This window comes from Pomacea canaliculata, linkage group LG8 (genome assembly GCF_003073045.1).
Source record: "Pomacea canaliculata isolate SZHN2017 linkage group LG8, ASM307304v1, whole genome shotgun sequence".
NCBI lineage: Eukaryota > Metazoa > Mollusca > Gastropoda > Architaenioglossa > Ampullariidae > Pomacea > Pomacea canaliculata.
The window spans coordinates 20,371,461-20,501,881 of NC_037597.1; the positions used below are offsets into that span (position 1 = coordinate 20,371,461).

The window sequence follows — 130,421 nt, forward strand, 5'->3', positions numbered from 1 at the left end:
CTCGATTATCTTGTACTTGCATCTTCATGCTGTCATCAATGTTGTCTCATCATGCAGTATCTTCACATGAGAATCCCAAACGTAATACAAGTTTTAATCTTAGAAAACCTATGTGTTGTAGAGAATACTAGCTGCAAACCTCCTAGGATGTCACTTACCATTCTTCTGACCTCATTTTATAATAAGCAACTGTAGCATTTTTTTCTAAACTGTACACACTTTCCATTCACTCATCTATCCATCCACCAAGCTCAGTTTATCTCTACTCTATCCAAATGTTAGTGCAAACTTTTGTGTATACAGCTATATATAGACACCAGGAGATACCAAGCCTTGTCTGTTTGGCAGCTCAACCAGATGCAAAATGTTAAGGCATGGTCTGTTCGTATAAGCACATCTACAAGCAGATCTTACTTTCCTATCTTAATGAAGTGTGTGTGTTGTAAGAATAAAAAGACAACATATAAACAGAATTTACTTTCTGAAAAAATAAGGCAACAAACCTGACCTGTGTATAAAGCACCACCATCATTATCAAAATTGTCATCATTGTGATTATTAGGTGTGTACAATTTGATGTTGCCCTGTTACCACACTTGATGAGACATAAATGTTATGGTTAATGCTTATGGCTCTATAAGGACAGTATAACAAAGCTTCAGCTATTCTTCTATTAGCCTGTTGTATAGTTATGCTGTTTTCTTTTTAATGACTGAAAATATCTGATGCAATGTTTCCATTATTCTTTGTAGGAAAAATAATGAATGCTTGAAATAAAGTCCATCTAGACAGGTATATAAGAATATGAATGGTGAGACCAAACAGATCAATTCAGGTTGGTGGCCACCTGACTGCTATGAATCATAGATTCACATTATGATGGAATACTGGACTGGAGGGTACTCTTCCTTAACTGGGAAGCATCTGGTCTTAGATTTGGAAACACATTGTTTAGGAAAACAGAAATGATTTAAGACCTTTTTATGTCATGGTCAGCAGATATCTAATGTGTGTGCAAGGGACTCTGATTAATATGAACACCAACAATGATAAGCAGCAAATAAGCTTGCATTTTGCATGAAGCAAAATCTTTGAGTTTTTAATGAAACAAGTATTAATCCATCACCCATTTAAAACAAACAAAAATGTGCAAAATAAACAGTCAACCATGCCTCTTTATGTCTGCATTAAGGTAAAACTATAATCTGCCCTTCCATTGCTCCACTATTCACTATTGAGTATTTAATCACTAACTATCCACACTGAAGATCCTATTGTTTCAAATGTGCAGGCATACAATGGTGAGAGAGTTTTGGAAGACACAACTGAATGCGTAACAAAAATGTCAATTACAAGAGCAATGTAATAAAGCATTTTCTAACTGGCTGAATGCATTATGGAGCTATGAGGTCAATTGTCTACTTTTCCATTACACAATGCATAAATATAGTAAAATGAGACTAGTATGATGGTATTTAAAAAAAAAAAATTTTTTTATGAAGCAAAAAAAAAAAAGAAAGTGTTTGTTTGAGTCACAGAAGTGTTCTGCAACATGAAAATGAATGTAGGTAATGTAAATAGGTCATAGTTTTCTCCCCTTATGATTATGTTGTAAAATTTTGTGACTGAACTCTTTGATGAAAAAGTAAATTGATGTGAGATCGGGTAAAAAAAGAATGAGAAAGGAGACAAGAGTGGGAAGACAGGAAACGTGAATAAGAAGCACCTGTGTGCATTCTGCCTGAAGCTACCTGCTGTGTGCTTTATTTTTAATCAATCTACCATGCCACACCTGAAAACTGGTGCCACACCACATACAATGAATAGACTTTTATCTCAAGATTTCTGATCCTAAGTGGGCTGGTGAAGGTGTTTAAAGGACATGTGGGGTACACATTTTTTTCCCCAATGACTGAATAACTCTTAGTGCAATATACTACTTCTTCCTATCTGGAGTGAATACACCAATTCTTAAGATACATGCCAATAGACATCATCACACTCAGAAAGACCTCAAATCATGATGCCACATTTGTACACACCTAATTGGTTGAGATCTCCCAGCTGGCTGGGCCTTTACAATGTAAACATATTTGTGTACAATTCGGATGTCTTATATTTGATCTCTTTCTGTGCATGGTGATATTTGCAAATGAACATCTTGAGAACAAATGGGGAGTATTCACCCAGATGTAAAGAAACAGTATCCTTCACGAAGTCTGATTACTGTGGGAAAAAATTTTGCACCCAACTAGTCCTTTAACAACTGCACCATTGGAGCTGAGAAAAACTCCAGGAAAGGTTTCAAAGATAGTGCCCTAGAGAATAATAAAGATGAAAAATATAACTGACCAAATGTTTCTAAGGAAAAAATTTCAAAACAGGCAGTGGATTAAACAAATAACAAAAGACAATGAATGAGGAGGTGGGGATGTGGTAAGAAAGAGAGAAAGCAAACAGAATAAGATATGCACAATGTTTGCTGACAAAGAACAAAGGAAGAGGGCAATCCTTTATTCAAGTGTGATAAAAACTGCAGTAATTTAAAAATTGGTAGCATGGCAGTAATTCATGTATAAAATAAAAGCAATGCTTTTAAAAGCACTGTCTTTGAAATACATACGCCATTTCCTAACCTTAATTTTCTTATTTTTTCAAGCTTCAACACATTATCACAGTCACCAAGGTTTTATGATGCAAAAAACTGTTAAGGAGACATGAGTTCATACAACCAATGCAAACAATATTCTGCCCTCTCACCCAGTAACCAAAATATTGCATACAAGTGTAGAATTTGACCCCCTTCCCACCTGCACCTCGTTGCTCTCTCTCTCTCTGTTGCCACTGCTGCCATTTACTTTTTAGCAATACCACTTGTTTGCCCGCCTGCCGGGCAATTGCAAATCAAAGGTCATATGAGAAGAAAACAAATCACCAGTAGTTTTTTATACGCGATGAAAGAATCTTTACAAGAAGAAACGCTTTCAAGATGTGTCACTTGATTGTCTTAAGAAATAAAGTACATTTACAACACAAACACCTGTTTGCTATGGCACACCCATTTTCAGGTGGTGCGTCGTTTCGGTATCTCACCAGTTAACCTGAAAACTTGAGTCAATTTTTTGTGTGCGCCAGGACAAAAATGCTAATCTGACCTATGCGTGCACGCATTTTGTCACCTTTCAAGTCATGCACGGAGGAAAAGTCGCAGTCCGCCCCAACCTTTCTCCCCCCACCGTGGGTCGCCTGTCTGCACTTGTCAAGCTGATGACTGAGATGCTGCCATCTAAATCAATACCAACCGACTTGCGCACTTTAACCCGTGAAGCGCGCACTGCAAAATTTTAAGTGCTATACGGAGAAAATGCAACAAAATACACACACACTCGCGAGTATGCGAAAAGGTAAAATCTGTGCAAAAGTTTGAAGGAAGCCCGAGGAAGACACAATAAACAGAGCGACAAGTCTCAGCCGTCAAGGCGACGGATCGTTGGCCGCGCACTCGCCCCGGCCACCAGCGCAACAAAAAAAGTGGAAGGACTTACCATCCTTCAGCTCCAGAGTGACCGTGCCAGGCTCCTCGCTGCCCGAGTTTGATGAGCAGCTAGGCTCCATTTTAGGAAAGTTCTTTCGGTAGACTTTCAATTTTTGCAGGATTTAGCGCAGTGCCAAGGTTTTCCTTCCCAAGATGCACATGCATCTGCCGGAAGCTTACAATTGGTTACTAAATTTAGAAGCCGCACGTGTCTGTGTTTTGATTTCCAGGGACGGTTAAAGAGGAATGAACTGCGACTGACAGTCACTGTATGTATGGCAGATGGGTCTCTACCTTCATGCCTTGTGAATCCATATTTCCCAGTTGTAAAAATGATATTCTAGGGGCATGATATATATGTCTTTCTCGTTGTGTTCATGTAGCTTTGAACTGTTAAATGGTGTAGACTTTGAAAGGAAAAAGTATGGAAAACATGTTTATTATACATGCTTATGATGGTACGTAATAATAGCGAAGTTTCCTCACCAATTGCATCTATAAAGTTTGTGATAGGTTAGAAGGTTGGTTGAATTTTCTTGTTTTTGTTCTATATCTCGTGTTATAATAATAATAGGGCATCCTGACCCTCCCCCTCCACACACACACACAACGCTTTTATACTATATGCTGGAATGGCACGATGAATAAGAGAGAGGAAACATGACGTTCCTAGGTATTAGAGAAAAGTACTGAAGATGAGAACCATGAACAGGTGTCATAGCCAAAAAGAAGCAATTGTGCTCCAAGATCTGAACCAAGGACCTTTATGATCATTACTGTAGGTAGTGTTTTACTGTCCCTCTTCCCCCTACCATGACCCTCACCTCATACTGCAGAGGTAGCAAGTGTTTTGCCATAATACTTCTAGTAAAACATTGGTACAGCTGCATATGATGCTTCCTTTCTTCCTCTTGACATTACTGAGGGATCATTACTTAAGTGAAACTGTAAAACGAAGCTGGCCTATTATTTTTGGCATCAAGTGAAACCCTATCTGGAGTACAAGGTATATGAATATGCAATAACGCGTCCAAACTGAAAGGCTAGGAGGACTCTTCATGTTACAAGAGTTATAGCCCTTACACAACCAGGCTGAGACAGTGCGGATGTTTACAGATTAAAAAGAAAAGTGATTAACCCGATGAAATGTTTATGGGTGGAGATAGAGGCTGAGAGAAGATGTTGGGAAGTAAGGATAAAGATAATAAACTTATTAAGGTCTATTTACTACTGTTGTAAAGCGAACAAACATAGCAAGTCTTGCATGTGTACTGAGCGGTGGGGAGTCTTGTGCTATCAAGTGCAGCGTACTGATCATGCTCAAAAAAAATTGTCATGCTGCTCATATGTCATAAGACTGGTAACCTGTTTCATTGTTGCTGAAGTTTGGGGAGTGCAAGCATCATGCTGCTCAAATATAGTGGGGCTGGTGCAGTATAACAAGGTCAGCCTAACAGATGTGAAGACCATTATCAAGGCTTTTTCAGATAAGACCAGGTAATAGTATTCTGTACAACAAACTACAGATCTGGTGTCATACCCAGTGAATTCCTGTGGCTAACCACGAAGCATATCGTGTAGGAGTGTAGGTTCCTTTAAGAAATGAGGATAGAAATCTGGCCATAACTGATGCCCCTCGACATCAAGCTGTATGGGTGTGTAACTGCTTTGCAGATGACTGCCAGTTTTATCTTGAGAGCTGGAATTCAAGTGTAACAAAATTAGGCAAACAATGAGATTGGTGAGTATCCATTTCATACATTCAAGTATACTAAATGAAGACCTCAGCAACAATCTTGTGCTGCTCAAGTGAGCTAATAGTGACTATCAAGTCTCACACTGTGAGCTAAAAGTGACAGGTGAGTAGGGTACTCTAGTGAGCTAAGAGTGGTGAGTCTTGCACTGGTTAGGTGAGCTAAGAGTGACAGGCGAGTCTCATGCTGCTCAAGTGACTGGTATCATGCTGCTCAAGTCTACCAACTGGTGAGCAGCAGTCATGTTACTTGTACACTGGCTGATGAATGACGGTCTCGGGTTGCTCAGGTGTAATAAGACTGATAATGCTCTTGTGCTATTTAAGTATAATACTGATGTGATGTATTATGGAAATTTAAGTAATTTTTGGTAATGACCAGTAGGGCAGGTATCTCAGTATTATTAAGGTAATAAAATATTATATGTTGTTTGGAGTAAATGTCAGAAGGTGTAATGGTGGTTGTAAGGTCACTACATGCATACATCTGGGCACGAAAACATGTGCCGGCACACACTCCCTTTTTTCCATAAACCACTCAGAAATTTGTTTAAAAATCATCAAAATTTAATATAGCAGGAATAACCTTTTAGTAAGGCTTATTCCCTTCCAATAGAGCACAGATTTGCTCATCTACTTGTTTGGATATGTACAACCATGGCAATGACCACAAATTATCACACTTACAGAAGGCAGTGAGCTTTAAAAAAAGTGGTCCGTATATAAAGATAGGAATGATGCAGCAGTACAATGGTCTGGAAACAGCAGAAAAAATGTACAACCTGCCTGTAACTCTGTCTGCTGGCAGGTGTTCATTTCATGAATACATTGTGGCCTGAAAACACTAATCTAATACAAGCAGATAGTTTATTCAGCACACCCAAATCATCACACCAGCAGATCTGTAGTCATTGCAGGGTAATTAAAAGTGCACAAAAGCACCTTCAGGTATATATATATGAATGTGTATAAATATACACATACACCCGGTCCCATGCAGGCATGGGTGCACATGCATGAGCACACAAACATCCCCCATACCCTCCCTTTCCCCCCAACACACATTCAGCCATATACATTATTGATTTTATTGCTTAGTCTCAGCTTCATGAGTGCATACAGACCAGAATTTAAAAACAATTCAGGTCATTATGTAACAGCCAAAGTTCCTTCATTTTGAAATTAGGTCAGTCTGTGTAAATCTATGCTACCACCCAGTCCCATTAATGCTATCATCAACCTACTAAAGACTTCCTAAGATAACAGCACATAGAGAATACCTTTAGCACAGACTAATGATTTTGGGCAGAGGCACTGTAAATAAATTCATTTTATCGTTTCCTGTGCACAGGATAACATTCTAGCCAGAAAAAGCAAAATAGAAAGTAAGGAAGCATGATCTTATCCTGAACATCCTGGCATTCTAAAACAAAGAAATCTAATATCAACTAAGTTCATTAATAAGTTCTCACATCTCCACAATAAAATGTATTTTGACAAAGAATCTCAGCTTATTGGGATGCCCAAGCCCCCAGAATCAATGATCACAAAATAGTATTAAATGAGCACAATAACCAATATTTTTTTACAAGTCTGGTTTGGGCAGAATCTGGAAAAATGAAAATTAGTTTTGAGAAAACCATGCGTTACAGTGTTACCAGTCACAATAAATATTGCATCAAAATGCATCTCTACTATGATAACATTCATTTTTGCTTAGCAACTGATCACAGATTCTTTTAAACTCTCAAGAGAAATCTTTTCATGCTGGAATCATTTTCTTTGACATATACTTACATTGCAAAAAAGAAAAGCTATTCAAATCAAATATCTAATATCTGTGCATAGCTGCAAAAATGAAATTATTCTGGACTCTGACTTCTATTGCTGAAAGATATTATTGCATTTATTGTATTGTAAGTCAGCACTGCAGCAACTTGTAGAGTTATTTTGTGAAAATGTGATGCAACTTCTAAGCAAGAAACAGAAGGTAACGAGCATTTTAGTATTTATACATCTTTAGTGCAAAAATAGCACTAACACTTCTGACGGGAAGATGTCCAATAAGTAACATACACAGTTTTAGACAAGCTTTGCTTTAAGACTGTGGAAAAGTACCGGAGTTTATTTGTGTCTAAGAAGCAGAGGTTATTCTTCAACAACAATCAAATATGCACTTTGAGTATAAAGTATTTTGCACATTCATCAGCTTTGTGCACAACTGCATGCAAGCACATGTATATATAGTATTCCTCTGCATTTATTTACAATGAACATGTGGTAAGAAAAGAGTGCCCCAGGCACAGATTTGTTCTGGAATAATTCAATCACAGCAATTTCAGGGCCAATGAGAACAGGTGGTTTATGCTGGCCAGGCACCACCCCTGCATAGTCAAAACAGCTTGATGCAAAGATATTTAAAATGGGCTCCAAACATCTGGCTGGGATACTGTCATCTGCTTGGCATGATCTGTAGCACGAGTTATGACCCTGGCATTAATTTTTGTCGTTTACAAGGTCCTTGTCAGCAGTTTATACCTAGCACCTGCATTGACTAAATGAACAACTGCAGCAACAAGGAAGAATCAATCACCAAAAAAATAATATCCCTTGGTCTGCTCAATTCTTGCTTTTATAAAAAAATTTTGATTAAAAGAAATGAAGCATTTTCTTGCATTTACATCTCCAAAGTGAACTTACAAAAAAAAAAAAATCACTTCATTGCAAGATCAAGAAGATGCACTAACCTGGTCTGCAAAAACACATTAACAAAAGCATCAAGCAGTGATGCTTATGTTTTGTATTTCGTTACAACGAATAGGAAAGTTCTGAAGAACACAGAAAAGTGCATCGCTGCCAATGTAAAGTTGGCAAAAAGATTGTGCACTGCTTGGCTTTTGTAATGTCTGGCAAGAAAAGAATGCTGTATTTGGTAGGCTTTTGATGCTGTTAGAATACCAGGATGATAAATGCACCCTGGGCTGCAAGTTTTGGTGGTATGATATATATGATAGGCAAAACACACTTTCAAAACTCCGCAGACTAATTAAAAAAAAACCATACAAATGAAACTGTGAACTCCTGATGTCCGATTGTTACTCACATTTTTACCTACTCTGAAAAGATTATTTGTACACCTAAATGAGTAGAAAAACTTTAGAAACAAATTCACACTGATCATCAACTTTGATGTTGAAGTGATCAAACATAGAGAAATGTTGACATATAACAATATTTGTATAAAAGTAATTATAAGTTAATTATTATTTCAGTGGAAATCACTGAAGAACATTTTTCAGAGTACAGCTCATGTCTGAAACTTTAAGCAAGATAATTATGTATTCTGAGAATGAAAAAGGGTGAATAGTAGAGCCGAACGATCTATTTAAAAATGATCTGAAATGCTAATATGCAAAAAATATGGCTCAACAAAGGCACTATTTGAAACAAATGGCAGAACTTGTATGAATATAAAAGTAAACGTTTGAAGTCTTAAAAGCAATCTACACTTATTTCAGCAGATGTTGATTATTTTAACAGCTTTCCTATAGCATCTATTCGATGCCACAGTTTTCTATATTTCAGAAAAACACACTTCAACTGCATTAGCCGCATTGGATGAGACAAGCTACATTAGCCTTCAAGATAAATTAAGCGTGGACACAATATGAACATGTCTGTGATGGTCCTGTTTCATTTTTCACCCATACACATGCACACTTTTTGGAATGCTTGGGTTATCACAGTAGACAACAAGGTTCTCAAACAACCTGAAGCAGTCAATGCTGAAAACATTTGTGACTCACAGCATATGTAAATGGTTTTAAAAGGGAATAAAAATATTTGTAAACTTCTTTGTTGGTCAGAATGGATTAATAAATAAGATTAATGAATACTCTACTCTCCTCAATCTTGCGCACTATGCATGGCTAAATTAAAAAACATCTGTAAACTGAATCATGCATTGTTTTATAGAATGTCATTAATTTTGAACATTCTTTCTGTGACCCAAGAAAGGTTCACCTGCAAAATCTGTTAATGCATTAAAAATGCAGCATTTATAAAGCTCCCTATCAAGCATAATGTAGCTGAACTAGAAGAGAAATTACAAACTCCTGATGGTGGCTGCAAAATATTCACATGTATTTTTCCATTTAGAAACGTGCCTAGAAATGCATAGAAAACTGTCAAAATGAACCAAAAGCAATGGAGTCCTACTCAACCAAAGAGTAATTTTACATTATATTTTTGAAATGTTCAGTTCTGTTCTCTACTTAATGACAACTTTGGTGTCGTTTTCACAGCTATAGGTTTACCTTTTTTGCCAAGTTCACCGACAGTTTTCACAAGCAGCTGTTATCAACCTTCAATTTGTGCTTCTTATTTTCCTGTATTATAGGTTATATTCTAGAGAAGATCAAAAGGGAGAATTTAGTTATCAGTTTTGTATCTGACAGGGGACAAAGTAACCTAACATACAAGCAAAACAAAATAAAAATTAAAACAAACACACACACAAAAAACAAACAAAAGACAACCACCATGCAGAATTATTTACTTTTTATCATGACATAAGATTGTTAGAATCAAGCTTTGGTTATAGTACTGGAAGCAGAAATTGGAATAAAACCAGTGTTAGGGGGTTAAGCAGGAACTCCAATCATGCAGAAGCAAACTAAAATGCTGATGTTGAGCTATAAATGTACAAATAAATGAGCATAGTGAAAGAAAAAGCCCAAATGGTCAAATCCAGGATTGTGTGGGTTTTAAAATGACGGCTGACTTGTGATGATTATACACCTTGACCGCAGGAGTAATTCTCTTTTGCAAGGGAGACAATGAGGTGTGTGGCATTGCATCATCGAGGCCGCCTGCCACAGAAAGGAAACTCATAGTGATTGTTATGGGGACTACAAGTCTAACCCAAACACACCTGTATGACAAACATGAATGCAAATGATGAGCCTTCATGAGTATCTGGACCACAAAAAGAGGGATGGATGGACAAATGTGCAAAAATTAGTGAATGTTAGACTGTACACCCCTTTAGGCATGCATTCAAGAAAAATGATAGAATGAACAAAATGTGTGTGTGTGTGCATGTTCATAAGAGAGACATGGGAACTGATGTAGATAGTCAACAGTAAGGCACAGTAATCATGCCAAACTCTCAAGCTCTAAATGGGAAAGATAGCAGCAGCTTGACACCAAAGCCAAAACTACTACAGCTGAGACTAATGCAATGTTTAAACACATAACTTTGTGTTTTGAAATGAAACACGAGGCCCAGCAGACACCCAGTAGGTATGCATAATAAATAACTAGCTTCTTAAACCTTATTTTCAATCGTATACTCATTAAATCTCAGGTTTATGTACTCCAATACATTTACTCTCACCCCCACCCCTCCAAAAAAAGCCAGAAATCGTCTACTGGGTGGCCAAACAAGAAATTCAGCAAAAGTGTTTCTTTTTAAATTATAGAATGTAGCTATAATGGGTTGGAATAAAAGTCAATGTAGCAATAAAAAAGTAAACAGAATAATGAAAGATGCAGTGAAATGACCACAAAAAATTCTATGGAATCTATGCCTTTTTTTTAAATAAAAAAGCCAATTATCTTACAAAAAACCTAGTTAATCTGAGTTGGCTTGCTACCATTTCCTTGTTCAAGACTTCAACAAGTTCTCTTTTTTTTGGGGGGGGGTAGGGGGTCAAAATGACCATTGGCAAGGAGGAAAATTCAGTCTTAAAACACTTTGGTACTAATTATATAATCTAGAATGGTGAACAGATTTACAAAATCTAGACACAGCCATACTCGTACCACACAGAGTTTTGTTTTGGACGGTCATGTTGTGGGTCATCTCCAACTGCTGTCCTCTGTTCAGCATCTGGCCTGGGAGCAGAGCTGTTGGGCATTTTGGTTTGTGGTAAGATTCGTGCTGTGGGGTTGGGGGCAGCGCCATGAAGGTGCTGGTCAGGGTGATGTGCTGGATGTGGCTCCAGCCTCCCCCCACCACTGTGACTGTGGGTCATCCCCCCATGATATGGCTGCTGAGGACCAGGGGCACTGGGTCCCAATGATTGTCTTTGTTGTGGACTTTGCTGCATGTTGGGTTGATTGCTAAACTGTGTCCTTCCCTGGGCACCCTGAAGTCGCTGAGGTGTGGCATATATGCTGCTAGAGTCAATCATTGAAGGGTCACTGGGGTGACGGTCGTAGCTGTGGCGGGAACTCTGCAATGCACCCTGACCATAATGCTGTCCCTGCTGAATGTTAGAACCTTCGGGAAACCTTGGACTTCCCGAGTAGCGTCCAAGGCTACCAGTTGAAGTATGTTGTTGATAGGCAGGGTGTTCCCATGAACCAGATGTGTGGCTATGCAGGTTTCCTCCATTGTATGCAGATGACTGGTGCAAAGTCCCTGTAGCAGGGTGCCGATCCAGCGAACCACTTGGACTCTGGGGGGTGATGTTGGAGTTGTATGGAGACAATGTCCCTGCAGAGTGAGCAGATATGTGTCCTGGCCGTCCACCAATGATATGACCCAGCAGGTTCACGCACGTGGCCAACACGGCTTGCTTCAGCAGCAGCCATGTCTCTGCTACGGCGAGGAACTGGGACCGGGTTGGCACTATTGCTGTACCCATCAGGGGAAGGAGAGTTGTCCACCTTGTAGAATAACTGCGGGGGCACAGATTTTGGTCTTTCGATGCCATTGTCATTGTTTTCCCTGTGAATGGGGCCGTTAGAACTCATCACCATTGGCTCTGCACGCATACGTGGTGGTTCCCTGACACCAGTTGGTCTGACTGAGGCAAGGGTTGAACCACTGTCATTTGGTTCGTGCCTGGAATCTTCATGATTCTGTGGAGCTGACAGGTTGCCCATCACACTTGCAGGGCGTGCCTGGGGTATGGGTCTCTGCTGCCTGTTGCTAACATACCGAATCGATGGATGCTGAGGCACAGGCCTTGCAACAGATGCAGGCTTGGCAGTCTCACCATAGAATGGGTGGGGCTGCTCATGGTTGTGCTCGTTGCCCTGAGACAAAGACCATCGCCCACCATCACCGCTGCTGCTTCTGTCAGAAGAGGGATACCCACGTGGACCCAGAAGCTGAGAGTAAGCAGCTGGTAGTGCATGGGGTTCCCTCTCCCCTCCCTGCTCATCACCCAGGGTTGTAGATCTTTCAGGAGGAGCAGATTTTCTCCGATCCAGATCAGGAAATCTCTCATCTCGACTATACTTTCCATGATCTTTGCCAGGTCCTCCAAGTGACAAGCGGTCTTGTCTTTCAGGAGGTAAAGTATCCCTCCTTTGATCTCTTTCTGAAGGAGTGGGAGGAAGTTCACGACCACTCATCATGGGGCGCATGTGATGCGAAACTGGAGGTGAATGAAGGGGTGCTGGGTTGCTTAATCTGCTGCTGGCAGGTTGAGGACTGGTCACAGGCTGACGACTCTCTGAATCCACTAGGTGTGAATCTTGCCTGGGAAGAAGAATGTTCATCAAATTTCGTTAGTTCAATCAGGGCATAAAATCATCTTATTACATTTCACAGCACACCCATTCCCAGTTAAGACTTATTAGTTAAGTCTAAAGCCTATTATAACTGCATGCAAATTATTACAAGGAAAATACAACTCATTAAGACTGCACACTGAACTGCTGTACCTGTTATAGTGATAAGGAACTGCATACTTAGGTTGGTTGTCCTGCTGCCATCTTTCACCTGTTTGCCATCTTTCTCTCTCTTCTCCATCTTTCCCTCGAGGTGGGAACCCTATCAAGCTTCCTTTTGGGGTGGAGGTGATGATGTCCATCCTTTTCACAGTCCCTGGAGGTGACAGGGAGCTGGCATCAGCTGTGTTTCCGCTGCCAATTGATATTCGCGACAAATGGGACAGATTAGCATCCTGAACTGAGGCGGTGTTGCTATCCTGCAGTGCTGGGGGTTGGACACTTTCTGCAACCGGACTCATGAGGCGCTGGTGGTGCTGCTGTGCAGCAGACAGTGTGTGCAGGCGCTGCAGTGCCCTGTTGCTGTGATCAGAACTTTCACTGCTACGGGATTCGGAATCTTCTTGACTGCGTCTTCTTTCCTGTATTCTTCGCTGATTGGAAAAAACACATAATTGTGCTGTAGGCAATCTGAACATCTTTTATCACCAGGAATATCACCTGTTCTTTGAGTAAAATTCAGTCATTGGTTCAATTACCTTGAATCCATTTTAGGATTTAGATTGTGTTTAAGTCTTTGACAATTTGCTGACTTGTTTACAGTCACAGAGTCTAACATTAATGGATCGTTAACTACATGGGAATAGAAACTGGGACATTTAAAACTGTAAGCATTCAGGGTTACCAGGAATCATATTCATGAAGCAAAATAAGTCATTACCTGTGTAAATGTGGAAATCATGGAAAAACATCTCATCTTTGTGGTTATGGTTTTCTCTCAAAATCCCATGGATATTGCTTTTTGATACTTTACCCCAGGGCATCTTTGCCACTGACTCATAAAGCTGACGCCCAGAGGTAAAGCAGCATCCATGGAGTCAAGATGCCACTTCACAACTACAGAGATAATGCATGCCCTTGATTTATCTGGGATGATGACTTAACTTATGTGCCTAGGAAAATAATTAACACTACCTGCCTACAGTTGTCAATGCCACAGGAATGCCTATCAGAAACTGTGGGGGTGACAGCTTGATGACAGGGACAATATTTAAATGCTTCTGACCACCCTCCCTTGTGCTCTCCTAATGTACATACCACCAGTTCTTCTTGTCCTAGTTCTCCACATTGCTGCTACATCTAGCTCTACTCACATTGCTGCTGTGTATAGTTTTACTCACATTGCTGTTGTATAGTTTTACTTACATTGTTACAGGTGATTTGATAGCCTCCTTCTCTGCCTCCTTCAAAAACTGTTTCAGAGTCAGCATCTCACTGCCAGGGGATACTCCTTTTGTCGGTCCTCTATCTGTGGTGACAGATGCGACATGCGGAAACCTCCATCTGTTTCATCTTCCGTTCTTGCTGGTTCTTTTTCTAAGTCATCCGTAGTTTTTGCACCTGTATAAGAATATTTATTGAGGTTTTTTTATTATACTTGGTAAAAAAAAAATGATGGTAAGATTAAATTCAGAAATTTCATCTTCTAAAAAGTCTGGTAACTAAACAAATATTTATACGGAGAAAAGAGCGTCAATCTGATGACAGCTGATTAAATCTAAGGGATGTGGAAGGTACTGAACAAACATCTAAAGCCAAGGTGGTAAGCTGGTCTCCCACTCATCATTTACTTTTGTTCTCTTCTGAGAGCATGTTTGTGATGAAAATCATTATCAGAGGATGAGAAAAGATAGAATTATTCATTAATGAGATCCTCTACAACTTTGACAACTATAATTTCAATAAGTTTAAAGTCATTTCTGATGGATGCTCAAGTCAAAGAATCAGAATCATGTCAAAAGCTTTCTCAAATAAAAATAAAAAATAAGAAATGCAAAATATAAGAAGATATTGAAAATGCAGAGATCGCCATCATGGTAAAAAAATATTTACAGAAGCTGCCTAAAACATTTTTGTTAAAAAGCTGATTTTAGACAGGAGTTATTAGTGTTTTCTATGTTAACTTAAAAGGCTACAAATCACATGCATCCTGCAAGTGTTGCAATAGAAATTAAATATGAATATTTTTAGTATAACACATATATACATGAATTTCACCTTAAGATTTATATTTTTTGAAAAATGTAGGGAGTAATTCTGTGATCTCTCACTAAGTTCTGTGGTCTTTTTGTAAAATTCGCTCAAACGGCAGGATATTCGATCTCATTTAAATCACAACACTCCAGTGACTTTCTGACTACACTGACAGCACCTGACCTTGGAGTCGTTAATTTTTTTGTTTTGCATTTTGGTCTTGCTGCATACAAGAAAAGAAAAGAGCTGCTTCTGGCTAATTTCCTGATTCCCATGTTCATTTCTCAGCAATGTTAGAGTGAAATAGGTTTAGTTAACATGCCAAGGCAGAAGTGGATCCAAATACTTTGATACAAGAGCACATACTATCTTTGTGCAGAGTTGTAGCATGCGAATATATCCACCATGGAAATTAACATAATCGTGAAAATTCCCTGCATGCAAGCAAGCTGTCACATTGACAAGACATGTTAATGGAAAAATAAAATATGCACAACATAAACACAATGCTAACTTTCATGACCAAGCAACAATGTGACCACCACAAAAGGCTGGTTTAAAACACAAAGGTCCAGCAATAATGAAACCACAAAAAGAGAACAATTTCTATAAAAATCTTACAATCAAAACATTCTTTAGTCAAAAACAAACTTATTGAAATTCTGAAGTCCAACATGTGTATACTCATGTAAGATATCTGTAAGAAGAAGCAGCGGGCTGACACATTTTCATCAGGCTGTGAGCCATCTGAGACCACATGAGCTGTTTCTGTAGCTATCCATTGCATCATTAGCTCTAAACATTGATTCTTTAGTGTAAAACATAAACAAAATAAATGTGAGGGTGAGCAAGGCAAAGAAGGCTAAAGGATTCTGTACCAAATAATTTACCTATTATCTTTATGCAGCAAATATAGTACATGACATAGTGTTAAAAGCAAAAAACAATAAAAGAGAACAGGTTGCTGCCAACATCCTTAAGCTTTGCTTTATTTTGCATCTGTCAAACTTATTCCACGTCACCTGAAAACTTGAGACTGTTATCAGGCAGTGGTCAGACCTATTAAAGTACTAGACTACTGGAGTTACTTGCCGGAGAACACAGACACTACAAATGCCAGCAGCAAAACCATTTTGGTTTAAACTAGCAATCTTGCCTTGTCCCCCACCAGCTAGGTTATGAACGCCATAAGATTGTGTATGCCACATTTCTCTCAGCAGCCCAGCACTAGAAGTAAAGGTACATGTATTCTGTTTTTCATTACCCATAAGCTGATCAAAAGCTTTGTGAATTCTGATTACATTTCTTACAAACTTTGGAGTGAAGAGTATCCTGCTGCTACTTCATTATATCTCAGCTTGAAAAGAAATTAAACGCATTTCGCTGCTGTTGCCAAAAGTAGGGTTTTATGTGTTTGTTTCTTGAGTCTTCATTCTGGGCTTAAAATCTTCTACTTTTATTAACTTCTTGGTTGCAGTAGCTGCCTTTGGTATTACTATAGTAATGAGCTGATAAACAGCACAAGAGTAGTGGCTGCTCAAGATGACAGGTAGTGGCTGAGCAGCTGATCTGCATGTAACAATTAAAAGGGCGACAATCCATGCAGCATAGCATTAAAAAGGCTTCTAATCATGCTGGTCTAGAAGATTGACAACATACTCTGTCGGCACAGTATGAAGATCAAAAGGGTTTTGACAGGAAGCAGCAGGACAGCCTCTTAATAGGAGACAGTGATCTTAAACACCAGATCCATATCGCATAGTGATGCTGACCAAGACTATAGCAACAGAAAAGTTTACACAATATGGTTGTTAAGGAAGAAAAGAAAAGCATGGGTGGAATATGAAGTAAGCCCCAGAACCTTAATACATCGTCTTTGTGCAGTTGTGATCCAAAATTGCAAAGCATCTTGTGGGTGGGTTGGGACAACAGCCAGGCTCTTCCCATTACCAAAAGTGATAGCTACTTCAGCATACAGAGTGTTGAGAGTCGACAGGACACAACAAGCTGTGGGCATGGAGCTGCATGCAAGAAAGTGAAAGATGCTACAATGCAGATAAGGAAAGTGGAGGCAACATGCCCTGCAATTATCAGTGGGTTGTGGGGGGGAAACAACCCAACAACTGTATACCTCGCATGTATTGCCCAGCATCTACTCCTCTCTCAGTTGAACCTGCCATGGGCAAGGCACTGTAAGATTTGGCCAAACTTTTGTTTTGCTTGTCGAGATTGTGGTCCTCAGTAAACGCCAATTCGTGAACACTATGTCGTCTGTTGTTTGGCCATGCTGCACAAAACAGTATTACTTCCAGTTGCAGTTTAAACAGAAGGGTGTCTTCCAGCTTTCTTGGCACATTCTATGCTCAAAAACAAAATCATGAACAAAGCCTGCAAGAAGCCATTAACATGGCGAAAATCTGCAGAGTTATTAGCTCCTTCCTCTTATTCTGAATTTCACCTTATTGGTTAACCACACTGGTTCTTTGTGATGACAAGTGAATCTGTCCCTCTTAGTGTACTGACAATTAATAACAGAAGAAATAGCAAATTATATATTTTACATTTTGCACGAGTGCATGCGCGAGCGCGTGTGTGTATGTGAGAGAGAGAGATATATGAATGGCGGAGAGTAGAGTTAAGTAGTAGAGCTCATGTATTATTATTATATTTATTTCTTTAATGTTACATAAATTCAAAAGTTAAAGTGAAAAAAAAAACCATTTCGTTGTAAATAAAAGTGAACATTGATTTGTACAGATGTGGTAACACTGATGACAAAAAGAGACTTGGGAGACAGCTAACATCAGGAAGAGGCAGAATTAAGATTAAGGAGTAGTAAGATTTTAAAAGGACCAGCGTGAATCTCTCTCTCACAAATACTGTTTCGTTCTCAACAAAATTAAGAGCTAGGTTTACACTAATATGGATGATGACCATAGAGCACAGATATAATATAAAAGCCATCTCTAAAGTGGTTTACTTAGATTAGGGTCAACTACAAGAAAAGATAGGAGTAACAAGGAATAAACTCAACTAAACAAACTAAACTACAAGAAAAGATGTTGAAGAGTAATGCAATGTTTCAAGGTACATTTAGAACGACAATAATATGGTAACAAAACTTGTGATACAGTCATATACGCACACATTATTTTATACATGTTTGTATGCCAAAAAAGTAGCATTTGTTAAAAAAAATATATATTCTCAGACCATTACAGAAAAACTTAGTATAAGATTGTTATAAACATGTGGTGTATACAGCACATTGTTCCTGCCTGTGGTTCTAATAAGCAAATCTTGAACTTGTAAACTGATGGGTTGTCCCAAACTGTCGTCAAGAAATGAACTATTAAGTTAGTAACTAGTATGTTTAGTGCATACTTACCAGATTTTCTACTAGTATTGCTTTCGCTGATGTGTTCCGAAGAATCTCCGTGAGAACCAGATCCTTGAGATGAGCTGTCCAGTGTTGTCAGGTCAGGGCGGCTCTTACTACGTCTAGGAGCCTGAAAGTTAGGATTCTGTTGCCATCACATTAATACAGAGAGCCTACACCAGTTTAACTCTGCATGGTTTCTAAGAACGCTTACCTATAGTACACTTTAGTACTGTATTTCCAGAACAGAAGACAGTTAACCAATGAATGTGACCAAACCGGAAGCTTTGTACACACCTGCTTCGTTTTAGTAGTTCATTGGGAAAAAATCGTCTGCTGGCGGTCCAGTATTACAAGTTCATGGTAGGAGGAGGGGGGATGTGAACCAGTATTTGTCTGCTGGGTGGTATATCAAAGTGACTGGAGACCATTTTAAGTATATCTCATGTGAAAAAGGAAATGTTACTTGCTGTGAGCTTGTTTTGTATAGAGAACATAGGGGACTGATAGCTAAGAGTCTGTGTTACGTATCCCAAGTATCCATCTATAATTCTGTCTGTTTGTTTGTTTATTGGTGTTTTATGCCATGCCAGCAACTAAGGCTATATCATGGCAAAATTCTGTCTGTGAATCATGCACTAGCTACCCTTCTATAATGCTGTCGGTTAATATTGCATATGCAGTACTTACCCTTGAAATAATGTTCCTTGCTTTTCTGGCAATCATAGCACCAATGCCCCTGTTCCTACAATAAAGCAGACAAGAATTTAAAAGCTTTACTGAGACAAGCCCTTCTTCACATCTACATGTAGGGAAAAAATCTGAATCCTTATAGCATTTCAATTACAATTTAATTTATAATCAACATATTTACAAAATTTATTCTCCGAATTCTTCAGTCGTTTGTTTTAATTCTCCATCTATCAGTATCCATTAATTACAGACTTGTTCCTTAAACAATATCTGTGAAATGACTTATATTGCTTGAGTAAATCATTTGAGCCTATTTATAACTTCCAGTCTAATTGCAAAATATTGTCTCACAAGAGATTCTGGTGTGGACATTGACTAACAACAAGTGGAACAGAAGACAGGAGTCACAGAATGCTCACTTTTTTGGTGAATTCATCCTGTTCTTGTAGTGCTCCATAATCTTCTCCTCCAGCCTTTCTTTCTGCCTCCGCAGCTCAGCCAGCTTCTCCCTGATGTTGGTACATAGTATGCAGTCAATGTAACAACCAGCGTATGTTAGTACTAATGTAGGTAACAATGTTAAGTACTAGCATATATTTATTCTAATGTATATGGGCACTGTATGTTAGTACTAATGTGAGTACAAGTGTAGGTAACAACTAAGTATTAGTGTATATTTATACCACTGTATGTTTATTCCAATGTAGCTGGGTACTGATGTAAGTGCCACTGCATGTTAGTACTAGTGTATGTGACTGCTAGTGTAGGTAACAATGTAAGTACCAGTGTATATTCATACCACTATTTGTTTCAATGTATGTGGGTACCAATGTATGCTGGTGCCACTGTATGTTAGTATTAATGTAACAATGAATGCAAAAAAATCAAAAAATCATTGATTTTAGTAACTTCTCAATACATATCACAAACATTAAATTCCCTAAGGAAATAAACTGTTGAAAATAAATGCAGGGACATTCACAGGCATCATTTGAAAATAATGTATGTGAGTGACCCTGCGTTTATTTTTCTGCCAACACTCATGACATTCCCCTTTCCATTACCCCTACAAGCACACTATGTCAAAGGGGACAGATGTCAAGATCACTCACATGTAACTCTTTGCCTCTTCAGCATACTGATCCTTGCTGTTAAGGGCCTGTGTCAGCAGTTCTTGGTTTTGGTTCAGCAGTTGCTTGATCTGCATCAGTAGCGTCTGATTTTCGTTCTCAAGCCGCTCATTGACCTGGTACATTGCCTGCACCATCAAATGAAAAGAAAATAGGTGTCATCTCCTTATGCAAGGAAAAGTAAAACATCTTTAGCTTTATTTTATCAAAAAAATCTCATGTCCATCTAAGCATAACAATGCCTGCCAGATAAGCTGTTTTTCACAAGTTTTAACCACAGGAAACCTTTTAGAAGAAGATAATCTGCTTCATTTGCTAACACCAAAGACTTCACCAAATAGTGACCCTTCCCCACACCCCTAGCAAGAAACCTCCTCATCTTTATTGCCCCACATCGGAAGATCACAACTCAGTTGAAGCATTAGAAACCTAACATCTTTATAAACATATTATGAGAGCTATTACAAAGTTAGAAAATATTAATCTTAAACAAAGAGAGAGATAGAAAAAAAGACCATTCACCTCAAGTCTATTTTCAGCTTTTTCCACCTCCAAGACTGTGGATGTTAGCTGCTCCTTATACTCAATCAGCTGTCCCGACTGTTCTGTGTGTTTCAACTGCAGAGAGTTTAGCTCACTTTTCAACTGTTTATGGCTGGCCAGCGAGTCAGTGTAATCTCTGCTTAGTCGATCATAGGCAATGCGCAGCTGGCTTTGCTCGTCTCGCAAGTGGCTGTAATCTGCCTGGAGGTTGCCCAGAGACCTCTTTTCTGCCTGAAGTTCCTGGCGTTCCTTTTCCAGCATGTCTCGAATTTTGTTGACATCATTTTTTCCCTGAAGATATTGTACAATACGCAAATGGGATAGATCAGGAGATGAACAGAACTGAAGAAATCTAACATTCTTCACATTCCAACCAACTTCTCATCACGCCTTAAACTTAAAAATAAAAAGGAATTATACTTTAATGGACTTTTCATTAAAAAAACTGACACAAACATGTCCCATGCAACTGTGACTGCTATGTAAGTCTAACGAATCTGAGGCAATAAAGGCACTGTTGGCAATTAACCTGTAGAAATTTATCCAGCTGTTCTTGTGCATCTTTCAGTTCAGACTTGAGTGATTTATGGATGGATTTCAGAGACCCATGTTCTGAGATCTGCTCTTCATACTCAAGCGACAGCTGTTTATGCAGATCTTGTAATGATTCGTAGTCACGAGAAAGGGCATCTTTACGCCTTGACAAGTCTTCCTGCCGCTGGATGAGAGCGTCGTGTTCGGCCTCCAGATTCGCCAACTGTGTTTGAAGATCAGATTTTTCTGAAGCCAAGGAGGCACTCTTAGACTGTAGGGTTGTGTTTTCCACCTGAATCAGACAAGATTGAGAGTAACTATGAAATATGACATCTGATTCTTTGGGCAGCTCTAGTATTGTAGCTGAAAAGCAACAGCCACTAGTGTTATAAAATAATAACTTCAGAACAACATTTTAAAAAAGAAAAAAGAAATATTTGCAATAAGAATATTTCAGAAGGATTTTGTGCACTTTATAGAAGAACACTTCTCATGATAGAACCTGCAAAGAAGAATCATCAATGACCTATTCTTTCTGTGAAAAACAAAATTTGGCTAAACCTTCAGTCTCAAAATTCTTTTTTACATTTTTTATTTACAATGGGCAAAGTAAACTTTTGATAAATTTTTGAAACAAAATTATAAGCATAGTAACTGTTTCCCATATGCTGTCAAAATCATAAATTTAAAAACAAGCAAACAACATAGAAATATACCAAGCATATGGAGTCACTTGTTCCCAGTCATCATATGCTAATTCAGAATCAGGCTGTAATACCAAACCACCATCTTACCTGCAGCTGCGCTTTGTGGGACTGAAGGGCATTGATCTGGGTTTGCAAGGCAGTGCCATGTGACTGCAGACCAGCAGCTTGCTTCTCTAGCTTCTGGCACTGTTCAGACATAGTGCTCAGCATAGCCTGTAAGTTGCTCTTGTCTGCCAGGAGGGTGGCGTTCTGGTGACAGGACACAAAGCATGGTAACTTGAGAAGGCAAATTAGAAACCATGAGTCTAAAACAAGTAAGAAGCATCATGAAGACTTTGATAATGACCTAAATCATTAACTGCTGCCATTTTCTCCTGACAACACAACTGATTGTGGTCATTGACTTTCCAAGGCTATTGATCTTCAATACAGGTTCCTGGTACAAACTATATGAAACTTATGCAAGAATAACCTTTGTGCTTAAGGCAAAATTAATTAAAAGCAATGAATGAACAAGCAACCACATATCAATAAAGTGGATAAGTATCTATTTTTTAAAAACCCTCTTTTCTTCCACAAAATGAAATAACAATTCCCAAACAGCTGTGAGATAACAAAAGTACACAAATGAAAACTTGCACATGCACAGACAACCTAAAAGTCATTATTTCATGATGAGATGATGTGAAGTCCACACCAGAGGTCAAAATAAAAGAACACTGACCGTTCTCTCCAAATCCACCAGGTGGTCTTTCAGCTCCAAGATCTCCTTCGTGGGTTGAGGTGGGTGGGCATGCACATACTGTACTGTGGTTCTCTGGCTGTCAAATCAAATCAGTACCTACTTTTAGAATTTTCATTTAGAGAGCAAACCGCATCAGACTGCTGAGACATACAGATGAGTGAGTGTCCATGTGACGCCGGCATTAAAACCCAGAACACATACAGAATGCCCTCTTCACTCTTCAGGAGACCCATTGAGTGACCTAATGCAACAAATCTGAGGGCAAGCTTTTGGGGAGTAGATATGTCTTAAAAGGAACTGCCAAGTTCATCAAGGAAACAGAATTCCACGTGCCATTTCCTTGACCACTCAATCACATGAACACAGAAGACAACTTCTACCTGTCCCTTGGTATGTTGGCTGTCTCTCTATAGGCCCGCGATGCCATTTCTTCCTCATATCGTTGTTTGACAGCTTCACTTTCCCGCCTGACATGGTGCAACTCTTCTTGCAGTTTAAGGTTACGGCTTTTGGATTCTTCAAGCCTGAACAGAAAACAGACAGGAAAATACATGAGATACCAACACAGAAAATATCTCTGCATAAAAGCAAATTAGAAATAAGAAATAGTCTCAGAACAATCAATATATCACAAGTCAACACACTTATTTGATATTTACCTGATCTCCAGAGCCTGAATCTTCTCATCTTTGATCTCACTGTTCTTCTTCAGTGTTTCCTGCATCAGACTCTCTAGGGCCTTCAGTCGACTGTACAGGAAGACAAGAAAAGTGTGTTAACTTGATGGAACTGAACACAGCTGATGCTATACATCAAAATTGATGAGAAAGTCATTCACACTCACTTTTCACCCTGGGAATGTTCGGCCTGTTCCAAGCTTCTGCCTGTTAATGCCAATGAACTCCAGTTCCTGGTTCAGCTTCTCCAGCTGGTTATACAATTCCTGATTTTTGATCTTCTCCTTCACCAGCTCCTGTACATTGTGTGCAGCAAGTTCAATAACATGCTCCTCATTTAATTTCAATAACCATTGCAAACGTGGGCTGCTACCTAGCTCAGTAGCTAAAATATGTCATATCTTGTTTTAGCAAACACCATCAGATTTTGCGCTTATGAATGACACCATTTGCAACACCACAGATCAGAAAATAATAACATATCTCATCTTTACATTCAGCGATTGCAAACTTTATGATTCCACAACTGTAAACCCCTGCATTCCCATGGCTGCTGATTACACTAGCAACACACCCTAGACTGACTGTTTATACTTCTATCTGAACACACTAGACAAGCAAACATAGACACAAAAATGCAGACATTAATGAACAGTCTGGCTTACAACCACAACACCAACAGGACAAAGGTGTGACACTAACTTCTCTCAAAGTGGCGATAGTCTTCTTCTCCGTGTTCATCTCCTGGAACATTTCCTTGTTTTCTTTCTCAAGCTCTTTCACTCTTGCCACTGTGGCTTGCAGCTGCTCCACATTTCGCTTGGCCATCTTGTAATCCTGTTCCAGTGTGTGCAACTTTGTGTTTACCTCATCCAGTGATGCATCTTTCATGTCTAGAGACTGGCGCAGCTTGCGGTTCTCCTTCTCCACAGCTGCCTTTTCCTTGCGACACTTGTCCAGCTCTCCTTCCAACTCCTGCGTCTCCTTTTCACTGTCCTCAAGCTTCTTGGAAGACACCTTGAAAGACTCCATCTGCTTCTGCAACTGTTCGTTTTCAGCCTCAATGTCAGCATTGTCTTTCTCCAGCTGCTGTAGGCGATTCTTGGTGGCGTCTAGTGTTTTCTGCATCCGCTGGTTCTCATTGTCCAAGTCCAGAAGTTCGAACTCAAGCTGTTCCTGTTTAGCCTTCTGTGCTTTCTGAGATTCCAATAACTTTTTCACTTGCTGAAGCTCCTTGTTCAGCAAGTCTTTCTCGCTTTCTAGTTCTGCCACTTTGCCTGAGGAAGTTTTGAGGTTCTCAATAGTCCTTTCTAGTTTCTGTTTTTCTACAGTTAAGTTTATGTTGTCCTTCTCCAATTGTTCTGTCTTTTTTGCTTCAGCCTGCAAAGACCCAACTGTCTTTTGAAGCTTCCTGTTTTCAACTTCCATGTCAGACAACTCCTGTTCCAGCTGTTCAAATTTATCACAGGTGTGCTGCAAGGTGGTCACTTTTTGATGCAGGTCACTGTTTTCTTTCTCCAGAGCACTGTTCTCCTGCTCAAGCTCGGAAATACTGTCAACATTTTCTTTGAGTTTGGCATATGAGCGATTTAACTGTCTACTCTCAAACTCCATCTTGGACAGCTGGGTGTTCTTTGTGTTGATAGTCTCCAACAAGCGCTTGTTCTCACGCTCCAAGTCCTTCATCTTGGCATCGTTGTTTTTTCACTGCGTTCACGGAGTGTCTAGTTGGCAAAAGAAAAAAAGTGATGCTACAAAAGAGAATCAAAAGTACACAAAGCATGCAAAAGTTCTAAAGGGTCAAGCCTAAGGTTGCAATCTGTGTGACTAATAAAGTGGTAACTCACAGGACTTAATAAAAATCAAGATCTGCCCTAATTAAATACAATTGTGACAGATACAAAGTTTATATTCCCTAAAAGACTGAGCTTACTAATTACTTGGAGCAATCAGAACATTGGCATGGGGTCAAAACATTAAAAAGATAGGCATTGAATCACACAGTGGTGGACTTACCTCGATGACCTGATTGAGCTGAATGTTCTCTTGCTCCAGTTCACGCACCTGCCTGTCAGCATTCTCCTTGACCATCTCTAATGCTTGCTGCAAGCTCCCTTTTCTCACCATCTCGCTTTGTTTGGTCTTCTTCTGCTTCCAGAAGCTTCTGTGTGCTCTCCTGTCACAGTAAAATTCATGCACTGTGCAGCAGTCTGTATTCACAATGGCAGCCACATAAATGAACTCCACACATTAGACGGAGAGTATGTGAACAACTTTTTAAAAGACATTAAATTCTTTGTAAAGATGCTTTCATTTCACCAAAAAGTGAAAAGCAAGCATACAAAAAAAGGAGCCACACAATATATATTTAGTTTTTAGAACATGAAATGTGGCAAACAATGTTTAAAGAGATTGAATTTCTAAACATTGTAGAGACTCTACACTAAAATGGCCGTCTCCTCCAGCGACTCAACTGCAGAACCGTGCAAGCATTTGTTTCCCTTCATTATGCATATGTTTACATGTTTAGTATTACTGACTCTTGACAAACTGCATCTTCTAAGCACTCTTTCACTCTCAGTGCATGAAGCTGGCTTTCCAGTGGATCCCTGCACACTGTGGCTTCCAGACCTGTGGGCAAGCTCGAGGTGCCGAATAAATCACATTAACCACAGATGATAATCACAAATGATGATGATTATTATTGCTACCTGTACAGACTCCTGAAGCTTTTCAATGCGTTTAAGCAGGCGCTGGTTCTCCTTTTCCAGCTGCAGATTCAGCTCTGCAGAATGAATCAGAGCACCTTCTTCCATTTCTCGCACTTTGGATGACAGCCGCTGGTTCTCCAGTTCTAATCGAAGTATCTTGGCATTTGAGGTCTCTGTAAGCTGGTCTGACAATGACCCTCTCATGCCTAAACCAAGGACAAAAGCAGAAACAGCTTACTTGTGGGTGTGGGTGAAACTGGGTAGCTGTGTGTGTATCTACAACTAGCATACTTTTAGTCTCTAGATTTTACACATGGATAAATTGTTAAACTCCTAAATTAATGTTGCTATGATGTTCTCTTTAGCTCCCAGTAATAATCTGTAAAAGTGAGTGTGCATATGACCCATAACAAAATTTCTAAAGATGCATATATAAGTAAATGTTCCTGTGCACATATATACTGGATGAGAGGTGAATAGTATAGACGTAATGTGGTCATGAAAACTTTGCTACTGACCTCCAACCTTTGCCCTTGCATCTTCAAGTTCTTTTTCCAAGCTGGCACTCTCATTCATCCTTGACTTTTTTTCAAACTCTAACCTTGCATTCTCTTCAGTCAGCATCTCGATCCGTTCACGGTCAAGATCGCGTTCCTGACAAAAAATTGCAAAATTAGGATTGTCTTATCTGTGTTGCTAAAAGAACAGATTTTAAAAATGGCTTTAATATATATATATACAGCATAATGCAAACTACAGAATGTTTGAAATGGACTGAAACTCAAAACAGCTTCTCGGTTTTCCATCACTGGAAGCAAAATGTCTGAGTCACATCCACTTTTTTACCTACTGCTTTAACAAGATGACTGAAGCTTTTTACAGTCACGTCTATACAGAAATTCTCTAGGAATATATTTAACACACTGAGCCACACATCCAGCTTATTTATTAATCATCTTTCTCATCAGTCAATTAATAACATTTTCTAAAGCATATTATATGACTATCCCCTTCAGTGTTACTGTCATCCTGCTCTGGGTTGCTGTAGGTTACCATATAAGAATCTACAGATTCTAACATAGTAGCAATTATGTTGGACATCACATCAAATTTTGCTTTAAACGGTGATTTCATACTTAATTTTTTTAATCAAAATATGAAAATTTGTGCCAAAAAATGAGGGACTGTATGAAGAAAGAAATTTGTGAAAGATTGTGTTATGAATCCAAACAGAATGGCCTCAACAAGTTCATTTAAACCAAAATGTTTCCTTATTGCAAGTACTGTGCTAGGGTAATAGGTCACACTAACAGCTATTCCTGATAAGCATGCACTGAGCTGTATTGAATAATAATAATAACCATGTGATTTATATAACCCATAATAATGCTCTCAAAGGAGCATGCTCTCAGCACTTGAAACAAGTAAAAGACATGGACAGCATATAAAGCATGGAAGGAAAAACAACAAGTCATAAAAGACAAACATAGAAGATATAAAGAGGAATCATGTAACAAACTGTGATTACCCCCATTAACTAGTGTAAATAGAAACCTACTGCATGGAGCTCTTCAATTTGTTGATGGTACTTCATAAGCTTGTTTTCTAGTTCTATAACTGTCTCAACGCGCCGCCGGCTTGTAGCTAGCTGCTCCTCCAGCATTGTGCGTGTCTCATCTAGGATGTGCACTTCTTCTCGCAACTCCTGAAAACGACTTCACTAGTCAGTGCCCAGTCATTAGAATCCAGACATAAAAAATATTTACAAAGATCAAAGTACATGCACAATAATTCTGTCACTTGCTTTAAAAATGAGGAAAACTATAACAAACTATAGCTCTTTGTGCCTTCACACTCACTGCACTGATACAGCCATCATGTTACTCAGACCCTTATCTAGCAGATTAATGATTACATCAGGTTTTTGGAGTGATGGATCTACAGTCAGATGGGAAGAAATTCATCTAACCCAACAAAGAATGAAATTGGATATAAATACTAAAGATAAAAAAAAACCCAAACAAAACAGGGTACCCACCTCTGTCCTGGCCTTGTAAAATTCAAGTTCATTGAGCCGCTCTTTATACTTGAGTATCTCCTTCTCAAAGGTATCCACTTTGCTGGCCTAAGAAATACACGCACGGCATACAAATACATGTCTTCTCCTGTATTGTAGTACTGTACAAACAGACTGGGCACCAGTTTTTCCTGTAGCATTTACTTCTGAATGACGACACGAGTAATACTGACAGTAACTAAATTTTGCATTTCAGAATTTTTAAAAAGATATCTTTGAGAAATCTGTTTGCAGGACTGTCTTTGTGCTGTTTTATTCAAGGAATGATTTTTCAAATACAGGGTGTTAGAACTAGTTTTGGTTTTTTGTGGTTACAGTTAGATTTAAAATGGTGTGTCTTTATTCTGTGTACATTTCTGCTGATAAACATGAAAGTTCTTCTGATATGCTTTTTGTCTGTCCTCTTACTTGCTCCTTTATTGATGTCGAAACACTCATTATCATTTATTATTTTGATTCTATATCTGTTTATTTGATGATTATCATCATGGTGGTGTATGCCAGCAAAGCAAAACAAAATAAATAAACAAGTAAATTGCAAAATGATAACATATTATGATAAACTATAATAACCATAATAAAAAAAAAAAATTCACACAAAGATACTTCGGGGATTACTTGTGCAGAATTCTTTCATTCTGAATCTGAGTGCTGCTTGAATACTATTGTACTGCCCTGAGGCTTACTTTCGTCTATTATTTTCAAGATTACGATGCTGACATAAAGAATTTTATTCTCGGTATTAAATGCATGCAGAGACAGCGAGCGACAAGTATCCTTGGCTCGACATGCCATGAAACTGTTTGAATTCCCCTCCCTCCCCAAGACAACCTCTCGGGCTGGCCCACATCACGTTCAGCAAATTTGCTACACCTGCTCTCTCACCTTTTCTTTCAAAATGTCCAGCTCATCTCTCAAGGACCGCGTTGTCCGCGCCTCTTGCACCAGGTCAGCGTTCTGCAATGCACGAGCGACATCCATGTTTACGACCAACAGGTGCGATTTACACACACATGGGAGAGGAAAAAACAAACAAATCCTGGACCCTGCAAAGCAAAGGGGGTTCGGAAGCTATCCTCCCCCCAACAGCGAGAACGGGGCCGCCAACCCTTCACACCTGGCTAACGTAATCACAGCTTGTTATGTCGCTCTTCTCTAGCTTCGCTCGCTCGCTCCCCCGCAGCACATTCATCGTCCAGGTAGACATCACAGTGGTGAGAGCTGTCGCGGCACTATCGTTGGGAGAACAAGGCAGAGTTTGTGGAGGGGTCAGGAGACAAAGCAGAGGTTTGTTGTGGAGGTACGAAGGAGGCCACATCTGACACGTCGGCAGCCAGGTATATAGATACACATCTTTCACAGTCCCTCTACCACGATGCTGAGTCCGGTGGCTCTCAACCTGTTCTGGTGTCTCCACAAATTCACAAACTCCTAACGCTACCCACACGCCGCATTCCGCTCGCCGAGCTGTGTAAGGGAGGAACATGAAAAAGCGCTCTGGTCTCCATTTCCTTGTGGATTAATTGTCCCTCCCTTCTCCCTCCCCACCCGGCCACCTCTCCCTGCGACACGGCACGCGCGTGGCCAGACTGCAGGACACGGAGGCAGACGACGGTAACCTAACCACAGCGGCACGTCGCGATGTAACGCCGACAATAATGTACGACGTACGACAAGCCACAGGAATGTCGTCCTAACTGCTGTAGCCTTCACTGCCTTTTTAAAAAATTGTACCTTTATGTAATCCCCCCTCCCAAAAAAAGCACTCGTTATCCACCCTGTACGTTTGTCAAGGGGTGGGTGTGGGGAGAAGCCTCACCTTCTTTTTAAACGCACGCGTTCTATTCACCACCTGCGCAATCGGGTCAACACTGCATCGTGAAATATTTATGCTCCGACATTCCACCCCGTTGTTGCAAGTCGGTAAACCACCCGAGCTAGTCGCCTTTCTCTCCTCCCTCACGTCACACCTCAGCTCCGAGGCAGAAAATTTAACCGGGAATTCCTTCTGATTCGGTACCAACAGGACTTCTTATACAGCGAGGGCGAATAGCATTCTTAAAAACAAACAAATAAACAAACAAACGGAAGCCCACGTATATTCGTATGCACGCACGCATTCAGACCTGCCTAGCCCGCAACATTCTCCATTAAAAGCACGTCCTCTCAACATTTAGCAGCATGTAGCCCTGTATCAGTAGTCTTGAATGAGAAACAATTTTTAGTATATATTTGTATATAGAGTATATATATTTTGGAGTATATAATACTTGTAAATATGTTTATTAAATGTACTCAATTCTTCAAGCTGTCATCAAACCACGACAGCATCAGCAACACAGTGACGATGTCACCAAAACAATGACAGCACCATCAACATCCCGATGACGTCACTGACATCACCAACACTGCGACAAATCGCCGCTGGACGCGGACCGACGGACACAAACCAAGCCTCGTCCCCATCCTCTCCCCACACTCCCTCCCCCGACACACACACCGCCCATGTCTCCCCATGAAATGAGACTCCGACTCCAGCACGGCGGCGTCACCCACACCTTCCCCCACAACTCGGCCACTTTCCCCCTCTAACAGGTGACTGTAACAAATGGAGGTCGCCTCCCCGTCAACCACTTGTCATGGAAGTTGGCAGGTTAGTGGAGACAAAAATAAAAAAACAAAAAAAAAAAAAACCCAGGGCCCTGTTGTGGGTGTCAGCAGGTTACCTGAGCGGGAGGGGAAGCACAAGGAAACGGTCCGACATTTCCTGCTTCCTCTTAATCTTGGCGGCGGCAGGTAATTAGACCGAGGGCACAGCCACCCTACGCCGACACTTAACAGTCAGCTAAACTGATATTTAGCCTTTTATCTGACTTACTTTGCATCATCACCCAGCTAAGGCAACTGAGACCTAGGGGATGTGACAAGGGGAACGACTGACCGACCCTTCATTCACGCTCTTTGACTTTTGTAACACACATCAAGCTCACATGGAATACCGACTGCCACGCTGTGCTGACCGTTCGTTCTAACGTCACGGTTGAACGGCGCGAAAATAAGTGTGCGGACTGCGCAACTTCCGATCAGCCTAATGCCAAGAAGAGCAGAACAGACAACAGAGAGAGAGATGGGGGTAGGGAATAGTTCTCAGCATCAAGAAGACCAGTAAGGAAAGCCACCCACCTCCTGTTTCATTTTGGCGAGATCTGTTTTGGTGTAATCCAGTTCGTCCCTCAGGTCTGACAGCAGCTCTTGACGGTCCTCTCTGTTAGAGACAGACCAAAAGTTTTTGTTTACTGTTCTCTAGCACTCTGCAAGAAAGCACATACTACCGTCACTAACTGACCCCAGGACATAACACCATTGTCAATCACTGTCCCCAGGATACAATACTACTGTTCCTTCTTATCCCAAGACAGGTCTCTGAGACATGACTTCCCCCTCCTTCACCCAGGTCGCAGACAAGGAGAACACGCTTGGCGACCAAAGATGGAAGCTACTCACAGCTCCTGGCGGGTGTGCCTCAGCTTGGCCTTACACTCGGCCAGCTCCACTGCCAGGTGATGTTTGTCAGGAGTCAACGCGGCTGCAGCCGGTGCTGGACACCCCTCCACCTGCGACAGGTAGAAGTCTCGTTCCTGCGTCATGTCCTGCAGGAACTGCACAGCACAAAGATAAAAAAAATCACACACACCCGACAGTACACTTCCTCCTAAACTCAAAATGCTTTCGCTCGCTCGTGCGCGTGTGCGCGTGTGTGTGTGTTCTTTATAAATATCTGCATGCGTGCGATGTCGTGTTCTACCTGCATACAAGCTTGCAGACAGACTTGCCAACTCACCTCGGCATGTTCGTCCCGCTCTCGTATGAGTCTAGTGATGTGGCGCAGCATCTTGTCAGCGTGGGCCTCCAAGTTGTCCGAAGGCTCGATGGCGATAACAGCATCGCTGTCGTCAGTGATCTGTCAGGGAACGAATGATAATTCTCAGAAGTCTCCACGGCAACAATGACTATCATTACAAGCTACATCTGTGGGAAAGAACAATTCTTTGACTTCATGGAAAAATCTTCTATTACAAGTTTTGTAACAAGGAGAGAATTGCACTGAAGTCGTCACGGGGGTGGGGAACGGGTAAATACGATCACATGATATTATCAACAAATCCCAGTAAATATGACCAGATAATATTATATAACAAATCCCAGCGATGGTTCGAGGCCACAGGTACATCTGTTCCAAACGTCGATTAAATTCGAGCTGAGGTAAGTCTTGCAGGTGATGTGTCAGAGGATAAGTGTCCACAGTCTTACCCTTGGGGATAACTATCGACACTTGGAGGATACACGAACTGTGCAGAAGTCTTGTCTTTAACCTGCCTTATCATCAAATACTCCAGCGCTCATCTCGCACCTGGAAACCAGTATTTGTCAGGTGGGCGCTGGCGCAAGCAGTGTTTATATTCTACCTCCACTGATCAAGTCGTACTCTACACGCAGGTCGTTGTATTCTACTATTCAAGTCCTACTCACGCAGGTTTCTCGTTATTTATCACCATGTCTATTATGTGCCAAGCCGGCGCCAGAGAAAAATAAACAAGACAACAAACAACAGGCGTTGCCGAACGTCAGGGGCTCGCGTTACGCGCTGCCCCTGTTACTCACTCAGGCGCGAGGCCGCGACCACTACGACGTTCGCTCCCCTCATCGACCGATGAGCTCAGCCATCTGCGAGAGAGAGAGACAACTGGGGAAAAAAAAGGAAAGAAAAAGAAGAGACGACTGATGGAGTCGGGTGAGGGCTGAATGGGACAAACACCCTAACATGCAAAGATGGGGAAGAAGGCAGAGAGGTAGAATGAATGATGTGAGGGAGTGAGCGACAGGGTGGAGGAGAGAACCAGACGAGTACAAACTGTCGTGTCATCGTCGGGATAACGTCCAAGCGACTGCGTGCAGACCCAACAGGCCTCCTGCACGCAAATGTCCAGTCACCCACCCAGAGCCTCGGTTAACCCACCTGTTTGATGTGCTCCACCATGGCCTCCTGCACTCGGATGTCCAGCCGTTTGATGTTCTCGATGACGTCCTCCTTCTGCTCGCACTGCACGGCGCAGCCCAGGATCAGCAGCAGCGTCTTGCGAACCTCCTTGAAGCTGGTGTCTGCGGGACGACAAGCAGACGACACGTTAGTCCTCTCTCTACCTACCCGGGATTCGTGCTGACTACAAGTTTTCAAAACGAGATGAAGGGTTATTTTAGGATCACAAGCATTAAGACTAGACTTGGTTGGTTTATTTAGTAGGAAAGTGCTTCCACCTTGCAGCGATTTTGCACTATGGGGGAGAGGGAGGGGAGAGGAAACCAGAGTACCCGGGGAAAAATTAATAAATGAATGAAAGAAAGACACCACCCAGCTCTGCCAAATGAAATCTTTACTATCGCTGACCTTTCTCTGGCTCCCTGCAAATGGCCTGGATGTTCGGTAGTCGCCAGATGACGATCTGCTGTAGAACTTCCTGTTAACAAATAACAAAACATAATAGCAGTGCTTTTGACAATATGTGCTGCACAGATTTAACAACCTCATCATTCAAACTCCATGCTTTCACAGCGCCTTCACGCACAACTTTAGTTGGAAAAAAAAAACAATCCTTTCCGTTAAATAAGGGGCTCAAAGCTGCCCCCAACCAGGTACTCGTCTTGACTGAACAGGTTTCGGCCAATGCTTTAATTGGAAAGGACACACACATCCTCAGATCGTACTTCCGAGTGTGTGCGCGTGACCAGCAAGAGTCTCTGACATGACGATGACAGAGACGAAATGGCAAACGATCAGCTTGGCCGCCTTCAGTACCACCGGGGTGGGAAGATAGGGGCGTGGCACGTCCCAGACGACGCCTGGACGCACGTGAGCCGTGGAGGGCCGCCGCCATCGTTACCGACCGGTGACGACCAAACGATGAAGACTGATGAAGACAGGCTCGGGCGTGACGCAAGCTAGAGATGAGCTGGACCGGTCACACCTCAATTCCCGGCCCCTGCTGCCCGTCGTCCACGACCCTCGGGCTGCCAGGCGTGACGAATGAGTCGCACTGATGACTGATGGAGTCGATTGCACAAAGATTCGCTCGACTTTAATTACCTTCCATTGAACCATCTGTGGTGCTTTCCAGTCAGTTCTTGAATGGACCATCCTTCCCTGCTTCAGAAGGATCAGCGGTCAACAAAGATCCCAGTTTTTTTTCTTATGTAGAAAAAAAACAAATTTTCCGCAGCACCGACGGGTTTTGAACCCTCACTACGTAGCAGGAGCAGAGCATACTGTCGCGCACCTATAAAAGGCAGATTGTGTGACAGGTCTGGGAAAATTCAGACCAGATCAGCTCGCCGTTGAACAGCTTTTAATTAAAACTGTCGTTATCCGATTATGGTTGCTGGTTGGTTTGTTAATTGATTGGTAACCAACCTGGATGCCCTATGTCAACCCCAAAGAGTACTATCAACCGAGAAAACAGTTTTTTTGTTTTGAGAGAGAGAGCGAGAGAGAACAGAATAATTGTAGGTCACGACGTCACACATAAGTCACAAATCCTGTATCAGCTAGTGACTCATCAAAATATTTTGTTACCTGCCGGGGTATCAAAGCTTAACCGACAATATATTTTCGACCTTTCGACACGAACGTTCGTCGTGTTGCTGACGTCACTTCTATCGTCAGCGGTGATGCTGGCGATACATCCGGGGGCCCCGCAGTCACCGTGGAGAGCCCGCCCACGTCACGCGGGTCAAACGTTCAGCAAACGTAACCTCCGTGTGAGCGACACACAGGAGAGCGCAGGCGGCGAGTTAGCACCTGCATCAGATAACACTTAACAGGTGTGCCGTGCGTGCTGTGCCCTCCGACTGTGCACAGGGCAAGCGTAACCTTTACCCCTCCTCCTTTCTCTCCACCATCCCGCAACCGGCAACACGGGTCTGTTTGTGTCAGAAAGTCCAGGTGACGTTCGACTTTAAACGCTGTGCTAATGAGCTGCCAGCCTGCAAGCGTTCAAACAGAATCTCAGCCAACTATAATGTGATGTCACCATGCTCCCCCCCCAGCCTGTGTGCGCGTGCGCGAGGGACGTTGTATCACGGCGGGAAGAATGCGTGAATGAGTTGGGTGCCTGGTTCGAGACTTGCCTCTGTTCGCTGGCCGGGTGTCCCAACCTCAGCTTTATGTCGAGATAACCAGCCCGCGGCGGGTCAGTAAAACTGTAGAAGTTAAACTTTCCGACGACTTTTTACAGTCACTGCACATGGCAGAGGAGGCCTTCCTTGTCCTCTAAAGGAGGAACGACAAACCTCCTTCTTCCAAAAAAAATTAAAAAAAAATCGGGATTTATGAGTAACTTCTAAAATAGTTTGCCAAATTGCCGGCCCGCGCATGCGCAATGCCAGTAAGGAGTGGTTAGTAAGGCAGGAAGCTACATAACGTGACGCCGGCCGCCATTCAGCGCTGCCGAGCTGCAGACCCCAGGGCAGCGATGACGTCATCGGTGAAGACGTCACCGACGGTGCACTGCTTCTTCCTGCCGACCTATTACCCTGGGGGCACCACCACCGTCACCAAACCACACCGCCAACCTTACCACCACCACCACTCATTTCCTTCCTGGCCAACACAACTACAACAGATCAAACACCAACCTAGGTTGGAAATATGCATTGAGGTGGGGGTGGGGAGTTGTGGGTGGGTGGGTGGGCAGTGAGTTTTGCTTTGTGAGAGAGAGGTTTTTTTTAAAATTTTAATCGCGACAAATCATCGATGTTGCTGAAGGCATGACCACGCACGACTTGCCCAATGGAAGGACGACGGACAGGGTGAGCGGCGCAGCAAACGTCAATCGTACGATTTATGAACCAAGATATAAAGGCTCCCATTTTTTTTTTCATCTGTGCTTTTGCGTCGGCTGAATCCAGCACACAACATAGACAAACATAACATACAGCGCGCGCACATACTTGACAAGGGCTTCTTGAAAGTCCAATGTCTCGCCCTCGATTTACAGCATCAGTGAGTGGCGAGGGATGTCCTGGGGGGAGGAGTGGTTAGAAAAAAAAGATGTGTAGTCAGCAACTCCGTGACTTGTGAAGGATGACAGCGCCCACAGAGTGCAGTCCGCCATCTCCTGGCGGTGGTGGTGTCTACGAACTAAACATCGTGGAGCCAGAGGTGACGAGGTTTGGATTTTGATCTACACCTCAGTTCAGATTTTACAGACGGCTGCAACGCGTCGAAATGGTATATATATATAGCATAGAACAGTTTTCAGTTTTAGAAATATGTTGTGAAGATCAGGCCCGTGACGTCATCATCTCACTCGGTGCATCTTGACAGCAAAGTGACCTGCAGCTCGTGACAGGTAAGTGTCATCAAAAAAAAAAAAATACAGGCGACAAGTGTGGATATCTGCGGTGAGGGAGAAGGTGACGTAACATCTGTGTCCGTCGTCCTCCATTCCAATCCCGCGTCACTGTTTCCCGGACAGATGTGAACGAGGAATGAACGGCGTCGTTTCCTGTTCACTCTCACGTCACAATACGTCACGAAGGTAACAACGGTAAAAACAAAACAAAATTAAAAATAAAAACTGTCGTGATAAGGCTTCGTTTGCTGACACGTGGTCAAAGACAACCAACCACAACTTTCGTGTTTCTCTTTCTCTCTCAAAGACTGTGGCCGTGGATGTTTTTCATGACAGTTTCATGCAGGCTGCAGAGGTCAGGTCCGGGCACTGCACGTGCCCCGGGATCTGCAACAACTTGGGTAGAAAACAAAAGCCGCGCTGCGACCGTGCAGCCTGGGGGTGGTACGTCACACCAGATAACAGCCGCAGGGAGCCTGCGCCTTACCGGACATCCGGTGACCGTGAAGAAGAAGTGGAAGCTGCAGCAGCAGCCTGTTACATCAGGATCAATAGCAACTTGCTGATTATCACGTTATCTACAGTATCACCGGCGTGTGTGTGTGTGAGGGTGGCGCCAGTGGTCGATCTCGGGGAGACCAGTTGGAGCTAATTCTTTCCTCCGATTTCTTCCTTCTTTTTTACTTTCTTTGGCGTTTCCGGGACCATGCCTGTCAGACATCTTTTCTTTGGTGATGAAGACGGTTGTTGTCTCCAGGTCCTCCTTGGTGCCCCAGATCTTGTCTAGTCGTTGCCGATGCCCCTCGACACTAAGCTGTACGGACCTGCGGATGACCTGCCAATGCCTGTTAGTTTTATCTCGAGAGCTGGACTCCAAGGGTAACCAAGGGGAATGACAGAAACAACAATGAGCAGAATGGATTTACGCTGTCAGCGGTACACCCGACGGAAGAGCTGAGGCCATATTTTACACCTGTCTGAGGGCAAACGTCACGTCACGTGCTGGACCTCATTCTGTGCTTGTTGATTTGTAGGCGTGTACCTTGGGAACGTAAGGGGAGGACTCACTCAAACTTGGTAAAGAACATCTTGCACCGAAAGTTATCAAGTCATCAGAAAAAACTTGCACTCTGCTAGATCTTTAACAAGTCTTTGTATTGGTTTATGATTGTCTAAAATCGTCTGAAACGTAACCGACAAAGTGTTCGTATGCGCGCATGCGTGAGAAACTGAGATGCGCGATGGCAGGTTTGTTATGGCGGCATCCTGGCAACACGACAGCACCGTCAGCTCTCTAGCCATGTCAGAGCTGGGCAACAGAGGACAACACTTGGGTACGACAGCGAACACCTTGTTGAGGAGAGGGAAAGGAGAAGGGTAAACGGGATATCTCTCTCTCTTCAACGTGCACTCATTCATTCACCCCCTCCTTCACCTAAGCTTTCACGCATTCCTGAGCTCGCGACCCACGAGACCCGAAAATTGTCGCCAAACATGGAGACAGCAGGTCAACAGATGCTAACCTATCTGAATTTGCATGAAGACTGACTCCGGAAAGGAAGGAGGTAGTGGAGAGGGGGATGGAGACAGCTAGGGACGGCTGCCTTTATTTGGTGCGACAACAGTGGACGAAAAGGGCATTCCATCCCAAAATAAATTTGCTGCATTCTTTTTTTTTTTAAAAAGTCTTCCAGACTGTATATATACCCAATCATTACCGCAGCCCCACCCTACGCCACCAACACACACATACACACACACGATGAGTGGTACACAGTCCAACGCCCGTGTGTCCAACCAGACAACCACCAACCAAACTTGCACTTTTCCCCTATCAGCCCCAGTATTGTTTGCAAAACAAAGGAACAGCCCCATAATCATCTATCGGGGGAAGGATGGACTGGGCAGCTGCGGGAAATGGGAGCATCTCAACCCTGCTGCCGTGTAATCCTTAACAAACTGCTGGCACTAAGAATGTCCATACACTTCGTCCCCACATGTTAGTTGTCGGCCTCTGCGCAAGCATTGCGGTCTGCGCGACCGAGGGGAGGAAGAAGGTCTGAGGGAGGGATGGTCACTGGCCCGATGTGCGCCAACACCACCTCCGCCGCACACACAACCTTCAGTACACTTCCGTTGATCCTTAGAAACGACGCCAACTTTCCCCTTTGCGTATATCTTAAGTTTTCTCTCTTTTTTTTTCTTCCATTTTTTTTTTCTTCCTCCGATCCCCCTTGTGGTGGTTTTTGCGCTTCACGCCTGCCGAGGCTGGGATTAACAGAGGGCCTTTGGTGGGAGCTCGGCACTGGGTCTCCTCCGTCAACTACACTGGCAACGGATCTACGGGGTTGCGACCATCTAATCCCAGACAGGAAGTTGCTGTAGACACTTTTTTTTAAAGAATGGAAATCTTTCTCAGTCTCTCTCCCCACCCAGTAAACTGTCCCCCTGTGCCAAAAACTCTTCGTTTCGCAACTTAAAACAGTAAATAAATGGAAAGATACAGCTCCATAGAAACAGCACGTCGTGTTTACGACTATCCCTTACACACCATCTCTATAAAAATTTGTAGACTATTCTTCTCATGGATGTGTGTAGGTGGACTGCTGTCTGTCTGCCAAGACCAACGCTTAGCCTCTTGCAGCGAGCCTAAACAATGAATGTGACTAAACCGGAAGCTTTGTACACAACTGCCTCGTTTTAGTAGCTAACTGGAAAAAATCGTCTGCCAGCAGTGCAGTAATTTAACAATTCTTCCATGTTCTTCCATAGTAATTCGCTTTTGAAAGAGAGAGTGACAGAATATCAATAGCAATAGTGTTCTCATCCTTTCAAATCGCCGAGGAAAGGTTGTAGACACTGAGTATGAAACTTAGGAGTGCACATGAACTGGCAGAACTAGCAGAAACCAATTCTGTCTCCGACGAAAATTCTACGACGGACAAAACGTCGCGACTGTTGTTGCTTAGTAACTTTTCCCAGTTCGCATCCCTGACTACTCGTCACTCCCACCTCACACGACTTCTCTTCTCTCCCTTTCGCCACACGGACTTTTATTTGTTTGCACGCCGTCACCTCACACTCTCTCCATCATTAACGCCACCCAACCGAAAAGACACGAAAATGACAAAATGGCGGCGGCGATAAAAGACTGCAGCGAGCTGAGGACGCCGGCAAAGTTCAGCCGCCATTGACCACCGCCATGGAGTGCCAGCGACTGCAGCCGTCTTCAGCTCCAACCTTCTGCGCGGGGGAGTTAGGGGGAGGAGGGGAATGGGATGGAGACCAGGGGAAGTGTGTGTGCGTGCGTGTTTCGTGGGAGGAGGATATGGGGGAGGAGGAGGAAATCAAAGATCAATACTTCAGAACATGTCGGCATCGGCTGCAGAGGTTGAATGAACGGCGTGATTTTTAGTCGAGTGCTCTAGTGGGCTGCTCTGGTTGCTGGTGGTGGTGAATTTACACACTTCTGCCGAGAGCTTGTTTAGAAAGCGCGAATTCTGACATGATTGTGTGTGTGAGAGAGAGAGAGAGCGTGTGTAAGTGTGAAAGGGTGCACGAGAGAAGCTGATATATAAAGTCCAAGTTCATGATGGTGAAATTGTAAGACCGCCGCACACACACCCCGATGACAAGGAGACTGGCAAGTTGCAGGTATCAGGGTTTGTACCCGTTCCGTTTCCGCAAAGTGGGTAAGTCCTGAGGAATTCGGTCGGAGCATTCGTTGACGTTTAAGGCCGAGGACTCTTTGTTCCTGCCCCGGTGTGCAGTCAGTGCCGCGGCTCCCTGCTCACCACCCGCCGTCTTATCAAAGCATGAACAAAAGCAGCGGTACGTGCCGAAGCTTAGTCATCGGAAATCTGTTACTTTACGCTTAAAGTGATCTCCCCGACCCCCATGTCTAACAAAGCCGGAAAGAGAGCAAAGTAGAAGGCGCCCAGAACCTTCTTCGGGTGAGCAGAATGTCCCTGCGTCTGACTACAAGTGACTGTAACAAGCAGGCGACCAAACGCCTCATTTGTCTGGTGATTAAGATCGGGTGTGCACTTTGAACTCTGTAAGATGAGCCTAAGCCCAGGCGTTTAGCCCGGCAAACACCAGTCCTGTAGTTAGCTCGACAGTAACAGCTTCGACCTTTGCAAGGAATCTTCTGGGTGCAGGCACCGTGCAGCAGCTGCCTGCGACTCGGAGAGGTCTGGGAACGCCGCACCGCCAGACCTTACCCTTGCTGGACACTCAGTCCCTTTAAGGATCACACCAGAAGCGCTGTCTGGATCTCGACCACTGTTCTGGGCTTGAGTAATTTTTTTTAAAATATTGCCATCAACGAAACAGGGCCCGGCAGTCTGTTCAACAGGCTACGACCTTGCAAACTACACTGAAAACATTCGTTTCCATCGAGCCAGTGTTTTATCCTCCTACCAAAATCAGAACGCATCGCTTCCGCTTTAGACAAATCTTAAATATCTAAATACATAGGAATATTCGAGAAAGTTTTTCTATAGCCCTCCTGTACAAAATTATCTCAGCCTTGATCAAGCCATGGACGTGTATAGGTGGACTGCTGTCTGTCTGCCAAGACCAACGCTTAGCCTCTTGCGAAGTTCTCCACTGTTAGTCTCGGCGAGCCTAAACAAAGAATGTGACGAAACCGGAAGCTTTGTACACACCTGCCTCGTTTTAGTAGTTAACTGGAAAAAATCGTCTGCCACCAGTCCAGTGGTCAAACACTCATCCATGTTTATCCGAGTAAGAACGGCTTTTGTCAACCGCGTTCTCCTCTGTGTGTGTGTGTGTGGGTGAGAAGATGTGCGTGTGTGAGTGAATGAGAAAATGTGCGTGTGTGTGCGCGTGCGTGTGTTTCACTCACTAATCATCCTCCACGAAGCAGGCTAATTAAAACGTTCATCTCCTTTCAGCCGGCAAAGTCAATTTTCTGACAGTGGCTGCCCCCTATCCCAGTCGTGATAAAGGTCAATATTTCTATGAAGCCCAGCCCCTGTACAATGTTGTGCTCCTCGCATGTCCAGGCTTGCCGTGTGGAGGCTCGCCACACTTGTAAACACACCTACTGCGTTTGCGACACACTTTACCGCCAGCCTGTCATTCAGCTTCAAGAAGTGCAAGAGGTTTTATGAGCAGCACAAACAGTCAAGAGTTCTACGCCTTGCAATGATGTTTAGTGGGCAAACTTCCCACCCACCCCCTGCCTGAATGGAGGGAATTGTATTTGTGTGTGTGTGTGGACATACAACACACAGAAACATATATAATCACCCGAGCGAGCTCACACACACACAGTTCCCCCTCAACTGTCCCCTTACCATCCCCCTACAAAGGAAGTTCTTCGCCTGAAAGTCAGTCGGTCACCCGGGTACCTACTATTACTCATGGGCCGTAAGTAGAGGCAACGAAAACGCACCTCTCCCTGACCTCTACCCGCCTGACGACGGCTCATTGTCGCACCTGACGAGACAGGTAGGGAACTAAAAAAAAAAAATCTCAGCGCCAGGTAAAACCGTTTCATTGTCTTCTGCGGGACTTTGGTGAGCGCTCGCATAACGGTTCACAATACGTGTAATCACAGTCACAATTCACTCACACTGGGGATTAGCTGTGAGCTCTTTCACTGAGCCACGCCGCCTTGAATTATTAAGATATTTATGTGTACACAAACGTACAATTATAAATGTTTACTGGGATCAAACAAACAAACGAACACGCCTGAAGCAGTGAAAAATAGGGGTAGCATGGCAGTTTATAAATGACGGCAAAATATTCTACAGAGAAAGGGGGGGACACTGGGAAGGGGTGATAGGGGGTGTTTGTAAGATCACTCACAAGGTAGTAAGCTCGAATGTTCTTGACGAGAATATCCCAGTTTAGGATCCGTGTGGAAACATCCTCTACAGTTCTTTGCACACCTCCATAGGATGGTCGCTGGTCTCTGCAAAACAAATAAATAATCTCTCTGGTAACAAAATCCATATCAAGCATAAAACGTTTTAAGTGTATGAATGTCACGATTTAGCTTTCCTTTGATGTAAGTGCACCTTAAGAATTGTCTAGATGTAAGATTGCATTTTAAAAAAAGTTTTCTATGATGCATCTTATATTTATCTTGTCCTCATCTTTACTTTGTAACTAGCTCTTGTCTTGCTTTTTGTACCTGAGCACACTTTCCGAGTATAATTGCCCATTGGGATTAATAAAGTTGATCAATGTCATTGATCGGCGGTTGAGGCCTTTGAAGCTCTCCTGTAGCTCATGTACCGTTATCATTAACAATATCGCCGCAATTTTTTTTAAACTCTCTCTCTCTCCACGGCCCCTCTTTCTACCTTACCAATTATTTTATCGTAATATATTCACGCCAGACATCCAGCCCCGACAATGGAGCCGCCAGTCGCACGGAAACAACGGTCTGCAGCCTTTGTTAGTCTGTCGGTGAAGGTGTTGAAGCCGGTCTCCATCGTCTGCTGCTGCCAGTGTGTAGGACACGCTCGAAAAGATTCAATCTTAAAGGTCTACTAGTGTGCAAATATAGTTTGTTCTCCTTTTCTTCTGAAGGCTGGGTTGAACTTAATACAGTACAAGACACTAGGTCCTAAATTCTGACAACTTTTAAAGCTCGAGAGACAAACTTCACTACCTTTCACCAACAACAACACAGCGTCCCTTGGATGCGCCGTTGACAACAACGGAAACGTATTTGCGTACCTACATAAATACGACCACGACATGATCATTTAAATACAACAAAAAATCCAATCGGACGGATCTTCCGATGGAGGGGGAGAGAAAGAAATAAAAAGGTTGCCGTTTCAGCGACTGTAGCAATGTCACAGGCACCAGCATCGGTAACAAGGCTCCGAGCATCAGACCATTTCCTTCCCTCACTCTGGAACATGACTCTATTTTCCAACCAAATCTGGTCGGACATATTTTACCTGCCTCACTCACCAAACCTACAGCAACTCCTTCACTCTCTCCACCCACGCACTCCTGGCAGAAACACCACGGCTTTTCCAGCCGGTGCCATTCATTTGTTTTCCTGTTCACGAATGAACTGTTTGTGTTCAGCCATATGCACACCTGTTTGTGTAGCACTCTCTCAGGAACCTTCGTAAACACTCATTCACCCACCTTTTCTTTTCATTGAGAGAGAAAGAAAAGGAAAGTGAGAGACAAAAAAGAAGAGAGAAAAACAGATCTGATTTTTTTTTTCAAGAAAACATGGTGATCTATCCGTGTCAGCCGCACTAACCCAGTGATACCAGACCATGGACCACCAGATTATGAAGTGATCAAAGTAAACGCTTTTTCTGTGGCCAAATAGAAAAACTCTTCCCCTACTCTCTTCCTCCTTTCATCTCACCTTCTGCGGTTTACCTCAACCCAGACGATCACTCGTGAGGGCCCAGCATCCACCAGTTATCTGGCAGTTTGATAACTTGTCCCTTGACCTCTAACCATTGTCTACCGCACCTTCAGCAGACGGCTTCCAGCATCAGTTATTCTCTGCTACAAAGACATTGTCTTCCCCTCACCATGTCTCTCGCTTCAGTTCTGCCTCTTTACTAAGCTCCGCCAAACCCGCTCACCTCAACACACACACCTACACACAAGGGCCACCCACGCGCGCGTACCGGTAAGGAATCATGACAACCAAAGACAGATCCTGGCTTTACCTGACATTCTATGTTCTCAATCCACTTCCTGTCGAATATCAAGTTTCTGCTCCACAAAAAATTTTCTTTTTAAACCTCATCAAGAATTTACTTCTGTTACACTTCTACCCCTACCCCAACTCCGACCGCACTCATCCTAAACCCTGACTACAAACTAACCCTAACCTCTGCCCATCAGCTTTTTGATTCCATGTAAAGATACGTAACACGCGTACGTGCGCGCGCACACACAGACTCAACTCCGTTTTTTTTTCCCACAAACTCCCCTTGGGATTTGAGAAGTCGGGACTATTTTTCTCTTGAAAAAAAAAAAGACGTAGCGCTTGGTCTAATATTTGGAATATTAAAAAAAAAAACAAAAAACAAACAAAAAACAAACAAAACCAACCAACCAAACAAACAAACAAAAAAAAAACCCCCAAACAAACAAAAAAACCCAACAAACAAAAAACAAAACAAAACAAACAAACAAACGAAAAAACCCCATGGACAGAACAGGTTGCGACTGCACTCGGATACTGCAGCACATGCACTAGCATGCTGAAGCGCGTGTCCCAGGTCGGATCCTCCCTGTAAATGCTCGGCGTTTTTGCGGGTGGACGACAAGAGCGATGATTGACTACTGAAGTCCTGCAGCATGGCCGTCAGTCTGATCACATGTTTGCACAAAGACTGCGTGCATGCTGGCATAAACGTGTGTCCGTGTGTAAAACAGCAAACGTGTCGCACCTGTCCTTTTGGCGTGAGTTCAAACTGCCAGGAGGCGTTAGGAGGGAACCAACCACTTATTTACGACCTGTTATTTACAGAACGCTCACTGACGATTACGAATCCCAGCATAACAACAAGTGCATTTTCTAGAAACTTAAAACATTTCTCTCTCACACGAAGAAAATGCTTTGCTTATTCACGCATTGGGGATAATCAGGTAGAACAGTAATACCGGAATTTAAACAAAGGTCAGCATTAATCTGATCTCATCTAAAGCTCTGATCACAGGTATGGGTTTTCTCCAGATTCTCTAATTTTCACCATCCACCCGCCCACCTTTTGTGCGCGAAATCACTATGAGGAAACACCATCGGTATCAAATAAACCAACCGATCATCAATTAACCGTTTGTCTTGGTGCAAGTGCACGTAGTAAGAATACGATTTCTTTAAATTAAAAAAAAAAATCAATTATCAGCCTCTATGCAGGTCAGAGACCAACCCTCCCCCACACAAAGATCAACTAAGATTTGCATAAAATGCAAAGTGTGTTAGAGTGAAGCATGTATGCACCTCCCACTGCAGCAACAATCATGTCGAGCTCGGAGAGCAGCCCACACCAGAAAAGACGCAGCACCAGACTCACAATGTGTCCCATGATGTACACATTATTGGGCCTATCATCAGTCCACGCTGACATGCGAGAAACACCCTTTAATTCACGTGAATGCACAAGCGCGCAATCACACACACAATCGAACCTCCAAGCATGGCAGGCTGCACCCGGGTAGTGCTTCCTACAGCAGACCTGTCGTACCGGCCACCCAACCTACAGGGTCGGTCTTAAATACCACGATGGTGCTTTTGCCACCCAGGACGTACATATTCTCCCACCCGTCTTTACATGCATCTTAAAAAAAAAAAAGTATTTCGAATGAACTGCACCTATGACTTCCGGCCTATACCCACCCCGCACTCTTTAATCGGTCATTGAGGGGAACAGTACAAAACCTAATATTACATCAGAAGGCAGCCGTAAGACAATGCCAGATCATGGCTGCTCTTCCCTTTCGCTGACAAAAGAACCCACCCATAAAAAGTCCTGATAGAAGGGATCGACTTACTTAAACATGACCGTCAACCACCCTCATTACAAAAAAAAAAAGAAAAGAAAAATAAAGGTGTGTGTGGGGAGTGCACTCAAGCGAGACTGTCATGCCGCCTACAGTGGACAGGCTCGTGCAGTCCTACTGCAAGCACGAGATACGCTTTGTGCACACGCACCTGCTGGCTTTTGTCATGGGAACAGTAACACCGATACCCGACCTCGATTACGGGCGAGGAGGTCACTACCAGCTCTGTGGCCTCGCTCTCAACGTCCCGGCCCCCGACTTCCCATCGACCGGTCGCCCCATAAATATGCCTGCGTTTCCAAAAAAAAAAAAACAAACAAACAAACAAAAACCCCAACCAAACAAAACAAAAACAAGAACAAACGGGGAAGGGCTAAAAATTGTCTCTACATCAGAGTCGTCCGCTATTCCAAGGACCCCCAAATCTTCAGCAACCATCAAGCCGTCCTGCCAGCGATGGCGCTCTGTCGCAGTCTGGAGGATTTAACAACTTCCGCAGTCAAGGGTCGGCGACAACTTACTGCCCCACTCCCCCCACCTCCCCTGCTGTTTGCCGTGCCCCATGGCGACCTTTTCAACTGCAGTCGTCGGCGGGAGGAGGCTGCAGTTCATCCATTCTTCACGGAAGTACGCATGGAGTCATTGTGTCGCGAAGACGTTGAAGGATGGGCAGCGAAAGATGCTGTGAAGTTCACTTGTAGTCCCATGATCTTAAAATGAACTCCAGGTGGTCGCTCGATACTCGACGACAAGAAACGGGTGGAGGCAGTCGTGGAGATTTACACCAAAGTGAGGAAAGCCAAATGTATTCATCGCCCACGTAGATAATAGGTAATAAGTAAGAGAGAGAGGCTGTGATTGGCAGTCAGTAATGCATGACCGCTGCAGTGGACACATCAAAATAAACACAGGTTTCTCAGATGGTTGCATTCTTGACTATATGGGCCAGGGTTCCCAGACATATAACACGACGGGTGCTAAAAGCAGTTCCGCATGGCCCGTCCCTCCCACTCTGCCGACAAGGTGCTGTGCAGGTGACTGACAGCAGCCGACGGAACCGTTGAGATGCAGATGCTGATAAGCTGCAGCGGCAATCAGACGGCGACGTGTGCGACAAATACCTAATGCAGTTCGTTCTTTGACCTTTCCTTGACCGTTACCAGGCGATGTCCCCACCCTCTACTCTCAAATAAAAAAAATAATTCTAATGGACGGTAAGGACTTGCTGACAAAGCCAAGAAATGTTTATGCAAACAGCTGACCAAACGGGTGGGGTTGGGAGTGAGTGGAATGGGCTGTCGATCCGATGTTTCGTTAAGGACAACTCTCTACGCAGTCTCTTTCAGGTGACTGAGACTGGGCAACAATAACTGCAGCTGTATGCAGCTCACGACTGCCATGCCTCCCCGATAAACTGATGCTTTCCACAAGAAATTGATGATAAAACCTGCCTTAGACTGTCGGCATGCAGGTTATAAGACTCACCTGTGACGTGCGGTAGACCGTGACAGCCTCTTGGACTCTCTCTGTCCCCTCCCAGGCTTCCTCGAACACCCTCCCCCTCCCAAACTGCACTAACACCATGTGACTGAAACGGCTGATTTCAAAATCCTGCCACCATGAACGACTCAAAGAGTTTCACAAGGTTGTCACGCAAGACAAGGATAAATGCTGGCGTGGATCTTGAAAGTATCCACACGTGGTGTGTGTGGGAGACTGCACAGCCAAATACGAAAAAATTTGGTTTAATTAAGACGGTTATCAGCTGAGGCCCGGTGATACGATTTGCTTTTCATGGTCTGCTGATGTTGTGGCCAACGGTGGTCACGGTCTAGCGCTTCTTTCTACTTATCTGACTCTTTTTTTTTTTAAGATATGTGAGAAGAGGGAGTGGGGAGAATCAGCACTCAGTAAAACTACAGCAGTGGAGATGAGAGAGTTTACAAGTCTGGCGTGCCGACAGGTAGGCAGCAAACAACGGGTCACCCACGGCGACAATGAGTTCACGCCCAATAGAAAGGTGACCCCAAGTCGGACAGCTGGACGGTCTCTGCTTCATGTCTACCATCTCCAAGTTGATGTCAGCGGTGTTGTTCGGACTATCCTTGCTGTCCCCTACCTCCAACTCCACCCGACTATTCAGTCGCGGCAAGCTTTAGAATCGAGAAAGGAAAAGATTAAATGGCCTTCAATCAGGGACGGACTTGGTCGCAAATAAGTTTCCGTCCAGAAAGATTTGCGTTTCGTGGAGAAAACACACACACAGCGGCGATGGTTATGTCTGTGCTTACATCCCATTTCAACCAGCTGTCAAGAAGAAAAAGAACGGTACCCATACATGCATGAGAATCGAGCACTTCGGAGGCCTTAATGTATTGAGACACATTCCTGAATTCTGACCACACTTTCTTCATGGTCTACAATCCACAAATCCTTTGCACACACGTGTCTCCCTCTACCCTGTCTTTGCCAGCTTGCCTTTTAGGACAGCCACGCGAATACAGAGGCGTCCTTAGGTATTCACTGGTGCGAAACTTTCTTGCCCCAGCATCGATGGGAGTGAATGGCGACACGGGCCTGAGCAGATGTCTGTCTGAATGACAGGTCGAACGAATCTGCTTCACGTCGCACGTGGCCCAAGTTATTCAGACGATAGATGTACATACTTGGATGTCGGGTGTATGCCCCATGTTCTTGGGACCAGATGAGCGGTGAAGAAACAATTTATATTTATTCTAATCCGCTTACTTCTTCTCTCTTTATTTGTATACGTAGAACATCCTGTGAAACAGGAACTTCTCCCAAAGGCCATGAAAGACTGGAAGAAATGCAGAAATGCAGCAAGAATGATGAGTGCCTATGATTCCCGCTGAAGACAACATGGTCACACTTATGATCTCAAAGCTCAACTGCATGCATTAAGTTAACGGTATTAGTATCCAGCAGCACTGATAATATATACAAAACGTTGGTATTGACGCAACTGGATAATTACAAGAAATGCGCCCCGGCCCACCCTCCTCACTTGCAGGGCAGGTCAAACCAAGGGTGAGTATTGCTATGACATGACGAGCTAAGCAGCTTTAACACCCCGTTCTTTACAGAATGAGTGGGTAGGTTTTCCTTTTTGACAACGAACGTTACAAAGCACATGGGATTATTTCTGTAAAGACAAGTAGAATTTGAATGATGTGTATTTCTAAGAAGCACGGGAAACTAATAATACAGACAGAAGTGACAGAATGGACACGAGGGAGAGCAGGGGTTGGTGGGTGGGTGGTCGACTAAGACGAGCTGAAAGAAGGATGCATGCAAATGAAGTGCTAAAAACCAACTTGGCATGGCTCAGTCTCTCAAGTAGACCTTGCCGGCTTTATGTCACCTTAACCATGCTGACAGAACTAAAGCAAAGCTTCTAGACTGGATAAATCTAGGAGGAACGTGGAAAGAATTTTCAATACCTAAGAGGATTTGGTTCCTAACACTGTGGTCTTACCTCTTCTGCACTCTTACGTAAACTATCTTCAAGGTTAGGATGGCCTGACGTCCTTTTCCCTCCTCCCCCATCCATCCCAGTGTATGGGAATAAGCATGGTAGAGAAAGAGAGACTGTGAGCGAGAGAGAGAGAAAGAGCATGTGTCAGACTGAAAGAGAGACAGAGAGAAAAGAAAAAAAGTGTATGCAAGAGAAAAAGAGCATACATATCAGAGAGAAAGAGAATGTCTCAGAGAGAGATGGAGGGAGGGAAGAGCATGAAGAGTCTGTGATACATCTAGTCAATGACCTGCTGGTGTTTTTTTTCTTCCACCAAACTGCTGATGTTATAAATATAAAATCAACCAATAGCTCTATGTCCTTCCAACATAAGCTGTAGAATGGAAAATGCTGCCCACTCAATCACTTTACTTCGTTTCATTTCACTGCATGTGAATTTGCTTTTCTGAAATATTCAGAGGAAAATCTACATTCTGATGTATGTTCAAACTCAAGCCATATTTCAAGCATATAGAACTCATGAATCTTTAATAATATTCCATCAGCAGAGCTATGTTCTCAATGGCAACAGCTAGCAACATCTCAATGGGGGTTTTAGTTCCCTATCGAGGATTAAATGAGAATTCCAAACAATATGCAGGATTCATGATATGTTCAAACAATGACTCTTGCTTTTGAAAGAGAGTTGTGTGCACAATTGCTTGGACACCGAGTTAAGAGACTTTCCATGGAAAGTTCTTTAACAATTTCCATAAAATACAGGAAAGTTCTTTAACAATTTCCATGGATGATTATTTGCAGAAAAAAATGGAAGCCATACAGACCAGTCATAAGACCTCTCTACTCAATCCTCTCTTCTCGGGATATTTTGCCACAAAAGACATAAACATTTTGCAAGTTACATAATCTTTGATAAGCATTTAAAAAATTTCTATATACAAGTCATGGTTTTTCCAAAGAAATAGTTAATCTTCATAAACATAAAAAAAGCAAAAGGAAAAATAAGTCTTTAAATTTTGCCTCAATAAATTGGTTGCTAGACTTGTTAAGTATCTTTCTCTGTCCAGCTCTTGAGACGAGAACACAGACACTCTCTCTATAATATCCCTATAGTTGCGGTTTTCTCTTTTTTTTTCTCTCCCCAAAGCAGAATGTATAATCCCCTTGCAAATGTGTTTTGGTGCACTAACAATGTGACAGATATTAATAAAAGTATTAGTATTACCTTTTTAACTGTCATTAGAAGATACCAAAATTCTCTGGTCAATATTCAAAACCAACAAGAATAAGAAGCATCAGCTATTAATGCCAAAAGGATTAGCTTATTACGTTCCCAACAAAAATGTTGTCAACTGTGGAAAAAGTTGTAACTAAATCAGAAGGCGGATGTTCGCAGGATGAGAGCAAATGGACGGATGACTTAAAGGTGCACAAAAGTACTTTCTAGAAATTTACTTAAAATATGCAACTGCTTCCTGTGCTGTCATGTTAATGTACATCCAGAGTTAAAGGAAAAAAAACCAAATGGATTGAAACAACAAAAAATTACAACAAACAGCATGTGAGAGCCTCTGTGCTAATCTCTTGAGAAATTTAATTGCAAATTGTCTGTCAGCTTGGAAGCCATGGGGCACAAATAAATGAATGAATGCTTAAATGGCTCCGGAATCAAGGCAATACTTCCAACACTAACAAAAGCTAATTGGGTACAAGTGGATACAAAATGTCTGTTAATATTCATGATAGCAGAATCTCCAAGCTGTGACTGATCTAGAAAAGCTGTGATAAATTACGCATCATGATGCAGAACATGTCTTGTGAAATGCAGATACCCCTTCCCATTGCTTTAGCTGGGGTCAAATGTTATGAGTGCGAGCTTCTTAGGAATAAACTCTTAATATCAAGATAAAATATGGGATGTCAATAGGGTGGCTTATTGCAAGAAAAAAAAAAGGGAAAGGGAGAGAAGAAGAGGATTTTCTTGTCATATTGTGAACAATGGTATTAATAAAATAGTTGCATTAAGAGCTGGACATCTGATCTTGAACTGGCTATGTCTTCAAATATTGCTGGACAGTTTAATCACCTTACCTGCTTTATAGGCAGCCAGAATAAATTACGTATAAGTTTACAAAAACCAGATATTATTCCACTGAGCAAAGATTTTGGAATGGCTAATACTACCAATGGGGAAGCGGACGGCCGAGTGGTTAGAGCGCTGGCGTCCGAACCGAGAGCGCGCTGGTTCAATTCCCGATAAGCGCAGCAAACTTCCCCCAGTCGACCCAGCTGAAGGGAATGGGTACCTGACTCCATAGAGGGTCGGGGAAGGTAAGGCAGCGAGGGAGAGGAGATGGGCACCACCCTCATGTGAAAAGCTGGCCCCGAGAAAAGTGGGATCTCTAACACCTCACTCCCCAAACGACCTTTAAAGGTTATGGGACGACCTTAATACTACCAATACTACCAGCTAGATCATGTCACACTGTGTATTTTGATCGACATACACTAAAGTAAATTCCATTAAAATCACTTCCATGTAAAACAAAATTAAGAAAAATTGAGACTAAAAAATAAAAATAAAGTGATATTGTCCTTCAAACTAAGTTAGTACGATTGTGCTTAAAAGATTCAGCCAAAAGCATTATCATTTGAATAACTCATTAACATCTTTACTTAGTATGGAATGAAACAATACTGTACTAGTATCCATGATCATATAAATTTCTATTACTCACATCTGCTGCATGATGTCATTTAAGAATACTCCATCATATAAATCTTTATACTCCAATGGTCTGGAATCTGGTGGCCGGAAGGTGTCAATCTGTTACGCCAAAAAAATCATTTGCAACATTTGTTAAACCTATTATAACACTACTACTGGCACCTAAAATTAAAATGCGGGAAACCTTTTGGACTCATCGTGGAGTAACAAGAAATAAACTAAAACTAAACTAAATATTTCCATTGATTATTTTGATGTGCTAGGAAAAAACTGATTAGCTATCAATTTACCTACTACGTTTTTAATTTTGATGCTCTATGAAAAGATTAAATAATATAGTTGCCACAGAAACCTGGCTCTTATTTTTACTGAGAATTCTGATGAATAAAAAAACAGGTTTCTTATGACAACAACACTTAGAAATAGATGTGAGTGTGAGAGAGAGGAAATACAATTTGTTCCTCCTGCTCTGTTGTAATATATAACTCAGCGTGCAAATACTGAGCCCTTTTTCCCGTGCAAGACCCTCCAACTCTAGCTGGTATCAATCCAAAACTGATAAGACACTTACCCAGAGCACCAACGGGTTAGACATGTAGTCGTTTTCGGCCATGATTCATCCAGAGTATCCAAGGCGGCTCTTTGGTCTGATGAAGGGGGCTATAGATGTAGCCAGAAGTCTGCTGCTAGGCCACACTACACGCTAGTGAACAATCCTACAAAATATTCCATGGTACCACATTTGCTCAGTGCCACATTGTTTTCCTCTAGTCAACGCTGCCGCCGTCTGAGCTATGCAGGTGTACAGTGTTCGTTCACCACTGGCGGTGCAATCTTCGTTTTCGCTGCCAGTCTACTTTCTTTTGAATAACACTCGTGTGTCTTGTCGAGTGGTAGTAACAACTCCATCGTAACTGAGACGGACTACATCTTCTTCTTCGCCTGCTTACTAAAGAAGGGGAGAGGGGGCTAATCAAACTGAACTTTACTTTCACTCGCGTGTCGATCCTTGTTTATCATACCTGCACCCTAGAGGAACAGGTACGATCATGCACTTAGGAGATTACACTCAGTAAACTCTACGCTCGCCCTTTTTTTGTGTGCGCTGTGGGTCACGGTGAACATGCGACACAATCTCTCATATCTATTTGAAGTTGGAGAATCGTGAACGCTGTACAGCAAATCCTTCTGTGATCGTGTATGTGTCGTACAAAGCAATGAAAACTGTTCTTTTCTCGTCATTGACTGTTCGCAAGTTGACAGTCTGGGTGACACACGGGGCGTACAAACTTCACCCCTCCGCCGATCACAACAACGCTAGCACGCGACTCGTGCTTCTAAGCAAGGCGTGCAGCCGCAAGTGACGTCACCAGCCGCGCTTGTCAATCCACCAATGAAATGTCAGCTTAGTTAGTGCTGTCAATTAGAAAAAGTTGGATTGGCCCAAACTTTTGAACTTTTCACGAACAATCCTAGGCGATTTACATACAGTATTAATGTTTTCCGTAATCAACATGCTTGTTGTCATAGCTAAATTATGCGACCATGCACTGTATTATAAGAAAGATTTTTTATTAAAGAAATCGTAAATAAATATTGCTTGAAATGCCTAAACGTGAGAAAAAAGGGCAAATTACACTGCAAATTGATAATAGATAATATCTTGTCCGAATTCCAAACATTTTTATATTTAAGTTGTTTTCAGTTAGAATCACGACATCTACATAACCATAAACTGACGTTTGCATTCTAGCACATCAGCAGTAACTCGCATAGTGCTTCCTAAATACCATGCCAACGGTATGCGCCATTTCGGGCCCAAGGCCGAGAACTAATGACTTGTAGAGTAAGAACTTACTTCCCTTCTTTTCTTTTTCAGATTTAATTAATTTTGCAGTACTTGCAACTGGCTAACGAATCATATCTTTCATGACTGCTGTCTGCTCCGTAAATCAGTTATAGGCTTTTAAATTGCAGATAATGTGATAATTTAAACATCACCTTTTCCTACCGCTGAAGACACTTTATGCAATCCTATCCAGCTCAGCACTAACGAATATACACCGCACATGGTGGAGGAAACCACCTTACGGCAATTTGTCCACATATAAATATAGATAAGGAAGAGCATATGCTAGGGCTACGAAGAAAGACAAAAAGATTTAACCAGAAGCAATCCTACTTATCTGATGAACTTAGGCGATTGTATGTGAATATTTTAAAATGTTACATGAAATATAAGTTTAAATTTACGTACAAAGAGGAAAAGCAGTTTCGCATTTTATTTTACTTGCTATACACTGTCGTGTTCTGCAACGACTCCACCGGACATTACTAAACAAAAGCCTCTTATCTATGCGTGTAAAATACGAGATAACTACATATTGGTTTTTGCAATGGGAAATTTTGTAGGAGTCATGCTGGTTGAATTTGGAACGAGGTCGCGGGTCCCACTCTTATTTTGTATATGATGGCATATACTCTAGTCAAACTAAGAACGAGGTGTCTGTGTAGCGGGATGAATCGTTGAGCAATATGAATCGTTGAAGCGAGGCATGCTCATGCGTAGAAACTATGGATCTTCTAGGGTTGTTGAATGAATTAGCAGACATTTTCGTGGTATTTTACTAAATCAAAACCAATAATAAAGCGTGAGTTGTATGTGTTTAGCTTTTTCATGTTGTTTTTATTTAAATTTGACCTGTATTTACTCTTTAGCAGACGATCAAACACCCACTCGCGCAGGGATATCAAACAAAAATAGTCCACTATCCACATCACTTGCAAGCTATAATAATTTGAACCTAAAAGTTTCATTTGTTTATCAACTGTTAAATTTAACTTTTTAGTATTTTATTTCTTGTTAGGTTCAGTACATTCTCTTCGAATGCCTCGCTTCAACGATTCATATTGCTACATCTGCACTCTTGTGAAAGTTATTCATAACTGGATTCTCAGCAAACATGAAATCGCCACTTTTTTAAGTCCAATTACTGTACCATTAATCAACTATATTTTCATGCAGTTGAGTTAGTTTAACACTGTAAGCAACTAAAATGTGTAATTTACTTTTTATTTAAAACTAGAACTATTAACTAGTCTAAAATTATGCATTTATTTTTCCATCAATCTCCCTTATAAGAGCGCTGGCCTTGTTTCATTGTTATAAGTTTATCAGGGAAGGTCAAGAGCAGCTTGGATTGTGTTGTATATATTTGCTCCAAATTGGGACAGCCCAGTTTAATCTTCAGACACTGTATAACAGGCAGACACTTCTGAAAGTGTCTGCAATTCTTCACAATGACAGCCAAGTCAAGAGAAAGCTTCTAGCTACCAATTTCTTTCACCTACACACAAGACCAACAGATCAAGGTCATCCTTTGTTATTTCAGCCAAACAACAGTAAAACACTAGTGTGAATAATAGTTCACATGGAAGCCTACGCCATGATTGCTGCAGTGAATATGAACATGTATTGTGACAATTTGCTCAATTTCGCAGCTACATATAAGAATAAATACAGTGTTTTTTCACAGCAGGTTTATTTTTCTAACAATTTAGGCTTTTTCTTCTGGCTTGTTAAAAACGTATGTCAAGCAACATTTGCCGCAGTAGTGACGGTCAAAGTGCGAGGCCATGAAGACGCCTGCCCCACATTCCTCGTTAGGACACTCTCGGCGCAATCTTGTGATCTTGCCATTCTCATCCACCTGCACGATACACACACACGAATGGTTATACTGTGCTATCTTTCAGTGAAGACAAACATCTAATAAGGGATAATAAACTACATTCACTGTTAACTTCAATAAGGATAATTCACAAGCTGATGACAGGATCATTACATAGGCATGCATACTGGTGTTGTGACCTGTAAGGATTTCATATCATAAATTCAAGCCACAACTGGATTGTCAAATAAGAGCTGTCACACTCAACAGCAAGATCCTATGAAAGAATATTGGAAATGCAACTTTTTTAAAATTTTTTGCCAACATACCTTGTAGTACTTCAGAATTGCAAGCTTAACCTTCTTCTTCTTATGCTTATTCTTTTTAGGGGTGGTGTAGTTCTTCTTCTTGCGCTTCTTAGCACCACCACGAAGACGGAGGACTAAATGAAGAGTAGACTCCTTCTGGATGTTGTAGTCAGATAAGGTACGTCCATCTTCCAGCTGCTTACCGGCAAAGATCAGACGCTGCTGATCAGGGGGGATACCTTCTTTATCTTGGATTTTGGCTTTTACATTTTCGATCGTATCACTGGGCTCGACCTAAAAAGTGAAGTAAAATATTTCAAAACAATGGCTCATTAAATCGATGTACTCTGCAGATGTGCAAAGAAACTCAAGCATACCACTACAAGTTGTATAAAATAAGAAGGCACAAAGCATCAAAAGTAAAACATAATTACGAAATTCACACAACCGATAGATAAATTTACTATAAATGACTAAAGAATGCAGACTTACTTCAAGAGTGATAGTCTTGCCCGTGAGGGTCTTTACGAAGATCTGCATCTTCCCACCTGAAAACACAAGCGAGCTTTACTAGCAAGTTTCAACAAAAGCCACAATAAAATTGCAAGCAATTCTTCAAAATACCTGTTGGCTGCTCAGTTATGGTAACGCTTAGTTTGTATCATTATAAATCGTAAGGTGTCCTAAGTTTGTCATCACTGCAACCATTGACTATTCGCTTCCCCCCATCCTTTACTCCCATATAGTTAAGTACACTAACCACAAGTGACAACACTGAAAACATCATACAGACTGGCAAAAACAATCACAAATGTATTGTACATCATTCCTTTCAAAAAAACAAAAAATCAAAAAGCAGACAGAAAACAGACCCCACCTCAATACATTACAGGACCAGACTCGGACTGCATACAAAAAAAAAAAACCCACTTCTCCCTTAAAAATAAAAATCCTTATACCTAATCAGATGATTACTCAACTCCTCAGGAATGCAAACATCAACAGCTTATTGCCAAGCCAAACAAAACATGCCAACTGTAAACTCTCCTTTAGTCAAAAAGTAAATGCCTTCTAACTATTGATGGATAACACTTCTTGGCTGCTCAGTCATGGTAACGCTTAGTTTGTATCATTATTTATCGTAAGGTGTCCTAAGAGTGTCATCATTGCAACCACTTTCTTCCCATCAAAGCAACCTTTTACACTGGCATAAACAGTCACGACAAATTCAACTTTAAAAAAAAAAGTTGTCATCGAAAAGCAATTTGGAGGGCTAAGTATGGAGAAAAGACATGTCCTATCCATGCATTAATAAACCAGATTTCGAATAAGTATAAAGGTTAAAAATTACACTTCTTCCTACAAGAAAATAATTATACCTAATAAGCAGATAATAATGCAAATGACACAAGCTCCATCATCAACCCAAACAAAACATGCTAACTTTAAACTGGCCTCTAGGTAAAAGTAAATGTCTTTAACCACAATGACAGATGATACTTTTTTCGGGCTGCTCAGTCATGGTAACGCTTAGTTTGTATCATTATTTATCTTAAGGTGTCCTAAGATTTTCATCATTGCAACCATTGACAAAAACACAGTCACCACGAATTGCAACTTGGATCATTTGTTTTCAAAAAGTTATAAAAGAAAAGTCATTAGGAGGGCTAGGGGTGAAAAAGACATGTCACTGCCATGCATTACAAGACCAGATTTGAAATATGAAGAAAGAATAAAAAAAAAAATCACTTCTCCCTACAAGAAACTCATTGTACCTAATAAGCAGACGATTATGAAAACTCCCAAGGAATGCAAACACCCCCACTAGCTCAATCATCATGCCAACTAACTTTACATGGCCTCTAGGTAAACGTAAATGTCTTTAACCACAATGACAAATATTTTTTACTGGCTGCTCAGTCATGGTAACGCTTAGTTTGTATCATTATTTATCGTAAGGTGTCCTAAGTTTGTCATCATTGCAACCAGCAAAAATTCTTCAGTGTTAATGCAATTCCACAACCATGAATGATTAATGTGCAGGTGTAACAGGATGAAACTTCCTAGCAGTACTTAACGTCTCGGTTCAAACTTCCGATGGATTAGTCAACATTTTCTTGGGTTTATTTATCAAAACCAGCTCAAAGCATATTGAGTTGCATAATTTTGCTTTTGAAATGTTATTTTATATGTCCTGTAATATTTCATCCTTTACTTTTATTTCATGTAAACTGCCAATCGAAGATTCACGTGACCGATAGGCTTTATTTTTCTTCGCTTCATGACAAGACGTTTGGTTTCGCTGCTGTGCCTTCGAATAGTACGCTGATATTTTCAAAATATGCTTGTATAATTTTGCTTTCACAATGTTATTTTATTTCTAGCAAGAGCCAAGTGGAAAGTATTTGATGTGGTGCCCTTATTTACCCAGATTCAGCAATAAAGCCATATTTCAGATGGAATTCCAAATTCTTAGTTTACTTTCCCATTGTCCAGCAGCTCTAGCATGTAACATGAATTATCATTAGGCAGCAACATGCGTTTTACAATTTCATTCACTATCAGTAACATGCGCAGACTATACCTAGACATTTAGTCCTGCTGGGAAGTTTCATCCCGTTACACAGGACACTGCTTCATCTTATTATACCCAGTAATTTATATAATAATAAACAGCAACCTTAGCTTATAGTACAAGCTAAAACCTATGCCCTTTAGAATAGATTTGTCACTAGTTAAAATTTAGACTCATTTAACCCTATTAAACTCCCTTCTGATCAGAGCACTTATGTGTCATGAATTTGCTTCCCACTGCTTAAAAAAAAACTTCTTAGTTGCTTTTCATTTTACAGAAATTAACATGATCACCTGGGCTGCTCAGTTATGGTAACGCATTGGTTTGTATCAATATATATCGTAAGGTGTCCTAAGTTTGTCATCATTGCAACCACAGGCTCTATAGTTGCTCAATAAAAAAAACTGTACGGGTAAATCAGGCTAATATTAAATGGTTTATACTGTACATGAATATGTCAGCACCGATCGACAAAGCTATTTCACTCACTTCGTGTGCAAAATATGACAAATAACAGAAATTAACACATAATAGATAAAAAAATCCCACTTGTTCAAGATAAAACTTATCGGGGTTTTGAAAGATGCCTGTGTAACTTAAAAAAACCAAAACTGGTGAATCACGTTTCATAAATCGACATGCACATCGGCTAACACACGTGTTTCGCCGACACATGATTTTACTTAATGTCAACTAAATAAGCAACAGATTATAGTATCAAAATGAAGATTTATAAAAAGAAAGATTAATTAAAATGAACACAAAGGCAATGCTTTAATAGCGACACACATAAATGCTTAGATTGAGAAATTCATTTACCAGCTACTCTTTCTCACCTTCCTCACTATGGCTGCCACTAAAAGGAGCGTGCAGACCTAAAACCATAATCTCAACCATCAGTTCCGGTTCCAAAAAATTATATAATATTTGTTAAGCTTCGATATAATAAATTTATATAAACTTATGTTTAGAAATATGTGTTTATAGATTAAAAATCACAGATAGTTGATCTTACCTTCGTAAAATATTCACTGAGGCTAAAAAGTTCGTCTGCTTCCGGTTTCGAACAAGATGTCTTCAAAATCGAAAAACTTAAGGACCGAATCAGAAATTGAAAAATACCGCAGTGAATCTAATTGGAAAAAGGCAGTAGAAACAGCACGAGCAGTCGAACACAAAGCTTTGGACTTAGGTTTGTAAACGATTGTCATACTTTGTTACTTTTGCTATGCCCCCTTCTCGAAGACACTGTCACCATGTCACCTTCGTTTTCCTGAGATTGACGTTAGGAAAATAACAACTGTTATTCATTATATTTTATGGAAAACTCGATCAGAGTTGAAGAATAGAGAGAGAGAAAAAGAAAAAAACCCAACCTCGAGCAATAGATATTGTTAATCGCAGTATTATGGATTTGGGAATTTATTTCCTCAGTAATAATGTAACATTTTAAACAGATATGTGCCTTAATGGAATCCTTTTACAACAGACTTTTTTGAACATTTGTGAAATAACAGTATCATTCATCTTTGCAGCATCCTTGGTGTTGTTGGTCTATGGGGAAGGCCAGCTAGAGGAGTTCTTGCTGGAGCATGAACCAGTTGAAAAGAATCATGCTAAAGCTAAGGCAGCACTTGCCTCTGCTGAAGATCAACTGCACAGAGCAGGCCAGTCAAGAGATAAGGTACAAGGTCTCATTTATTAAGCACTAGCCAGACTAAACAGTTTCGTCTATGTTGATCTTTGATGCTGACTTATCCAGCTGTGATTTTATTGTCAACTTTTGGTCCTTCGTGGGAGTCAAGCTTATTCATGCTGGGTGTCAATGGAATGAAACAGTGGAAACTTAAATTGTATTCTTGATGTGCCTTATGAGTATGAGAGAAGTTACTAGCTCATGTCTGGCAACATTTCAAGAGAGGCTACTGTATGACTTTTTCACTCACTACCCCTTTGCTTCCTCCTTTCCCCTCTTATTCCCTTTCTCTCTGTCTGTCTGTTATCACTATGATCTGAGATTACATTGTCCAAGTCTTTTTTGCATATTAGAGGTATATCACAATGTGTAGTATTTTATGTATTTTAGAATTGAGAAAATAAACATCAGAACACCAAATATAAACATCGTTTTATTTATGTGATAGAGTTATTAAATTATTACAAACATATGATGGTATCACATTAAATAATAATAATAATAATAATGTCATATTTCATCAGAAATATCAAATGAGAATGGGTAACTGTCATTAGGGAAGAGTAACTCATTTGTATAACATGCATATTCAGATGCATCATAACATTAAATCTCTAAACATATTTGAACAATTTTTGCTAACTTGGTTGTTTAATAGGATTATCTTATTTATTGATTATTGCTTATGCCTGAGAGTTTTGTAGACAGCAATCAAGGTTGATGCCTACATTGTCAAGACCATCATTTACAATATGTGCATGTGTTTTGATGGTATTTCTTACATGATCAGTTGCTCTATGTGTGTGTGTGAGAGAGAGAGATTTTTAATTAGGCAAATTTTTGTTTACACACAACTAAAATAACTAAATAAAATACACATGGTATGTAAACAAGTTTGCTATTTTTGTTAATCACAGATTGGCATTCAAGCACAGTTGCTTCTAGGGAAGCTTTTGTACTGCTGTGGAGAATACAGGAAGGCCTTAGACATTTTGGACCAAGTAGATCTGCACAATGTTGTGCTCAACTCTGCCAGTTCTCGTATGTACCTCATAGCAGCTGAAGCTTATGCTGTTAAAGGTAACTATTGCAATGTCTTCAACAAATTATTTTACACCATACTTCTAATGTCAGGTCTTACTGCCCAAGATTAGGAGTTATTGGCATAACGAAAATAATTTTAAAGGAATCGATCATTACATTGCACTACTTTTGCTTTTTATAAACTACACAACATAAACTATGAATGTTTTTCACATCAAACCTGAAATAGACCTTGTGAAAATGGTTCAGCTTATCTTGAAAATGAATGCAAACTGAGACAGTGATATTAATTGTCTAATGAACTGGATGGTTTGCAGCAGATTTAAATAAAATGTCAAAATTGCGATACAGAAGTCATAGAATAATCAAGAGGTCAATAACTGGAATTTCTAAAATACTGCCTTATTTAGTCAAAAAATGCATCATATTCATTCCAACTAGCCAAGTGACTATCAGATAAGTATAAAACCACCTAGCCAAGGGCAGCCACAGGAAGGCTTTTCTCTTTCACTGCCCACATCGCAGTGACAGAAGAGGCTTATATAAAATATTCCTGGTGCTTATCATTGTCAGGTTTTTGCCTTGAGAAAGTTGCACCACCCAGCACAAGCAAGTACAGGGCTGCAGAACGAGAGGAGAACATTATTTCATGCTATGAAAGTGCTGGAGACCTGGCTATCTTGTATTTTCAAGACCATGATAAAAACATGCCTGCTTCTACTTCATCTTCTAGCCTGTCAGCTGTGGAGACTGGTGTTGGGCCAATACTTGACCGAGCAATTCAGCAGTCTCCTATCATGCTCATCAAAAATGGGTAAATTCTCAGCACACATGACTGTATCCAGAAACAATATTATTAATGAATAATTAGGAGGATTTGAGCATAATTTCCTGATGCTTTGTTATTTTGCTTTCTATTTTTTATTGTCAATTTTAAGTTTGATTTTACGAAAAGTGGGGATACGTGCAGTGGTTGCAAAATAATTTGTTTCCTGCTTATTTCAGAGATCTACTTAGAGGAGTCAACAGATTTCGAGAACTGCTGAGAGCCTGTAGAGTGTAGATACACCCAGAACATCAGACAGGTAGAAAGTTTATCTTATTATAATTTATTTTGATAGTCTAGCTCATAGACCGTGTCTTGTCTGTGAGTAGTGCGAGTTCTGCCCCTGCGCCTAACAGGCTAAGGGGATTGACTCTCCTTGATTTTGTTTATGTTTTGTTGTCGTGCCTTGATTTTGTTAAAAGTGTTGGACCTTTATGTTTACATGTGCTTCTGCTGTGTTTTCTTCCTTTTCTGGTGTGCAGCAGGACTGTATATAACGTGTATAATGCTATTTTGAAGTGCGAACTGTTTGGATCTATTGGCTGGATTCCATTTTGCGTGCTTCACTTGCTTCGGCAGCGACCTTTAGCCACATTGAGTAAACTGAAGTGATGATCACCCTTTTACAGTTTCATGTGAAAACATTTCTTCATATTCTCAAGATTACTCAATATCGTTCCAGTATTCTCCTGATGTCACTAACCATATTCTCTGGAGTCGTTACCGTTAAATCTACGGTTATTCCCCTTAACTGTTGAATCGCAGGGAGTACTCGCATTGTTCTTCCTTTTACATCTTTGTTACTATTTTGTGATTTTGTTCTACATCTTTGTTACTTTTTGTTAACTTGTTCTACATCTTCGTTACTATTTTATGATCTTGTTCAGCGCAGTAAGTTCGCCTTTGGCTGAGATATTGCGCTTTATAAATTTCCACTTATTATTATTAATAATAACAACAACCTTTCCCATAATGCTAGTCCTTTTTCACATCCTTCCTTTTGCAATATTATGTTACTCTCAGCTCTTGTTCTTGTTATTTGGTTCCTCTTTGTGTTTTCTGTATTTGATTTTATTCTTGTTTTAGTATGGTTGTTTATTTTTTTATAGCTCATGATATTTGTTTGTTTTCCTGTCCCTCGTATGGTGTCCATGTTTTGTTCTTGTTCTTAAGAGCTAAGAGCATGCTCCTTAGGAGTGTGAGTATGTGCTTTTCAAATTTTGCATTATTATTATAATTACTACAGGAAGAGAGTTTTTTCCCTGGGGACCCTACCTATTGGTAAGGTTGAGCTGTGGCTATTGTATGTATGATGAACCAGTTATTGGGCTTAATGGGTCTTTCCGGAAGGCAACAGTGTTACCTCTGTTTCTGGGGTGCCTGTGACTTGCTGGGTTTTTGATGGTTGCTTCTCTACCTGCTTAGGTTAATCTGATTCCAGATTCCTTTACTTAACATAAAGTCTTAATTTACAATAATTGCAACATGAATAATGGGGAATAAATCTGAGGAAAACTAATATGATAGAATTAGATGTTGTTAATGAATTATGTAGGAGACTTGTGAATAAAATGAGATTAAAAACTGCACTTATTTTCTTTTACAAGTATTTTCAGTTTGATGATCCTAGTACATACTTGGTGAGTGGATTGTATTACATTTGAGAATATTTTGTCTCTGGCAGTCTTTAGCCAAAAATCTGGCAGAAGTTTTGATTCGAGGGATGTGTGAGACAACATACAAACCTATTGACTTGATGGCTCGCAGTTCACAAGCTAAAGGTCCTAAACCTCGGGTCTACACTGGTGACAGGTTAGCACTGTAAAATTTGGAAAACTGAAGTCAGTACTGTGTAAATGCAAAGTTTAGCAGTTTTCAGATTTTATTAAGTGCAAACATCAGATGTTTCAAATTTCTTTGGAATTTTTGGTATATGTGTTCTGACAGAAAAAGCATTTTTATTCACAAGAAATGTTTTTAAAGGTTTGTTCCAGAAGACATCAATGAAGAGGTTCTACTACTTTTACTGATTTCTGAAGCTATTGTAAGTATTTCATGTATTTATTTAGCTGTTTTAAGTATTTCATGTTGTATGTATTTAGCCAGAAGTTACATCATTATTGATTGCACATCAAACTACTTCCTGCATATGCTGTTAAAAATGCAAAGAATACTGAACATTCTATGCCTGACATCTGCAGACATTGCAGTATAAGTTAAAAAAACTGTTTCCTTGAAAAGAACTGTTTTCGTTTCAAAACCATATGGATCACATTCATTCTCACTGGTAACTTACTTCAAGTGTAGTAATACAAGGCATTTTTTGATGAAAACAATTTCAATACATGTTTTGTATACTTTATAATACAACACACACAGCTGCAAGTAAATCTATGGTTGATTACCAAACCATTTGCAGGCAACTAGAGAGGCTGTTCTTGATCGTTCAGCAGAGGCAGCTGATGCACGGGAACATGCGTTTGCTAACACATCCGCTGTCTATGACCTGCTTGCGATTGTGCTAGTCAGAAGGGCTCAGTTTAATTTGCTGTTTGAGGTAGATCTACTTGTTTTAAAGCTCTTATATGTTTCGGAATACTTATGCTAGTGGATTTACACTTGACATTTCTGTTATGCCTTCAGTTTGTAAGTTACTTTTGAGCCCAATGGCTGTTGATTTAGCTGGATGAAAATTTGTTATGATTTGACTGCTGTTTTCTGAAATATCTGAAACCTTACTGCAATCTTTCATGAATAATCTTGTAAAAATGCTTATTTCTGTAAATTTCAGTCATTTGAAAGAGCACTGCGCTTTTCGTTTGAAGAGTTTCACATCTGGCACCAGTTTGCAAATTCACTCATCTGTGCTGGAAAGGTACCAAAATATAATTCAGACAATCTTGTTTAAGCATATGTGTAAAAAATTGTTTGTTTTTTTTTTTTAGATTGCTTTAGTTGCTTTGATTGAGCACATAAAACAGGGGAAAAAATTACACAAGCTGACATAAAGTATATGACATGACATAAAATGGACTGACAGAAGATAACTGTCAACATCTATGTTGCAAGCATGCGTACAGCATGTTTGGAGACAGATGCAAAACTTCTTTCATGATTTACAGCTGTCTGTAACTCAAAATGTTGTTATTGATGATGATTGATTGGTATAATCATGAGAAATGAATAAATCCAAGACCAGTATTACAATGTTTTTGTTGTTTCTTTGTTGTTGGAAATAATCTCTTACTGTTACCTAGCAAGCATTGGTTACAACAAGCTAGATTATTGCTTTACTTCACCATTTAATATTTAAAAAAGATTGTTCATTGTAACATTATTCCATTAATCTTATTCCTTTCAGTATTCTAGAGCACTGCTGGTTCTGAAGGAATGCTATCGACTCAAGCCAAGAAACCCTGTCGTTCCTCTTCAAGCTGCAAAACTGTGCTATGAATATTTACACCAGGTTGGTGCTAGTCGCTAAGACAGTTTTAGTTTGCTGGCCTCATTTGTTACCAAAAAACATATTGTTTGTGTAAAATTGTGGCCTTTGTTTAGCAGAAACTGTTTTTATTCTTTGGCTGTTTTGTTTGAACTGATGTAGTGAATTAATTTCTTTCTTGCAGTATCAAGAAGGGGTTAACTGGTCAAAAAAAGCAATTGAAATTGGAAATAATCATCCATTCATGGCTCGTTCTCACATGGCACTTGGTATAGGATACAGCATGCAAGCCATAGAAGCTCGGCTACAGGCTGAGAGGTTGGCCCTGTACAAGCAGGCTCTGATGTCGTTCAAAGTGTAAGCTGGAAACAGTCATCTCTTTGCTTTGTATGGGGTGGATGGATGTGTGTGAGAGAGTGAGTGAATGAGTGAAATATGAGAAGATTTATGGAAGTAGATCAAATGGTTGAATGCACATATCGCTTGAAAGACAATGGAGTGTTCAATTCCAGTATGTGGTTTGTATTTGCAAATTTCAGGGCTCATGAAAAGGACCCTCAGGATTACTTAGTTGCCTTCCATGTTGCTCTTCAGTATGCCGTCCTTCGACAGGTATATTTCTTTTGTTAAGAAGAAAACTTTAGTCCAGCTTAGCAAGATGTGATGTTTTGCATGCTCCTACACCATGCATCAGATCAAAGTGAAAGTCTTCCTATGCTTCAATAATCTCATGGTGTCTTAGGATGCAGGTATAGCATGACATTTTTTATTTCGCTTGGTGGTTCTATTTTCTGCAGTTTGCAATTATTTTAGCCAGTTAGAATAACAAAATAAAGTGGGATAGTAACCATTAAAAATAAATAACGCCATCCCCGAATTGACCTCTGGGATAAATAAAGTGTTAATTGTCTGGATTACTGTCAAAAATAAGTTGTAGCTATCATTAAAGTTGCATCAGTTTATGTAAAGTGTTCCAGCCTTTCTAAGAATACTCTTTTCAAAACAATGCCATGTTTTGTGTCACCTTGTTGCAGATTCCGGAGGCTTTGACATATGTACGGCTAGCATTAACTTACAGGAGTGACCATGTACACTCCTTACATTTACTGGTCTTACTGCTGACGGCCCAGAAACAGAACCAGGAGGCTATGCTGCTCATCCAGACTGCACTGGAGGAGTATCCAGAAAATCTCAGGTAGAGAATGGCTATGTGTTTACCAGAGTAATAGTAATGCTGACATGATATTTATTGATGGTGCATGTTTTTATAGACTCACAGGTAGAGTTTATAGGGAGACATTGACAAGTGACAATGTATTCATAGTTGAGAGTTGTAAAAGTTGAAATAAGTTGTTACAAAGAAGCAGCTAGTTTTTATTTTTATGCAGCTTGCTATTTAAAAACCCCAAAAAAACTATGAACTCAAAACTGGAAAAGTTGATTATATATATATGTTCTGTACCATGAATAAGCTTGCTGCTGACTAAATCCAAGCTAGAGGAAGTGTTGCTGGGACCAGAGGAAGCACTAGCAAGCTGCCGTGAAATGATGAAACTGTGGAAAGACATCCATGAGATTGACAGTGAAGAGTAAGTACTCCTTGCTGTGTTGATAGAATTGCATTCAAGCTAGATGATGAGCTTTATAATTTTGAGAAACATGTTAAAAAAAAAAAAAAATTCCTGAAGCATTCACAAGTTTTTCAAATGTTTAACCATTTATTGTTCTCCCCACTTCAAGTAAACTAGCAGCACAAAATCATTATAATAATAATAAAAATATGATTGCTTATTCTATCATTCATGTGCTTTTCTTATAGGGGTTCTGATGGACCGTCACATAAAGTCACAGACAGAAACACATGGGACAAACGCAGCTTGGCACAGCTGACAATGAATGAATTCAGTGAGCGAGGTTCAGGTTGGTTTGATTAATGATTAACTTCACAAGACTTGAGAAACTTTGTGCAAGAAAGAGAGAAAGAGATCATATGTTATATTTATTTTGCATGTGTATAAAGTTTGAAGAACTAAGTGTGCATATAGAAGTTAGAAAGTAGAAATGGATGCGTATGGATGTGTACATTGGAGAAAGGGTATAGGTGTATATTTTTAACATACAATAGAAAGTAAATTTAAAATATACCTATTTAATGTCAGGTAGTAAAAAAATCATTCCACAGACCAATCACAGTTGAGTTAAATGGAAGTAGCAAGTACAAGTATAAAACTTAGAAATGCAGAAAAATTAGCTTTTAATATGATGGACCCACAGGGTCAGTACGTGCGGAGTCTATGGCTGCATCAAGAATGGAACGAGCACTGTCTGAGGTGGCATCATCTCTAAATAGTTCCTTCATGCCGAGGCCAGGATCCCAGCAGTCATGGCTGCTTCAGGCCCAGATTTGGCTGCAGTTGGGTATGTTATGTATCTGTCAGTGTCATTCATAGTCTCTTGACAAGGCTGCATGCATTCTTTGTCCTTGTGTTCTACAAGGAAATGTACGCGTTTTGTATTTGTTCACATTATGATCTCTTGTGTCTTACAATGTTTTTGTTTTGTAAGCTTGGATTGTTTATTTTTTATTTATATGCTTTTATAATGATGTAAACAGTTATTATAAATAGGCAAAGTATGTACAGTTTACAGCTACACCAAAATATAGGTATACTACAGAAAAAAGGTGATATTCAGTGTATCCAGTCTGCATTACAATAATATCATTCTAAGGTATTTCTGTATATATGTATATATATTTTTTTGCCTTAACTATGCAGTTTAATGCATAGAACTGAAATCACTAACATTACAATTGTATTGTGACAGCGGAACTCTATTTGGTACTAAACAAGGTGTCTGAGGCAGAAGCTTGTGTTGTGGAGACCAGCTCCATGTTCCCTTTGTCTCATCAGGTTTATTTTATGGTAAGTCACAGGGTTTTATCGTGTCACTTTAATTACTTACTTTTAGATAAATGTTTTGTTGGCTTTTATTGTTGTATACATGTGTATTTTGGATGAAGAGCTAATGAGACACTTAGCACTACTTTCTTGTCTTGTCCATGAAGCGTGGACGAGTTCTGGAACACAAGCAGCAGTTTCACGAAGCCCGTGTCTGTTATGAAAATGCCATCGCTATCAATCCTGGACACACAAAGAGTCTTCACCATCTGGTAAAATTTTCATCTCCATTTGACTTTTTCTTGTTCTTAATACTTTGTTCTTTATTGCCTTAAAGGTCTTATTTTTTCTTTGATCTTTAACTATATGTTTGTCCCTATCTGGTAAAAGCTGATATAGGGCAGTTCAATTCACCTACTTAGTTGGCATTTAAGGCCACTTATTCATTGATTTTATTTTTTTAAAATGAGTAGGTAGTATCAGGGGCACACCTAGCACAGATGAATGCACTGTATCCACATGTCCATTCAAACAACATAAAACAAAGATCTGTCTTTGGGCCTCCCAATATTTTATGCTCATGCTAAAAACAAATTAATATTTTTCTGTTGTGGTTTTTAAAAAAGAATGTCATATGGAGGCAGGCTTTAAAACACATCATGCTTGGAATCTTCTTTAAACTTTTGAAACTATTTCTTATCCACACACCATATACTTTTCCACACCACACTTAATTGGTACATGAGGAACACTTTCTCCAAGCAGTGGTTTCAACAAGAGTCCTCCAAGCTTCGCACTGTGTTCAGTCATAAAACTACCCACCATTTAGACAAATGTTTATTCCAACAAGGATTTTAAAAAAGATGTCTGTTTGAAAATTTCAAACAAGATATTTTGCTATGAAGTAGATTTCAGCCTCCAGCTTTATGGGCAGAACTAGGTGCATCTACTTTTCCATGTAAAAGAAAAAACTACACTTACATTGCATGAACTCCAGCAGTGCTCTCTGGACAAGAACATTAACTCATCACAGAGACCCCACTACATTATGTGGAGTCACTTCCCCTTTACACAAAAAAATTCCCCCACATCTCTTTGAAATCTACTAAGGAATGTAGTTGAATATATATTGTAAAAGAAAAATGCTCCCACACCAAAACTGGGAAGGCACTCAGGTCTTCTTTACTGGCCAGAGTGTTGATTCATCAGCTGAATTACAAAGGGAAATCCTCTGCACAGACTTTTCTTGCCAATCAGAGCCAAGTTACTCATGAGCATGTGTCCCCGAGTAGTTTCGTGGAAAGTAGTTATTCTGTAAGTACCAAATATGAATGAAGATACACAAAATACCTTCCTATACAATAGCAGTTACTTGACTATTTTGTTTCATACATCTTGATTATAAACATCGTTGTCTTTTAAAATATTTCAGTTAATTTGATTAGTCATCATAGCCCAGGCTTTTGAGGTTTTGTTTGAATGTTCCAGGGAGATATTCTACATTTGCTAGGTGACAATAAGCTTGCAGAGAAAATTTTACGTGATGCAATTAACATGGATCCAACTGCCCATGCACCCTGGTAAGAGCACAACACGTTTCATCCACTGAATGATCAGGGATCACTTTATCAGAAGATAAATATAAAATCCATAAATATTTATTTTAGTCTATTGAAAGCATAATATTACTTTGCTGTCAACAGTAAGATATCTTGCAAGCTGATAGAAAAGTATAGGTCATTGGGCTAATGACTTGCCAGGTTATATGGGTCAGTATCTTGTTTGTAGCACACCTCATAAATTGTGCAGTATCTTACCGGCTATTCCTCAGAATATTGCCACCAAAAGCTACCAGATAGTAAAGAATAATTATGACATGACAGACCATAGGCACTCTACTTGTACAAGTGGATTATCAGAGCAGCTGTTGAATGAGAGTCATTCATGCATTAACTGGTAGATGACTGTAGAATGTTTAGGCTCAGCTTCAATTATTGCAGCAATACAAAATTCTACAAATGAAAAAACAAAATCAAAATCTGTTATTGATTTAGGTAGGATTTGATCAAGTTGCTACTGTTTGAAATATGCAAAGAATAAACATGTAATTATTGAAAAATATTGTGGCTATTGCATAGGTTTAATTATGAGGTTGGTATGTTGATAAGGATATCCTGCATGAAGTTTTAAACATTAACTACCAAGAATTATTTTGGAGCAAAAAGATTCTTGACATTCTGCTGGTGCCTTTGCCTGAGATGGCGGCTGATGACTTGGTGTTAGACCTCAGTGACATTAAGACCATATAAGGAGAAGGCCTCTGCCACATCCTTGATTCAGCACCTGCATGGTCATCCTTTCATTAGGGAGCCAGAGCATTTACAGATGTAGACTTTAAGTGTTGAATGGTGAACTAGCAACCTGATCAAGTCGTCAGACCACTTACTGCTGCTGACTGTGCTAGTGGACTGGTGTGGCCCACACCACCCCTCAGATTGCTTCATTTTTTTATGTCTCTTTGAGTTAGCTGCCTGTCTTAGACATCTCATTTCATGTTATTCGTCTCCTGAGCTTTGGTCAGTGCCATGGTCTGGCACAGACACATTAGGATGGGTATGAATACTGTGTTCATTAGTTGTGACTTAAGTCTCCATTGAGGATGGTGAGATATCTATTATCAGTAAGGCCAAATGGTAGCCGACATTGTTTTTTGAACTTTGTGTCTGTCCTTGTCAATCTTGCCATCCTCTGTGAAACTGCTACCCAGATACTTGAACTCTGATAATTGAGTGGTGTGTTATTGATGTTGGCTTCCACAGTGCCGGGTGTTCTACTGACTGTCATAACTTCTTTTCCTTTCTGATTTGCAAAAACATTGATGTTTAAATGTTTTTAAACGCTGACTGTATGGCATTATTTTGCAGGTACACCCTTGGCACAGTTCTTCAAGCTTTAGGTCGGTATGAAGCAGCAAGTGATTGCCTCTTAACAGCTGCAGGACTTGAAGCTACCAGTCCCATTGTCCCTTTCACTGTTATACCCCGTCTCATGCAATGATTGCATGTTATTACTTTGTTGTTTATATTATATGTAACTATTAACAAAGGCACTGTATAACTATTTTCTTAGCAGCTACATTGATTGGTACTTCTCAGTTCAGCCATTTTTTGTAAAGATGCTTTGGTTAAGAGATAGATCTTGTCTCTGATGCTTTTTCAAAACAGCATTGAACAAAGGTGTCTTCAGAAAATACTTTTTGTAGCACCAATTGGTATGTCTCAGAAAGATATGTTATTTTCTGTCTTAAGGGTTTAAAAAAAATCATGTAACATTTTGATTAATGTATCAGATGATGTGTTGGGAAAAACCATTTTCCATTTATCATCTTATGAAGCATTTGAAGAGAACAGTTTAATGGTATGATGGAATACAAATCAAGTCTTCTTGAATTACTTAACTGAGAATGTATTGGCCACGTTAGTGTTTATTTTTATAACAACATTTGTGGCAGTTGCTGCAAGTTGTACTTTATCATGGACATGTATAAATGTAAATTATGTAATATATATGCAGTTTGGCAGAAATGTGCAATTTTCCCATCTGATATTACAAAGCTGGTTTGCTTGTATGGGAAAATGAATCCAGCATTCACTGTGGGACCATGCTAGTGAATACCTGTGATAAATCTGTGATATCACTTTGTTTGAGTCTTGATCAGTTTTTTATTATCAGATTACAAAAATGTAACTGATAAGAACAAAACAAATTAGAGTGTTACTGGATTGAGTATTTATTTGTCTGCAGAATTATTAGTTCTAATATATGTAGGCATTTGCACATAAGCATTGTAGCAAATGCCTGAAGGAGAATTGTTTTTGGTAGTCTTAATAGACTCTACAGTGTCAGTCATGAGATATGAGAAAATGAGGAAACTGAAAAGTGAATGAAAGTGAGACATTTTACCATACTTATAATTTATGTTTACTTAAGTTTAGCTGCATAGACTAAAGTTCTTCTCCAGAAATGGGCATTACAATGCTTGTGTTAACCCAAATTCACAGCTGTGAAGGAAAAGGCAAGTGCACTGCTGTTGGGCTTAAGTGACATTATAAACATTTTTTTTTAATTTTGAGAGTGGCTATTTGTAGCTGAATGGTGTGGATCTGGGCTTAAGAAACTTTCTCCCCACACACATAACAAGAGACAGGTGGAAAATGGATGAGCTCAAGCAAATGATACTCCAATCCATTCTACTGCAAAGCTGCAGTGTTGAGTCATGACCGGGGTTCAATAATATAGCCACCTCCTCTTTTTGTTTGTGGCCTACCAGATCATTAAGGTATGTCATCTCATTTCAGCTCTGCCTTTACTTACCCATTACAGAGCTAAACTTTTCATGTAGGTCTGCACCAAGTTGTTTTGAGAGAGTAAGCTACCGTTCCCATCCTTCACATCCCTCGTAAAGTGTATAAGCCCAATTTGCTATTTCACTTGCCATTTCTTTTCATAAAACAGAGAAAGCAAGAGGTCACCCCTTATTTCCAACATTTTGTGGGCTTTAGTTTTAAAACAGCTGCAGAGAGAATTCTAGACTTTGTAGAAAAATAACTTCTTTTTGGATATCTTGACGTGGAACATGGTTAACAGACGAATGTGCCAAGCGCCAAACAATCATATACCTATCATGACTTCTTTATTGTCTTCCATTTAATATTTGGGTGGAAGGAACATCTGACGTTTGTCTAGTCACTTGAAGATGAGGCTGTAAGAGTTTTGAAAGCACAAAAGCTGTAGCAGATGTTTCACTTATTAAGGTTCCATAATGTTTGCTCGAAACAGAAAAAAAGTATTAAAAAAAATGCAGGTGTAAGTTAAAATGCTTTAATTATTTATCGAAATTATTTTATTATCTTGTATACACACAGGCAGTAAAGAGTTAAGAGATATTTATTTATTGAAGGCCGAAAATGAATGTTATTTTTCTGACATCGCCTTTAAGTATCAATAGTAATAACTTGCTATGCATTTTATCTTCTTATTTATGCTGAGTACTGTTTTCTGTTACACAGTAGAAGTAAAAATACTTATGACTTGATCAAGTTCTTTTTCTTGTGAAACTGCTATAGACCTGAGAGCTGATTTTTTTGTCTGATGTTTCAGAGTAATATTTAACTTTGAAATCCTTTCTGGATGGAGTGTTTGTTCTTGTATAAGCATTCCTTTTTAGAACATAAATCTTTGTGAGGACACATCTGGCTTGAGACTTTTGCTGATCTTGTATTCAGATTTCACATCACAGTTAAAATGATCCGCCTAAAAAAAACGTTATTTCAAACACTGAGATGATTAATGAGGGCTAGGTGAGACGTTGTTTGGTCTTGCTGTGGACAATGCATGAGAATTTAAGCAACGGTTCTTTGCACTTAACTCTTCGCCACCGTGCAGTCGGTGTCTCAAACACATTAGAGGAAGATGTGGGTGTAAATAAATAGCCAATCCTGCTGAGGCCCCTAGCGGAGAACGATTAGGAGCCATGTTTTCATTTCGTAAGCAAACCCTTCCTGTATGATCTGATGAAAATACGGCTGACGGGTTTATGTTTGAATAGATAAACCAAGAGACACGCAGTGGAGTATATTGCGCAGACATTGCCTGTGTGGAATGTTCAAAGTACCCTCGTGGTTTTATTTCAGTGTCAAGTGTCAGGTGAATAGCTATGCTTTTTCAAGACCGTCCTGTACTACGTGATGTCTACGGTCAGACGACGTTCGATGGAGGGACTCGCCCCTTATCCAGCTGCAGCGACATCAGTCCCTCCTCTCGCCTCCACCATCTGTACCTGACGCTACCTCACACTGCGCGTCGCACTTGTCCGCCCTGCCACAGCTTCCTGGCTGCAGACAGTAGAGTAAATATTCTTCACAGAAAGTTAGACAATTCCAGCAAACAGCGCCAGCTGCAGTAACTGACACCTCCGTCTTATCTCCATTTCGCCTGTAATCTCATGTTATGCATTTACGTAATTTACACCCCCTAGTGGCAAACAATGGAAGAGAAGTGAGTATGATGGGCCTCCGCCATGCCAACAAACGCTTCCTAGAGATATGTCCTGACCGCACTCAGCGAAAGTTTTTTTATTTTTTTAAGTAGACACGTTTCGCTCAACTATTGCAGGCTCTCAAATGCCAGAGCCAGTACAAACAGATCGTCGATTAACGATATAATTGCAGCGAGCGATGAGAACAAGACTCAGAATGCAAGGAAAGCCAATGCTAAGTCAATCAGTGGTTGCTTTTAATTATCCATTCATGATTAAATGTTCAAGTTGATCGGGAAGAGGGAATAACGGAAGAATCGATGATTTTTTGCCAAGATCGCTGCAGGACGTCTGACCGCACTTCCGGTCACCTGCGGCTGTGGATGCTGGAAACAGGATGTAAACTGTATAATAAAAGCCGACTCATTTCAAACTAGCTATTTATTTGAACCCAAGATTAGTCCAGAGTTTCGGAGGAAAGATGCCATCTGCGTGTAAATATGCCGTGCACGGAGCCAGTCCTGGATCACAATCAAGGAAGCCCTCCTCAACACAAAGTAAACACATACCGCAGCTGTAACAGTCGGCGCAGAGCTCTCGCTTTTTTTGGTCGAAAGCTCATTATTTTTCGTTTCTTGGTGGATAATTTTTGGTATGATTTCCTGATGACAATCAAGAGATACACGCTAAATAGTTTGTCTCCTTTTTATTAAATTGAGACATTTTGAGCGATGGAGCAGACATTATTTTCTGTTACGAAACTGAACTATGGAAGGTGCCTGCATTGTCAAGCTGTGGGATTGTCCCTGGAACGGTTGGTCCTGTAACCAGTTACTTTGCCGTGTCCAAGTAGTAGACAATAAGTGGTACTTGCATCCGCCAGGGTCATCCAGTCTGGCAGTTCTTGCCTCCCGTCATCTGTGCCACTTACTGACAGGCTGTTTTTATCCCCACAGGGGGCTCACCCTGAAATCCTCTGTTAATGTAGACAGCGCGATGTCTGGAAACAGCAGATCAAACAGAGATATTTAAACAAACAAGCATATAAAGATAAATTGCTTTTAGTTTTCATCTATTCTTAGACTACCAAAGTTGTAGTTATTACTTAGGGGAGTCTCTGTTGGTATTCACTGGTGCTCCAGTTGCACCACTCACTGATGACTGTCATGGCCACGTTTGTAAACTAGAGATCCAACATCGGGGAGGGGGAGGTGCAGGTAAATTCACTCAAGCTTCGGGAAAAAGTGTCTTGAGCTGAGCTAACCATGTGATTTGAAAAAAATATACTCTCGGTGACCAGCTCAGAGATGGAGTAATAATTTTGCCAGGATGACAATCTTCCACACTTAAAATCTGAGGCTAGAAATGACGATCGTACGGCGTCTGTCGGGTCCTACTTCGCAGGTGAGACACCAACGAGTAACGGCCGGAGCCTGGGGGATGGCTTCACTGTCTTTAGGCGAAGATCAAATTGCTGTACCCCACGATTTTGACAGGTATTGCCCTGCATATTTTATCTCTTCTTGTTTTTGTTTGAAACTACCATCTGTGCATGAATATTAATTTTTATTACCGAGTACATTGCGCATGCGTGGTGCTCTCGTATATGGATTCTTCTCATATGTAATCGCCTCCCCCACCGCTGCAACCCCATCCACAATGAAAAAAACTATTAGGGGTGGGGTTAGACACGATGTGGAACTGGGATGGGATGGTGGTAGTGTGTAATATCTTTTGATGAAGAGAATCTTTTTCCAAAACTCTTAACCACAATTTCCTAATTCATCTGAAAAGAGACTGTTTTTCTGAATTATTTATTTATTTTTTTTTTTTTTGTAGCAGACGTCCCATCTCACCTGGTTGCAAGAGATTATTTTGACGATCCTCCCATGTGGAAAGAGGAAACCCTCTTGACAAACAAAGTTGTTGCGGAATGAGAGGGAGGCTGGCATTGACATGTCGAGTGACCATAAGGCTCGGTGCGGTCTGGCCACGAGATGTATATATGTGACAGGCGGGCTCGATTAAGCCTCCCTGCATAATGATGTGTTTAATTGATACGGCGGGCGGCTGATAAGGCCACACTCCACTTGTCTGAGGATGCTGGGAGGAGCGACCCAGTCTGCGACGATCGAGCGCGGGACAGGAATAGCGCGCGGGTACTGGGCCTGGAGAGTCTCATCGCGCTGAAGTTGCCAGGCTCGGCGCGCGCTTGTCAGCAAAGATGCGGAGTAAGTAATGGGGATGGGGGTGGGATAGATGGAGGAGGGGAGGCGAATGCGATGGTTTATGATGTGTTTATAGGCGTCAGCGTCGTTTGGTGTTATTGGGAACGCGTGCCACTTTGCAACAGGTTTACTCAGAGACTGTGCTACCCCTCCAGCCTCACTTTCGTTCATCCTCCTCCCCTACATCCCCCTCTCCACCGGCTTCCTCAGCACAACTTAGTCTTTAGGATTTGCTGTTATGTTCGTACATAGAGTACTGTGTAAAAAAAACTTCTCCTTCCTTCGTTGCAAAACATACAAGAATTTTGTAGTTAAGCATATCGAATGAACAAGACTTATCGAGTTTATTTCTTCTTCCGATGCCCAGCTTGCTACAACCCTAGGATGTTTCTGTCTGTTGCATTTACATCCATAACTTGATCACGTGACCAGCTCTCTGTGTGTGTGTGTGAGAGAGAGAGGGGGGTATACATTTCCTCTCCCTCGCTCCCTTACCTCCCCCAAACATAAAAAGTCAGGGACCCACTTCACGGCTGTCAACGGGAAGTCCGCTGCGTCAAACGGGTTTCGAACCGACGATCGGTCGCGCATCTTGGGGTCGGACGCTGTGGTTCACATCCCGGCTGTTTTCTTACTCGCCCACCCCGTTGCTAAGAAACAAGGTTTTACTGTTAGACATAACTATCCACTGGGGTGAGCTCAATAGGTCTTCAGGAGAGAGAGAGAAGCCATCACACATTGATCATACGGCGAATATACATCACACAGAGGAGATTTGTCATATGCGTTTATATCATCAAATCTTGAAGATAAAAGTTAGGGAGTGATTTTTTTTTCTGACATCTCATCCACATCTGGTTACAGGTGACGTGGGCGACTGCTTTCCTTGACTTCAGCGAGAAGCCCACGTGTAGAGGCCTATAGCTCATCTGATTTCTTTCTGCATTTCATTATCCACAACAACAGTCGTCGACATCTCATTGTCATCAGTATCCTCCCAGCAAGTCTCATCGTTAGCGTCAATCTCACTCCTCCTTCCCTTTGGGTTATAAACATGCCACACTAGACTTATGTGATGTTAGCTGAAAATAGCGGCTGAATGAAGCCGTGTCTTTGATCTTTATTCCTCGATTACCCTCAGTGATACACTTTAAGTGTTGCGGAGCTTTTAAAACTCACGCCATCCTTTCCGACGTTGTTCCCTTCTAACGAAATGTAAAGATTGTCAAGATTATCTGTAAGAATGCCCGCAAGCAATGGGTAGATGACAGCCACTGATTATGGCCATTCTGAACTCCTATCCTTCAGCAAAACCCTACTGGCTGTGAGCAACAATTACATGAGTTTTTTGATGTGCGACCCGCCATTAAGTGCCTGCATTACTGTCCTACTCATAATGATTAGTATATACTCTCTATTTACATTGACAATGCATTTGAGAGGGAGATGGGAAGAGACAGATGGAGAGAAAGAGGTTGGGTGAGGAAGGAAAAGGAAGGAACGTAAAGAGAGCACGATAAAGAATTTTGCAGAACATTGACTTTTCCCACATAAAAAGTTTGGAAAAATGCACTCGTCATCGTTGGGCTTCAACCAACAATGGGAAACCTGGAGACCATAGTCATGAAGCGAGGGTAAGTCGTTGCCATGGGAACGCCGTAGTTATAAAGCGGTGTTCAGACCCCGTGGATGTAGGTTTACTCCTGGAGCTGTAGTTAAAAAGTAGCGACAAAGATGTCATAGGGTAGAGTAACATAAAGCAGTGCTTGTGGTGTATGTACACCACTTCGGCGACAAGAAGCTTGCTCTTGTTTTACCTCCCTTCGAACCCCGAGGCAACGTTTCACCTGGCGCTTCGTAACTACGACCGTTGGGGCCATAGCTACGAAGCTAGTCGTTGCCGTGGGGGCAACATGGGGAACTTAAGGACAAGGGTCTTGTTTCCGAGGTTCTAAAGCGGTGTCTAGACCCCGCAGATGTTGTTTTACCCCTGGAGCAGTGGTCCTGAGGTAAAGAAACCAAAGCTATTGCTCGCGAGCTCTGGACTTTACAACATCGGAAACAAGACGCTTTTCCTTCAGTTCCCATTCTGCCCTGGGGAAGAGACTTGCTCTTGTTTCATAATTGCGGCCCCGGATGATCACACAGCCCCAGACTCTGCATAAAGTGTTTCGATGAAACCACCAGCAGCAGCTGTCGTCCACATCATAGTGTCGCCGCGCACACCACCTCACCGGGGAGGGTAGAATCAATCAACCATCAAAATGTTTCGCGGATGCTTCGAGCCGGTGACTATGTCTTGTTATGGACAGTGTTCTGCTGACGTGGGAAGAAATTATCGGAGGCTTGGGAGACACGCACATGTTTGAGATTAAGAAAATATATAAATATAATATATTAAAAAAAATTTTAAAAAAATTTCGATGTGCTCCTCTATAGCTGAATAAGATGGAAAAACAAGCTGTCGCGCTCCTTTATTGATAAATGTAAAGTCAAGACACAGTCGTCTGAAAAATAAAACTCAGAGAAACCAGTAACTGATCCAACAATGACTTCATACTTTCAGACACGTAGACACGAATCAAAACATTTTTTTCTTTCTAAGTAAATATAAATTTTGATGTGAGACTTAAAAACAGTTAATAACCTACACATTTTCGGTCTTGTCACACATCTGACTAGTTTCTTTGCTCAGCATTGTCGTCTGCTACTTTCACATGATTACTTTTCTTTGTTCTGCCTTTGATCATCTGTTTTCGGAACTGACCCAGCTTTACTCGCACGGAAGGAAGGAAGGGAGGGTAGGCCATTCCCATGCAATCAACGCCTTCTGGTAGCCCCCCTACTTCAGACACCCTTTCTCCAACCCCTCTCCAACCAGGAGGTCGAGAGAGACGAATCGCAGCTCCCTAAAATTTATAGCTTTTTAAAGGGGCTACAGACGGCAGCAGATATTCCCTCCTTTTCGGAGGCTTCACGAAATCGAGGCTCGGTTCCACGGCCACACTTCCGGTTCGCTGAGAGACAGGCTCATCTCCAGGCACCGCCTTCTCGCTGGCTTTAATGGCCGTCACCCGTCGTTGGGCAGCCGATGATTGCCTCCTTTTTCTCATTCGGTCTCGTCTATTAAATCTGAAGAGAGTGGGGATCCGGGGATTTCCAGGATTTCTGACTCTCTCACCTGCAAGAGCAGGAAACGAAGAAGAACAGAATATTGAGAGACAGGGAAAGGCGATAAAAGAGAAATGAAAATTAATTGAAGCAGTGAAGAATAAAGAGAGAGGATTCTGTTTGGTTTTTGTAGAAAAGGAACAGATTCTATCACGGAGATGTATACTTAAAACAAATTTCAAGGAAATAAGTAGAAGAAGAGAAATGTATGGCAAATATTCATGTTGGCTGAACATTAATATTCGTGTTTAGGCTTTGTAAGATATATGACAAAAACAATGATCATCTGAATGTTTCAACTAAACACAACATAGTTGACACAAACACATGCTTTAACGACCCACAACCCATACTGACAGAGATTACACAGCATCCCATCCACCCGTCTGGAGTTTACTGTCCCAGTAAGAGTATAGAAGGTCGATGACAGTGTCCGAAATTTCTTGAAACTTTAAATTTCGCCCACCTCCGGAGCAAGCCTGCCTACGAGTGACCTCACGAGAGGGGCTTCGAGTCGCAGTTCATGTAGAAAATTGTCGTCCATCGCAAGATGCGCACCATCTTTTTTCATATTGCTGCAGGATCTTGGTGGTGCACCACACAGACGAACACCTGCTGTTGCTGCTGCTGCTGTGTGTGCTGCAAAGGCTGCTGGCTATGTGTCGTCAGACTCAGGGTCAGTCGTGCCATAATGCAGCAAACAAAATCGTGACCCAGCTCATGAAGCAAGGCAGCTGTTGCAATGGAGTTGGACTGATAAAAGCCAGCAGAATGAAGCGACATTAAACGGGAATCTCGACAAGCCGAGACCAGCTGCCAACGAAACTTCCATGGGCGCGGGGTTTCTTGCGATTCCCAGCACAGACCAGAAGATGGGGGTCGAGGACCACCTCTTCTAAAGATCGCAGAATGTCTTCTTCATGTATCCATCTGTCATGACGGCTCGATTTTTTTTATTCAGGATTATTTTTCTAAACACGTCAAAACCGTTTATAAGCCAGCCTGGTGTAAGGAAGGTGAAACAGCAGAGATGGTTGCCACATGGTTGCCCCAGTTCTTTCAAGTGGACTGACACCTCTAGTGATGTAGACGGGTATATTGTCTTGGATGTCCAATGACAAAATAATTGCGCTTGTTTGTACAGCGCTAAGTGTTGCAAGGGTCTCGTATTGTTGGTAGGGTGTGAGGAAGGGAGTCGGGAGGAGACAATGAAATGAATTAAGTGTCGTTACAAAGGTCCAGTCCCTTCAGAAGTCATCCTGCCATAGTTTTGCGTAAAACAAACTGACCAGAAAGGTGCTAAGCATCTCTGGAATGATCAGAATGCTGTTTTTCTGGATTTACCAACAAGTGCACTTCCTCCAAAATCCGAAAAGTAGTCTTTTAAGACAATTGCGAAGCAATGTTAACTCATCTTTTTCAAAATAAATGTCGTTAGCAACCTGCTTTAGCTTCAGTCAATTAATTAAACAGGTGGCCGTACATTCGGTTTCAACGGCATCGCCTCCATCTTTGTTACCTTGGATTCTTGAAACAATCTTTCGCAGGTTCGGGTAGGTGGTCTGACAATAACAATTAGTAGAAATGAAATCAGTGGCACAGATAAGGCCGGTCTGGCGCTAGATAGCAGGGTCCGAAATGTCGTTAGCATCTTGCCTGCCGCGGTCCGAGCAGTCACGTGGGCGAGGAAAGGGACTGCACTCTGATTTATGTAGGGCACACCGCGGGGTCAAGGTGTCAAGGATCCCCCGTGCGCGGGTTCAGGCGTGAGGTCAATGCAATTAAAGGGAAAACAATTCTAAACACCTGTACGCAGTAAATTCTGAGTCGCCTCCGCACGCAGCAGACAAGCGAGCAGACGACACGTGTGTCACCAAACATTTGCAACGACCAACGGCTGGTGCTGGCTAAAGATGGCGGCCATGGTGGTGTAAAATTGAGAGCGGCGGTCTCCTTGACGAAACAACAATTATAATTTAGAGGTAAGCTCTTTACAGCACCTTCAGAATTCAGGTTCAAAATACTTTAAATAAAAAAAATTAATAATAATGGAAAGCTGGTCTCAAAGCAAAGGAATTCATTGCGTCGTTTATTTATACTCATGACTTATGTAGATAAGAAAATGTTGATGCCATCAGAATAAAGATGGTCTACAACCTTTTCATTGCATGGAGTCCCCCACGAGGCAGTGAAGCTCTGTAAGTAGCTGAAAATTAAAAATTTTTTTTGAAAATTTAAAAATCTATTGTGCTGATTTTAAAGAACGCTTTTGATATATTTTTTGTTTGTTTATTCTATACAAACACGGAAAATTGTCTGTCTTCTTTGACAACATCTGAAATCGTTTGAGTTTTTTTTTTCTCGGAGTAAAAAAATATGTACGTGTCTGTCACGGCTCTTTTCAATCTCACGTGCCACCAACCTGGCTTTTCAGAGGCCTCCTATCTTGTGTTTACACGCTGCATCACGTGACCCTGCAGTCTGCAGCATCCGTAAATGAGAACACCCTCATCAACAAGGGTTCAATTACCACTCCGCGGTTCGTCCAAGGTGGCAGTTAAAAATAAAATAAAATTTGAAGGGTAGAAGGGAGGGAGCGTTGCAGATCCAAACCTGAGAGGCAGGATTTATCTGGGTCTGGAGTTTTGGAAGTGACTGCTGCCAAGGGTTCAGATAACGGGAGGGACACAGAAAAACCTCCTAACGACAGAGTTTTATTGCAGCAATCAGCGCCTACGTTTGTCGACAGAAGGGAAGGGAATATCTATAAACTGATATGCAGGACGCAGCAACCTAATCCTTGTTTGTGTCTGTGTGCGGAGAAAGGAGACCAACACGTGCGCGCGCTGGAAGGAGAGATATTTGGTCTCTCAGCTCTCCTGGTCTGCTTTTTCACTTTGCTTTACACGGCACGTGACCTGATGCTCAGCGTATGAACCACAAGAACATGACGACTGCAACACCAGAATGTATTAGCGTCTGTAATACTAAACATTACCAGCGGATGAAGCAAGCGAACCTTAGAGACTGCATACGATGGACATACCGAGTGCAATGCAGGCCCGCCAAATCCCAGGGGGACCACGCCAGTATGCATTGAATATAACACAAAGTGAAAATAACGACTCAGCTGACCACATGTGGCCGAAAAACATTGTTTCTTGTTAATTACCTCCTTGTGCTCAGTAATGTTGCTAGAGTAGGAACAGTAAGCCATATGTGGTATTATAACCTTCTGGCGTAATGAGAATATCATGAGCCACCACTTGGTTTTATTGACACTAGCGGGCGAAGGGGGCCACTGAATTTTTTTTCTCAGCCCATCCCGCCATGAACATAGAGCTGCCCGTGATTAGACGTGGCCATCTTAAATGTTAAGGTCAATGTAGTCCCATGACCTAACAGTCGAGTGAGGTATTCGAGCCCTGACTTATCAGGTGGACAGGTCATCTGAGGACGGTGCCCATCTCCTCCGCCTGATCTTCTGTAACCTTTAACAGCCGGAGGGAGTCCGTGTTGTCAAACGGGTATCGAACTGGTTGGAGTCCGCGAGGTTGGAGTCATACGCCTTGCTCGAAAGACTTTATGATAGAGGTCTACAATTTTAAACACAAGTACATAACGAATGGAACAGTGTACGAAGAACCTTGCAAATACACTATTCCCAGCGTGAGAAGAGCAAGAACCTAGCGACTAGACCCGATACCCTGCCCACAAGAGCCCCAGCGAGCGGAGCACAAGAACCCTGACGAGGGCAACAGCACAGCAACCCTAGCGACGGCAGCATCCGGGCTCCTCTCACGCCCCGCGGTTCCGGTCAGCATCAGAGGCACCAACGTCATCAACAAGGCGGCTGCACACGCGAAGACTCTTTGGTCTTTCGTTTCTTCGCCTTGATTAGCATCACCGCACGTGATTGTCAATCTCCGCTGTGCACGTGAGGAATCTCGCCCTCGGAGCTAATCACTTTGTCCAGATGCTTTTCTTGGCTCCGCCTTACCGTCGGTGGCCTGGGGAGTCCTTGAAGGCGACTCGAGTGTTTGGATTAGCCTGGTGATAGCAGGTGAGGCAGACAGGGTTATCTGTGGCAGCTATTGGCAACCCCCGTGTTCGCCGGCTTCTGCCACACAGATAGCGCCGGCCGCCAGCCTTATAACTCCACGTCTCCCCACGTCCCTTCTTGGAGGATGTCAACTGGCGGCGGTACGGCGCGCGACTGAGGAGTTCCTTGGCGACAAGCTTTTGATGACGACCGGCTCTGAGATTTGTCTTCAGCTTCACCCTAAGTTGAATTCTGCATTTTTTTTTCTCGCATTTAATGTATGTAATTATGTGAACATAATAGTTCAATTAGTATCGAAAGTTGATTGCACTTTTTTTTCCACACTACAGTTTATGAAAATGTTAGCTATGATGGCTGTTGTTCCCTTTGAAATGGGCTCAGACCTACTCAATAAAATTTTAATCTTGGAATCTTGAATCTTGTTTTCAGCTCCAGGAGGTGTATATGTGTGTGTTAGGGTGGGGTGTTCTTTGCTTGTTTGTGTGCACATAGCTAAGCCCAGCATCATTGTAATAATCCTGAAGATGCTTTGCAAATCGAGACAAAGTGTACAAAGTGTACAACATCCACAATTTCATATTTTTCTGTGTTTTCTTAGTTGTCTTTACGGTTTCTCGTTGGTGGATTTTTCTCAAATCAAAAGAAATCATACTGCTCTTTATATTGCTGTAGTATATTATGCCATGAAATAAATTAAAAAAAAATAATTTTAAAAAATCATAAAGTGTACAAAGCCGAGTTTTAAAACCAATAGCCCGAAACTAGAGGCACAGGGGTTCGATGCCGCAGTAGCGCAGCAAGCTTTCCTCAGTCGACCCAGCTGTCGTCAGTAGATATCTGACTCACAGAAGGCTTGCGAAAGGTGAGGCAGGGGAGGAGGGAGATAAAGCAGGATCACAAGAAAAGTGGAATATTTCACACCTCAGCGCTCTTCCCCACCCCACCTACACCCCACACGAGCCAAAAGGTCAAAGGACGCTGCGTGCCGTCAAGTACAATCAACCGAGTGGAAGAAAAACTGGTTAAAGCCAAGTTTAAGAACCAGTTTTATTACTTCTTCTACTGCAAACTTAATAGTAATTGCAAAATTGCTTTTGTGAACATCTGTATGAGACATAAATACTTTTTATAGCACAAATAATTTACAGTAAAGACATGCACACAAAAAACAAAATCCATCTTTTACCAAAATACTTTAAAGAATTCTTCTGTACTTTTGCCGAGAATTGCTCTCTTTGCAATGGTGAGTTAACATTTCTCTTGAGGATGAAAAGATACCGATTTTGTTTTGTTTGTTTGTTTGTTGTTTTTTGTTGGGTTTTTTTTTTGACATAAAGAAAATTTCACCGTTTTGAAAATTTTAAATTATTTAAAGCAGGTTAAGAAATAAAAATATAAATTGTTACATTAAGGCAATGCTGTATATCTGAAGATTCTCCAAAAAGAAAAGAGTATTTTAAATAAAGAGACACAACTTCCAGAATTAGAATGTTGTCCTTTCCATTAACATTGATTTACTATTTAAAATGTTGAGAACTTGAAGTTACCGCTAGTTCTGAAGACAGACAAAGAAAGTTTGTCGCTTCGTGGAGGAACAGAGGATGATACATAGGAAGCGGGGGCGTGGAGGAGGGGAGGTGCACGAAAAACGTCCAACCTCCTCAGTGTTAGAATGGACAGGACCTTTTATTTGGTCATTGAAATGTCCACGACACCCTAGTTAAACAGACACAACCATGATACAACTGTATTTCTATGCAGTAAACATCTTAGATGACAAGAGAGAAATAAATGGATGAGCAAAAGGGCGAATTAATACAAAGGAATGAATGATGGGCTAACAAGGGGGGTTAGGGTTAGGGTTCATGAATCACATGGAAAAGAATGGCTGCTAAAGATGAAGAAAGTTTTCTTCGTTAAGTGTGAAATAACGCGAAAGATAAATAAAGGAAGGGAGGTAAGATGGTAATAATGATGATGATAGGATAAAGGGTGATCATTAGTTGGACGCCATTTTATCAAACTGTTTACAACACAACTGTAATGTCATTTTTGAGAAACCAGTTTTTGAAATTGCAGACACTTCCCGAAGAGCTCAGCAGCATACAGAAGAAACAAAACCTCAACATCGTAATCGTAAGATAAGGCTACGGCTGCACTAAACGTACGTCACCGTGACGTCATACAAGCAAAAGGCACCAGTGGGTTACAGTTAAATATCGTTGAACGGTTCTGTGGGTTAATGAAAGGCACAGTTGATAAAAGATAAGGTGAGCGCTGTAGCACCGAGACTTCTAGGCAAGCTCTGCCGGGCGGTTCATAACAATCACAACAACATGTCAGTAAACAATAAGTCTTGCAACACAATGAGTTGTCGTACAAATAAACATGTCTTCATCAGGCCAACAGACCATGACAACTGGTCTTCATGTAGCGAGTCATGGAGTACATGGAGTCAACATGTCGACAAGCTTGCGGAAAGATGAAGGAAGGAGTTGCAGGACTGGGTAGGTCAGGGTATAACAGGTTAGGACAGGGTAGGAATAGGAGAGGGGAGGAAAACAACTCACAGCGGCTGCACTACTTTTCACTGCCGCCGTTAGTGTTGTATACATCGTTATATTTAATACATTGTTCATGGTTTCAACAGTTGCTTTGCCACCGGAAGACATTTCGCGGATGTGCAGCGTTAAGTCAGAAACACCACCATCATTGTTTCTATCGTTGAAGACATCGTTTTTCAAGGATCAAAATCCTTCTCGAACCAGCTGCTCACGTGACTCGTTTCCTCCCACCATCGCAATCAGTGGGTGTGAAATAAATTAGACTTCTTCATTCGCTGTGTGATGGCCACGACGTCTGCGTTCACAGCATTACCGACATGCAGAGTGCATGCTGGGATGGAGCTGCTGGTCCAGGCTTTACCGTGACGTCATCCGCAGGGTCCAGAAATGCTTGGGTAGAGGGTGCAGGGGTGGAGAAGGGGTGTGTGGGTAGAAGAACGGGGTCGGCGTCCTCACGGCGAAATGGTGTCGTCCATCTCCTCCTCGCTGTCTCCGGACACTGACTCCACCTCCACCTCGCAGTGCCCAAGGTCGTCGTCGTCATCGCTGTCTGGACCTACCCTGTCCTGGTCCTCCTCCACACGTGCTAATGCGTCACTTCCGGCTAGGCACGCCGTTGGTGATGACGTAACGCCCGGATTGGCCGCGTCCCGTCCGTTGGCGGACATCTTCTCGGACGGGTCGGGTGATGCCTCGCTGCTTCTCTTAGCGGCAGAGTCCTTTTCACTGTGACCTGACGACCCGCCGACTTTGGTGTCTGCTGACGTGGCGCTGGTTACGTCAGATGACGACTGCTCACCTGCGCCTGCGTCTTCCACGTTCTCTCCCTCTGACCCTTGACCCGGAGCTTTTGCTCTCTGTTGCGCGTGACGCCATTTCATGCGCCTGTTCTGGAACCAGACTTTCACCTGCAACACAAATGACGAGTCCTTGAACAGCAGCATAAACAAGCAACAACAACAGACATAAACAAGCTTTATTTCGGGAAATCGTTTCTGTGTGGTCGGGAAAGAAAGACAGAGATTATTTTGCGAGCTCGGGTATGGTACGGAAAATAAACCCTCCATTTTTGTTTTCCATTTCGGTCTAAGACCGTCACCCGGGGATAGAAAGACACTGCAAGAAGAAGATAATATAAGGACAAATAATTTTAAGTATGTCGTTTATACATCTGAAGCCGCTTGAGCAACTTTCAAAGTAAGTAGATGGCCACTACTTTGTCTGATTTCTCTTGCTGTTCCTCTCTGTACAAGATTCTGCTCCAAATTGTAATTATCTATTCTAGAAACCAATATCGTGTACAAACACACACACACACACGGGCCCTCAAAAACACACATACACACTTCTATCTAGAATTTGTATTCCTCTGCACTTGCAGCGTCTGCCATCTGTCCATCCATCCCTCACTTCTCCCATCCTCCTTACAGACTTGGTAACCATAGAAACGCTACTAACCCTTCCTATTCCAGAATGGCTTTGCAAATGAACGTGCATTTACGTGGAAAGATTTGAATCTTGCCCCTCGCCGAGGTGATACCTTAGCTCAGGTAGACATGATTTGAAAACAGCCACAAGGTGTAGAAGAATGCTCCTCACCGCCTTCCCACCGTTTAAGAGTCGGTCTAATCGAACTCTCTCTCCTCTTCAAGTAAACACAGAATACGCATGCGCCGAATAAACGGTGCATCAAGCACGTGAAAGGGTTTGATACATTTCTCCTAAGATCTTGCGATAACACCCGCTCAGACCCCCGAGAACCTCCGATGGCAACTGTCTAATCTCTGGTATCAGCCAGAGATACTGGAGAAAACATCCAGCATATTTATCGCCCCTTATTTACTCTTTGTTTAAAAAGTTCGCATGTACACACTCAGAAAATTATCAGACGCCTCCTCCAAGATAGAAGAGAGATAGATAAATAGATTGAGAGAAAAGATGAGGATTCATTTTCATTATTTTTTTTCGTTCGTGGAGATAGCATAAATTTTTTTCTTCTAAAACGTCGATGCCCCACACGTGACCAAAGACTAGCAGACAATGGTCACAGAGATGGACAGGATGAATGTTAGTTTTGTAAAGAAGTCACGTGTAACGAGGAGCAGAGTTCACTCTCGAGCTGAGTCTTCTTCCTCCTCCGACTCTCGTTGCCCGTGCAGCCTGCATTTTCCTCCGAGCGCCTCTGGTAAGCATCTCGTTGCCCCGACACAGACGCTCTTGAAAGCAAGAAAGCAGACATGACTTCTCCCTCCTCTCTTCGTGCCGTCCAATTTTCCTCCTGCCTCACATGCCAAGTGTCTACTGGCTTTGACGCGATGAAAAGATGTGGATGTATGGAGGGCTGCAGCGGAGACGTTTCCGCACTTACCCAGGCACATACAGCAGATTAGTAGACAATCATTTACCCCGCCACACTTTGAAGACAGATGAGGAGTGAGGTGATGGAGGGATTGGGGTAAGAGTGGTGGAGGATGTCGCCGTCGTCGTCGTTCTCGTTTGATCTTCCTTGACGTTCTTTTCAGGATGGGTTTGTTTGTTTGTTTGTTTTTTGGTTTCGTTTTGTTTTTTGTTTTTTCTTTGTTTTTGTTTTTTGTATTTTTTTTGTTCTGGTCCATGTTAAAGAAGTAGTTGTCGACACAGTTTTTTTTTTCTTTTAAACCTTCTTCAAACCTCAATGCCGTTTTCAACTGGACAAGCATGGGGTAGACTTTTGACCGAGTTTGGCACAGTTCTTACTTAACGGTTACATCAAAACACCTTGTAGACCTTGGCCAGACGTGATCCCTATTTATTCAGTTACACAAAAGCTGTTTGTTTACCAAATTTTCACTCATCTTTTATGTCGGTTAGCGGCCTTAAGTGCACAAACCCTCCCGACACTAAGATGCTCAGAGCTTGTTAACACCTGCTATTAAGGAAGGCAAGTTTGCTGTTCAGAACTTGTCAATACGTCATGGCTGTTAAATGGAAAAAAAACTAATTGCTTCTTCACACCTGTCTTTCTTTCTCTCTCTCACACACATGCCCAACATGTCGCTGCCATCAGGGTTACAACGATACTCAACGTTTTTTCTTTTTTTGTCTTTGCGATGTTGCACCACGCCCTCGTTAACCAGTCATCGTCTTTGATATTTTGGGGGGATGGGGTCTCCTTTCCACCTTACCTCCCCTCCCGGCTAATGAAAACAAAATGTTACTTGGACACTTAGAAAGGTGTGGCTTTTTTACCCTCAAAAAAGAAACACAAATTTTATAATGGATGTTAAAAAAAAAAAAATCCCAACCATACCCCACACACACAAACAAAAACAAAACCGTACGATATATGATAACTCATTACTCCAGGGCGGCAAATAACAGATATCGCCTGATGATACACAGAAGTGAATATCGCCAGTTTTCAGTTTTTCAAGGTAAACAATTTTATCGAGATCGTCCACTCATTGGGGCGTACAAATGTAAAGTGTCCAACGAATTAGAGGAAAATTTACAAACAAGACCCGGCAAAGACTCGTTTGATTTCGACATTCATTTTTTTTTTCTTTCTCTCCGGTAATCTGCGTCGCCCAATCAGCTTCCGTTGCAGTCCCCCCTGGAGGCTGGCACATCACCATTCCTTGTGCGACTGAAGCGCCACTCCTAATGGGTGACATTGTTTACCCCACAGGAATCGTTTGAAGGTGGATTTCGCTTTTTTTTTTTTTTTTTTGGTTTATTTCCGTGACCGCAGTGTAAATAACGAGCCACAAGGAAATCTCTTCAACTTTTCGCATTAACTTGTTTCTTTTCTGATGTGCGGACGCTGACGCACTGCGCTGGGCGTTTGAAGTCTGGCGGGCCGAGAGAGGGGCCCTTCGCAAGATGGATGAATGAAGTGCCCGGCAGTGTATATGCCGCGATAACATGCTTTAAAGGGGCCAGCCCGATTTAGCATCAAAGTCCTTGCCTGCCATCAGACACAGACCGGTTCTTCTCTCATTCAAGCAGATGATGTCACTAGATAGATACACCACCTTTTAAATCATGATGGTGGTGGTGTGGGGGAGGGGAATAAAAATGAAGAAAAATGTCAAATGGAGACGATAACGACAGAGGACGATTATAATCAGAAATTAAGCTGTAGTCACGTGTTTAAGGGGAGAGAATCGAGAGGGAGCAAGACTGGTTCGATGGTGTTCGTGAAGAGTGAGTGAGATTCTTTAATATCAGCTAACATGGCGTTTAAAGCTTAAACATCGAATGAAATGGAAAGAAATAAGCAAATGGATGAAGAAAGAAAGATAGAAGATGATCTGTATTGAAGAAGACAAGATAAAACACTGAAGATATTAGCCTAGATATAATAATTCAGTTCATGACAAATGCATCGAAAGCTGCAACAACTGCTCTTACACGATAAGAATTTATCATGTCAACTGGGAATTCGGTTATTGTTCGCCCAAGACTGAAAAAGGCTAACAACATCCATGGGGAATGCCGCTTGCAGTGAATGAGTCAACTAGGGAAGACGGTTATTTGTGCAACCTCCAACAGACCTGCAGCTTCCTAGGATGCCGGTTTCGGGAAAACCTTCGGTGGCATGCGAGTGAGGACAAGGCGATGATACATCCTTGTGGGTGATGACCGAATCGCGCTACTATCTGGGGCAGACATGTTGAGGAACTTGGCGATAATACCGCCCACGATGGTGTCATCGCCGCATCCACCCTCCCACCTCTTTCTTCACACCGAGGTCAAGCCGAGAGGAAAGGTGAAAACTTACGAAATGTTTCACAGGATTTTGCCTGGCTGCCTGCGTAAATTAAACCTTAAATAAAACCTTTCCAAAATGTAGAAGAAGAGGGGAAAAAAATGAGTAGAAACAGAGAGGCGAGAGGAACATCAGATGAGAGTTGCACATGCCCGATCTGAAAACTTCTCGTCAAACTTTTACATCTTTTCTTCATTGACGAGGGAAAACATCCCTGCACCACAATCCATGATAACATTGCCCTCCAGTCCCAACACTCGGGCAATCCTCATGATTGCACCTTTGATACAGTGGCATGTCTGTCAGCAATGGCCAGACCAGAAAAGACGCCGGCTTCATAAATCTGCTATCATATGTGCTTTTGTTTCTTTTTTTTTTGAAAGTTAATTTGTTAAGCTCGGACAAACATGTTAGCCATAAAAGATCAAGATAAAAAGATGAAAAGACTTAAAATGGCGATATTTATGATAGTTTCGGGCTGTGGCAGTTTCGTGCGAGAGATCCCGGATAGGAATAAAAGGCTCTTTATTTCAGGTTCTCAGTGGCGATATTCATCTGTTTTCGGGCTACAATTGTGATTACATCATTTTTGCTGGCTTTTCTCCGGCGCTCTGAATGTTCTCGTGGATGCGGCTCGTGCATACTAATACTTTGTTATCAAAGTGGCCCCTTTAAAGGTTTTCTAGCCAGTTAGATGGAAACAATTCAAATGATCTCAGTTTATATTCACGATAGAGACAGAGGAAGGTGGAAAGATTAAAAGCACAGTTCCGTCAAGTCATCGGATTTTTTTTATTGCTTCTATTGTGTTTCATCAGCATTTATCAAAATTATTCTAGTTTTTATTTATTTATTTTTTTTGCTTCTTGTTGTTTTTGTTTTTTGTTGTTGCTGTTTTTTTTTTTTTTTTCGTTTAATGTCTGTCCAATGACAGTGTCCTATGGCATTTTTATTCAGAGATGGGGGTTGTTGCCAGTATCTTGAAAAGGACCAACAGTCACTTATTATGGTTGGTTTCGGCGAGTTGTTTTCTATTTGTTTCTACCTTCTAGTCAGAACCTCTGTCTAAAAATGGTTTGTTTTTTACTTCTGCTCACAAAAATGGAATAACATTCTCACAAACGAGGCAGTCGTTTGAGTTAACAAAACTTTTCAAAAAAATCAAGTGTGGATGTCGGAAATAGCAGCATGCCATACAATAAAAATATCGATAACAAAGACAAGTCAAGGTTGACTCTGGGAAAGACTGGGTTACCTGGGCGTCAGTAAGACCCAACATGGCTGCCAACTGCCGTCTGTCCGGCTTGGTGACGTACTTCTGCACGGCGAAGCGGCGCTCGAGACCTTTGCGCTGCAGGTTGGAGAAGACAGCTCGGGACCATGACCTTTTGCGCTTTGGCTGACCCCCATTGCCCGTGTCTGCGTTGAGGACAGAATAAGGACCTGAAAATTAAAAATATATAGATATATATTTCTGAGCGTGATTTTATTAGCGTGACGTATATGACACTTACCTCCAACTTGTTAAAGAAATGCTTTGTGCAGGGAAGACCCACAAAGATTGTACAAGAGTTTTTAATTATAAATCCTTGAGAGAAACAGTTGCTGTTCCCTTTGAACAAAGTGGAGAAAGCTCAAGAGTAAATGTTTCATTCCTGTGGTTGTGAAGCGATGTCCAGACCCTGCGGATGTTGCTTAATATGACTTTACCCCAGGGATCTTTGTCATCATTTCCTAACTGCGACCCCAGGGGATAAGAGACTATCCATGGAGTGTAGACAGTTTTATACCGTACCCTTAGACACGACCCCTGGCATACGCAGAATCTGTTTAAGTATAAACCGTGTAATGGTCAGTTTGTATCCTATACTGACTTTCTACGGATGCTATTGTTTGAGAGAGAGGCAGCAAACAGGACCAGCGCCACTTCACTGAATCACGTGACCGTAAGAGTTGGTAATCAAGACAGCGAAGTATGGCGGAGGACACCGAGGCGCATGGAGGAGCAAGCCCCAGACCATCAAGTCCGCGGAGATGGCCCGCACGTGGACCACGAGCCCACAGAGGTGGTTTATAACCCTCGGTGCCAGACGAAACAATAGTCTTCTGTGAGGCCCCGAGCGCTGAGCGTGGATGGTAATAGCACCCAACTGACAACAGCAGTGATAGCGGCCATCTTGCCTGCCAGCGCCGCCATTCGCTTCGAGGAAAGCGGGCGATAACCGCGAGGAATAGCGTGTCTAAACTGTCGGGTGACACTGCACACGTGAGGTGTCGCGGGTCAGAGGTCAGGCGATGTCGCGACCTCATTTTCACGTGCAGCTGTGCGTCGTGGGGGTCCGTGAAATGGGGTGAGGGGGGAGAGAAGAGGTGGGGGGGGGGAGGAAGGAAGTCTTCTTCACAAGGAGAGCGGAAGGGCACGAGGCTGTAAACTGGTTTGTTGACTGCCGTCCGTAGATCGTCACGAGGTAGTAGTCTTCCGCCATTTTGCAGGTGTGCCAGCCGGGTGGCCACAGGTAATAGGTCATAAACATCGCACACAATTCTGTCTCGTTATTTTCTATGGTTGGTATCTGCGATGTCAAATGGTCGTCCTTAGTTTTATTTAATGCTTGGTAGTGTAGTGGTTCAAACTTTGCTTGTCACCACTGGAGAGAGCGTCCTGGGGTTCAGATCTCGGCCTGGGACACTCTGTGACACCTGTACGCGGCCAGCCATTCAGGTTTTCTTTGGCTACTCAGGTTTCTTCCCCCCACTGACTCTTCCTCAATCATTTCCACTCCACTGTAAAGGTCTAGACTGGATGTGAATATCCTGAGACTCAAAACACTTAAACATCCAGAATCTTCTCTTTATCTCCTCGTCAAATATTTATTTTTCGGAACTAACATGCATCTCCACCAGTCGAAAATGATGTGTCACACAACAACATTTTCTTTACCTTCTTAAAAAAAAAATGCCTTTCTGGGTTAATTTTTTTTTTAATGCGATTCGTGGCCAGCACTAATCACAGGTGTTGCGCGATAGGAGCTTTAAAGGACAGAAGCTTTTTGCTTTTCTCCCCAATTTATTTTTAATGCCGCTGCCATAGTAACCATCGGCTGCCACCCGTTCGTCATTTGGTGAGCAGACTTGCAGGATGGAGGAGTTAGCAACAGTACAGGGTACATGGGTACCGATGGTTGGCAAGAGTGAGTAGATGCTGCAGCCGTTAACTCCATCTAGTCTATAGTCTACTTCTGTGTTAGTCTTACAGTTTCTTCAGGTGGAAGTTATCTCGCCTTCAGCAGATCATGGAGCCAGAGGACGAGTGCTGATCGAGAGATGTGAACACATCAGTGCATGCTTATCAGCAGTCCTTATCACATTTACCAAACGAATGTGAGTAACCCCCCCCCCCAAAAAAAAAAAAAAACAACAAAACAAACAAAAAACAAACAAACAAACAAAAAAAAAACCAAACAAACAAACAAAAACAAAAACCAAAAACCAAAAACTCAGTCCCCTTTAAAACTAGGTTAGGAACTAACGAATATGATTCAATATGGTGGCGACAAGACCGTTATTATGACACGGACATATAAAATTACTGTTCTGTTGCAGACAAGAATATGTAATGTCGAAGGTTTAGAATTCCACAAAACAATACTCTCGGCAATTTGATTCCCATGTGGTATTATCCTTACCTTCATGAATGTCATGCAGTGTTTATATGGTTCGGCAAAATTATAAAACATTATTAAAAAATGAATTTTCATTTTTAAAAATCAGCCAATAGAATGAAGGAGTATATTTCCTCTATAAATCTTTTACTAATGATGAATTCCACTTAGCATGCTCTCGCACGCTACATTATAAAAATATACAGTAATTATTAATATATACAGTAAAAATATTATATATTTTCTCTGCAATATATATTCTGTATTATATAAAATTTAAAAGTCGTAATATTCGACATGTTTATACATGACAGACACCACACTCTACATCAGTCTTGAGGACAGCATCTTTTCTATAATTCTTATCAAAATAATTTTAGCTCTAACTGAACTAAAAATTTCTTTGTTTCGCATCTGCCGACAGAGATGGTTTAAAAAAAAAAATGCAGCAACATCTTTTATTGTATCCGCCATAGTGATGGCACGTGCCTACCCCAGCCACAAACTGCAGTCAAGTTGAAACATTTGAACATGTAACCAGCATGATGCTGGCTCTCAGATTAACCTGACTAGCCATGCCAGCCTGTCTCCAGCTTCCAGTAACATTGTCTGTTAGTTTTGCCTGGCTTGATGTTTAGTCTCCTGCTAGCACCGCGAGACGCCGAGGCTACAACTAACATCGCCCGCCATCAACATCAGCAGCCAATTTATTTTGAAAGCAAAGTGAGGCTAGTGTAGGTTAAATACAAGTTAATATCAATATCAGCAGTGGAGTTTACATCGAAATCCAAATGAGGCTAGTTTACAATGGATGCAAGGTAATGCCAGCATCAGCAGCAAAGTTGAGATGAGGGAGGGTACCTAGTCTACTGAAGATGTCTTTAGGGTTCGAATCAATGCCAAAGACAAAATTAAATTGAAAAAATATTTTGCAGCGTTTGAAAACAAATATAAAGTAGGTTTTACATTTAGTTTAATTTTCCATTGTCTCAAGCTGAAGAAAATTCAGTTTTTTTTAATCAGTGATATGATATAAATGTATTAGGGATGATATTCAGAAAGGCGAACTCACTCTCACATTATAAAGAACTTTCAGTTGATCTTCATTCATAACTTTTGTTTACAATTATTTCATTGTCAATACTTCGAACTTCTCTTCACTGACTGCATGGATACAGGGCGCCTTCTGCTGCTATGAACCGTCTGTCTGGTTCCGTTGATGTAAAGATATTTAACAAAGTGTGTGATATGAGTTAGGGATGAGGTTGACTGGGGACATCAGATGTCAAAAAGATTACATGAGCAAATAATTTGTGTTTTTAATCTGTGGCAGAAAAAAATGTCCACAAAAAATCATTTATTTGCGTTGTTCCCTTCTTACAATCTAAATTAGCAACAGGCAATCAAAATATGACCTTTTTGGCTTACTTCTTTTTTCCCTCCGTTCTTTGTCTTGAAATAGTCTTCTTCATGTTAATGGCTTTAATGATAGAACTGTAACGAATATGTCGTGGATAGAAATTAATCCTAAAATCTGTCTTTCATTTGTTTTTTCCCCTATTTTTTTTTAGATTTTTTGCCCATTTCTTACTGTATCATTTTGCCAAGATATGCAGTTATCAAAGCCATGATCAGAAGTTTGTTCCATCAACAAATATCAATTGTAAACCATTCTGGCATGAAATTGTTTTTAAATCCTTAATTGTTTTATGTTGGGTGGGAAGGGGGTCGAACCTAATCCCATTCTTTAAATCGTGTAAATATAGGAATTTTCTTTTTTTGTTCCTGCGAGAGGAACCTCCCCTGAGCTGCCGTTGCAGGTTTTCGTGGTACCCGGTCTGCTAGTCCCCGGGTGCACAGAAGACCCACCAGCAAGTAAACATCAAGGAACTGGAGGCGACTTACCTGGCAAGCCGTCACACGTGGGAGGCGGGTACTGGGGTGGCTGCAGCGCGTGCACAGCGGACAGAGCTGCGGGGTGGAAGGCGGAGGATGCGGTGCAGGTAGGAGAGTGGCAGGGACACAGAGGGTAGTTCCTACTTCGCCTCGGGCACGCTGCTCAGACGGAAGTTGTTCTCTGAAACAAATAATTTTATTTTGTGTGTCGAAAAGCCGATAATCGGGGAGCAAACATTGTTTCACATGCCAGCCGACAGTGAGGAGTGAATAAAAAGAAAAGAAAAAGACAAAGAATAAATTTTAAAAATTAAAAAAGGAAAAAAGGTTGGTTATATGTTGCATCAAGAGGTGTGAAATCGTCGGGGGAGGGGAAGCAGGGGAAAAAGTAAACTGAGCTCCATTAATAGATGATAACTCTCTGAATCATGTCGCATCACTATTTCCGATGTATTAAAGTCTACATGTTATTTCTCGGAAGAAAAGCTGACTTAATGTGTGACATAGTGTACCCACTGGACAACAGTTCTGGACCCACTGACGGTGAAAGTGCGAGCGATGCTGCCATACCGTTAAACCGTTTTGCCGACTGGACAACGTGATCTTTATTTATGAGTCCTTCAATTTTTCAATATTGTTACCCCCCAACCCTCATCAACCTCCCCACCCATCCCCACCCACACATACACACATACACAGATCAATGACTCAACTGCTTCTTCGACAACGATCGCCATATGGAAGCTACATTGAAACTCTAAGATACTGTTTGTAACCTTATCCTGTCAATAATTCTCTAATTCGCCCAATTTTCCTCGCTGTAATTTGGTTCAAAATTTAACACCATCTCAAAATTCCAGGATGCCTGCCATTTGACGACCCCTCCCCCTGCTTTGATTGACAGGTAGCTCTCGCACCCGACGGTTCAGTGACGTCAGTGGACAAGGCAACATGGCAACCAAACTTCAAAACGCCTCTAAGCTCTCTTTAAGATCGACTATAAGTAAAAGTATTCCTTCTGCGACTCCAAATTATGAGGAAATGATTAAGAATGTCAGTTTCCATCATTTCAGCCCTTCTTATGTTTTGATGACTCGCTTTTGTCCTTTGACCTTTGCCCTTTGCCCAGTCCATAATTCTTGACTGATGACGTGTTTACTGGAGTATTTTGGCCGTTTTCTGACACTTTTAATGTTAATTTTTTTAATTTTATATTTATAGAGGTGATGAAAGATGGTTTGTGTTATCTCCAAACGTGTAAATAGAGCTATATTTTTATTATGAATTTCTAAAACGTTTGGAGAATTAAAAACAAACGGTTTAGGGAATAATCTGAGACTTCAAGAATGCCGAGAACGTTTTTCCTGACTTCCCAGCAAACGTAAAGCACTGTCTGCAAGATACTGACTCCCAATAGTTTATTTGTTGTCAACAGACTCCGTTCACAAAGTCCAATTTAGAAGATTGTTTTTTTCTGTTTGCATTAGCCTTATCTAGACTCATTCCACTTTGGAAAATATTTCTCCCTGAAAATCTTGTTCCTTCGCTTTATCGGTCTCTTTACCCATCCCTACTCATCCAGCCACAGAAGGCATTCATCGCTTACAGCCCGCAACTTTTTCTGGTGGGTCTGGTATTCGTCACTTGTAATATCCACTCCTATATCTAGTCACCTGCTGTATCCCCTTTTGATTTTATAGTGTCCAGTCCTAGGTATCTGTCACTTGTAGTATCCTCTCCTATATCTAGTCACCTACTGTATCCCCTTGTACCGTGATTTTATAGTGTCCAGTCCTAGTTGTCTCCACGCTTACTTGCCAGTCAGGACACTTGTTGTTTACTATAATATTATTCTATACTATCCTGCTGACTTAATATCAGTACAAACACGGTCTTGGGTTCTTATTGTGCCTCCCAAGACCCTCGAGAGGTCTCTAACACTTCACTCCACAACAGCCTGAAAGGTTAGGGGACGGCCTTTATCTTTTTCTTCCAACTCTCGGACATCATTTCCTTCCAGAAGTGATGCCATCTTTTCCTTTCTGTTTTGCTTTACTCGGTTACTACACTTTTTGCCAGTTAAAAAAATCGTATCACTGCAGTATATTCTCAGAACCATGATTGTTTCAGAATGTGAATAAAATCGCATAATTTTCGTTCAAGTTTTATAATTAAGAGGATGATCCACAACGAGATACATTTTGTTTTTCATTTACAATTGCTACTTCCATAACCAGACGACCTTATCAAACCTTTCAAACCAGAAAAATCTTTCTCTACACGAAGAAACATGAAACAACACAAAATGCGAGAAAGCCAATACCCGAGCCCTGAGACATGATCGGGTGGAGGGTGGAGAGCGGAAAAAGCACGTGGACTGCGATTACAGGAAATAGCGACAGAGACTAGATGGAGCATAGGCGACTAATTAAGGCAAACATTCATTAATCACAGCTATCACTACATCGGGTGAGCCCCTCTGGTGAGATGCTCCGCTCGCCGCCAAGGGGCCGGCCACACACGGCGAGGGCCAGAACACATGTACTGTGTCAGTGCAGAACGCGCCCCTCTTTGAGTCGCGATAGTCCATCAGTCTGATGATAGAAAGAAGTATACAAGATTCCGACAGCGCCAGCTTCCACATTTTTTTTTTAAAAAAAAGGATGCTGCACGCACGCGCATGGAGTCAGATGTGGAACCAGTAAATGGAAGAAGGAAGCTTTCCACTTTTGGGAGGGAGGGATTGGGAGGGGGAGTGTTTGCCCTGGCTAATTTTTTTTATGCTGGTGTGTCAAAAGACTAAATGCATCTGCTTTGCAACTTCACATCTGCAGGCCCGAGAGAAAGGGAGGCTCTGTTGTGGATGACACGGGCGAGGTTTGGACTGAACAGTTGAGCGTGTGTTGCAATCGAATGTTTTATTCAACGATCCTTTCTTTCGTTAGAAGCTGGAGGAGAACTGAAGGTGTTTGATGAGTAGGATGTGTGTTGAAATGTAGATGGGCAACGGTGTCCTATTCTAGGATGTTTATAGGTATAGCAAGCAAATGCTCGAGCACACCCATAGTCTGTCCCCATTCAAAGAGGGAGATACCAACTAACAGCACATCGTTGAGTCGATGGAACAAATCTGGAGAAATTCCCTTTTTTAAAATCTGTATGTATGTATGTGTGTCTGAGAGAGAAAGGGTAAACAATTATAATGATTATACATTTCTCTTATTCCTGCGAGACTGTGCTTTTATGTGGCAAAGTTATGAACTGTGTCGGTGTTTTGAAAACGATGGTAATTATGGCAAATTATGCTTCCTTTACCTTATTTAATATTTGGTCTTTGGATTTCGTCTTAAGGAAGATAAAGGGGAAAATAAATTATTTTTAAAAGTTGTATGTCTGTCTCCATTTAACGCCCGCCCCTCTTAAAAGAATTGCTCGAACTATCCCCCACCAACAAAAAACCCAATGAACAAAAGAGAAAGGAAGCTTGTTCTAATAGATCCTCCAGTATATTGTTCATGTTTGTTAGCATAAGCACAAAAAATCCAAGAAAATGAAAAGGAAAAGAGTTGAAAGAAATATTGAAAATAAGAGAGGAAAGCTTTGGTACAACCCTCATATATGGAACACACACCAAGATGGCCCACAAGGTGCTTTCCTCGCCGATGTGCTGTCCGTTTTGGAGAACCTTCAGGTCTGCCTTATGTGGAGACTTCAAAAGAAAAAGGCGAGTAGGTCTTCAGGGGATACCAGGCCTTTTTGCAAAGCCAAGAAATGAGACAGCCGACCATCTTGCCAAACTAAAATCACGAGGAAAAGACCCTTGTTGTCACACCCCTTGTCACCAAGTGACAACAACTATTTTCAGGAACGATGGCAACAGGTAGTGATCTACAACTACGAACAGCTCAGTGCCGACTAAATGCTGATATGTTCAAGAAGATGAAGCTGGCATCTGTGTCTGCGAGGCCTAGAAGATCCAACCCCTGAGTACATTCTCCAGCAATACATTCATCTTCCTGTGTCTGTGTGGTCTTGAAGACCCAACATCTGGGCACATACTTCATAAATACCCCAATGATCGATAGGAAGAAAAAAAAAGGAATGAAGATAATGACAATTTATTCCTTCAGTCTGTAGACTTTGTCTCCCTTCAAAAGAGTAAACTACAGATGACCAGTACTCCTGACTCACTCTGACTCACGAAACAACTTTGGTGAGGTTCCACACTTGTTCGGAAATCCACATTATATTTAAATATATTGCTAACCTATATTTCAATATGGGGACGAAACAATTAAGAAAGGAAGATTATAATGGCTGTGACAGCATCTCTTAAGAGTGCGATTCCAAAACAAAACTGACATCCTAGACATTAAACTGTCTTCCTGAATTCAGTTCGTACACGTCTCTGGCTTCTCCCTGTTTATTGTTTGTGTGAGGCCAGGCTGTAGCTGTTGTGATGGATCACAATAAAATACTCGCCCGCTCTCCACTTAAAATCTGCCGGAGCTGCAAGGAAATCATCTGTTGAGATTGTAATTAAAACAAATTGGGTTCTCAAAAGAAAAAAAAGGAGAGGCAGAGACACAGCCGAGGTTTTTCCGCTGGGCACACCTTGGTCATAAAAGTTCCCCTTCGCCATTATTCTCTCCGGGGCACTAGCCACTTTCTCCAGTGATAAAACTGTTTCTTATCCGACCAATGTGCCGCATTCCTTTAATCAGCTTTTTACAGTTTGGACCAATCAACGTTGAGAAGACGCGTTTGTCAAACACGTAGCTTCTATTTCCGTCGGAAGGAGCTAAAAATAGCTCGCAGGGCCGATAATTGTCAGTAATTTCTCGTGATTTCCCGCTAACACACGCGGGTCTTTATCTGAAATGCATGCCATCTCCAAAATGCAAAACGTGTGGACAGAAATCTGACGGCTGTCTCCAAACGATGTAAACAGCGGGACGATCAAAGAGCTGGTGATGGCGTTTAGTGGGTAGTTAGCGGGTCTTGATATACGGGTAGAAGCCTGCAGTCGGTAGCCAGACCTCCTGTGACGTCAGTAAAATGGATTATTCTCGAATGTTCATTTTAATCCTTCAGTTTAGGTTAAATAGACTTAATAAATCACCATTTTCCTCCATTTTCTTCGAGGGTTAGGGGTAAATTCAGGGACGGGTTAAGTGGTCGTTTATATTTTTTTCTCCACAAAAATATTTTTGTGTTTATTTCTAGTACCTTTATTTTATATAATCATTTCCATATTTGTTGTAATATTTCCACTTTTCAATTACTTTAAACACTGAGTACTTTGTAAGGGAAAGAGATCGCGAACGTTCACTGTACCCCGGGGATAATCTAGGTGAGTAGAATGTAGTGAGGGATGAGTAAATGGATCTTGTGGATAGAGAGTCAGTGAGAAAATAATAGTTCAATATTAACCAAAACTAACTGCTTGCAATGTCATTAAAATTTTTTCTGAAATAGTTTAGTATTCGTAAGTAGCAAAACAGATACAAAGCTAATCTACCCTTAATACCAATAAGTCCGTGGATGGAGAAAGGGATGGAAAGAATCCAAGTATTCCCTCCATTCACACACAAGAATTATATTGAAGGTCAGAAAATCAATTAGTAATAAGAAAGAAAGAGTTGAGAAATAAAAGACTGACTCCAATTCAGTCTTCCTACAGTCTGGCTGGCACTCGACGGAAAACTGTTTATCATTAGCACCGCTGAACACAACGGAATAGAAGGAGGGGAACACTGTACGAACTACTAAACGGAACAGATTACACGAATTATTTCAAAATTGCTTCTGCAGACATTTTTTTTCTGTGTGAACTGGCAGCATCCTGCATCTCTTGGCGTTCAACCTCAGTCTGGAAGCCCAATCGAAACAGCCTGTGAATACATCTTTGGAATTTGATAGCGCGCTATACTTGTCCGGCCCGGCGGGTGGGTTTGGGCAGAGATAAACAGACTGTCACCCGAGTTGGCTGTTTATCAGTCGCAGTTTAAACTAGACTTCTTTTAAAGACGTTTCGCCTCAAACGCAGCTTATAATGCGACAAGTGTTTCAGGCTGTCGAATTAAAGCCGAGCTGTTCTCTCCACTGATTTATTCTCTTGTTTATTCCATCGGCCTGTTCATTATATGACCTGTCGTCTGCGCCGGCCCTTCAGACAAAATGGAAGCTGGTAGAGAACCAGGATGCGCTGGGTGTAGAGTGTAGAAGGACGATTTCCGCCATGAGGGGGATTGGGGGGAATGTTCCCCCTACCTCATTTCCGCTCATTTGTTTCTGGACCGGCCTTTCGCGGTCCGCCACTTACCCGTTCTTCAAGTCGCTTATTTTGTTGTGGCGAAAGCGAGGCTTGAGTAGAATCAAAAGCTTTGCTGCACGTCAACAAGTCAGTTCATTTACTGACGAAAGTCAGTTGGCTGACAGACGGCAGTCGTGCAGTTCTCGTGGCTCTCGCTGCACCGCAGTTGGACAGGTAACTTCATAAAAACAGGTTCGAGGTTTGAATTTGTGGCAAAGTGCTCAAATATATCAAGCTATTTACTATTATTTAAAAACTTAACGGTGTTTCGTTGGTTTTTTTTTTTTTCACTGTACTGAGTTTTCCAGTAATCTGACTTTTTCATTCCTTTTCACACTTATTTGACATGATATATATATTAAAGGATACCGACATGGGTTATACAATACGTCAAATATTGGAATACTGCTACGTCTTGAAAAGTACCGTTATTTTGTAACGCTTTCTATTTTTTAAAAAATCTCCGTACTATCCAGAAAAGAGACTTGTTATGTCGATTTACTAAAATATTTCAAACAAGCAATTCTGCGGTTTCTGAGGAGAAAAATACATTGAAATGGATTCTGTTTTGTATTTTTGTTTATAAATGTTATAAATGTATCTCGCTTTACAATTTGAAAGGCTTACTTGCTTATAGAATTATAGTGTAACATCGGTGTGTACTGATAAAAAACAAAGGACAAATGAGGTAAAGAAATATAAAAATAATGATAAATTTTATGTGAAGAGGTATGTGTGTATAAAGGGAATACTGTTTTGTGTGTCATATAGATATATCTGAATTGTTCATCTTTACATATAAATAATGCTGCTCATACCCATTGCACTTATTTGCTAGTAGTAAAATCGTTATTATTGTAACTGGCACCCTGGGAATTCTTGATTATGTATAATGTTTTCTAAAATAAATAATTTAAAAAAATCTGCATCATCTACACCTCTGTGTGCCTTTTTAAATTAAATGAACTACCAACCATAGAGGGTAAATCGTAACATTTCATTTGAGTAAAAACATATTTTTTAAATCTTATGTGTGGAATTAAGATGTTCCACATTTTTCATTTATCTTTGTGCACCGAATTTATTTAGAATGTCACAAAACATAATCAGTATACCAACAACATAAAAAAGACATTTAACACAGAATAAAATAACTTCTGCTTATGTATGGCGAATTGAACACGTGAACTGTTCACTGACATATCAACATTTATTTGATTCAGTCTACTTCATTGTAAATTGTTTTAATTATAGAAGATTTGTGAAAATAGATGGCTTAAATCGCCGTAAAGAAGTGTCACCGCAGCATTTTAAACCAAAATGTTTGTAGAGACCGACACCGCTAATTACATTAACAGTAGAGCACAGTAGCTGACCACACAGCTTTGACAATTTGTAATTTTTCCATTAAGTTAATTTGATTCAGAATTTTAAAAAAATTGGGTAGTCCATAGCGATTGTTTGTGCCTAATAAATAAGTTGTCAATCAAACCTCCAAACAAAGCTAATGTTTCAATCTGCTGTATTCTTTGTGTTCATGAAATGCAAAATTATCTATTGCTAGCTGAAAACTTAATATAAATGAAAACGGTTTTGATATGTGTATTTTTGCTATTATCTTTCTGAGTATTATGACTTTGTCGTCTGCTTAGGTGTAATTTCAACTTCATTAAATTTGTTTTTATTGTTGTTCGTCGAGCTGGCATGGCGAGTTTCTCCATCAAAGGTGAGAGGTTTGTTTTGGTAGGGATATGCTTTCAAGTTTCATGGTATTTCATGCCAAGAATTCAATGTTTGAAATGATTCGCCTGATCAAGATGAACAATAACAAATAAAACTATAATTCCACCTAAATTATAACGGGTGGTGTTGTCACCAAAAGGATTCATTTACATTGGTAAGTAATTCTTTGAATGAATACATTGACAATGATAAGTGGATCTTTGAAAGAATATTTGTAAAAGACAACGCTGCTGTAACTTCTAATGTTGACAACAAATCAGCAAGAATCTGCGAAATGTTTTCATCGTTTATCGGGACTCGGACTTGTATTTTCATCATTACATTTTTCATATGTTCATATAGTGTACATCAAATCCTTTTTTAAGAAATCATTTTCCCGACCTCACATTACAGATGTAGTAGTTGGTCGACTGATGTTTATGTGTTTGGGTTGAGGGAATCTTCCATCTTCCCAAAGTTTTTTTTAAATATTTTTCTTCGTTGTTTCCTTAATGTGTCTTTTATTTCAGAGTTGGGAAAGTATTTTTTTAAAAAAGATATTTTTGTGGAGATTTATACTGGTTGTTTTGTGTAAGATGTTACTAGGAAAAGATTGATAAAGAACAGTTATATAGATAATGTTGGCAAAGAGACGAGTTTCCTTCGGCTGTTTGTCTGCACGTAGATGTGCGAGATGTTGACATCAAGCTGCTTCCAGAATTTTGTGTAGGCAAAGGTCGGAATTGTTTTTCTTTTCTTTGCTGCTCTGATACTTTTTCTGGCTTTTATGACATAAGTTTAGAGTTCTTCGGGTATGCAGACTTTTCGCTCAGAGCATTTGCCATATTTTTGCTCCAAATGCATCATCATCATCATGGTTATTATTAGCTAAAAGAGAATGATGTGGTAACACGCTGTGGTAATGTTAGCAGGCCAAGTATCGGGTCGTGGAAGGGACAATCGTAGTCAAAGAACATAATGATAACACCCTGTCTAATGTTTGGAGGACAGGTCGAGATTTATAAACATACAGCGGCACATTCAGTCTCTTACGGTCGTTTAACAATTAAGAACACTCAAATCCTTTCAATTTCTTTCTTAAAAATCCGAGCTAGAACGAAAACAATGAAAGTTAGAGAATTAAAATATCTCACGTTGATCGGCTGTACCAGGTGTGGGGAAACTCTTTTTCTCCCAAGACCCATTCGCGATATCTATAACATCATTCATGGACCATACAAAATTATCAACTTAAAGATTATCGAGCTATATTTTGTCAAGCTGTACTTTCTGTGCAATATGTTAACACGTGCAAGTGTACACGCCCAGCCTGCCTGGCACTGAATGTCAACTGAGTCACCGACGAGAAGCATCTGTCTGTCCCGTTATGTACCGTATGTGTCCTGTCCATATGCAATGAACTTTCCATAAAATGATTGTTATTATAACTATTCCCATAATATAAATGTATGTTGCTATGACACTCGCTCAAAGATTTATTGAATTTCGAGTCCCGCCTGCGATTGCCTTGGCAAGATCAGACCAAATATTTTCGCGGACCGGACGTCCCCGACCTCTGAACTATACCGAAATAACGACTTCAGTCATCACTGAAATGTAATTTATAATACAGATTGAACGGATGAATGCGTCTGGACAACGACAGGTTAAGCTGGAACTGCAAAATTCTAGCGGAATGGTTTTGAGCCCAAGAAGGGTTAACTACAATTATGCTACGTAACACCTATGTGACCCGCAATGACCCGGAACCATGGGAGTCTACTCATCCATTCAGATCCACACGGACTACAGAGGTTTATAGAGAAGTCAATGGAAACATTGAAACTGCAGACAAGATCAGAAACGAGAGATCAATCGAAAATTTATAGGACGACTTCAGTTCAGAGTCAAGACGACAGCGGACAAAGGTCACAGGTAGCAAGAGGTCAAGTAGATGCTAAGGTCAGGTCACTCAGACAGTAAAACAGAAGTAAAGAGACGTGTTCATCTAAAGGGAAGAGAAACCGAATTTAATTTTTTTTTTTTAAATAAAAAGACAAATTGTGGAGGACAGTAATTATTCTCTTCGTGTCAAGTAAGTGTGAACCAAACATTGAGGTTACTGTGTCAAGTGCTACGGCGAACACAATTTACCAGAACATCCACTCAAATTAATATTGTAAAAGTATTTTTACTTTTTTTTTAATAATAAATTTTAAAATTGTTTAAAATAAGTCTGCACAGATACGCGTGCATACGTACAGATATAGGATGGCAAGCTAGCAAAGAAGTGAGAGACAGACGAGAGAAAGAGCGAGAGAACAAGAAAGAGCGAGAAAGTCACAGAAACAGACAGAGAGAATGACTTAAAGTGAGTTAGTGAGAACGAGAGTGAGTGAGATAGTGAGAGATCGTAGTAAAATATTTTCGAAGAATCCTGTTCACCTGTTTCATTAGGAATAACTTGTACTGGAATTTAAGAATTATTTACATTAAAAATGTTTAATATTTCGTAAAAGTCTCTGCCACCACTTTCGTTATTCCACAGCATCGGAAATGCCATCCTTCACCGATGTCAACTTGAGATAAAAACAAAATTTTTAAAAGTTTCATTTTTGCTTTTATTGCTTTGTTTTCTTCTCCTTTTCGATCATTTTTCCCCTCACCTCTCTCTAAAAATCAATTCCTTGATCGATACTATTGAATGGCGGGAGTGAAAATAGGTGTAAATAAGTACTCCACACATTTCAACATCCCATTGTACAACAGGTCTAAATAAATACTCCAAACATGGTCACATACCGTGCTGCAGTTCGTTCTTCATCCCCTCCCACCAGACCTGGCCATACCCACCTTCCTCTCTCTATTATTAATTTATTCGAATGAAAGCGTCTGAATGTTTAGTCAATTTTGTAACAAGCATTAAAAGATACATAAATAAATACATTACTGTAGTGTAATGTTAATTTACAATGAAATATTGACAGACAGCTCATCGGATTCAGATTATTAAAAAAAGACAAAAACATACCAAATTGTAACAGTTACAGTAACAGAAACAATTAGAGGGGAGGGGCGAACTTGTGGCACGTGACACGCTGGAGGATCACTGTTCTCGTAAAGCAGAAACTGCCGAGAAAGAGATTGGATGGAGGGCAGGGGGATGAGGGACCAGAATATGTCAGCCATCTCCGGACTATGTACAGCATACAAAGCCCGCAAGGGCCATGTGAAAAAATTAATTATTTTCTACAGCAAACATCTCAGAGAACACAGCTTTGCTAGTCTTCCTCGATGATATAAAACTGCTGGACAATGCGCTGGGATAGAACTTGATGTACCTTACCCTGACAGTTTTTGAGTCAAAGAGCTAAAGCAGTTCAAGAAAACAGCAACAAAAACAACAAAACCAAACAAACAATACTTAACTTTGTATAGGACCTACCCAGTCTCAGTCCATTACTTTCATATCCATGGTGTTTCCCCTCACCAACACAATGTCAGTAAGACGATACAATGAAAATCAAAAGCTATTAAAAACTGACCACAGAGCTTCATATGTAAATGAGAGGTCCGATACAGTCGGGTCTCATGTCTAATTATGAGAGATGTTAATGACAAACATTTTCAGACAAAGACAATACACAACACACAAATATGAATATCAGAGAAACAGGGCCGCCAAACGATATGGTCACAACCATCCTCCCTGGTGGTGACAAGAATTCTTGATGAGTTTCATGACCATTTTCACCAACCTTAAGGGGATGCTTTCCTTCAAAGGTCAAAAGGCAAGTTTATAAATAGAAAGGGTGAGATGAAAACTGAGACAACTTACACATAACTGTGTTAACAGGATTTGTTTTCCCAGGTATGAGATTTGCCATCTTTACAGCAGCAGAATAAATTTGCTCTAAAGTATGCTTAATGTCTACAGAATATTCAACTTCTAAGCTGCTTGCATCGTTTAGTTGAGTCGATGTTTTCGTTACTTTTATTTCTTCAGTCTGGTTTTTATGCCGCTAGATTATGCTGCAATATTCTTATATTATGTTGTAATACAATAATTAATGTTATGAAGCAGCATTCTTACTTGATGATGGAATAATGAATACTGAACAAGTTTGCTACAGGGTACTGCTATAGAGCATAGCCTGCGATACAGTCTCAATCCAATTCAAACATTAGAAAGACAAAATATAATCCACAAACACGACACAACAACAACAAAAGAAGACTCCAGTAAAGAGGCACAAGAGAAGGCGTGGTACGGACAGAGAGGAGGGTTTTGTCTATATTATTTATATAATATGCTCAGAGAACAAAAGCGATGTGGAACAAAAAATGTCATCACCATTCACTTGCTAACCATTTATTTATGAGATATTGTGTGTGTGCAGTGCTGCACTGACTGACTCATTCTCGCATGTGGCTGACATCTTGCTTTCATTAACTGTTATCCTTTGAAAAATGTCCTGTAGCGCGTTAGGACAGCAAATAACAGGTCAAAGGTTATGTTTGCGGTCAGCTGTGTAACACGCACTCAACCTCACACTCGCCATGCAAGAACGCAAGCATACGAACAGGTACAAACTCACGCACACACCCACTAAGTAGTAACTGTTGACATTTGTTTTTACGTGTAGCTAGAGAAGCAAACAGACTGGTATAAAACCAGTTCAATTTATTTGACAGTTTTTGTGCGCCACATGGGTATCGAACTCTGTAGGTGCAGGTCTCAGTTGCCGCTGTTGAAAACATTCGGGTATCCGCTTCCGCCTGTTTATTATAACAAGAACCTCACGTGACGAAAGATACTTCGACTTTTTGTTTCTTCGGACAAAGCTCCGGTTCCAGCCGCAAAAAAAAAAGACAAGATGAATGAGCCAAAGCCGTGGACAGAAACTGTTTTCTGTAGCCAGCACTAATGTGACATCACACTGTGGACTGTAGGGTCCTGCCATGTGGATGTAAAGACGAGGCAAGACCAGGCGCTTACAGTGTTATTTAAATATGTTTCTCAGACTTCAGACTCTTCTAAAGAAGCAAATTTCGAAACATTTGTCAAGAATTTCACCTATGCCGTTTAGATGTGTTGAACAAGCGGATACAAATACAGTGGAACCTCGGTTAACGAACTTAATCCGTTCTGGAAAGCTGTTCGTTATCCGAAATGTTCGTTATCCGAAACAATTTTTTCCATAAGAAATAAAGGAAATAGATTTAATTGGTTCCCAGCCTCTGTTGACTCGCTAATATTTGAAAGTTGCAGGCTATATAGGTATTTGTTTAATGAGGACAGTTATAATGCAATATAAATGGAGTTAAATAAACATAAAAACATTCACAAAAGCATTTAAACATCAGAAAACTTGCCGTTTTGACGGCGTGGTTGGAAGCAGGTGTGGGGAGGAAGGGGTGGAATCACTGATTTGATTCCCCCTCCATGAGCACACGTGACATTATAAAATCGGGGGAGACTTCCCTTTTCTGTAGCTTTGAGGTTAAAGGAGAAAAACTTGTCTAGTGTCTGTTCCTTCTGCCTTTTTTGTAAAACTCTTCGGTAATACGACATCACATATCCGACAGACGCATGCCACCTTCATACTTTGAAATTATTTCCTTTTTCAATTAATTTGTTGGTCGCTTCCTTGTCATTACCTCACTACTATTGATCTTAATCTTCTTTGGAGACATGATTGAGGATTGTCTTATTAAAATAAAACACAACAATCACTAAATAAGAAGGATGCGCATAGATAAGGAACGACCGATCATAACTGTGTCTCGAGCGCGAATGATGACATGCTGGTCGGTCACGTGTGGTTCACGTGGCTGTTCGTTATCCGAAATTTTGTTCGCTATCCGAGACAAACTTTTTACGAAATTTTTGTTCGTTAACCGAAATATTCGCTATCCGAGGCGTTCGCTAACCGAGGTTCCACTGTATTGTGCTGACGGGAACGACAATTTGGCTTTAAACACTGTCATCTTATTTAAAATAATTTTAGTTTTTAAAGGTTCTAATATTGTGTTTTGCAGTTTTCTCTAAATAAATCAAAGATATAAATATATTTAAGGAGGAAAAATGTCAAATTAAAAATGTGTTGTGTGTCTGGCCCCTGCTTTTAAACACCTGTATAAGACGTACAGTGTTCACTTCATATCAGTGATTGATATGATCAATATGAATACATCAATATTTTGTACTAAAGACAATATCTGCAAATAAATTATTTCATGTTTGATTAATAAAGTTAACAAAACGTTTTTTCGCAATATGAATGATCTTGTTTGTTTTCTTCTCCTACGTCTCTCTATTTGTCTCTGAAAAGCATGTCTCCTGGTTTACAGGAAACTGAAGGTGGAGCCTCTACAAAACCGACCGACATTTCAAATAACAATACAGTCATAGAGAAACAGTTTGAGAAATACCTCAGTGTGTGATTTCTTCTCTGTGTGAACATCACAGTGTACTTACACATTGTTGCTTATATTATTATTGTGTATTGTACATAATTGTATGTACTATACGTCTATTCGAAGGACAGCGCACGTCAGATCATCATCATCATCATCATCACCTCAACTACGTGATTAATACGTTGTGCGGCGATGATACGGCGCTACGACGTCAACAAGGCGACAGAAATCAGCTCCATCGTAACCTCGTATGCGCATATAATCAGACGAGAACACTGCCATACATGAGTCCATCACTGACCGAAACATCGCTATGATTGTACAATACAAAGCAATACAACCAGTTCATACAACCTAATCAACCTTTTCATCGCATTTCCGTCAATAAAACACTCGACACACATATAACGGGAATAGGAATGTGGTGTAGACAATAAACTTGTAGAGGATAGTGTCCTACGGAATTTGAACATGAGCACAATAATAAAGTTATTAAAATACAGACGCAGTCAGCAATTCATAGCAAACAATTTACAACTGTCTCCACTAAACAATACCGGACCGGACATTTTCTTTCTTATTTCTTCTGTATTTAATTAAGCAGCGTTTTGTCTTTCGCCGCTGGTAATGCGAATTTCGATATTGTTGGACTGCCACAGGCATCTTATCAACTTACTTTTTGAGGTTTATGGCCTGTACTGTGCAAATAGTATTTGCTGCCTGACGGCGACTGCATGTCTGAGTTGTGGATGCGAATCATTATAATTGTAGAACTATTTTGACTCCCTTGCAGGAATTTATTTATGATAGCTGCATACATACACAATGTCATGTAGACAAGGTATACACAGACAGGGACAAGAGAACAAGGAGTCATAAAATGCACATTATTTGGTAATTAATTGAAATTCCTGCAAATGTAGAAGATACGGATGGTGATTAACACTTGAATATTAAAAATACATTTGTTAAAACAAAAAACTTATTCGTCCGATTTAGTTTGGGATTACAAAGAGCATTCACTGTCCTTGAGGTATAACATATTAAAGTTTGGGTTTTCGTACCATTAAATTTAAAATACAATCGCAAATGCATGATAGGAGCTATTGGGAGTTTTTATTTTTGAATAACATTGACTAAGTTTTGGGGTTAGTTCTGGGGAAATCGCAGCTGAACAACAACTCCGGTGGTTGTGAAGAGGGAGAAGATTGGGTCATACACTATTGTGTTTTATATTTGTTATTCATTAAAACATTCTTCTTAGTTTGCTTTGATGTCCGTCATAGATTAACTATTGTACATTTTGCTCCTCCTGTATCATCTGTCCTAAACAACCTCCCTCCCATGGGTTGTTAATAAGTCATTCTATTGACTTTACAGAGAGTCAGCATCATGCTGATTGCTTTGGAAAAGAAAAACGAGGTTTGTGAAGACGATTCACCTTGTCTTGTATGTTATTACTGGGCAAACATGTTCTTTTTATTTCTGATTGTGAATCAATTTTCCCTACACCACCTCTAAATGTTGCGGCCATTGTGTTATAAACTACCACCCGCTTGTTATCTTTATGCTAAAACTTTCACATTTTTATCGTTGTAGGAATCTCTTTAAATAAAACACGGATGAAATGAAAAATGGAGCGCGAAATGCAAATATTTACTGAACCTGAAGGCACTCCCCCTTCTCACCCCAAGGCAGATGTTCCCAGTCTCAATGCCGACCACCTCAATCTCGCTCTGTAATCATCGCCCGCAAGTCGTAGGTGATTGTTGATTGGATAACAACAATGACGTCACATCCGTCCAGAGGTTTGATCTTTCTTTTTTCTTTTTTTCTTCCTTCCCCCTCTCTTCAAACATTTAAAGTGTACATTCTTGAACACTCCCACCAATTCAGACATGACACAGCTGTGAGTGTTTCTTATAATAACAAAAACCAAACGTTTCTTTCGTCTGAGTAAATTGAGTCGTCGGCCCTGCTAACCACAATGATTGTCCCAACTGACAAAGATTTGAAGTAAGCCACATGTATTAATTTGCTATGTCACACTTACACTCTCATTCCCACCCATACCTCCCGTTTGCCGACATCACCGATCTAGTGATAATACTTACTGTTACTTTTGTGTCTAAATTTTGTCAAATGACGAGTTGATGACACAACAGTCATGCTGTCATGTGTCATGGGGCACAGGCAACAGGAGAAGAAGAAAGATAATTCAACAATCTATCGTTGACACCTAGTAATGCCGCCCGCTTGTGTTGTTTTGTTTTTATTGTTGATGTCTTCTCGTCAGTAAGCGGAAGACCAGGAACAACAAAGTTCTTAGCACGCGTGTTGTCGGACTGGCAACCATGTGTTTAGCTCCTAGGTGGCAAGACAATGTCTAGAAAAATTCTCGCCAAACTCAAAGATATTGGAAAGGCTTAAGATCCAGCCCTTTATCATATTATCTCCATTTTCTATGTTTGTCGTCTTTGCCTGTTTCGTGCTAGACACAAAAGTGACAAAACTCATCAAAATTTGCGAAATTTTGTGTCCCTCGGTTTTAAGTCAGAATTATCCTCCACCCCATTCTATAATACTCTGATAGACTGTGATTATACTCTTGTATAGATGATGTGATCGCTGACTTAGAAATTGTGACATTCAAAGTTTGGCCTGGAACTGTCCTTCGCTGTGACAGTTTGAGACAGTCTCCTGCTTGCCCGCACGGCTCCCTCCCGACTAATCGCAAAATTTGTGTCGCCATGTTGGCTGTAGGTAGATTAGTGTAGAAGAAAGTTCCTACCTTTTTCGTTTCTGCTTTTCCCGAAATCCTCGTCCAGGATCCTGCTGATTCCGAACTTCAGCGCCTTGGTTCCTGACTCCGGCGAGGAGCTGCAGACTCCGCTGGATTCGCCCCTCGACTTGAAGGCAGAACTGTCCGAGGCACAGAGCTTCTGCAAGGGGGCCAGGCCCGAGGCGCTGGCAGACGACGGGGGAGAGAAAGGTCGATGAGCATGTGCTTGAGCCAGCGCGTACCCGTACCCGTGAGCCGACGGGTGGATGGGGTAGGCCCTGGAGGTCTGGACCACGGCGAATCCTGCTGCTTGCGTCTGTCTGTGCAGCAGTCCCAGGAGTTCGTACGCGTGGCTGGCTGTCTTGGACTTGGAGGTGGACACTCCTTGCCCGTGACCCCGACACCCGTGTCCGCTTGACCGGGTGCCATCAGGTGCGACCAGTAACTGGCCAGTCCAGGTGCCACCGTCGGCACCCAGCTGACGCATCCGTTGACAAACATCGCTCAGCAACTGTCGTTTTTAAATTCTGAAACCTGAAGAAAATGTAGACTTGGACCGAAGCATGGACAACTTCAGGTAACCAGGGGATTACGATGATAAGACAAAAATCTTTAACCAACGTGTCCTCGTCACTTCTCCTGTCCAGACCACGATCTTCATACGCCTTCTCGAACGGAACACCAACAGAAATTACTTTATCAACGGCAAGTCTCTCTCAAGCCAGAAACAATCACCCTACATCCTGAAACAATCTTGGACGGAAACACCAACGGTGAAATATGATGCGACGATCACCCCCTCCCCAAAAGAAAAGGTAAGAGGTTCGGTTGTAGCTACCCGACAGCCAGTCAAATTCGCCTCGGAGGAAAATCCTTTTCTCGAGTAACGGGGCTCTGGGAGAGAACGGAGACAAAACTTTTTGCCGAGCGTCAAAACTTTATCGCCAAAACTTGACAGAAGGAAGCTCCGCCCCCATGCTCGCCTGAAGACTTCGTGTTTAGACAAACTCGCATCCTGATTGGCGGCAGCGCGTTTACGGTATCGGGCCGAGAGGCTTTGATGAGCGCCGAGAGGAAAGTAACGGTTCATGGGAGGTACCCGAGGCAGGTAAATAGCGGGGCCTTGGCAGCGTGTGTGGCGGGGGCGGGAGGGAAGCTGGCATGCGGGATAGGTCACTCAACGTGTCGTCTGCTATTAATCGTGAGGCCATTGAAGCTCGCAGACAGAAGGGTCGGGGATGGAACAAGGCGGAAACAGCCCCGTGGAAGGACCGGACCAGAAAAATGATTACCGGAGAGCGACAGATTCGAGAGGCGGAGGGGTGGGGAATGGGGGATAGGTTTGGAGTGAAGGATGCTGGGGAAATGGAGAAACGAGGCTGGAATATAGAGTTACCGAGTAAACGAAAACTGGCAGCGATAACAGACGACAACTTTGGGCTTTGTATCATGGCGTACATTGAAATGAGCGGCGATCGAGGGCGAGATCGTGTGGGCGAGACGGACGATAAGGTCGTGTCAGGTTGCCAAGGGGGACGACTTATGAGGGGCTATCAGACCTAATAATAATATTTGCTTGTGCAGGCTTAAAGCTCGTGAAATACCTTCGTGGGTAGGTGGTGGTTGGGGTGACGGGGAAGGGGAGGGAGTCCGATCCAGTGTGTAACTAACGGTGCAAGACGGTTGGCGGGGGATGGAAGGAAGAGAAGACGAGAGGCGAGTGGAAGGGTTACAGTGTCTGTAGTACGATGATGCGAAGTGATGTAGGTTTGACCGACATTTTATTCGGAATTTGTGGGATTGCATTTAGAGATATATTTAGCCGCAGTGACATGGAACTATGTGAAAACAATTTATAAAACCACCAGCAAATATTTTATTTCAGTAACTGTAATAGTCCATGATGCTTCTAAGTTGTTTTTCTTATTGTGCTGGCAGATTATGAAAAAAAAAACCCCAAACCAGATCTGTGTGAAGTTTGCAGGATTTGCATGTTTCTGTGTGTGTGTGTGTGTGGGCACGTGCATTACCTCTTTGTAAAAGACTGTGTGCGTGTTTGTGTATATGTTTGTATGCACGCTCGCGAGTTTGTGAGAGTGTGTGTGTGTGAGTGTCAGTGTGTGTGAGAGTGAGAGTGTTTGTGAGTGTGTGTGTGTTAGTGTGTGTAAGTGAGTGTGTGTGTGTGTCAGTGTGTGTGTGTGTGTGTGCGCTCGCGCGTTTTCACGAGCAAGTGAGTTGTGTAGAATAAACATCCATGCCTTTGTAGCAAGAATTAAAAAAAGAGAAATACGCTTTGCAGAATAAAACCGAAAAAAATATTATTTAGCAGGAACACAGCAGACCCTAGTTTATCTTGTGAGAGGATAATGATGTAATATTTACTGTGGGAACATCAACCTGTCAGTAGAAGTTTCTCGATAAGTTCCCTAGAAAGTCCGGGCCACACAGAAAGAAAGGAACGAGTTAAGTTATTGCTGCTTGTGTATCTGTCTGCATGTCTGTCTCTCTCAGTCCCCTCATTCTTCTCTTTCTTGCTTCTTTTTTTTCTCTCTCTCTTTCTCTCTCTGTTCGTACCCTTGTTTACATTTGTGATGGGGGTGGGATGGCGGAATCTCATGTGAAGTAAAAACTGTTGGACAGGCCCATAAAATAGTGTTATCTCAGTTGTTGAAACAGCATCGACAATAATACATTAGTCACAATTATATCAGGTATAATATATTTGTCATAAACCACCACGTATGATACATCATTGGAAATGCTAGGTGGGTTGGTGAGATGAGTCGGCAAGTGATTAGGTGGATGAGTGAGTGGTCTGTGTGAGTGTGTGCCTGGGAGAAATATAAATGAACAGACGGAAATCAGAGTAAACTGAACGACGAATAATTCAGACGATAAATATTTGTTTACTATTCTTTTATAACAAGACCCTTGTTTACTTAGCTGTGTGGCAGGTTTCTATAGACTTCGAGAATCCTTCAGAACCTTTCCCTACCCACAGGGCCCAGCGTCCGCGAGATAATACACGTTACAAAGAGGCACAGACCTATACCTGAACTCGGTGTCCGCACACCGTGAGAAAATAGCCCCATCTACCCCAAAGAGAACCAAAGAGACCAGAGAGGAAGGGACGCAAGAATGAAAAAATTGCCACATCCGATCAAGAGAAGGACAATTTTCCCCAATTCACATTTGTAGAAAAATTAAACTTTTTGCTTATCAAAAAAAAAAAAAAAAAAAAAAAAAAAAAACAAAACAAAAAAAAAAAAAAAACTAACCAACCAACCAACAAACAACCAACAAACAAAAACAAATAAACACGAGAGAGTATCTCGACTGTGCAGCTGCAAAGAGAGTGTAGAGTGAGAATTTCAGTATTTCTACCGTCTTGTGCCCTGATAATGCCCTGATAATGCCATAAGAGAGAAGACAGCTCGCATTACATGACACAGACAATATTACACTGGAGAAGATACCAGGGAGAAGACAAGGCAGTGAGCGATGCTCAGACCATCCCCTGTATCCCATATCCTGTATCCTACACCCTGATCACTGACTGACAGTTTCTGTGTATCATTCAAAAGGACCATTGATAGATGCTGTCGCCATATCCCCTGAAAAAGTAATTATTTGGGCGACATTTCTGCTGTATTCCTAAAACAAGATTAATGAGCTATGTTCCTTTGCATCCTATAAATGAATTATTGACAGATGTTCTCATCATTTCCCCTAAATCGAGGATGTGTTATGTTTTCGCTGTATCCTGTAAAACAAATGTTGATTAATGGAAGCCTGAATACTAATTTTGGAAGTTTGGTGTGAAGCAAAACACTTTGGCATCATTCCATCCCTTTCTGTCCAGATGTCCACATTTTAATTAGTAAAGTTTGTCCTGTAATTGTCAGTGGCTTCTGTTGGCGAGGGAAGATGAGGCTGAAGAGAATTCCACGAGGGAACCTGTCGACACTTGGGCGGGTCTGAAAAGTCCCTCAGCGGCCTGTGAATCACATTTTTGCGATAAACATATTTATGTTTTCCCTTCAAGACATGTGTTCTTGCATCTCGGAGAATTCCTAGCAGAACAGATAGTGCGGTGCATACTTCTTTTTATGCTTCTCATCCTGTTTGAAGCTTTTTTTTCAACATGATTATATTTGGCAGGTTTTTTTGTTTTTTGTTTTTGTCTTTTTTTTGTCTTTTTTTTTTTTAGTCGACCATCGAATTTGCCAAACATTCAGTTAAAAGCATTTCTGAACGGAACCAGATATGACAGAACACTGAGCCAAAGGTTTTCTATAACTGTCGTGTACAATCTTTGTCAAACTCGTTTGTTTATGTTTGTCTACTAATAAACGGCCTTAATGAGGCCCTTTACAAATTATATTCTGGATTTGTTGTGGGAGTGAAGAGGCGGTGGGAGAAAAAATGTGTTTGATTCCTCGTCCACGTGTCTTGCACTGATTAAACAGTTGGTGGCTAGCTTTCACTTCAATGAAGAGCCATAAAAATAATGATAGTATCAAAAGAAAGCTGCATGAAAAGATTTAATACGAGTATTTAGTTCCTTACAAGACCGCTGCAATAAATCCGTTGAACTTGTGGCTTTTGTGTTGACCTACAGACGTTATTTTTCTTGTGAGAAGAATCTCACACCTCAACCCGCTTAAAGGACTAGTGGAGTGCAAATGATCATCGCAAGATGTTTTATTAATTTGAGTTAATGCTCAATTTCTGTTCTCAAGTTACTCAAACCATCAGCATGTACAGAAAGAGGTCAAGAACACAAAGGTCAGATTTGTAAGTAAATACATTTCTCTTGGCAAAGCCTCAACCTATGGGAGCGCAAAATATAGATACTATGAAATGTTGAGCATCTAGTAGACAGTAAATTCCGATGTCCAGCAGATTAGGTGCTGTTTAGGTAAGTCATAGTCAAGCTGGAGTACAAAGGGATCTCTGTTACCCAAAGGAAGGACAACGACAATGAATGGGTGAGTACTTCAGCCAGCAGTGAGAATGTAAGAAGACCGCTGACTCGGATTAACACACATACAGAGATATACAAAGAGAGAGAGAGAGCATATGTTCACATTTTCCAGTGCTGAAACATCACGATTTCTCTTTAAAAAAATAAATTCTCTCTTACAGAGAGTTATTCCACAATAAAAATAAATGAACCAGAAATAAAACTCATTTCAACCCTTTTCAAAGAGCAATAGCTTTAATTTTATGGCGGTATCAAAATTATCTCCCTTTAGGAGGGAGGCTTTTTAGGGATGAAGACAGAAATTGTGCTTATCACAGAAAGCACCGGCTCCCCGTTCCTAATTGTGTGTGTCCTGCCAAGGCGCACTGCTCCTTTTACGCCATTAAGTCAAATTTATGTCTTATTGCATTCTTAATTAGTGAGGCTTCGCGGGTTCAGAGATCGGGACGAGTCAGCGAAAACGTTTGCAGGCGCGCGCCTGCGAACCTTCTAGAAGGGAAGACGGGATAAAAACGCTTTCGGACAAAATGTTCTCCAGAAAAAATTATTTTAAAAAAATTTCTAAAGAAATGAGATGACAGGCATCCACACGGACCACCATCTCGGTTCGGTCCGACTTCGCGATTTTGATAAACGATGGAAAGATGCTCGATGATGCCAAACCCTTTAGGGTCAAGGTAGCAGGGAGCTAGGACTGGATACAAAAGAAATTAAAGGGTCAAGTTGGCAGCATGACCTGGGGATAGGGTACTAAAGGAATTAAATGGCCAACGAACAAGCGAGAGCGGGGACCAGCAACGGTTGGGTGCGATCCAGACTCCAGCGTCGCTGCTGGTGGAGAGGGAGAGTTGGGGAGGAAGGCCTGGTATCAATTCTAACTCGGTTCTAAGATTAGTTTTCGCAGGGCTCTTGACACCTTGTGTTCTCGTATAGAAGCCAGCTGCAGGGCTCCGAGGAGGTCTGGCGAGGCGACAAGAATCAGCCGTGTTTTATCGGGGGGGTGGCATAGGGTGACGTCTGTATTACGCCAGGGAGGCAATGCCGACTTCTCCTGCTTTATAACACCCTAATCCGCTAGATAAGTTAGTCTCATTCCCTCGCTTGCCCTCTCTTTCTTTTCCTTCTTTTTTTCCATTAAAAAAATAAGAGCTCGCTTTCCAAATGGGGAAATGTCTTTTTTTCTGTGGTCACCTTTCATTTTCTTGAAAAGAAGGAAAAAAGCAAAGATGGTATCAGTCAGGAAAATTGCGGATAATCTAAGATTCTGGAGTTTTGGTCGCAGGGTGCGTTCTGATTATGAAACGTATGTTCTAACCTAGAACACGGGTGTTCTACCTTCAATTCGTCTGCTACAAAGGACACGTGAGTTCTACCTATTGTCTACCAACACACCTTCGACCTGGGATGTGTTGTACCAATCACACGACGAAGTGTGACAAGTGTGACACAGATGTTCTTCCTACGACTCGTATGTTCTGAGAGAGTGACACAGTTTTTTAGTGATAAAATAGATGGAGGGAAAGATTTATCACAGCCACTGAACGGCCAGTTACTAAAGATTGATTCCGTGACCAATGGGCTTGTTTATGTTTTGTTGTGATGAACAATTTATACCTTGACTAGAGAGGAGGAGCATTTGACTGTTGGTTGACGATATTTAGTAATTGTGTTGAAAACCAGGAGATAATTTGATGGTTGAGGATATTTTGCTAATTGTGTTATACCTCTATTAAATATAAATTGATGTGTCGATTGAAAGATTAAAATTTTTTTTTTAAATATATTGATGAGGAGCTGGCTAATCAGGTGAGCAGGCAGGACCAAGAACCCAACAATATCACATTTCAACAAGTGAAATAACTTTTGTGTGGATAAGTGAGTGGAAATAGAAAAGAAGGAGAAGGAGGTGCTGAGAGAGAAAGAGAGAGACTGTGTGGATTGGAGGGAGGGGAAAGAGAAAGAGAAAAAAGGACAAATTAATCAGTTTACCGTCAGGAGATCTTAACAGACAAACCGCTTTAGGAGGAAAGAAACATTACGACGAAACTGCGCAGAGCATTCACTTAATTGCCAATTAATTGTATCACACGAATAATTTCACTAATTTTTTTTCCCCTTTTGGTTAAGCAATCGACTGATGGAGTCTGCCACTGGAGGTCAGTTGATCATCCCCAGCCTCCCAGACCCGAGGCAGGAGGATGAACAGACTCGTTCATGTCAGTCCAGCGCCGTCTGCATTTGTTGTATTAATCGTGGTGGGTGTTAGTGCTAAAGATTAATGAGATTAACGCCATCAAGAGCGCCAGATAAATCTGGCGGATAGTGAAAGTGCGGTGTAATGTAAACTGTATTTAGCTGCCACCGTGTCGACACTCGGCCGCGCGGAGTGCACGGTTCCCATCTCATTACGGTGCCAGCATCGCGAGCGCTCGCCGAGGCGCCAACAGACGGCCTGTTTCATTTTGCTTAATGACACAGCCGCTTGCACCGGGTCGGAAGTTGTGGGGGGAAGGGAGGCCAAGAACGAGAACTCGGGATGGCTGCAGACAACGAGCCGCGCAGTTATCGTTCGCGAGGCTATTTGCTGGCCGCCGAGAAGCGATTGGGGCTCGTGCAACATGGCGCTGACTTCCAAACAGTGGCGTGTCAGAAGTGCCATATTTGCAAGGTCGTTACAAGCGTGACACAATAATTGATGACGTGTTAAGCAGAGGCAAGGCGCGGGTCTGTTTCTGGCTGCGGCTAGGTCTTCATTTCTGCGCTCTGGCGAGTGGCTAAACATCGCGCGGGATAGTGCCCTAGCTTACTTGGCCACGAGAAGCTTGGAGGTTTTTTTTAAGTTTTTTTTTTTTTAACCCGAGTGCATTGTCACGTGGGAGGGCAGATTTTTCTGTCACCAGCGCGTAGACCTTGGTCGTCTCTAGAGACTGTTGCTTATGTTCTCGTTGCCCATGTCCATCTGACATGTCCTGGATATGCTTTTGATAGTAGGGCCTGGTGTGAACCTTCCAATGATTTCACTCTTAGAAACCTTGACCTAGCAACCTCGTCAGTAACAAGTTGAATTCCATGTATTCATTATTTTTATGTATGCTATATTTCATTCCTGTTAGGCCACGTTAAATCAGGTTTCATTCTAATCGTGAATCGCTAAGTAGGTCTCCATGGTACTTTCATAGATGTTCAATGACCTAACAAACTCGTTATGGAAAGTGAAATGACACTCACACTGTTCCTTACAACAATGGAAAGCTTGCACAAGAGTTGTCAATAGTTGTCTTTTTGTCAAGAGTTGTCTTTTTAAACGATACCAGCATCATCATCATCTTCTTCTTCTTTCCCCTCCTGGCTGCAGAGTCTTCTAGATGGCTAGGTCTTCCATTCGCTGGCCATCTGCAGGGCGGTTTTAGGGCTTCACAGTTGTTCTGTATGAGGGCCTCGCATCATACATCCGGGCGATTCCGTTCGACATGCGCACACATTGCTAATAAAATGTCGGGAATGTCCTCAAACGAACGGCCTGGTGCGAGCGTCTGAGGGGCGATTGGACGAGTGCTTCTCTAAGTTGTGTACGCCGTAAATGTAATTGCTGGAAGTAGGCGTCCATAAGGAGGGAGGCGGGTTCGGACCAGGCCGGGCCGATGTTTTTTCAGCTGGCGCGCCATCACACTCCCCGCGAAAGACGTGCGACGTGGAGCTGCGCCTATGACGCTGTTCATCGTCTTACGGGTATCGCTGGATGGCAGATGTTTAAAGTCCCGCAACCTCTACCCCATCCGCCAGTTCCTTTACCTTCCATCTTCCCTAATTTTTATTCTTCGCACCTTTCTCGTGAGGTTGCCTTTCTGATGTCTCTGAAGTTACTGCTATCGAAGTTGAATTTCGGGTGGCGAAATGCAGGATGGGATTGCATTGCCAACTGGGGTTAAATTTCTTGGTTTCTAATCCTGCGATTACGGTCGCAGTGTCACTGCCTTTTTCTTGTCACGTGATATCGCTGGGCGTTAACGACTAAAGGTGTCATGATGTCAATCACTCAATATCTAACAGCGCGATTTCTCGAAGACTCCACCCCTCCTGGTGACGTCATCCGGGGCCTCGTGCACAGTCGCCCTTGCCCCAAAATAAACGAAAGTCGTTATAAAATATTCAATCTGTTCACCCGTTTAATTGACTGCAAGGCTTTCGTAGACTGCACCCGGTCCCTGAATTTTAATTTAAAGAGAAAAATTCGCATGGGTATATTTTTCCATATTCTGTTCTTTATTGTTGTATTCGAGAAGAAAAATTTATAAACAGGTTTGAAGATTTTGGTCAGTAAAGGTTAATAGACATTCGGGACTAGAATGAAAGCAAAGTGGAGAGAATGCCAGTAACTTTATTCTTCGGATTTTTATTTGAAACGTATTTCTATGCCTTCGCCGAAAGAAATAATTGCTATTATTACTGCCAAGAGGATGAATAAAACTGTTCTAAGAGAGAAAAAAGTGCTCATGTGACCTTACAGAACTCCGATGCACGTTGGTGCTTAGAGCTGGGAAATGGGACCATGTCATTCCTTTCCTTTGTTTTCTGCACTGGCTACTCATCCTTTCTCACATTCAGTACAGCTGATTTCATTTCTTCGCCCTGACTTTTTCTCTGAAGTTTTCTTCACTTACATCCCAGCCGCACTCTTTGTCTGATGACCGTACCCTCTCCATCCCTGTCACAAGAACAGCCACATATAATTACAAAATTTTTAATTACTGTGATCCAAGACAGTGGAACTCTCTTCCCAACCATATCCTTTATCAACCCATCATCGAATCCTTTAAATGTGCTCTAAAAACATCTGTTTTACGAGCATCCCTCCTAACATCAATCAACATACCTGTCAGTAGTTGTGATTACAGTCAATGGCCTAGTTCACCTGCTCGTCTGTCTCGACAGATTTATGACACTCTCCATCGTTATTGTTTGTTCCATGATTCCCCTTTAAATTTTCTGTTTGTCTTTTATTACTTGTCTGCATAGTTGTTTCTTCTTCCGTCCTTCGTATTATGTCTATGTCTCCTAACTGTCTTAAGCACTGTCCTTGCTCCTTCGTGAGCGTGATTTTACTCTATATAAATCACATGTTTGTATTATTATTATTACTACTATTATTATTTTATTTTTTTTGCGTTGGTTTCAGTTGTGCTCCAGCTTTACAGTCTGTTTGATATAGGTTTGTTTGGGTTGTTTAATGATCTCAAACTTAAATATGTTCTTGATCTTGTTGGATACACTCATGACGAGCTTGTGCACCGCTTTGAAAAATTAGTAAACATTCCTGATGAAGATGTCCTTCCTGATACATGCCCCTTGGATGTAAATGGTGAGGAAATTATTAATGATGTATTGAATAAAGATATTTATTGATGAGGTACGAGGAGTTATTGGTAGGCTAAAAAAGTAATGTTCTACATTAATTTCTTTGTTCAAGTGTTATGGAAATATATGTACCTAGGAACAGATATAATAATAATAATAATAATTTAATCAAACTAAGTTTAAGCTACCACAAATACCTTATTGAGCAATTAAGATATATATACCTAGATATTTAACATGTTCACTGTGTAATCTAGATGAGGTAGGTGATGCATTTCATTACATGTTTCTGTGTGATCGCCTCACCCTTTGTTATCTGTTTCGCTGAAGGTCCTGTTCCTGTTTATTTTGTGCGCCGTCCAAATTTATTTAAATTTCACCAGCTGATGAATATTGAATCTAAAAGTATACATATCAATTTAAGTGAATTTATTCGAATTGCATTATCACTATTTAAGTAATTTCTATATACAATGTATGTATATATTATTTTAGTGTCATGTATTCATCCATATCTGTTTCCATAATTATTATCCCCATTTGTTGTGTATAAGAGATTGTTACTGTGTCATGTATGTCTTATCTGATGTGACAAATAATGACCCCCGAGCTTATTGCCAATAAAATAAAATGAAAAAAATTAATAGTTTCTCATGGCTCCTGGGGACTAAGTCCCGGATAGTCGGGCTGCACAGCGCATGCCCAGTCAGGTCTTGGAAGTCTTAGAGACAGCCGCTAGTACCACGTACACAACCAGTAAATAAATAAACTGCTAGCCGACGCCAGGTGTGGAAACACGATATACTGAAAAGCATTTCTTGTCGACTACGAGGGACGTCAGCTTTAAAAAAAAACAAAACAAAACATAATGTAATCAGATATCCCCATTGTCTAGAGTCAGGTATCGCCTAACCCTGTATTACTTTGCACTGGGAGAAAAACATTTTGCATTCTTCTACTTCTCCGTTCTTTGAAGTTAGATGATACAGCTCTTTCCTACCATTCATTCTTACTGGACTCAGATTTGTAGCCTGAGTGCTATAGTAACACGAACAACTGTTCATCCAAGCACGTAGCTTTTTGATGTCCTACCTGAGAGAAACATATTTATCCAACGCTAAAAATATCAAAAGAACCGTCTTAGTGAAAACACTTTTTAAAAAATTAGTAGTTTACATTACCAGAAAAGGAATGACTAAACAAATTAAAAAAAAAAAACAGAACATCGCTTATGTCTTTCTATATTCTACCAACGCCGACATCATGAACAACTCGTCGGAAAGAAGACTAGATGATGATGTTGATGATCTGGTATCCTCGCTTTCCCGAATGGGAAAATTTATGGAGGAAGGTGAGTAGGGACTATTTTGTTGATTATTTTGACTTGTCACTCCAGCCCCTGCCTTATCGGATTTGTTTTAGCTGTGGAGGACGAAGTAGTGACAGTGACCAACAACCAGACTTCTTCCTGCCCCCCGAGAGTTGCCACAAGGTGAGAGGTTGCAGGTTCGTAAACTGGAGGGTGACCACCTGTTTACCCCGTGCCGCCTGCTGCAGGTGCGACGTGGGTCAAGCCTTGCATGCTCAACTCTGCTCCCTGTAGTTTCCCATTTCCCACCCACCCACCAAACACTTCAAGCTTCTCGTAGGTGAGCACTGGCACGTGCAGATAACGGCCATACAGTCAGGACGTGTCGAGGGGAAGATGGAGAAATTCCAGAAGGTGCGGGACTGACAGACAGGATCCGTACAACACCTCAGCCATTGTAAAATCTGTGTCTCTCCATCGGAAAACTAAATCACGAAAAGCAAAATAATTTCTCTCTTCTGCCTGTCTGTTTCTTTATGGCGTGTAAATATATGTGTCCTGCCACATATGCATTTACAAACTTATAATGGTGATATAGTGGTTATCAATATCAACAGCATACATAAAAAGTTCTTTTTCTTTAAAAAAAAAATTGCTTCTCTTTTTTAATCGTATATCAGATCTCACAATTAACAACCTCCAAAACTGTTGGATATACAAAATGTAATTTTGTATTTAAAAATTGTTCTGTATTGTATATTCAAAGCGAATTGTCAGTTTAGGCCATGAATGTCCTCAAATACCTAGACTTCACTAAGTGTAAAATATCCCATTTCTTCACAGGCCATGTATGTATACAATGGAATCAAAACAAACAAACAAACAAACAAACGTGTGCAAAGGAAGACATACATTGCTGCGTAAAAACACCAACAACTATTTCATTCTACATTCTTAATGACGAAGATAGTCTTCAGCTGTGGCATTTAGTTCTCCATCAAAGTGGTGTTTGTAATAATCCTGTGTCTCGTATGAAATGCAAAAAGTATTAAATATTATGTATTACCCACATATGTTCTGCTTAGACCGTTCTTTGCCTTTAAAAATGCTCGAGTTTAGTGACACGTCGGCAGTCATTAATCGTACCGTATATTAACATCCTCACTTTCCAATGATTAACTCACTTGGAAGGCAGGATTCAACACCACCCCTCCTTCCACTTCCAATTCTGCTCCTTCCTTTCCCCCTCCTATCGCTCGCCATCTCTCTCACCTTTCGCACGCAGGTGCACGTGCGGTATCGGACTTGGAAATCCCAGGTTTTTTTTTTTCTTTAATGAAGACGAGGCATCAGCTTTGGCCTGCAGATGTACTTCCCTCCCAAGATCTCTTCCCCTTTTTTGTAGGTTTTGTACAGCCAGGGAGTGCATAATCGTAAAGCCAAACTTTCAACAAACCCGTTTGTGTCATACCTTGCGCCGCTCCGCGAGGGCAACAATCGCCGCATCCTCCTCGATGGAGGGAGGATACCTCCATGTATGTGGTGCAGCAAGTAGGCGGCAACAGGAAATGAGTCACGCAGACTACGAGTATGTAGCACAACTTTTAGTACTCTCTCAGCTGTGTGTACGCAATTAGGTAATCAGGGCGTCCCAGAAGCAAGGCGCCCCTCGTCTCTCGAGGGGAATGTACACAAAAGAATTTTGTTTCTACTTGAATGAAAAATAAATATAAATAACAACAAGAAAAATAGACTGCTTAATTTTATGTCAGCTAGTGGGATGAAATGGCGAAGAGAAAAGCCGAGTGTCCATATTTCTTGAAGCCGTCATGTTTCGCCGTCAATAATTCCGAAGAAACAGGAATTCAATGTTTACTTCCGGAGTCACAACTACAGCAAAGGAAAGGGACAATAAAAACGAATTCGGCAAAGTCTTTGAATATAAAGAAGGAAAGCACAAAAAAACTTTGATGTACGTTCTTGACAATATTATCTAAAGACAGCAATCCCCACAAGCGCCTTGGTATGCAAGCGATAAAAGCTATTTTTTGCCCAGAAAATGAAAAGGCTGATTTTGGAATAAATCTCTTCAGACCTGAACTTTATTTAGACTTTCATCTGAAGTTTAAAAAAAAAATAAATAAAAAGCTCCACACCGAATTCACACGACAGGTAAGTAAATCTTCTCCAGACCAAAATTTAATGGGCAACAATCACGGTTATTGCTGTCTACGTTGTATTATTATTGATACTCTGTTACTAAGTGGCGCATTTGAGTTAATTTTTCCATGTATATTATTGTTAATAAAATATAAACACATTTCAAATGTGCGTTTGTCATAAAATAAGTCTCCTATAATTTTTTTATTTGATAGATGGTTAATTTTTAGCACTGCATTTTATTTTATAGTTACAACGACCTGCTGATAATGACTTTTTTTACCATTAAAATTAATATACCATTACAAAAATGCAATACATATTTATCGATATAAAAACTTCTTTCTTCGTAATTTAGCTTCGCATTTACTACTGCACTTGTTCCCGTTTAAGTTCCCCATACGTTTGTCATCCTAATTTTTTTAAATCTGTTTTCGAGCACACACGTCAATGGCGCACTCACACTGTCAGTTGTTGTTAGTACTGTCCTGGATAATGAAACGACTGATGATTTGTCTGTGACTGTATCAGATTACTTGTAGACAAGAACGGTGTAGAAAGTGTCGATGTTGCAGATCTGGTGCTTGATGTTTGTTTAAGTATTTTACCATCAGTCAGTGGGTTTTAATAGCTCGTGCTTTGTATAGTTGGCACTTCTGTGAGGAGAAGAAGAGATCTTAGTTTTTCTGAAAGTCCAAGACTTGCTTGTACTGTATGTGACCAGATAACACTCGATTTTGAAATGTTTTGAACACATTTTTGAGTACAGTATGGGGACGAAGTTTGAACGGCACATTGGACCAAAGTATATATATACACACACAGATCTCTGAACAAAGTTAACCCACGTTCATCATAAAATAGCAACGGAATGTGATTTTATGATACTTTATGTTCTATTTACGATATTTGCTGAACGCTCGTGTTGTCCTTTAAGCAAATATCGACGGATTTATTGGGACAGAAGTAACCCCATCTACAACAGCAGCGTCTTCTGAACTCTTCTTAACAAATCATGTATAATGAGGTCTAGTTAATGGAAAACAGTTAAGCATTTACTATGACTCTAACGAAATATACATTTTTTCATTGTAAAATTAATAAAATGTATGAACGGATATAAAAATAGAACTACTTTTACTTTTCAAAAACAATCACGAATGCCTTATTATTGTTTCATTGTTATTATTTAAAAAAAAAAAAAAGAGGCTCCCTTTTCTGTTAAACAAAATTGTAGGGTTCCTTTTAAAAACTGACCTAAAAGAATCTCGTCTAAGCTGCTCTGCCTGTCAAAGTCCCCCTTACAACTCACACAATAACGAAATTGGTAAAATGGGTTTGGATCTGAAGACTGCTGCACTTTTTGGTTTATTTAGTAGGAAAGTGATTCAACCTTGCGGTGATTTCGCACTTTGGGGTGGGGAGGAGAGGGAGGGAAAGGAAGCCGGAGTACCCAGAGAAAAACACCCCCGAAAGCCCAGTCATGTGAACGGGTGTCACATACAGAGAGACGAGATCTGAACCCTGATCTCACTGCAGTAGTGACAATTGCAAGTGTTTTAACCACTACACTGCCTGGCGCCTCATTCTCCGCGTCCTCTCTACCCTCGATCCTTACACTGGCGGCTTGACCAATCAGCGCTCTCATAATTTTTTGGGTGTGAGATCAGCCTCCAGACAGCCCCCGCTCCCCCTTCCCTTCCCTCACACGGCTTTTCTCTCTCAGCACCTGGCTGGCTGAGGGCTGCAAGAAGAGTTGCCAGCACTCGTCACAGGCAGGAAACGCGATAACGTGTTACGTCATGTTACGTGACGAATCTCACACCTTTGGTGATTGTAGATTGACTTGCACAAAAGTGAGGGTTTATGTTACCTGACGCATGCATGAACATATGTGGCCATTAAAGACAGCAGGCTGGCTGTTTACTGTTTTTTTCTTTTTATATATATATACCCTCCATTATTTGTACAAAGCCTGTTCTTGGGTTCATGATTTTCTCGTGGAAATTTTTCAAACAAGTTGCAGATGATGACGTGCACACCATGCAACTTTGCTATCCCGCTTCTCAACATAACAGAAGCTATATATATATAACTATCCTTGCATAAATAAGTATGAGCTGTAACGAAAAAGAATTAACCAGACATATGCTTGAACCAAGAA

General features: G+C 41.3%; 5 protein-coding genes, 1 long non-coding RNA gene and 5 other non-coding genes across 12 annotated transcripts; 2 read left to right on the plus strand and 9 right to left on the minus strand.

Annotated features, from left to right (window-relative positions):
• Positions 1 to 5,837: 5,837 nt before the first annotated feature.
• Positions 5,838 to 13,848, minus strand: LOC112570423. Its single transcript, XM_025248837.1, has 3 exons — positions 13,789 to 13,848; positions 12,969 to 13,408; positions 5,838 to 12,783 (listed from the first exon to the last, which is right to left on the minus strand). The coding sequence occupies exons 1-3, from the start codon at positions 13,846 to 13,848 to the stop codon at positions 11,670 to 11,672; spliced, it is 1,614 nt and encodes a 537-aa protein (XP_025104622.1). The 3' UTR covers positions 5,838 to 11,669.
• LOC112570084 (girdin-like) lies at positions 13,272 to 53,740 on the minus strand. Its single transcript, XM_025248303.1, is given in 32 exon segments — positions 13,272 to 13,408; positions 14,181 to 14,375; positions 17,140 to 17,295; positions 18,397 to 18,517; positions 19,078 to 19,132; positions 19,500 to 19,589; positions 20,193 to 20,338; positions 20,733 to 21,044; positions 21,283 to 21,579; positions 22,082 to 22,243; positions 22,719 to 22,815; positions 23,120 to 23,263; positions 23,399 to 23,488; positions 23,584 to 23,615; positions 23,617 to 23,712; positions 24,119 to 25,116; positions 25,119 to 25,140; positions 25,433 to 25,528; positions 25,530 to 25,592; positions 26,128 to 26,333; positions 26,646 to 26,781; positions 27,686 to 27,832; positions 28,166 to 28,252; positions 29,090 to 29,161; positions 31,388 to 31,469; positions 31,709 to 31,863; positions 32,046 to 32,165; positions 33,222 to 33,364; positions 33,651 to 33,720; positions 42,454 to 42,559; positions 52,381 to 52,469; positions 52,942 to 53,740. Coding segments are annotated over 31 exon segments (4,569 nt in total). The 5' UTR covers positions 52,984 to 53,740; the 3' UTR covers positions 13,272 to 13,408; positions 14,181 to 14,238.
• A 2,153-nt stretch (positions 53,741 to 55,893) lies between these two features.
• On the minus strand, positions 55,894 to 59,821 carry LOC112570862 (ubiquitin-40S ribosomal protein S27a). 2 transcript variants are annotated; one of them, XM_025249535.1, is made up of 4 exons: positions 59,761 to 59,821; positions 56,842 to 56,897; positions 56,371 to 56,643; positions 55,894 to 56,080 (listed from the first exon to the last, which is right to left on the minus strand). In XM_025249535.1, the coding sequence occupies exons 1-4, from the start codon at positions 59,819 to 59,821 to the stop codon at positions 55,928 to 55,930; spliced, it is 543 nt and encodes a 180-aa protein (XP_025105320.1). In that variant the 3' UTR covers positions 55,894 to 55,927. The 2 variants fall into 2 exon arrangements, with proteins under 2 accessions (XP_025105320.1, XP_025105321.1); XM_025249536.1 differs by having other exon boundaries at positions 59,744 to 59,811.
• LOC112570863 lies at positions 56,904 to 59,204 on the plus strand. The gene is made up of 2 exons (XR_003100712.1): positions 56,904 to 58,392; positions 58,977 to 59,204. It is a non-coding gene; the product is annotated as an uncharacterized LOC112570863 (long non-coding RNA).
• On the minus strand, positions 56,980 to 57,053 carry LOC112571374. Its single transcript, XR_003100803.1, has one exon. It is a non-coding gene; the product is annotated as a small nucleolar RNA SNORD58 (small nucleolar RNA).
• Positions 57,448 to 57,521, minus strand: LOC112571375. The gene has a single exon (XR_003100804.1). It is a non-coding gene; the product is annotated as a small nucleolar RNA SNORD58 (small nucleolar RNA).
• On the minus strand, positions 57,859 to 57,932 carry LOC112571377. Its single transcript, XR_003100806.1, has one exon. It is a non-coding gene; the product is annotated as a small nucleolar RNA SNORD58 (small nucleolar RNA).
• Positions 58,261 to 58,334, minus strand: LOC112571376. Its single transcript, XR_003100805.1, has one exon. It is a non-coding gene; the product is annotated as a small nucleolar RNA SNORD58 (small nucleolar RNA).
• Positions 59,222 to 59,296, minus strand: LOC112571378. The gene has a single exon (XR_003100807.1). It is a non-coding gene; the product is annotated as a small nucleolar RNA SNORD58 (small nucleolar RNA).
• A 144-nt stretch (positions 59,822 to 59,965) lies between the features above and the next one.
• Positions 59,966 to 73,927, plus strand: LOC112570794 (tetratricopeptide repeat protein 7B-like). Its single transcript, XM_025249416.1, is given in 21 exon segments — positions 59,966 to 60,116; positions 60,460 to 60,608; positions 61,538 to 61,700; positions 62,238 to 62,478; positions 62,670 to 62,715; positions 62,717 to 62,749; positions 64,175 to 64,302; positions 64,474 to 64,534; positions 64,910 to 65,047; positions 65,282 to 65,365; positions 65,852 to 65,956; positions 66,117 to 66,289; positions 66,472 to 66,544; positions 66,967 to 67,127; positions 67,405 to 67,521; positions 67,752 to 67,852; positions 68,207 to 68,350; positions 68,759 to 68,856; positions 69,000 to 69,104; positions 70,321 to 70,412; positions 71,757 to 73,927. Coding segments are annotated over 21 exon segments (2,466 nt in total). The 5' UTR covers positions 59,966 to 59,995; the 3' UTR covers positions 71,890 to 73,927.
• Positions 73,928 to 85,360: 11,433 nt separating this feature from the next.
• On the minus strand, positions 85,361 to 114,933 carry LOC112570425 (H2.0-like homeobox protein). The gene is made up of 4 exons (XM_025248838.1): positions 114,456 to 114,933; positions 97,213 to 97,365; positions 92,901 to 93,088; positions 85,361 to 87,803 (listed from the first exon to the last, which is right to left on the minus strand). Exons 1-4 carry the CDS (start codon positions 114,931 to 114,933, stop codon positions 87,348 to 87,350), a joined length of 1,275 nt encoding a protein of 424 aa, XP_025104623.1. The 3' UTR covers positions 85,361 to 87,347.
• Positions 114,934 to 130,421: the final 15,488 nt, after the last annotated feature.

What these genes read in the sequence shown, in the direction of transcription:
- LOC112570423 (XM_025248837.1), bottom strand. Translation starts at nt 13,848, where the DNA reads ATGGATGCTGCTTTACCTCTGGGCGTCAGCTTTATGAGTCAGTGGCAA. An exon ending in AGTGGCAAAGATGCCCTGGG is followed by an intron (nt 13,409 to 13,788) that starts GTAAAGTATCAA and finishes TTTTCCAATCAG; the next exon opens with CGAAGAATACAGGAAAGAAG. An exon ending in GTTCCTTATCACTATAACAG is followed by an intron (nt 12,784 to 12,968) that starts GTACAGCAGTTC and finishes TCTTCTTCCCAG; the next exon opens with GCAAGATTCACACCTAGTGG.
- LOC112570862 (XM_025249535.1), bottom strand. Translation starts at nt 59,821, where the DNA reads ATGGTTGAGATTATGGTTTTAGGTCTGCACGCTCCTTTTAGTGGCAGC. An exon ending in TGGCAGCCATAGTGAGGAAG is followed by an intron (nt 56,898 to 59,760) that starts GTGAGAAAGAGT and finishes TTGTGTTTTCAG; the next exon opens with GTGGGAAGATGCAGATCTTC. An exon ending in CAATTCTGAAGTACTACAAG is followed by an intron (nt 56,081 to 56,370) that starts GTATGTTGGCAA and finishes TGTATCGTGCAG; the next exon opens with GTGGATGAGAATGGCAAGAT.
- LOC112570425 (XM_025248838.1), bottom strand. Translation starts at nt 114,933, where the DNA reads ATGCGTCAGCTGGGTGCCGACGGTGGCACCTGGACTGGCCAGTTACTG. An exon ending in GAAAAGCAGAAACGAAAAAG is followed by an intron (nt 97,366 to 114,455) that starts GTAGGAACTTTC and finishes CTTCCGTCTGAG; the next exon opens with CAGCGTGCCCGAGGCGAAGT. An exon ending in CACGTGTGACGGCTTGCCAG is followed by an intron (nt 93,089 to 97,212) that starts GTAAGTCGCCTC and finishes TTTAATTTTCAG; the next exon opens with GTCCTTATTCTGTCCTCAAC.